The 121,896-nt window shown below is 31.7% G+C and overlaps 1 protein-coding gene across 1 annotated transcript; it reads right to left on the reverse strand.

Moving 5' to 3' along the window:
• Positions 1-20,240: 20,240 nt before the first annotated feature.
• On the reverse strand, positions 20,241-119,389 carry LOC124370611. Its single transcript, XM_046828905.1, has 8 exons — positions 119,293-119,389; positions 37,169-37,389; positions 36,710-36,903; positions 35,496-35,673; positions 30,943-31,072; positions 26,855-27,027; positions 22,691-22,711; positions 20,241-20,837 (listed from the first exon to the last, which is right to left on the reverse strand). The coding sequence occupies exons 2-8, from the start codon at positions 37,224-37,226 to the stop codon at positions 20,734-20,736; spliced, it is 858 nt and encodes a 285-aa protein (XP_046684861.1). The 5' UTR covers positions 37,227-37,389; positions 119,293-119,389; the 3' UTR covers positions 20,241-20,733.
• Positions 119,390-121,896: the final 2,507 nt, after the last annotated feature.

The following is a 121,896-nucleotide window of genomic DNA, read 5'->3' on the forward strand; positions in this document are numbered from 1 at the left end:
TAAAGAAATGTCTAAAATTGTATGACTATTTAAATAATCCAATATTATAATTAGTTTTGATAAATTGTTATATGTATGGGACGTAGGATACTGAAGGATATCAACATCAACTACCTTTATTCTTAAACAAGAATCGAAAAGGCCTCTTTCCTCTAAAAATTTCCAGACTGGTCAAAATCCCACAACAACGTGAAAGAGGAAGAACACCTTAGCAAGGTAGCCTAATTGCTGTGTTATTACAGTAAAACCAGTACAACCGATACAATTTGTTATTTGACAAATTATCCTCATAACGCAGCATGTGCCCATTTGGATCACAACAAGTTTTTTTAAACAAACTATTAATCAAAAATATTCTTAAAAACAACTTTAATATTATTATATAGTGCATCAACTACTTTAAACATATATATTTCGGTAAATTCAATTTCGAACGATGCAATCGTAAACGAGGATCAAAGAGAGGTTCCCATTATTTGGTGTAGAATATTAGAACTTTCAAGCCCTTACCCCCTCTCGCGTTCCTGTAGTAGTCTTAAATAAACATATGTAAATAAATGAAGTGAAACAAAATCTTCCGGCGAGTGACTAATGCCTGAGAGGAGAGACCAATCACAACCCAGGTCACGACCTGGAGTGGAGACCTAGATTTCTCTTGTCTTCCGCTTTCTGCTCACGTACTCTGGTGATATGTGCCCTAGTTTATCTTCTGTAGCACTAAATAAGTTTTTTATTACGTTTGGAATTTGTAAAATACGGGACAAACATAGACTAAAATACTTTGTCTGTATACAAACTGTGCTAGTATAATGGGAAAGCCCGCCAACAGATTGATCTATTCTTCTGGCTATGAGTTTTAAGAAATGGTAGGGTTTTCATTATGACATAACTTAACAAGGCTTTTTCTATTTTAAGATACAAGAGTGTTCCACAGTCTTAGAACATTTTATCAGTTAAAGCTGGCTAATTAACTAGTCAAGGAACATTTAAGTGCTATTTTCGTGCTATGTTTCGTTTGAATCACACAGAAAATACAGGCAGCTATCGTGTTTACTCGCATTTCTTGTACTGTATGTTCATTACAGTTCTTGAAAATTTACATGGTAATAATATGGATAATATACAAGGCGTTAAAATATTTAATAACCTCCTTTGTTTTCAACAAGTCAATTTTTAATTTTAATTGATTAGCGACTAATCAAGTTCCACGCTCCTAAAATATTATTTTTTATCTGAGCCTTGGGTGTAATATACTTGTAAATTATGAGAGATAAACCGTTGCATTCAAATAAAAACAACTGTTTGTTAGTGTAAAAAACAGGATAACAGTATGCAAGATGCTGTTAATCAAGCTGGTTTAGGATTAGTCGATTTAAGTAACAGTGTGTAGCAATATGAGCTAATGTTTAACAGCTACAACGACTTGCCATAACCATCTATTCGGAGAGAGACTGTAGAAGCCATAAAGTAATTGAGCAAACAAGTTTAAAGTTGCAATAACGGGGATCGCCACAATAAAGCCACAGTTAATACAAGCACAGCGGCTGCAGTAGGGCTTTGGTAATACATGTGACGAGGCGCTATTTCCTTAATAATAATAATATGTTGTCCCATTTATAACCGACACTATATTGTTTGCCGTTGTTATCGAACATAAATAAGTATTTGGTATTAAATGTCATATATCGCTATATTGCAGCTTTATAACATTCATCGTTGGTGTTTCATCTCATTTATTTGGAAAACAAAATAAGCATTTTAACAAACATTTTAAAAGTGTTTATCAAAAAAATACAAAATAATATATTGATACTTTTATGAACTGTACGCCTAATGCAATGTTTTTACATTATTTTCAAACAAAACCTGTATTCTCCTACAATAAGGCAATGTAAGAGCATTGATTATTCAATCCAAACATGTTTTGTTCAGCTATGACAGTGTTTTCTTTTTGGTTATTTGTTACTAAATTTATTGTGGTGAAGTGTTACTTGCTTATGTTATAATAGACAGAGGTAACTACCATAATTAGCTGTTTTATTTAGTGTTTTCTGCTTGTCCACTTAATGACTCATGTACTAACAAATCAAATATTGATTGTAGCCCAATTTATTTCCATAATAGTTCGTTAAACATACTTTATCTATTTTAATAATACAATCAAAACATGTTTTCATTGAAAACGTATTTTATAATAATTACTAGTAATATACTTTTTTTATAGAACAAGTCTTAGTACAAGTTTAGTTTATTAGTTTCTTGTAATTCTTGGAAAATTGTACCTGAAGGGGAAAACACGCTTAGAATGTTACCTTAAAAGGTATTAAAAGATGTATGATTATTATTTTCATTGGCCTACAAACTGGATTACTAATCATCCTCACAGTATTAAAGATCTTCCCTTCAAAGTTCACGTTATTTCTTTCATATTAATGATTTATAGATGTAACTTCTGTAGTGCTGACTGACAAACTTGATTACATTCGATAAATTTCGAGTGTTAGATTTTGCTGAGTAATTTGACTTATACTAATTAACCTGCAATATGCTTATTGGAACAATCAATTTCTTTTAGATTGCACTGTGCTTTTGATACGCTTTATCAACAATAACTACTTTGCAAAATACTTAATATCATATGACATAAAAATATTGTTTTTAAAACCACACTTGGTCCAGAGTGCTATATTATATTGCAAACATCAAATCAATATAAACGTTTAAAACATTCTTTGTTTGAAGGTTATTTTTGACGATGGAAGGATTGTGAAGGAAACAGGATTTTTCCGGACATTTGCCATCGTTCAGTGAAACAAGAAATCAGTAACACTACGTTTCGAGATCTGCAATCTGATCTCTTCTTCAGGTAAAGAACTAACCTAATACATAATTACAAACTAGGTTAAAATAAACAAATCTTACCAAAGCTTTGTGGCACGCCTTAGTCAGGAATCACAACCTACATGTTGTTTGTCATATTCACTAACTCTATAAACATGCACTTAATAAAAAACTATACAAAACACTAATCATTAAAACTGAACTACGGAATACAGGTCACAATACGTCTTCACTCGTCTACTAACCATCTACGACTGGTTTAAAACATAACTTAGTTTCCACCATTTCTACTAAAATTATATATCAAAAGCTCTTTGGAAAATTTTCTTTTTTCAGTATACAAATGATAGTATTTATGCTTAAATCAGTTCATTGTCCATGTGCTGTATTTTTTAATATATAAGCAAATTAATTTAAAAATCTTATGAGGTAAAATTTATCTTTTAGAACTAGCTTATCAAAGCCTTCTACAACCAAACACCCCAATGGATTAATATATTAACCATATTTTGTTGAAATTAAAATTTTGAATTAACACTAAACAATTAGCATTACGAGTTTTTTAATGTAATGTAATGCTCTTTGTACAACTTAAAATAATTTTAATATTGTTTGTTGTTCAAAATTAATTTATAAAATGATGTATTATATTTTTAAATAATTATATACAAATTTGTAATTACATCCAATCCTTAAAAATGTTTATTATATAACCAGAATATAGATTTAGAAATATAGTTTGATTACAAAAGGACTTTTTATTGTGTTTATATACATAAGCGCACATATCCTGATTTATTAAATGCCACCCACACAAAAGTCCATTTTAATAATACGAATTATAAAGTGAGTATGAGATTTTCGTTTAAGCAACAGAAGAAAGCGTGATATATTAGATGGCTTGATGGAGGCGTCTCAGGTTGATAGATTAACGAGGAAAGAGTTAATAAAGTGCTTTTTTCGTAAAGAGTCATTGAGTTTGCCACAACAATTTACCTAAAATTAGATTTATGAAGATTTTAAATGGAAAATGTGGTTTGTATATTTTATATTACAAAATGTATGGTTAAATTTTATGTTATGAATTAAGTTTTTGGTTGAATTTTTTTGTTTGAATTTTATTATTGAAAATGCTTAATTTGAAAGAAGAACAGGATTTTGGATGCTTTCCATCGTTTATATTTAAAAATGTTAACTCTAACTTTCTTGGATTGCAATTTATTCCCTTCTTCAGATGCAAAAAACCCTAATCCATAAGGTTATGCAAAATAATTACAACTAATTACAGTGCATCAAAAAAACAGAAAGGAGGACGTCACAAATTCAAGCATATACTTATAGATCCGAAATGGTCAGCGTAAGCACAAACCTCCACTGAACTAAGCAGGCACAGTGTACACACAAGTAACATTACGAGAATGGAAGACTAGGCTAATCAATACTGTTGCATATTGACATTTCATTGATCTTTTCAGTGCTCTTACATTAAACTGTGTTATTGGTTTATTTATACGTACAATTTTTATTTTGTTCTAAATCATATATTGTATATTAAAATATTACGATCGCAAACTCGAGTGAAGAAGGACTCTGTTCTCACACACAAGCCTTTGTCCTTGTAGGAACATTCACGTGTAATCTGTTGACACTATATTTGTATTTAAGTAAATGAGATAAATAAATGTCAATGAAAAGTAACAGAAATTGTTATTCATTATCTTTACTAAAATGTTACTCTTATAAATATCAAAGCAGCTTTTGAAGTTGGCCCCTCTAAGCTTCTGAGCTTGGTATAACAAGATTAAACCTTGCCGAAGGGACGTAGCAAGGTTGCCAACTTGAAATGAAGGACTCGGTTCTACAAGCAGGCTTTTGCCCATCTAGGAATATTCACGTGTAATCTATTGGCACTATATCTGTATTTATTTTACTGAAATAATTGTAATGTAAAGTAACAGAAATGGTCATTAATCATCGTTGCATAAATGCAAGTCGTTAAGATCCTTATCTTTTTGTTCAAAGCAACACTTAAATTGGAGCCTCTAAGCTTCTAAGCTTGGTATAACAAGATTAAATCTTGCCAAAGGGACGTAGAAAGGTTGCCAAGCGACGTAACCTACATGACGCCTCTGATTGTGTAATATCTTTGTTAAAGTTTAGTACACCACAATCCCAGCCTACTGTCCATTCTCATAATTTATCACCATGCTTTCTGTCTGAAGTGAAAGGAAGTAGAGGAGGTTAATACAAAATTATGGTTTTAATATCATTAATAAATTATGTTTAGGAATGCATGACTGATACAACGGCAACTGGTATTTTAAGGCAAATAAATATTTTTGATTATTTATCAATGTGGTAAATTCAATATATTAGTAAAATAATGCTTTAATTGGTAAAATAATTATAGTGTATTGTATTACTTTGTATTGTTTTCTTCAAAAAGGAAACAAGTAAACGGGATTTTAGCTAACATTTCGATTACATCTTATCTTATTTATAGCTTGTAACCGTAAAATAAGAGTTTATCACGTTAAATAAACATAATTTCTAGAATACAAAAAACTGCTGAAATGTGAAACAATTTAAAAAATTATCATGTGTTAAGCCCATACAATGTATTGAATTAAAAATTAATGTATGGGTCTCTGTCTATATTTCTTAAAGATTTGTATCATATTTAATCCTACTAGATCAATATTAGGTTGATTATTTATCAGTTTATACTAATTTAGTTATACTAATTTCAATTTAAAAACTATAATCATAATATTCTTAATGCCGCAGAGCATGTGCAAACAGGCCTTTCAGAAATTTTACTGTAACTAGTAAGCAGCTCGCTCAGAACACGTGGCGTAACCTCAGCTCTTCGACATGCAACGTGAAAGGTTGTTCCATCAAAATTAGTCTTAACTGCCACTACTAAGCAGTTAGCTGAGAACACGTGGCGTGACATCAGCACTTCGACATGCAACGTGAAGGGTTGTTCCATCAAAACCTTTAGTCTTAACTGCCACTACTAAGCAGTTAGCTGAGAACACGTGGCGTGACGTTAGTACTTCGACATGCAACGTGAAGGGTTGTTCCATCAAAATTAGTCTTAACTGCCACTACTAAGCAGTTAGCTGAGAACACGTGGTGTGACGTAAGCACTTTACATGCAACGTGAAGGGTTGTTCCATCAAAACCTTTAGTCTTAACTGCCACTACTAAGCAGTTAGCTGAGAACACGTGGTGTGACGTAAGCACTTTACATGCAACGTGAAGGGTTGTTCCATCAAAACATTTAGTCTTAACTGCCACTACTAAGCAGCTTGCTGAGAAAACGAGGCGTGACGTAAGCACTTCGACATGCAACTAGAAGGGTTGTTCCATCAAAATCTTCAGTCTTATCTTCCTCAAGGTTTTTAGTTACATATCCAATAGTTTTAACTCAACGGAGCTCCAATTGTTAGCGTCTGATTGACAAAATACTACGCGAGTTTCATCACTACCAGTATAACGGTACATGCTATCATTTAATTTCCCGGTGCCCATCTCGAGAAGTTTTCAGATATTTCAACATCACTGCAGAGAACCGTCTTTTGTCAAAAGATTTGTAACCCAAAACCTATACATGACATCAACTATTTGTCTTTGCCGTGAAGTTTGCTGCACAGTCTAGACAGCTTAAGCACATTTCTAATAGATTCGTTCGTAACATATATTCAAACTATAGGTGTATATATATATATATATATATATATATATATTATATATATATATATATAATTTTGAACACAGTAAACCATAACATACTAATTTAAATATGAACAATCAATTTCAATATATTCTATTGCAAAGTTTTAGAAATATTTGATAAATTTATTACCAAGGCATGCAAATATCATTATTTTATAAAGATAGCAGTAATACGGGGATAAGGGATTAAACGTGGTATTAAATGGGAAATGGTAATACAACGCAATTGTGGTAAAACAAATAACATTTCTATTTGTGGTCAAAAAGAATAGCTTGACCGATTTTACTATCTTTGTATTAAAGTATTGAAAATACTTCGAATGTTTTTTTTTAAGCAATTATAAAATCTATGATATATACATGGGATTCAAGTTTCCATGCAAAATTTTTCGAGATGTAATAGTACACTACTAACAATAACGACAAAAGTACAATCTTTTACTAGAAATTATGTCAGTGATCTACGCAATTTTGTGATTTATGGCAATTATTTTAATATTGCTATTTAAATTCCACTTAATTATAAGAATTGCTTATTTTTAGATCTAAGGAAAAACATCATCAACAAACAATTGGGGATGTAGAGAGTCCTTTGTGCATTGATGAAAGATACGATATTTATTAGGTATATATAATGTAACATAATGTAGTTCCTAGACTAAACCAGCTAGTTTAATTATTAAAGGCCAATGAAGAACAAACTATCAAAGTTCCAAGTTCAGGCATCTCGAAACTACTAAGGCAGTTACCGTGTTCACAGCTCACAATATATTGCATAATTGCATCATATATACATACACATGAGATGTGTTTACCATTTTACACACACAAACACAAACACAAACACACACACACACACACACACACACACACACACACACACACACACACACACAAACACACACACACACACAATATATAAAATAATCTCCCTAATATTCCGTAGTGAGGATGATTCCAATACGCAAATTTATATGAAAACCCGTAACATCACTATATCAAAACTTTATTAAAGTAATAAAAAAAAATGAACATATGTTTGAACTAGTATGAGAAGCGATTCTTCTGTGTCCTCCTGCCATCTATGGTTTTGTGTATTGGAAACAAAACCCTAATATATTGAATTGTGTTACCGATATTTCTATATCATATGAACCACAAAACTTAGACGATACTCATCGCACCGAGTCCATGAAAGCCAAGAACTAAGACGACGTAACTGGTTATGATTAGGAAAAACTACCGTCGTTTCAAATGCGAAAACCATTGCACAATTTCATGAATAAAGTAAATATGATTATTTTTCTCACTCACTGAGAGGTCTGTAAATCTTTACCTTTATGATTATCTTTAAGAATTCAGAGCATGAACTTTGGGAAGAATTCAGAGCTCTGTCTCTTATTGAACACGTTCACTTGAATGGCAAAAAGTTGTCTATAACTGAGAGTGTGTACCGTATGACGATAACACATGGGGGTGGTGACTTCTGAGGTCGTAGTAATAAATACTAGAAATACAAAGTTTACTTATAAGTTCAGTTTAATTACGAATAACTTAAAAGCACCACTTTTAGATGGTAAAGGAAAAGTTATGTACTGCCACGTTGCTGCCAATTAGAATATAATAACAAAAAGTATATCTTCTAGGTGGGCCTAAAATACCAATGTTTCTATTGAATTATGCGTACGACGTTTTTACTTTACAAAACAATAATATTTTCACTTCCCTTCACAATAGGTAGACTCACAACCGGGTATCGGGTATCGGCGTCTTGGCACGAGACATTGAAGCTGTAGTCTAAAAACGGTTATTTCTAGAAGAGGTGTAGAAGTTGGGAAGTGGTAGCCATCTATTCAAACAACACGTGAGGTACATCAGCTACGTAAACTCGCCTAAAACAAATTCGCGACGGTATTAGCCATTTAATGATACAAATTACTATTTATAACAACGTGCTCGTCGCCATAAGGACGACGCCACAACCTTTATCTATCTCCATCAAGCAAATAAAAGATCTTCAAGGGTAAGTTACTTTACTATTCACATCTTTACTTTACGTTACATTCATTTTATACGTTTGGCATCAAAGGGCTAATTTAATAATACGAAAAGATAAATTTTTACTTACGGACAAAGCGCGCGAGGTCTGATCGGTTACGTGGTTGGGCTGCTACAAAGGGTTAGAAAAAAAAATTCATACGCGTGCCAATTAGGTAGTTACTCCGCCCAATAATTTAGTTCCGGAACATTGGATGTAAAATAATATTATATTATACTGGCTGATTAGGTTGCGAAATTTACATTGTATGAAATTTAATTAACTAATTTACGGTACAGAATATCCCCCCTGTTTTGATTTCGCAACCTAATTAGTCGCTTTACTTTAAACACATTCTAAATAACAAACTTAATTCAACCTTTTATTCATTACATAAATTCAAATTCAACCGTAACAATACGATAGCGCGGGGTTTCAAAAGTTTCCTGTCAAATCCGCTAGATCGCATGCCAATGCAGTTCTATGACTGCTCGCTTAGGGGACCAAAAAATAGAAAGTCAATATAGGCAAACTGTTTTCATGCAGTGCACGTTGCAGCGTTTTAGAATTTGCGGGTCGTTGCAAGAATAAGAGCATTAAGGCGATTAAAATCGTAAACAAGTGTAGTGTAGTGTTTTGTTATATAGGCGCCACATTCATACTTCTTTTTTTCATTCATACCAGTGTTTTTTGTGTATAGTGTTTTTGCCATTAAATACCCTGAGACTTGCGGACAAGTTACCAATATGGATCGAATACTTTGGAATGAAACGTCCCCTCACGAGAAGCTAAGTCTCACATTCCTTATTAATACTCATCACTCTTAATATACATATTTACATACAACATCCTATACATCTTACATCTACATGAATTTTAACACTTCAAATATATCTACAAAATTCAAACTTCAATATTTTGACATACATACAAAAGACAGACACAACTTTTCATATTTGTTTTCCTATATTACAAACAGGATCAACTCTCTCTCATTTCTTTATATAAGTCTACCTACAAACTCTTTTTCTATATTTTGTTTCCATTGAAACATTCGTTAAGAATTCACCAAACAATTAACTTTCTGGATTTTTATCTTATCTTTTAAATTTGGCAGCAAGTGGTTCCTTAAGCTAGGGATGCTACAAAGTTTTTTTTATACAGAACAGGTCTTTAATTTGGTTTTAGATCTACAATATGAACCTTTTTACATTCAAAACATTTTCCAGTGTGTTGTACAATACAAGTTACAGGGCTTAAAAAATATAAAATTCTATAAATTCCTACATATTTTGGCGCTAATTTTGCACAAAACTTTTCTACCTTATTGCTTAAATAGTGGGTTCTTATCCATACTAAGGAATGCAACTTAAAGGGATGTTTTACATTTTGCTCTGAGTACTTTTGTCTATTACTGTTATGTGCTATACTCCTTTTTACATTGACCACAGCTCTCTTTAAATTGTTTACAACAGTTTCCTTGGACAAATTCTCACCGATTAGATCATTTAGCTTCCATAAATTAGATAAAGCATTATTACAGGAATGATTAAACATTAAATCAAAGGCAGCAAAACCTGTGCTTTCATTATGAGCGGTGTTTAAACTTAATTGTATATAGCCTAGGTCATTATCCCAATTACTATGACAGTTGTGATAGAAACTACGTAATAATGTAGATATGTTTCTAATATGCCTTTTCTGATTGATTTTCCATTAGCCCTGTAAGGCACTAGTCTACGGTGTTCAATAAAATTCTTAAATAAGAACTTCTTAAAATACAGTGATGTAAAATATGCGGCATTGTCTGACACTATTATTTTAGGTACAGAAAAGTTGTTAAAAATTATGCGGTCTAATTTATTACATATTTCAGCATTCTTACATTCCCTCAAAGGGATTAGCCATAGAAAATTTACTGGCGGCATCTACAACTACAAGTAAATATACATTGCTGTTTCTAGTTCTCACTAAGGGACCTAAAAGATCTATGAATAAACAATCCATATTGTTCTTAAATGGCACAGATACTAATTCGCCTTCATATTTTTCTTTGGCACACTTTACTCATTTTACAAACATTACATTCTTTGACTTTTTGCCTTTATAATTTCGTCTAAATCAGGTCTATAAAAATACTGATTAATTTTTCTTTGCGTTCTAGCAATGCCTAAATGACCTCCTATTAAAGAACTGTGGAAGAATTCATATACTAAATCAATTAACTGAACAGGCAAAAATATCTTACTCTTACTTTTTACATTCCTTTTGTACATCAGTAAATTGTTTTTTATAAAATAACATAAATTGTTACTATTGCTTTTCACAGATTGAATGATTTGCTGAGTATCTTTATCTTGAAGTTGATATTTTTCTAAATCTTTTAAACGCTAATGGCAAATCATTAATTAACCAACCACAAATTATCCTTGTTATTGCACTTATTATTTATCTGCATTTTTAGGCTTTACATTAGATGTTCGTTTATATGTTTGCCTTCGGGAGGAGTTTTGAATGGCAGAAGGAAATCGATAATCTATTTTTATCTTGGTCTGGAACGTTCCGGCAGTCACTGGGGCTCGGATCAGCTGTTCCCGTCGACTCGCCCTCAAACATACGTGATAGGGCATCTGCCAGCGCATTATCGGTGGAACTTTTAAATTCCACTTCAAACGGCAAATTCTAAATCCTCTCGATCCACCGGGCAAGTCTTCCTACCTTCCTTTTGTGATTGAGGACATAGGATATAAAGCTTGGTTATCAGTTATTAATTTAAAGGTTTCTTACTTCTAAAAAATTCGTGCCATTTTTTCAATGCAAATTAGTGCACTCAAAGCTTCTTTTTCATAAACAGTATATTTTAATTCGGCATCAGTAAATTTCCTAGAGTAATAGGCTATTGGCATTAATTCATTTTGGTCGTTTTCCTGTAACAAACAACCACCTGCGGCTATTCCACTAGCATCTGTCATTACTATAAATTGCTTTGAAAAATCGGCTAACTGGAGTACAGGAGGAGGATTCATTATAGCTTCTTTTAACTTTACAAACGAATCTTGACATTCACTTGTCCAAACAAATTTAGCGTTTTTCCTTCTTAAACGATTTAAAGGATTACATAATTCGGCATAATTATTTATAAATTTTGAAAAGAAGTTGGTCATACCTAAAAACTGTGAAATTTGTTTGGCGTTCTTAGGCGGCATAAATTCTCTTATACTCCTTGTTCGCTCGGGATCTATAGTTACTGTATTATTTTTTTATTAAGTTCCCCAAAAAGGAGATTTCCTCAAAACAAAACTTTGATTTCTCTAGGTTTGCCGTTAAGCCATGTTTGCTTAGTCTATTTACAATCTCTCTGACATGTACTAAATGCGAATTCAAGGTCTTTACTGTACACTAAGATATCATCACAAAAATTTATCACATATTTAAATTTTATATTGTCTAGGACTTTATCCAGATAGGCGGACAATACAGCACTACCAACATGTAAACCAAAGGGTACTCGTTTAAATTTATATTTACCAAATATAGTGCTAAATGAGGTAAGATCTTGACTATCAGGTGATAATGGACATTGCAAAAAACTTTTTCTTAAATCTATTATTGAAAAATATTTGGCTCCACTAAGATGTTGATAATAATTATTTAAATCACCAATGGGAAAATCAATTTTCTGTAACTTTTTATTTAATTCGGTATAATTGACTACAAGTCTGTCCTTTTTGGTTAAAAAGGCTGGACTGGAGTAGGCTGAAGTACTGGGTTCAATTATTCCTTGGTCCAACCAATCCTGTATTATTGTTTTTCAATCTTATTTACAGTAGGAGGGCTCATAAAATAAGGCCTAATATTTACAGGTGTGGGGTCATTTAGAACTAATCTCACTTCCAAATCTAGAGCCTCTCCTAATTTTGGATTAAAAAACATTTGGAAAATCCCCTATTAGGTTTTGTCTCTCAGCCTCAGCTCTAGTGCACCCTATTTTTACATCAATGCTGTTTACTTCATGTTCAAAAGGCTGTTGTCTGACAATAGTTATTTTCTCATTACAATTGAATTTAAAATAACATGAATCTCCATCAAGATCTAAAATTAATTTGCTATTAGATATAAATGGGTTTCCCAATACAATGTCCCATTTTAAGTTATCCAATACAATAAATTTTACTTTCCAACAAAATTTAGAAAATGTTTTTATCTTAGCATAACAGTAACCAAAACATTTTATTTCAGTGTTATTTGCAGCAAACATTCTATCATCTGACTTCATTAATTTAGAAACATTTTTATTCAACAATAGGCTATCATAAAATTCTTTACTCATTATATCTCTTGTACCACCAGTATCTAATAAGCAGTTTGTTTTTTACATTTTTACCCACTATAGAAGAATTAAAGGCATATTGTTACACTGTCTAACATTTAGTCTTAAATTAGGTTTTCTATAGTTTAATTTACTCCAATTTTTAATTAACCTTACCATAAGACTCTCATAAAATAGTGTTTTTCTTTTCTTACTGTATTACTCATTTATAAAAATTATTATTCTTCAACTTATGAAACCGGGGAGAGATATTTTTAGGTTGTTGTGTGTAATACCACTCCCCTATCGACTAGTTTTTTGGATTCCTAAAACCAATTTTTTGCTAAGTGACCAGGCCTATTACAATTGAAACATAACTTTTGGGTTTTTGACAGTAGGCCCTACTTTTTCTAAGTTCAAACATGTGGTGGATACATGTTGTTAACATATGTCTTACTTAAATTGTCCCTTAAGTTATCATTAAAGGTTATATTGTTACTAGCTATACACACATTTTCCAAATCTGTAAAACAAATGGGATTGTTTTCAAAAATTAAACTTATTTCTATCTGTAGGCTTAATACCTCTTTTTATACAAGTTTACCAAGTCCTGTTCACTTATGTTACACAATAAAACTTGACTGAGCTCTTTGATGTCATAGATGTATTCATACAGTGGCTCATCAAACCTTTGTGGCCTATAAACTAAATCTAGTCTCAGTCTTTCAATTAGGCCTACAGGGATAAAAGCACTAATTAATTCCCTGTGTAGATAGTTGACATTTGGCATGACAGACTTACACTGTATTAATTTTGGCTAAAAGTGGACCTTTTGCATAACAGGGTAACAATGCTAAAATTTCATTTTCTGATAGGCTAGTTTCACATTTTAGTTTTAACAAAGTTTTTCAAAAAATTTATTAGCTCAGGTACTATTAAACCATTTGTTACTGGTAAAATTTTGTAAATAACATTCTACAGGGTTGTTTAACTTATTAAACATATTTAATCTAGACATAGGTTGACTAATACAATCATTGTTTGCATTATAAATAGGCATTATAGGCAAAGTGGGGGTACTGGCAGTAGGCTGTGATATTGTTGGTGGTTGTACAGAAATAGGGCCTATTTGTTCTTTCACTGCTTGTTCCATAGCCTCATCTTGTTCTAATGATTCATTTAAATTGGCTTCTAACACTTTAAGCTGTTCTAGGTTAACTGTAGGTAAGCAAGTTTTTAGCTAACTGTCAACTGTTGTTCAACATTTACTAGCCTACACTTTAAAGCTGATAAAGTTTCACTATGTACAGAACTTAGTTCTAGCTGGTTGTCTAAAAATAAACGGTTTATTAAATGTTTTACACTTTTCTTGGAATTTGGTGATTTCTAAAGGTGAACTAGCACTGTTCAATTCACTGCAACCCATGATCTAATAATATCACTTTTTCACTGAGAAGTTTTACTTCCTGATTGTGGTCTATTTTTAATAGGCTACATAGGAGTAGGTAAAATATTGTTTCTCAAACACTGTCTTAAGGACTTTTCTGAGTTCATTTACTGTACTGTCACTATTTAATTTAATACCTCTAGATATCAGTTCAAATACCAACTCATCTTTAGACAAATATTCTATTTTAATGGCAGGCATTGTGGCGTTTTCACTCAGTTTCACCCAGTTGATGGCAGAGTAGGCACATCAATAGCAGAGTGGCGCAAAAAAAAATGTGTAACCGTATGACGATAACACATGGGGGTGGTGACTTCTGAGGTCGTAGTAATAAATACTATAAATACAAAGTTTACTTATAAGTTCAGTTTAATTACGAAAACTTAAAAGCACCACTTTTTAGATGGTAAAGGAAAAGTTATGTACTGCCACGTTGCTGCCAATTAGAATATAATAACTAAAAGTATATCTTCTAGGTGGGCCTAAAATATCCAATGTTCTATTGAATTATGCGTACGACGTTTTACTTTACAAAACAATAATATTTCACTTCCCTTCACAATAGGTAGACTCACAACCCGGGTATCGGCGTCTTGGCACGGAGACATTGAAGCTGTAGTCTAAAAAACGGTTATTTCTAGAAGAGGAGTAGAAGTTGGGAAGTGGTAGCCATCTATTCAAACAACACGTGATGTACATCAGCTACGTAAAACTCGCCTAAAACAAATTCGCGACGGTATTAGCCATTTAATGATACAAATTACTATTTATAACAACGTGCTCGTCGCCATAAGGACGACGCCACAACCTTTTATCTATCTCCATCAAGCAAATAAAAGATCTTCAAGGGTAAGTTACTTTTACTATTCACATCTTTACTTTACGTTACATTCATTTTATACGTTTGGCATCAAAGGGCTAATTTAATAATACGAAAAGATAAATTTTACTTACGGACAAAGCGCGCGAGGTCTGATCGGTTACGTGGTTTGGGGGCTGCTACAAAGGGTTAGAAGAAAAAATTCATACGCGCGTGCCAATTAGGTAGTTACTCCGCCCAATAATTTAGTTCCGGAACATTGGATGTAAAATAATATTATATTATACTGGCTGATTAGGTTGCGAAATTTACATTGTATGAAATTTAATTAACTAATTTACGGTACAAGTGGACCGGCACAATTTGTATCGCTATTATTGATCAGCGATTTTTATACCAGTTTTTTTTTTAATTTTACTTTTAACACGTATAATATTACAAACAATAATCCATATAATTTGATAAGTTAAGTGTATATAAATCTTAAAAATGGATTTAGAAGAGCTAACGATATAAGTATTTCAATTAACTACTAACTTAATATTTACATTTATACAATTTGTGTGGAGAATTTTTGTATGTGCAGTATTACTGTTTTATAGTTTACATTTTTAACAACTACTATACTACTGCTGCTATCTTTAATTTAATTGAACTTGTATAAATTACATATCAAGTAATTACCTATTTATTTCGCAATACACAAAACTGTATTTAAAAAATTTCAAGTATATTTTTACTTATGAATATTTAATTTTTTCGTTTGTTTTATTATCATCACCTTTTAAACCATCTTGCGCACCTTAACGAATACTTACAGAAATATTCCTTACGAGCCGACGCTCTGAGCAGAAGAATGCTTGACCAATACTTACAAATAGATTCCTTTAGAAATAGATTCTAGAAGATGAACGAACAATCCTTAATAGCACAGAAATAAAGATACTTAGGATCATGTATTGTTGGTCCACCTTTACCGTTAAAAATTGTCATCCCAAAACGCATGATATAAAAAATCTTTTGCAAAAAACAACATCCGTGTTTTGGGCATGTATGTTATAAAACGTATTTTTTAATAATTTTGTATTGCTATGTTATATAGTTGTTCATAGAATTGTATTGATCTGTACAAGCAAAGTTGTGTTAGGGAAAAAGGTTTTAATATAACAGGACAAAGGACAATATGTATTAATATAATGTTCGGAAGTAAGACACTAAAGAGGAAATCAAACGCAAGCTAACCGTTCGTATCAATCCACTTTTATATTTTATTTATATTAAATATTAGAGATGCCTTCCGCTACAGGTTTGAAGTTATCGTGACAATGTAGCGATTAAACTGAAACTCTGTTGGAAAATACGTAAAACCCTTAATGGAAAAATATAATCCCAGTGGTGAGAGCAGCGCTTATAGCTAGTGTCGGTGTTTATATCGCGCAGCTGGAGTGTTCATTATTGTACACAGCTGGGGCTCGTCAGTTACTCGGTAATTGTGTTTTCTCTCAGAGCTGCAGCTCCGGTCACTGTCTGGTCTAAAAATTATTTTCTTAATAAAGAAGCCAAATATTCATTAGGTGACAAAAATAAATGTGATAGTGCATTAAATGTTGTTTTGTGAGTTGTGTCCCAGTATCTTATAATGGAACTGACAAATCACTCTTATATTTTTTATATAGAACCAATGACGACTAGAATGTGTATGAATACCGTATGTCTTGTTACTGGCTAAGACCAACTGGTCTTAGAAATTTTAGCTAATCAACACACGATATGGAGACTATCACGTGTAGTTTTCTTACTGGGTTTGGTGAAACACAAAAGGTGGCAAAACCTGTTACATTCATTTTTTAAGAGAGTTTAATGTCTACATGTAAAGAAATTGCGTTAATTTCGTGTCAAGTTCAAGGCCGAGTTGGGCCCGATATACGTGGGTGGGTAACATCCATTTAACCGAATATCTCTTATGGACCTTTGTAACGCCCGAATGTGTGATATCAATCCTCGGTTTATCGCTGACACAATAAGATCTTATGGTTGTAAAACAATACAACGCAACAATTTGGTCTACTATTACACAGATTCAACTATCTGCGTGTCGTTGTGATCCAGGCAGTTAATAGAAAACTAAGGTAACCAAATATTTTTATAACTAAAGATAAAATAGCTGCGAAATAGGCGTGCGATAAAAACAGAGTCTATTCGTAACGCAAAACCACTTTATGTTGAACTACGACATCTAATAGCGTAAAGTTTCTAACAAAGTATAAATTGTTAATTTTACGTATCAGATCCAAAAAAAATCGTTTGACCTTTTGCGATTTACATTTTAGAAGATGGGACGCGCTGCCACAGGAAGTGTCCATATTGTGTCCATGTGTCTATGTCTGATTGAAATGTCCATATTCTCCTCAGTCTTTCATCTTCTTTGATGAGTTGTGAATGTATTGTTCTGTGCGCTTGTTCTGTGCAGTGACACGGTTGGTATACTTGCCCCAATAATCCTGGACTCTCGTATATATGCTACCGTTTTTGACGTTCGTGTTTTGTTGTTAATCATGACTTTTTTCTAGTCTGTTCATAAGTTTTTTTTTTTTTTATTTGCTTGTATGCTTAACTTTACGCCTTAAGTTTTTTTGGCAATGAAGAGGATGGGTTCCAATCTTCGAAACGTAGTGTTCTATTTTTCTTACACCTACGAAATAAAAAAAAATACTCCGGAAACCGGATATACTGTACTTCAAATCACGAATACTTTTATATACGCAATAGTGAGATTAAATTCAATGGAGTTACAAAATGTATATACACGCTCGTAAGAAGGGTTTAAAACGGATATTTTCAATGAAAACTGTATTTTTTAGTATGAGTGGGAAAGAAAGTAAAACAGGGGAGACACTGTTTTTCTATTTATTCTTTCAGTCAACGCTTCCATTTTACCAATATAATTTGTATACGGCACAGACTAAGACATGATTATTCATACTGCCCACCACGCTGTAAGCGAGGGTCACTGGGCAGTAAATTATCTTTCATGTTGGATCAGGCTCGCTGTAACTCAATTCTGTGCCTATTCTATCAAGCCAATACTCAATTCAATACCTAACTTCTACCTGCATGAATATCTTTGCTCATGTGGTATTACATTTCTCCATAAAACTGTTTGAATTTAATCCATTGTTGTAATGTTAAAGTTTTGTTAATTAATAAATACTTCGTTATATATTATTGTTTGAGAATGCTATGGGCGAAACTATATTTTTAAAACCGTAATGAATTTGGAAATCCGAAATTATCATTTTTAAATAGTGAATTATTATAAAATATTACTTACATTAATGATTGTACTTTTTTCCAGTCTTTATTTCCAAACATCACATAACTATTGATTTTTCGATGTAACTTGTTACTGTAAACATTTTCATTTATCAAGTAAGTTTATTATAGATGATAGATAATCAATCGTTTAAAATGTGTTGTAAATTGGTATTGTAGTATAACATTACATTTGCGTCCATATTATCAATAGCTAGATGAAATATAACAGGAATGCTTGTTGTTTCACAGGATCATAGTCTACCGTCAAAACTTTTTTGGATAAAGATTCCTTGGAAATCGGATAGGTTTTAACGGTGCAAGAATTACTTATGTAAGAAGGTGCTGAGGCCATTGATAAATATAAATTTTCAAGAAGAGATACCATAACAAGCATAATTTTAGCACATACATGACATTATTACTTCTCAAATGACGAGTATGAATACATTAAAGTAATGACAATTCTTATTGAACGTTTCTAAAATGTTGTATGAATTTTTAAATCCATATACATTTAAATATCTCACAATCTATCTATCTATCAAGGAAAATTTACCGAGGCTATTGAGTTACATTTTAGGATTACAAGTTTATATATTAATACTATTATTATATAAACAGTACTGAATAAAAAAGGAAGGCTTCATCACTTCTGACTACAGCTGCTTCAAATTAAATTATCATTCTAGCACTATCAGTTATCAGCGGCTTTGTACGTAGTTTTATGTTGGAAAACATGGACACTATGTTCATAGTTTTTTAAACGCATTCCATACAATCCGAAGATATAGTAATAGTCACTTGGAAGATATTCCAATCTCTTGGTCCATTTTAGATTAAGTTTAAAGATAGTGCCCTGAAGTCTGGGAGTAAAAGCTGTTTTTTATAAGTACCTCTAACATTTCTCCGAGTTCTCTCTAAAACGTCGTGATATTTTACTGAATATCTCCAACAATTATATTCAGTAGGATAAATCGTACAAATAAGCAAACTAACATAATTGAATCGTTAAATGTAAGAGCTCTGTCGTCGTATATAATATGTAATATATAACACTACACCGTATATGATGTAATGTTATTTATTCTTGCACGGTAGAGCAAATAAAAACGTTGATACAAATGTGCCAGGTACACATACTAGTGGCCTACAATGTGGCCAAACTGACTGCATTAAGTTAATTATAATTAATAAAGTTGAGAACGTGTGACTGATACACACAGCTGTATAAACTGAAAACTTTTTTCAACAAACAAAAGTTTTCAGGTAGTTTAACTCACATATAGCAAACAGTAAAGTGGTCGCACATTTGTGATATATCCTCAAAACGGAGTGAACAACTGTTGTTGCCGGCGCATGAGTACTTAATTAATTAGTTATTCCCGAGTAGAGACAAGAAACCCAAGAAAAGGTTATCAACAACCAGCAACTTGATTACTACACATGTATACATGTTTTAGCTGAAAAATTAGTTTAATAGTTCAGCAGGTATGTCGTGCATTTTTCGAAAGAAAAGAAAAGCCGGTTTCCTTTTTTTCCTTGTTTTATCAATGGGTAGTTGGCCTGTGCAAGGATCTTATCAAACAGAACAATCCCTCATTCGGGACATCACAAGGTCGACAATACTAAATCTATATCAGATCTATATCGAAATTGGAAACATCGGTCATACAGTCAACAAGGAATGAAGGTTGAAAAAAGTTACTAATAGCACAAGAAAATAGTATATTAAATAGATAATTATAAACTCTGATAAAATCTTGTTAAATGTATGGTAAAAGCTGAATGATCATTAAACAACATGGTTGGTATGAGTAATTTAAATAAGGTCGTCCTGACACAAATTCCATCTGAGAAGCAAATATTTTATTACTACTAAGATTTATACAAAAACGTTACTTCTAAATATGTTTTTGAAATTTGTTCCAGAACCGGCTTATTTACACTACTTTTTAGCACACGTATGAATACACAACTTGGTAGACGATATATTCCAAAATATGGTTGGATATGTGTTCTATGGCACAAAGTAATAAAATAGATGTCCGCTGTCCGCACAATACTTGACACACTACTGCACTGCTCAGGTGAGGATCTGCCAGCACAGCGGAAGTATCCAGCATAACAGGTTCAGAAGACCGGATGTCAGACCTGCCACAGGAAGTGACGCACCACCGCTGTCTTCCGCTGTCCGCACAATACTTGACACACTACTGCACTGCTCAGGTGAGGATCTGCCAGCACAGCGGAAGTATCCAGCATAACAGGTTCAGAAGACCGGATGTCAGACCTGCCACAGGAAGTGACGCACCACCGCTGTCTTCCGCTGTGAAATCCCACACAATACATTGTTTCGTGAATTTACTGTCCATTTTCAAATAACATTATCAGAGATTTTTTATAAACAAAATTTTGTTTCCATGTACATATATCTTCGTAATTGAACTAAACCTAGGAGCGTAAAATATTAATTAATTAATTATACTAGTTTACTTGTTTACCTTGTGTGTACTAAATTAGCACTTTTTTTAACTTTGAATTAATAAGACATTGGATAAATATATCAATTTAAATATATAATGTTACGCGTTTTTTTTTTTTTTTTTTTTTTTTTTTTTTTTGTACATATTTTATATGGTGCTGTATGTAATGTTTTAGATTAATATATGATAAAGAAAAATATTAAACACTCAATGAAAGAATTAAGTATACACTGTTTGTTTATCAGTATATTGCTAATAATCATTACGAAACTACTATTTAACTTTCTTAAAGTTTATTCAATGCTATCCACTTAGTATATTCAGGGACATTTGTTTCTCGTTTAATTAATAAGAGTTATAATGTATAGTCCAGCACCAACCATTACACCAAATATTATATTTAAATTATGTCACAAATTATAGGCATAGTTAGTATTTACACACAAGATCGCTAACACACAATATAAAGTGTTTAAAACAGAGAGGATGAAATGGTAAATACAGTTGTAGCATTGGTGACCAAATGACTATTTGTTATACTGGACCGTAGGAGCCATGACTTGGCTCCTTTGTTTCAGACAAAGAATCGTGTATAGTATTTTGTCAGCGAATGTTAGCTGGGACGGAATCGCGGTCGATCCCCGTGAACGGACTTGTTCAATTCTTTGCTTCACGTTTCGTCAGTGGGTCCTGAATATCTCACCTACTCCTTACCCTCACTCCCTTCTCACTCTTTGCCCAAACTGATGAACTAGCTCAATGTAAAATAATCTGTGAAGCATCCGGATATATAGTAAAAAGTGGTCCTATTGCTTGTGCTGATTCTCCAATAGTCATCAATTGTAAGTCACCCTCTGATTACATTAAGTAATTCTATTTTAATAATTGCATTGTAAATTAAACATAATTTCCTGTTAATTTGAGAGTCTTTAAAATGTTAGATGTTAAAGTACTATGTTTTTTGTTTAATGTTGGTCAATGTGTAACGCTACTGTTTTGTTTCAGGGAACTTTTGAATTAATTTGTTTACCTTTTGAACTTTCAACCTTTTAGATCTTTTACTTTTTGGCTTGTTTAACTTTAGAAATGTTTTAATAAAGCTTTTAATGTTGGTCAATGTGTAACGTTACTGTTTTGTTTCAGGGAGCTTTCGAAGTAATTTGTTTACCTGTTGAACTTTCAACCTTTTAGATCTTTTATCTTTTTGACTTGTTTAACTTTAGAAATTTTTTAATAAACCTTTTAGTTTGGATATTTTTATTTTTTTACATTCACACAAATATTTCATTTGTATTTTCAATTATTTTAATTATTTTAATATTCAATTTTTTTAAACTAAACTATGCCGTGATTACAGGTTTTATGCAAGTTTCTATAGGAGATTGAGAAATAGTTTTTGAAAAATATTTAGTAGAATTTTTATTTACAAGAGAAATTTTAATTTAGAAAGATAGTCGGACTATTTATTTAGCTTTTTTGTGTGTGGATGAATTTTATATTCAAAACTAGAAGAATGATAAAACATTTAGTATATTTGACTTTTTAAATTATGAACATCAAATATATCCACATAATTTCAAAAAACTTTTATATTTAATTTCATTTAATTCCTTAATTAAGACTACTTTGATAAAATTCAATTCTTAAACAATATCATGTGTTTAAATAATATATCTATAAATATTAGGTTACTTACCAATCCAAGCAAGAGCTCTCCCTGAAACAAATAAATCGTAATAATCAATCATACTTTGTATTTGTTACATTTCGTGTATCAATACAATCTGTTGAAGAAAGTAGAAACTATATTCCCTATATACCTAGAATAATAGGAAGAATATCAATAAGCAGCTGAATACTTGAGTAGGCATAATATTTTATAAACCAATCAATGTATGAATTTAATCCTCTGAATGTGTGAAGATAAGTTTTAGTTATAAAAGAAGTTTAAACATTATACGTACTAAGCTCTAGACTAACTATTGCTTTCCATTCATTACTCGGCGTTACATATACATATATACAGAATCGGGAATACATATAACCATTCAAAACATTAATTATGGATTAATGTTATCCAATTCATCAAAATAACGGGGTTCATATAGTTTAAAAGCAATAGTTTTTATAAATTTTGGTAATTGTAAATTAACAAGAATTTTTATCCTCAGACTTTATCATCCTAAGCAATAAACGTTAACTTATCATAGGGTGTAATTGTAATCTGGACTAAGATTTTTAGAAGGGATTGCGTTCTCGTTAGAAGAATTACATACTGATATGGTCGGTAGGTTTTTTATTTATCCGATTTATGAGGATCTAGAACATGGTCTTAGACCTAACTGAATTGTATTAAGTCTCCTTTTAATACCTGGCGTGCTCACTATCTCTTTTGATACATGGAACTGTGTTAATGTGCAGGTAACCGTGTGAAGATGATTAAAGTATAGAAGGCATTGTCATGAGAAGAATTACATACTGATAGGTTTTGTAATTAATTACATTGAAGAGGATCTAGAGCTTGGTTTTAGACTAAATTATATTGTAATCAGTCTCCTTTTGTCACCTGATGTGCTCACTAAATCCTTTGATGACATGGAACTGTGTTAATTTGCAGATCACCGTTTGTAGATGCTTTGAGACAAAAAATTTGTGTTAAAATCGGTTTACTTTTGTGACGTGGCGTCCTCACTAACGCCTTTTAGGATATGGAACTGTGCAATGTGCAGGACAAAGTATGAAGATAGTTTGAGACTAAAGTTTATTGTAATCAGTCTCCTTTTTGTCACCTGATGTGCTCACTAAATCCTTTGATGACATGGAACTGTGTTAATTTGCAGATCACCGTTTGTAGATGCTTTGAGACAAAAATTTGTGTTAAAATCGGTTTACTTTTGTGACGTGGCGTCCTCACTAACGCCTTTTAGGATATGGAACTGTGCAATGTGCAGGACAAAGTATGAAGATAGTTTGAGACTAAAGTTTATTGTAATCAGTCTCCTTTTGTCACCTGATGTGCTCACTAAATCCTTTGATGACATGGAACTGTGTTAATTTGCAGATCACCGTTTGTAGATGCTTTGAGACAAAAATTTGTGTTAAAATCGGTTTACTTTTGTGACGTGGCGTCCTCACTAACGCCTTTTAGGATATGGAACTGTGCAATGTGCAGGACAAAGTATGAAGATAGTTTGAGACTAAAGTTTATTGTAATCAGTCTCCTTTTGTCACCTGATGTGCCTCACTAAATCCTTTGATGACATGGAACTGTGTTAATTTGCAGATCACCGTTTGTAGATGCTTTGAGACAAAAGTGTGTTTTAATCTGTTTACTTTTGTGACGTGGCATCCTCACTAACGCCTTTTAGGATATGGAACGGTGCAATGTGCAGGTCACCGTATGAAGATAGTTTGAGACTAAAGTTTATTGTAATCGGTCTCCTTTTGTCACCTGATGTGCTCACTAAATCCTTTGATGACATGGAACTGTGCAATTTGCAGGTCACCGTTTGTAGATGCTTTGAGACTAAAGTTTATTGTAATCGGTCTCCTTTGATTCCTAGCGTCCTCATTAACACCTTTAAAGATGGTCCTCACTTACGCCCCTACATCAATAAAAGGTGGGAGTACATAAAATTTCAATTTGTTTTATAGTTCATTTACGCATGCAATTTTTACAGCTTGCATTGAAACGTCAATGAAGATACATGATTTCATAAAGTTAACGCTTCATTATCACTGGCTCGAGAAAATCCTTTATTTGGGCCAAAGTTGGTCCCAGTATTTAAAACCCCAACCTAACACCTACAGTTCTTAAGAAACGGTTCTGTATCTTGTATTTAGAAAATGGTTACAGGTCAAAGTATGTTGCATTCCGTCTCTTATGTCACTTGACTTCATCACTGACGCCTTTGGTAACATCGGCCGTTATAATGTGCAGATTAATAAAATAATTCTATGTTATTGACTTATTCTTTGGTCACTTAATTTTACGTCATAAACTGTTTCATGAGTTCAACTTCTTTGATTCGTATTCCACTTAATGTGTAGGTCATGAATCCTTCTATTTTTTAATTAATATTATTTTACCTTATGATATAATTCAGTTAACCAATACAAATTTATATATAAGCAATGTTTTAGTAATGAAAAAATAGGCTTCTTATATAAGACCTTAATATGTTTAATGGGATGCATTTGCTATTAATTTTTTGATAGCAAAAATCTGTAATGGCTATCTTAAATTTTTACAAAAACAACAACACTGTTATTAATAATAGAAGTTGTTATCTCTACAAGTGTGACTGTTGAATTCTTTCCAAATAAATAACTCTATTTCAGGTCTGTGAGTGCCATGTTATAACTTATTATAAAGACGTATGTTTTATTTGTATTATTGCACTATTAATATATGTAAAATATTATACTTATCGTTATACCTATACAATTATAACAGTCTACACTGTACAAAATATCGCTGTATGTAGGTGAGCGATACCTCCCATGAAATTCGCAACATTCGGTCGTGAATATGTAATGACACGAGGCAGAACAACTTGTCAGTCCTAGAGTGTCACAGCCATGTAACATACGCTGTAACGTGCTCACCACTCTGTACTGAATATGTGATGACACGAGGCAGAACAACTTGTCAGTCATAGAGTGTCACAGCCATGTAACATACAGGGTGTGACGTGCTCACCACTCTGTACTGAATATGTGATGACACGAGGTAGAACAACTTGTCAGTCCTAGAGTGTCACAGCCATGTAACATACGCTGTGACGTGCTCACCACTCTGTACTGAATATGTGATGACACGAGGCAGAACAACTTGTCAGTCCTAGAGTGTCACAGCCATGTAACATACAGAGTGTGACGTGCTCACCACTCTGTGCTGAATATGTAATGACACGAGGCAGGACAACTTGTCAGTCATAGAGTGTCACAGGCATGTAACATACGCTGTGACGTGCTCACCACTCTGTACTGAATATATGATGACACGAGGCAGAACAACTTGTCAGTCATAGAGTGTCACAGCCATGTAACATACAGGGTGTGCCGTGCTCACCACTCTGTGCTGAATATGCGATGACACGAGCCACATCAACTTTTCAGTCCTACAGTGTCATAGCCATGTAACTTATTGAGCGTGGCATGCTTAACGAGGAAGTACATCTAAGAAAACTAATTAATATTGAAAATAAATGTATCCATTTTAATAACAGGATGGCTATTACATAATTTCATTAACTAATACAGGATGTTTTTTCCACAAGTACATAGTTAATAGAATTGTTCTAATTCTACTACGGATAAAAATATATTTTGACAAATACAGTATATAAATGCTAGAATACAATGAGTAAGTATTTCTAGTCCGTCATTTCTCTATTAAAACTTAAGCCCAAATGTTATTAATGTGAATCTAGATGGTTCAATTTTTAAGTAATACTTCAATCATCTAACGTACACTTACATGAGTAAATCAATATTCTTATGTGTTCTCCTAAGAGTAGGCCTTATTACATTAATTATAGATTATAATACATTATAGGAGTGTTTAATAATGTAAAAAACCATACCTTGGCACGTCTGATCAATAATCAGGTTGATTTTAATCCCACAAAATACAGAACATAAATAAAAGTGTCATATGTTTTCCAAAGGCCTGATCCCAGGTAATACTTAACGTTTCACTGCCGATATTGGGACATGAGAACTGATTGTATTCTATTTTCACGTAACTAATGAGGGCTTTAATTAAAATAAAATAATAGTTATGTATATAGACTAATATTATCTACAAAAAATGACATGCGTTTAGTTGTTATGTTAGCAGACACATTTTGTATACCTGGATAGTAATGCATCAGTTTCCTTCGCACATAGGAGGTTTCTGGGATACTGAGCTCACAATCTATGATGACTGGGGAGTTGAGCTCCTCATCGTGCAGAAAACCTGTGATTGTGACGTCATATCCCCCATCCTTGAACACAGACTCCAGGCTGGCCCCAGTCATCAGTGTCCTGAGGTAAATAATATTGACATGAAAACTTACTATTTGTTATACAACTTAGAGTGATTATTTCTGTTTAGTAGCACATATGAGATGTTTGAAATACTGAGCTCGCAATCTATGATGACTGAGGAGTGGAGCTCCTCATCGTGCAGAAAATAACAATCAAATATTTAAATTCGGATTATTCTACGATTAAAGATCAAGTCAACAGTCACACTGACTGTCCGTCATCAATGTTATTGAGTGACTAATACTATCAAGATGATAGTTTAATCTAATAACTATACTGCAATCATTGCTACTGATAATAATGAATTTTAAAGGAATTTTGCTGACAAATATTGGGATATTGTCAGAAAATGTAATAGCAATCTGAATAAAAGAAAAGCTGTCAGAATCATTGAATATTTGAGTTACAGAGAGTCGTGTAAGGAATCTTCCAGGGAATTGAGATTGCTGATATTGCCCTGCCTCTATATTTTTGAGGTGTACTGCAAATCAAGGTGCACCTTGATTCGTGGCAGGGACGTACATCAATGTGAAACTAGAGGCAGGGAAAACTTTCGAACTCATCAACCTCAGATTGACATTAGCGCAACATCTACCGCAAGAAGTTGGTATCAGATTAATCAACAGGCTCCCTGAAGAAACCAAAATTTACAATAATACAAATCAATTTAAAACGCGTCTCAAACTCCTTTTGGTGTCCAAGGCTTTCTACTCTGTTGATGAATTCATGATAAGCCGCTGGGAGTGCTGGATTTGAGGTCAATGCGACTGTGTCTTGAATGATTATATGAATTGTGAGTATGAAGTTGCATGAATGTGTGAAAAAAACGATGGTGTGACGTCAAAACGGTTTTGACTATTGCGATAGGATGTAAAAATTGTTAAAAGAATGCAATAAATTGATTATTATTATTATTATTATTGTTGTTGGTGGTGGTGATTGTAATTTAGCGTATGATAATTACTCATTTAAGGCTAATAGATGGTATACAATTTAACAAATGGTTCGGATGATAATGAAACGTATATGTAATGAAACACTGATTTTCTCCTAGTTGAAAAAAACGTACATTTTCTTAATATAAATAATTAATTTTATTAATGTTGAGCAGATTAGTCTTACTTCATGAGTGAAGCAATGAAATCGATAAAGTTGAGATTGTCTCTGGAACTGTTCTTGAGTGAATTAGGCTTGAAACGAAAGAAGACGCAAAAAAGTATTTGTTTTACACATTCCTTTAAACACAACACGGCTATTTAATAAAAATAAAAGTAACTTTTTTCCAATTTCCTGCAATCAATTTTATGGACTTCAAAACTTTGGGATTTTTTTCTGACAATATTAGTTATTTCATTATTTCTCTTTTTAAATTACATTGATGCCATATTAGAGTCTAAATCTTATACCTTCGTCTCTTGACAAATATTTCTATTTTGAAAAATTGGTTATATCGAATATTTTGAAGGCCGCAAAAGTTCCATGCTAGGTACCATCGTTATGGCGGCAATGCTTACTGACAATGGTCACAATAATGTAATTAAATATTAATTGTATTAATAAGTTTTAACTCCAAAACAGTTTAACGGGTTTTAATTTGTTTTTTATACAGAAACGGATACTTAAAATGAATAAACAAACTCGTCTTGAGAGATAAATCAATGGAGGAAATTGCTTCAGATATTTTATAAAAACATGCTTCCCAAAAAACTTCAAAGTAAAATGTTTTTAAATCTTATAAATAATTATTAATTTATACTACTAATTGCTTAAAATTAAGCATTTATCACCCCATTTGACTTATTCAGAAGTACGGTTGCTTTTACATGAGTACTCGGTAGATTTTGAAGTATTAAACTAAAGTTGCATCATTATTGTAGACGGTTATTTTGTAACACGGGTATTACAATTACTCCAAAGGCTGGAATGTCAATATATCCACAATTTTTTTAAGAATCTGGATACCTTAAAAAACATGTTACCTTTGTAAGAGTATACATTTGTTTGTAATTACTTAGACTTGCTTTAGTTGTAATAATTTGGAAATTATATTTGTAAACATATTTACTTTAATTTAGATTTATACTTGTGAAACATTTTTACGTTTGTTACCTCCAAAACTCATTAAATATTACAAACCACGCATATACATTAATTTGAACAAATGGCCGGAGAGTTTTAAAACACTTTTATGTTTTGGATTCGCCAGAAACATTTCACAAGGGGTTGTAGAAAAAAAAACACACACGAATAAACATTATTTAATAATATGCCTAAAACTATGCTAAATGCATAAAAGAGATATCCACAAAATTTAAAAAAAATGCTTAGTATATTTAACATACTTTAAAAATTTCTTATTTTAAATATATACCAAAAGTTGAGTTATATTTTTCAGAAATAATAATGACAGCCATCTGTAAACTTTCTATTGGTTTAGATTGATCAATGAACTCATCCAAATTATGTATAAATACTTTCTTTGTGCTAAATTTAGCCTGGATATATTATAAATACGGTAGTTATTGTGTTTAAAAAATCGCGTTATACTGCATTAGCGCATACATACATAATATATAAAAAAGGTAAAGGTAAATGTATACGTGCTCCGTAGTAAATCGCACCAGGTCTCAGAACAACAATCAAAATTACTAAGGTGACATGATGTATTAAACATCAAACGTAGGTTAGTCGTAGCATGCATAATTAAACATTAAAATTTGTATCTAAAACTCACTTGAATATTTTTTTAGTCATAAAAGATGCCTTGAATTGCTGTTATTGCTATTGCTGCACCACGTTTCAGCGGCATTGCCACCAGCTAATATATGATACAATTGAAAATCACAAAATTCGGCTGAAGAATATTCCATGATAACTATAAACAAGAAGTTTACAGCAAATACTTCAATAATACGTTAATCAAAAGGAAGGGTCTCTTTGCTACAATTACTTGATGAAAACCACAGCAATGATAGAACAAAACTAAGGTATGTACTATTACCAGCTGATGTATTACACACGAGTTCCAAGTATTTAGCTGTTTGCTAATTATAAAGTAAAATAACACAAACAAAGGGCACAGTGTTTATTAATAACCGATGTCGAATTCAAGGTATTTTATTTAGCAATGAATACGCACAGGTGCGTTTTGAATTCACTTTTAATTTTTTTAGAATGTGACTATGAATTTTACTACCTGCCTACATTTGTTACTTACTAAATGTCCTGCTACCCATATAATATTCATTTTTGCACAAAGAGTTGGTTCGACTAACTAGGAAATGCGCGTACTACCTTTAATAAAGTTTTAATGTTTCGGTAATGTTGTTCTCTATTTACTTAAACTATATATTGTTGAATTTCTCATTAATGTTTTTTTTTTTTAAGTTAAATTTCTAAGATATTAGCAAAATCCTTGTTCTTTCAGTTATTTCTAGTAAACATTTTTTCTAGTAAAATAGCCGCAATGTAAAATGGATGGATGTAACACTTTCAATATATCTTATAATAGACAGTAATAATATTAAAATCCATGCAAGTATGGTTAATGTTAAGAAAATACGTGTGAGTTAAACAAAAAGGATGTTTTGATAAAAAAAACACACTAGTACAGTACATACAAACAGAATACCGAAAACTAAAAATCAAACTATCGTTAAAAATGAGATTCCAATTACCACAGGAATGATCGCTTAAAATATTCAACAGTTGTTCTGAAATATCCTTTATAGGTTTTTTTTTGCTTTGGGGCCCATGATTGGAAAACATCTAAAATATCTCCCTGAAATTCCGCCATGATGGTGAATGCAATAGGCATATTTACATGAAATCTACCAAAAATCCGAAAAGTATATTTTTTTATTTGTTCTGGGCTTAAACCTATATAGTCTATTAAGCAACTTGAACACTTACATTCTTTTGATATCATTGCCCTTGTAGAGGACCATCTTAGGCTCCGGAAATACACCGAGAGCTCGACAGGAAACGTTCACCCCTTGTAGTTCTGTCTTGGTCTGGAACACATCTATCCGTTTTTCTGGCGCTGCAAAGAAGTGTTTGTGTTAATAACACTTAAGGTTAAGATATAGTCGAAATCTAATACAATAAGATATTGGGTTTTATGGGAACGATAAAGATTCAGGAGAGACGTTCACCCCCTCTAAACTTTCATTTTCAGCAATCCACTTATTTATCTTTAATTGTACATTGTTTTTTTGGGACCAGTGTTGTCATGTCGTTGCCGTTTCATGGGCACATTTTTGGGCTGGACTTAAGTTTGGGGTTTCAGTATACGCACAACCTGAATAGTTGAACTAAAATAAGGTACTATGCCTTGTCAACGTGTCCCAAATGTTTCACATTTATAACAAATGTTCCACAACATGTTTCATACTGAGTACAATGGATCCCAAATGTTGTAAATAAGTGCCACTACATGTTTCGGAACGAAAGTTCCATTATCAGATGGTTAAAAAAATTAAAACTGATCCGTGTGGGATTTTTTAAATTTAAAATACTAAAACAATAATACATAAATCAAAATAAATAGGAACGTCAAGCGAATATTACGACAGCAGGCCAACCGCGCACACACGGGTACGACCCGGCGGACAGTAGACAAGTGGAAGTCAACACTTGGAAATGTGACAGTTGACAAGGAATAGTACAATGTTTTAGTTAATATTATTTTTGGTTAGTTAAAGGTTTTAGTTCCGGGGCTATAGACTATCATTTTGAAGAGTTTAATGCGAACGTTGTGGACGTCCACTCAGCACCACAATCGCTAACATACACTAGAACATGAATGCAAACACGCACTTAAGTGTGACCGAACAGTTCGTATTGGAAATTCCTGTGGCTAGGTATATTTAGGTATCTATGCACTAGAGAGGTTTAGGTAATACGTAATTTGCTTTAATTGGCGGTAAACCATGTTAATTTTACTGCACCATAGTAATAATATTAATTCTTTATTTCCTAAAATCAATTTACCTCGTTTATACGTACATACAACAATATGAAAACACATAAAATATATTTATATACAGCATAAATAAATAATCCCTACTAAAAAAAAAAATACACGTCAACATCTGTCACTTACTCTATTAACTGATGAAGATATTATGCAGAATTCTATCTGCTCCAGCTGCGCGTAAGGAACTCACTAACAATCTAAGAACAAGAACGTTGTAGAGTAGCTTTAAATTGCCCAAATATTTCAGTGTTTCTGAGAATTTGAGCAAACACGTTGTTTTAAAGTTGTGCTAAAGCTATTGTTCAGTGTTGTTGTGTTAGGTGTTCTCACCCTTTGCGCCATAACTTTTGATCTACATAACCGTCACCAAACCACGAGACGCATTTATAGTAGTATGAAATCACAAAAATTTGGAGGCTGGAACCAGAGCTCCCTGGAAACATTTGAGCAAGACCCTCTTCAGTCTATACATATCGTGATTCTAATGGCTTTCTTTTTAAGTCTAAAAAAACTTAATTAATTAAATTTTCAAATTCAATAGCATTTAAACATACGAGTCATTATCGTATTATCACACCATTCCATGGATCTTAACTCAATAAAAAAATGCTGCCAATTTGTAATTTTTATATTCTATATTGATATAATGTGTCAGTATTTTGGTCATATTCTGAAACATCAAAAATGTCAGGTTCTGTTTCTTTGCACAAAAGTGTAAGCTCATCTACTTTATTGCTGCCTTTCCTGATGTTGATATATTAAATAATAATAGTATTTTAATATAGTAATATATTTTAGTTATAATTTTTGTATTTTTAAATATTTTTCATTTTGCTTTGAATATTGAAGAGCTATTTTACATTTTGATCTGATATTCATATCTCATAATTTGAATGCAACAAACATTTTCGTTTTTGTTGTATTATCCTTTTCTGGCGATGTTAATTTTGACGGCTTCCACGTAGGAATCACGACAGGATTTTGAGGACATTTACACTCTGGGAAGGTCTCAGGTATGGTGATGGTCACGGCTATTCTCCCGTGGTGCGCGTGAGGTGGGTTTGTACACCTTGGCAAGATTTCACCTAATCAGACCAGCTATAACTGTAACAGCCACCTTTCTATAGCCTCGGAAAAAGTGCATGTCTTTCCTTGGGAGAATGCTCCGGTCTACATTGTTGAAGCCCAGAAAGCGAGTGTGGCGTCTGGTGCCCAAACCTTGGACGTGGACGTCATTTCCGGTTAGGTCGTGGTGATGTGGCAGAGTAGAGATAACCAGGCTAAGTCTTGGAAAATATAGTATCTAAATATTTCTTAAGATGACAATATTTGTTCCGCTGCTCGCCTGGAACGTAATTTTAATATTCAATATCAACAACTCGCAATGGGTCACTAATACAGTTAATCTCAAGTCCTTGATGCAGAGTTTTACTAAAGGTCTACACGTACTCTTCACTTCATATTTACTTAGATTTCGCTCAGAAGCCGAACGATGTGGTATGCGTATCTATCATCCTCCTGCACAGCACGTCAATTAATTGTTATTAATTCATTTCCCAGAGGATTCCTTTAAACTCTCTGTCTTGTTTAATTTTGAATTTTACATGTCGTACATTTTATTTATAACGATTTGAAATGATATGGCATTCATCGACTCCCACCGACCCCTCCCCCTCGCGATGATTCTACTCAGTCCCCGCGGCTTCAATAGAGCAATCATCACCACGATTTTCTAAAGGCTAATATTTCCATCATCTTTTTAAATTACCGATAGTGATTTCATCGTAGTATATTTTAAGCGTTGAATTACAGTTTTATCCTCTCCACTTTATTTTCTGTTACTGACTGGATACAACACAATGTATAGCAATGAGATTACTAACACAAAACAACTGTATATAGCAGTAGTCAGTCATCATCTGTGGTGTCTGGGACGTTTCCTTTAAGCTGATAATCTTCAGGATAAGGTTATAGAGAGCTTGGAACTCCTAAGGTTTAATCTAATTGAACAACTCTTTTTTATTTAAATGTCAATTTCATATATATTTAACACAAGAAAAAAGTAAATGTTTTGTACAATTTTTTGTAAATAATTTTATTACAAAAGCTTTTATTAAACAGAAAACCTTGATTATACGTTTGCTAACATAAATACTAAGTAGATTTGTATTTTTAGATGATTTTAAAACAACAATTCCATGAAATTACCTAAATAAATTTAAATAATAATTATCGTTTTGTTTAACGTTTATCGAGTTCAACATAAATGTTTATCCCATGTCCTTTGTACCTTGGCATTCAATGATGGTTTATTACGTATGTGCTTGTTCGGTTGTAAAATGTTATTAAATGTTTCCAGTGAATAGTAAACATAATTAAACTATCTATTGGCAGACGACTGGTCAAAGGGTTTCAAACTGTATAATTAGTCGACAAACAAACAGATAATGAAGGCGCGATCAGCAGTTGATCTGTCAGAATCAGCTGATAATAAATCATCCCACGATAACTACGCTGATCCATTCGGCTCTTTATATGCTGAACTCAGCGATAAGCCAAACCGGCAACGGAAATCGGCAGATCAGCAGAGTGAATTGGAAATAAATGTGATTTTATCGATTCTAAACATAAACAAATTTAATCAACTTTAATATTATCATTACACTTATAATAATCCAAGCTACATAACACGTAGGAATAGTTATAAAGTGCAGATAATTATCTAACTTTTATTTTTAATCGTTATTAGTGCCCAATAATTTATTGAATTAAAATTGCTTTTTAGGGAGAATTCGCATATCTCGCATTGACTCGCTAATTTGAAATATATACGTATTTTTCCTGTGATTAAAACATAGATGAGCGTATATTTCATAATAGGTTTCATAGACCAAAAACTAATATTTTTATATCTTGAAAACATTTGCAAAAAATACACATCAAACTAGAAATAAAATTTTCTGACTACCCTTTTCAAGTATTCTTTGGATTTTGGTTTGCATTTAATATAATTCATTTATTTACATTAGTTGTATAAACGATGTCTCTACTTTTACAAGTATAATAATAGCATACCCACTTTCTACATATACTGTAAATGTTTGCTGGGGAATTTTAAAAATTAAATGTTAAGAGGTATTTTAGGAAGTGTTAGTGCTTTGACCAGCCAATTGGTTTTTCATTGTACATTTTAATTTTAGTAATGCAGGGATTAATATAATTTATTGGATTTTAAATACATTCATTATAAGAAAGTCTTTACTAAGTTTAAAGTTTATAAAAATAGATTACCGTTTTTAATTGTAAATCTATTTTGTTTTAGAAGATGACATTGTAAAAAGTTCAACCTCCAATCATTAGGTGTCAATACCCCGGTGATAGCAAAATTACAATTACGCTAATATGAAATATAATCAGAAGCATATTTCATAGTACGAAGCTCAACACCTACAAATTTGTATTTCTGTAAGTAGTGTATTTAACTCACCATAAACAAGCATGCGCTTGTTCATAAAGTCCTCCTCGTGGAAGGTAGACACCGCACACTTGTACTCCCCGGACAGGTCAGTCGTGGGCTGAATGATGTAGAGAGCACGATGAGCGGTTCCGTTGTGCTGAGAAGCGCGGTACTCCAGGCTGAGTCTGCCCTTGAGCACGCCCAAATCCTGCAAACATAGCCAGGATTATATTTATAATTATTGACACAACGTGCCTTAGAACCAACATTCCGCGATTGTCACAGTTTATAACAGTTTTATTATTTCGACGCAATGAACATCAAACTAAGATGTCAGGTCGTCATACACTCGATGCCTACATTTTCAATGAGTGTTAATCTTTTATTACATGTAACACTAATAATTGCTCATAATAATAATTTCTTCTACGATTATTGAGACTTTTGGAGTTATACACATTCCAATGGTATAAACTTCTGTTTATTTTTAAAGTGTTTTTACTTGAATCTCTTAGGATGAGAACACCTTCACATACTGGTGGTTTCTAAAAGAAATCAGTCATATTTTTTAATTCTTGGATTAATTCTTTCTTAGTTCGGTAATTTACAAGTAATGAGGAACTGAAATATGATGTAATTCTTTTTAATCATATAACCTCCAGTTTGTGTATTCATGTCCAACTAATAATGAACATACCGTCTAAGAACACTAAGATAGTTTCTCCGTAGACCAGGAGTCATTAAAGGCATTCATTTTTTAGATTAAACAAAATAAAAAAAGTCTGATGAAATACCTCAGTTTAAGGACTACGGAAATTTAAGCCTGTGATTCCTAAAAATGTTTAAAATGTTTAGTACTTTAAAATATTAAAAAAGATTCTTCTTGGTAATCTAGATATCTACATTTGGCACGACAATATTACTACACCATTTTTTATTACTGAGCTTCCATGCCTGGATTTAAGTGGTAGAATAGAGTTAACGTATTTATGTAAAACCACTTAGCATATTATTAATTTTATTTACTATTTGAGACCTTTGATACCTGATTCTTATACTTGGGATTAAGTGGTACACTGCAGTTAATGTGTTTGTCTAAAACCACGTGGCAGTTATTTTACTAATGATGGCTTTTGATATCTCAACTTTGTTGCCTGTAATTAAGGTAGACTGGACTCTTATATGTTTGTCTAAGCGCAGTTGGGCTCATTACTTATATTGCTACTACGGATGGCTGTTGATACCTGAGGCTTGTTGCCGGGGATCCACTGGTAGACCGGAGCTGGGCTGTTGTTGTAGAACCACTTGACCACCAGGCCAGAGCTGGGCTGTAGCTCTTCAGGTCTGAGGGAGTATTCACAATCCAGTACGGCATGGTCACTGCCATTCTGAACCTCCGGTGGCACGAATAGACCTGTTATCTGCACTCCCTCAATCGCTGCAAGAAAACAAGATCATTATATACTTCAATCGGCCCTCCTCAGAATTGGGTGGAAAGTTAATCTTAATCAATAGCATCTTTTTAAAATCTTAAAAGTCATAGTTTATTTCTAGAAGCGTTCGGGTTACATGTAAGTTAAAGATCTTTAAATGATCATGTTTGTTTCGTAATAATAAGCTTTAAGAACCTTGCTAACATTTTACCCAAGCATAGGACACTGCAATTTGATGAATATATTTCAAAGAAATACTGAAGAACTTGCCTGAGGAGATGAAGAGTGAGAGCAGAGTGGAAACGTGCAGAAGAAAGGTGGCGCTCATGGTCCAGGGGCATCACCGGTAACTGTGGTAACCTAACGTGACCTGTGATATCATAGCGGTGACATCATCAAATCATCACCGTCTGTAGACGATACATCTCACGAGTGATCCAGTCAGTTGTACATTTCTTCAGTAACAGTTTAGATACACCTATTTCCAGCACCTGAAACAAAACGTGCAAAGCACTTATTTTAACGTACAAAGCACAATTTTAAAACATTAGTATTAGTAAATCAAAACATGTACTAATAATTCATAACATGTTTTAAGCACTAAAAATTTTAATTTATTAATAATTCAAAAATATTATTTTTTAAATTTAAGTTTTGTAAAATGAAATAAACATCTAGTAGAAATTTATAATAGAAAGTAAGGGTTTTTATAAAAACGATTGCGTTCTCTACATAATCTCCAACATAATTCCTCCAAAAAATAAGATGTTGTGTCTAGTATTAATAATTTTCTGTTATTAATAGTCAGATTTCTAGTTTGTTGATCAGTAAACATACAACTTTAAAAATAAGTCGTTTACATTAGAACCCAATAGATATCATTATGATTAAGGGACCACTTACATCAATTAACTACCAACGCATTGAACTATTCTCCAATATCTTTTATTCACTATCAACGTTGCTTTAATTATATTTTAGGCACATGTTTTAAACCAACATATATATTGACATAATTACAGGTGGAAAAACATACAGCCCTGTTACTCGTATCAAATTAGGTTCATTGTTGCCTAAAACAAAAGAATGTTTTCAGACTGGCCACCCCTTGGCGTATCGGGATGCGATAAGATAAGGTAAGAATGCCGCTGTTCTGTTACCGAATAGATTACAATACAAAAAACTACATTGCAAAATTACACTGCATATCTTCCAAATGGTGACAGTGGATTAACCGAGTAGCTAAAAATGTACTGGAAGTGAATTAACAGGGAATCTCCTGATTAGATATCACTAGTTCTCCTGAATTAGAAATTGATTGAGACATGTGAAATATCGTTATGTATTTGAAACATATACAAAACTACTCCGTCAAGTTAAAATATGTTAGATATAAGTCAAATAACAGAACATGGTCAGCCAAGAGATGACAACGGCTGCAGAGCCTCATATGTAGGATCATATTGTAGGACTAAGGACGCAGAACCTCTTATTGTACAAACTGGACAGGCTCTATATGATCAGACTTAAGGGCTAAACATACAGAACCTCTTACTATACGAACTATACAGCCTCTGTGCGGTCAACCTTAAGGACTAAGGCTGCAGAACTTCTTACTGCACGAACTGGACAGGCTCTGTAGGATTATCCTCTAGGACTGAGGATGCATAGCATTTTAATATACGAACTGAGCAACCTTTACACGATCAGTTTTAAGAACTGAGTATCTCTATCGTATGAGGTAGATTATAGACAACGCGATAAAAAGCATATTACTTATCTTCGAATTAAAACACTATAATTTGTAATATTAATCTGTAATTAAAATTTTTAGAACTAAATGAGACTTTGAATATCGCTTGAGCTAAGTCATATGTGATTGCGAACATACGTGAAGTGATGTGAGTGTTACTAGCAAGAGTGAATACTCTCACCGAGTAGACAATATGTGAGATTCCTTCCCAGTATTTGTATTATTCTCGAGATAAATAGTTAATATTCACTTATACTCCCTAAACTCCTAAACAGACCTTCTCGATTTTATGTGATCATTGTCCAATTGCATGAAGTAATACCAAGTAATGTCCAGTTCTCTTGTGGGACACCTATTCTGTTGATATTCTCACCGAGTAGACAATTATAGATGACTCAATTTATATTTGAAGTTAAATTCACTAACCAAACATTCAAACAAAATTACTGCAAGAGGTAAATAGTAGCGTTAGAACTGAAAAAGCAACTTTCCATCGGTAAAATAAAAGGTTTCATAAGTATATGCCTTTAGTTACTTATAAAAAGTACATATTATTGTATATCCTAGGTGTGTAAAACATCACAGTTTTGTGGTAACAATTTACTTTATATTCTCTATAAGCTACTTCTCTTCCATTACAAAAACAAGTATTACAAAAGAGTTTCAGCGTAACCAAAACCTATTTTTACGTAAATACGTTACGTAAATTACGTAAAATAAATTTGTACTTTGAATAGCTTAACTGAAGCCCGGAATTTTCTTTTGTCATTTAATGACAATGTTTTCGTTTAAGCTTTAATGAAAACCATTTCAGTTAATTACCTGTTTTGGTTTCATGCTTACAATTACAAGCCCAAAATAATGTCACGGGAGTCATAATAAGATTTCCGCTTCACCGCGTTGAAATATTGTTTAACGTTTCTATTTTACATCTATTGACCGAAGATGATACTTGGAAGCTAAAATGTATAATTAATTTTTAATAATTGCCATTATGTACAGTTATTTTGTGTTAAAAATGTTCCTACGCAGTGTGAACTGGAAATCTTATGGAAGGAATGTTATTTGTAACTTCCATCCTAGGTTTTTGAAATTAGTAAGATTTAGACTTTAGAAATAATTTGTTAAGAAAGCTTTAAATGTCATACAAAAATATGAAATTTCACTGCAAAAATCACTGGCGTTGGAGTAAGGACCACAAAAATACTAGACAGGATTAAACTTGATGGCCACTAATCTGACTGTTCCAGTCGCCAAAAGTATTGCAGAATATGTGCGGACTCTACAGATCCCATCACTCGCTGTTCATCCTTATCGTTCATCTAATATAAAGGAGCCTTTCGAAGAAGGTTTATTTACTAGGAATTCTCAGAGAGCATCATTAACTGGCTTCAAGTTGTAGATTTCCTCAAAGTGAGTACGGTATTGGGGGTAAAATCAATCGAAACATCTATTAATACAAGAAATTAGCTATGGCATTTATATCTCATGACACTAATGTTGTTGAATGGTTCATAAAATATATTGAAACAAATGTTCTTAATCAGATAGTCACACCTTGGGAATGAATATATAACACTAAGCATACTCGTATATCAGATAAACAAAAAAGACGGTGGGTGTGAAGTTGGAAGAAAGCCAACAGTTGGCACACGAGTGTTAGTGGGTCATTTCACACCCAGACATCCCTGACTCTGCACACGTCTCGTGTAAAAAACAAACCATTCATTCTCTTTGGTTCTTCCTTTATTATACTCTCAGGATTTAAACCCATAAACGTGCTTAATCACGGAAACCAACAGTGGAAAGAATGAACACAGAATAAAACTTGTAACTATTGCTAGGTTAAATCATCAATTTTAAATTAACATTATGATGGATACAAAGTATAATAACAGAATTCGGTGCAAGAGGTGAGGATTTTGAATTGGGAAGCGTCACTGAATTCTAAAGTAACCGCTAGTACTGTTCTTCAAAACTATTTAACCTCTAAAAGTAAAATAAATATCACTGGTACGAATTGAAAAATAAGGGTCTCAAGTATATTATTGAGCAACCAATTAAAAACACATCTTACATAAAAAATAAGTCATTCATCTGAAGCAGGCAGAAAAATAAACGTACATATACTGCATTATTGCTGTGAGTTCAATCAATGGTTATGGATAATCAAATTGTGGCCTTTAATAGAAACTCTCTTTATTGTCTGCCCATCGTTGTGACATGCATCAATAGTTGAGTTACATTTAGTTGTCATATAACTGCAAAAGCCATATTTACTGAACTACAATGAACTCAAACAAAGATTAGTTCGTACCTTAATCTGAATTTTACTGGTTTCTGCCCACCGTTGTGACAAATAACTTATATATATATATATATATATATATATATATATATATATATATATATATATATATATAGAGCTGTCATATATCAATACCTTAAAATTTTTCTCATTCTCGTTGATATTGTTTTAATCAGCGTATCCATCTATTCAATGTACTTGTATACATTATACATTACAATATACCTCTTATTTTTATCCTACGAAAATGTATAATATTGCAACACATTAAAACAGAATTATATGTCAAGATGCTTACTGTATTACCTAGCCACTTTGTGGACACACTAAAATATCTGAAGTCTTTAAATGAAAGTATATAAAAGAAATTGTGCTTATTTACATGTTCTGTAATTTCTCTGGAATTACCCATAATAGTGAGGAACAAATAGTGAGGAAGTATTAAAATGCAGATTGCAATCTAACTTCTTGGAACCCTTAATATTGTTTTAGATGGCCAAAAGTAGCTATTAAATGGACAATCGTGGCTAAATTATTGGTACACAACAAGCGAAGTTGAAAATGACACTTCACTTTGTGATATGAATATTAAAAGTAGAACAAAACTTTAAATGAATTTACTCACAACAAAAACTGACCCCATGAAACTATGTCCATGAATAACAGAAGGGAAGGCAACAAAATATTGTTTATCCCGTGAGGCATTTATTAAGTAGGCCCTAACAAACCAATACAGTTACAAATAACAAAGCTTCGAAGTTATATATTTTGTGAACAAAACAAGGATGGAAAACTCAGAAATATCTGAAGTAACAGAAATAGCAATAGCAATAACTGTTTTGTACTTACTGTTTCGAGTGATCATTTACCTTCCATATGGACTTACTTCAAAGAAGATTTAAAATGTGGGATGAAATCTATAAAGCCTATAGTGTCGTTGAGGATTTAATGGCAGTAATAATCTGGTAAATTTGTGGTTGCAGATAAAGTAAAAAATTATTAATAATATTAAAAATTAAATTAAATTTTACAAATTAAACTTTAATTGAAAAAATAATTGTATAGCTTATGCAAACAACGGCAGAACTATTTAGTTAAATCTGTTATAGAAACCTAATCCAAAGGTTGGGATATTGTTCAATTACATTCATATCAAAATATTTATTTATAAATAAGATTACTTAAATTATTAACTGAATTAATAATAAGAATAACATATAATTTTTAATCTACGTCATGATCGTCTCAAAAATAAAAAAAACTCACATTTGCGAATGTGTAGCTTCATTGGTTTGGAACTATTTCGATTTAAAGAAGGTTACACTCTTTTGTATTTTTACAATTATTATAGTATTCTGATATTTAGTAAATGTGATACATCTATTTTGTATACCTTCTTTGTAAAACCTACACTTTTTAAACCTACACTTTTTATATAAAAAAGTGCCATGACAATAAATTTGGTTTAACACAATCCCAGTGCAAATACTGGCCAAGATAATGCTTGGCTTTTATTGGCAGCTCTGCCATTGACAGCTTTACATCTATGTGAACGTTATCGGGCCGTTCCTCTCAAACTAGCAAGGAACGAGAATGCAACGAATCGGAATCCTTGTATTATAACTCTGAAATGATATTTCATCACTTGAATTTAAAAAAAATCACATTCCTTAGGTAATAATGACCAAACGAAGTATCTAATTTATGTATGTAGGTCATGAAAAATGCAGTTTATGCTATTAAGTAAACTACCATGATTTGAGAGAGGTTAGGGAGACCATAATAAATAATACGCATTTATCATAAATCAATTCAAGCTTCGTTTAGAATATCTTCAAAACAGCATATGTTGTAAATTGCAAACATACCAACATTAAAATGGATTTAGGTTACATGATAATGTTAGCAAATATTTAAATAGACATGGACAATCGATGAATTCTCCTTTTTGGTGTATATTATTGTGTAGAAATCTAGTAAATAACAGAAAATTACAACTCTCTATGTTTCTTTTAAGTTCATCATAACAAAGATGGTTATTATACAATTAAACCGAAAAACTCTGCCTCCTATTCGTACGATTTATCTGTATAGGACCATTAGATCATGACATACCAATCATTTTTCCCTTGGGAAAAATCACCTAGATCTTGTCTTTTATTATTACTGATACCTTCTTTATTGCAGAAATGGGTAACAATCTTTGAATGCTTCCATTTAAAAAAATTAAAGTCATTACAAGACTGACTCAAAACCCTTCCCTCAACTTTATTTTTGTTTGCATTTTACTTAAAAATAACAAATAACAGTTAATAAAATTGGCACGATTTAAACCTGAATATCCAGAATTGTATATAAATAATTGAAATATCTTATTTAGAAATGATCAATTGTGATTTAGCTATTGGTTTTGTGTAAATAAACAGTTCATATTATGTAACCAGTCAATTCGGCTGGCTGTCCTTAAGATCGTAGGATTTTTTTTTCGAGAAAATCAATAGAACATGGGTATTTAAAATGGCCCAGAGAATACTGGTATGTTACAAGTTATCCATGTTTCATCCTAATCATAAGATTTAAATTTTAAAATAAGCTCCAATACATTGGCATTAGCCAACTGTATATAGACGTGAGGGGATATATTACTTGTAAGAAGGTTTTAAACCCCATTATCGGACTAAACTCAACGCTGTCCTCTATACAAGGAATTAATTATTATACAACATAAAAGATAATACCTCGCAACTTGCCATCCACGTCCTATAGGTTGAAGACTTCATCCTGTACAGAACAAGTAGTATGCAATGTAACAGAACAAATATTCAACTAGCCCTTGGTTTTGTTCAAGTAATCCTGCTAAAATATATTATTATAAAAAGCAGTAGGTTACTCTTTTTAATTTATTTATGTGTACTAGTTGTGTAGTTCCGTTAGAAGAATAAATAAATAAATAGGACACATTCCATTCCCGTTATCACTAAATCAAGTCGTTTAACATAATATATAACAACGATATAACATGAAACAAGACAGTTCTAGTCCCTATTTAGCCCGTATGTTGGGGAGAAGACAGTTCTTCCCTCCAGAACGTATGATTTAATCTACTAGAAAATAGAAGAGTGTGGTAGTCATTGGAACTGGAAAGTTCTAACCGTTTCTCTGAATTCATTAGATTTATCCTTTTGATAAAAGTTCAGATAATTCTTTCTTCAGCTCTTTCAGAATGAGTAACTGGTAGGCAAGAGATAAGTACCCTATTAACTATCAAACCAGAAATACTAAAAGCCGGATATGGGACGTGCAGTCTACCATTGAATATCGAACGAACCGAGCTAACAATCTTAACTCGAATTTGGTAAACAGAATCAGTAATCTAAACATTTACAGAATTGAAACAAAAGTATAAACATCGGTAATTGTTATTTAGCTCCCAAATAGAACAAACGTTTTTCATGCACAATACCATAAGTAATGTAATTTAGGTTTTGGCACAGCTCAGGATAAATAAACATCTATTGGAGAAACAAAAGTAAAAATAAAACATACACGTATTTTGCAAATTCAACAATATTAAGACAGTGTGTAACATGACTGTTTGGTACACGCCATTCGTCAATGTCGGAATAAGTGGATTTCATTGTTTAATAAATTAAAGTCTCTCACGTGGTATTTGAATCGGAGAAATTAAACAATGAAAGCAGTTTACTGCACGTGATCTCACTTGGTCGGCAACATGATAGCCTACTTTTAGTCATACATAAGTTAAAGGGAAAGTAATATAAAACGTCTGGGGACGAAGTCTTTGACAATTTTCAAATTGTTTTGTATTTGCACTTTGAATGTGTTCTAAAGTCAAACTCTACGTGAACATTATGTGAATATCATGCAGTAGACTATCATTATACATTGACGTTTCAAAAAAAACTACCTGCACTGCGCGATTCATTAATACATTTATTCTGTGAAACCCTAATGAAATACTAATTCCGTATTATGAAGTTGGGAGACTACAAATATATTACTTTGTTGCAATTAATTATTTTAATTAGATACAAGGTCGGCGTATTCTACATCACGTGTCATGTAACAAGGCTTTGCTCTAGGAGGATTAACTTCTGGCTGGTTTATACCTTCCAGTTGAACCTACACTGGGTACAGCAAAAACGGATGTGGCACTTTAATCTGGGCAACTATATGAATGAATTTTCTTGGACCATTGGAAATATTTTCATTAGATACCACTAATGAATTACAGCACATTTTTCAATACTAATTTAATTTTGTAAGGCCTTTAAGAATACCCTCAAAACAATGGTACAGCAATGGGAAATCCTCTTTCATGTTTAATTCAAATATTTATATGAGTTATTTGAAAACTAGAGCTAAAACTAATATTGAACCGAGAAAGGTAATACGATACGTTGATGATGGTCCTTACAATATTTCATAAAAATGAAAACCTTGATCCTAAATTTATTTTACCCTACCATTAAACTTACATACGCAGTTCAACAATGTAATAGTATACAATTATTATATGTTTTAGTAATTATAAAACAAACAAAGTTTAAATTTGGAATTTACAGGAAACCGACACATATAGATATATTTATTGTTAATGAATCTAGCCACCCACCTCAAAAAAGAGCTAGTTTTAATTCGATTATTTTCAGACTTTTAAATACACCACTCTCTATTGACAAGCACGGCAAAGAATTAAACTTCATAAAAGATGTTGATATTTTTAACAGTTACACCAGACAACTTATTAACAACATACTCGTACATTACTACCCCTTCAGGACAACAAACCGGAATTCATTTGTACAAATTACAGGAACATTTCAAATTAATTACAGAAAACATTTAAAAAGCATACAAACAAATGTATCACGTACAAAACAAAGAATAAGTTATCACAAATACAATTAAATTCCAGGCAAAAACTCATACGAACACAAATCAGGAATTTATAAAATCAAATGCAATGACTGTGAGAAATTGTGCATTGGCCAAACACAAAGTAACATCAAAACACGATTCAAAAAACACGTTTGACATATAAAATATGGAAGGACTGAAAAATCTGCTATTGCAAAACACTGTATTGAATCTGGACACATCATCTCTAATAAACATTTACTATTATTAAAGTACGTTACAAACACAACATACTTGAATGCTTAGGAAGTATTTTATATAAACAAAAATAAAGAAAAACATTAATAATGAAGACGGGCCTATTAAAAATTCTATTATCACATTTAATAATAAAAATTTAATGTAATTAGATTTAAATATTTTATACTGGCTAACTATTTTTCTAAATCTTTTACCATATATTATTTTTGTACTTACTGTTTAGAAAAAGCTAAATATTTACTCATTTGTAAGATTACCTTACAATGGAATCCTCGATTCTGAAAAGTCTGGCAAAATTAAATCAATATAGGAAAATTTTTTGTAGTTCATTATGGTATCAAACAGTATGTAGTGGTATGAAACCCTATCGATGTCTGATAGTGGCACATCACTAACTATAATTGTCGAGATATTGGGGTGCAAGCGTAAATAGGTTTAGTCTACTGTGTGCGATGACCCCTACAGTTGCTGAGGCTCCCCAGGTGTTAAAGGCTGTTGCTAGCCTAGACATAAGGAAGTGTCACCCCCTGTCTGCTTTGACTGGAGAGACAGAGATACAGAGCTGGCCTCCGATTCTTCTAAGGAGACGGCACTAAAGTTAATGCCCAAAATCCTTCCTCACGGATCTCAACAAGAGACGGCTCCTATCCTCCACTACTCATCCAGAATATGTCACTTCGTAAACAGTGGAAAGGTCCAGTGGAGAAGACTAAATGAAATTTCTCAGCTTCTTGTCTCGAGAGAACGAAAAAAGGCTACGCTGAAGCTGCAAACAAAATGTTAAGTCTCCAGCTCATTTTACTCTTGGCATGTACGACGGACAGATAGACAGACAGACATACAGAAAAGAAAAGAAATTTTTACATACCCACGATATACAAAAGACATATTTTGCCAGCATACGTAATTGGCTTCAATAACAATCAGGCAAATTTCATTATTGGATATGCACCAAAGAGACATCGGAGACTGAAGGGTCAGGAGAGACTAAGATAGATTCTGAGACCCCTATAAAGCTTTCTTGTATAAATATCTTGTATTGGTGATAGGGGATGTTTGAGAAAACTACTTTTGTGAGAACGAAAAGTAATATATAGGGTCCTTTGGCCTCTTTCATTTTATTTTAATGACATTCATCAACATTTTTGTGACTCCAAATTATTTTTGTTCGCAGATGATACTTCTCTTGTCATACCTGACCGCAATCTATCCACCACGATGTCTAGGCTTTTGTTCAAGTTAGCTCTTTGTTGCGATAGTTCAACGATATTGTTTGTTATCACTTCTAAAACCAGTCTTCTTAATATTGGTTTAAGAAAGTCTTCCTAAACTTCAACTGACTCTACAAATATTATGATATTATATTTTATAATCTTTTCCTTTTATTAACTACATTAGAACCATACTTGACCACCCTATATTTCGAAATATCACCAAAAAGGTACTTATTTTTAATATAAAGACCGTCTTGTTTTGGCATTGAGAAAATTGTATAGCTCACTTATTATGCCGGTTTTTAACCCATCTTAATTATTTACAGATTGGTTACTTGAGGGTCTGAGAACACAAACTCTCAATACGTTTTTCGTCAGCAGAAAAAAGCTATGTGGATTATTTTCAAATTAAATCATATGCATTTTTGTAAAACACGCATTTTGCTTGAATAATATATGAACATTTTCGTCTATATATACCCTTCAATATTTTTTGTTATACAAAAAAAGTATCCCCAACTCTTCACTGTCACAAATTTACACCTATATTTTATGCACAATTATTCTTTAAGAAATAGAAATTACCTGGTTTTGCCTAGAAAATAACAACATATTTTAGACATAGAGTTTATGTTCCTGCATCCGTCTTTTATTTCCTTGCCTTCTTACTTTACTTATCTGTCACTGATGATAGGGAATGTCTGAGTAAACTTAAAATATTTCTTGTTTTGAAAGAATAGTACAGTGCCTTGGAATACATAGAGGAATAAAAATAATTGTATACTACTATGATTACCTTAGTTTAAGCTGTAAATAGAGAGCTTTGCTTATTTAAAGTCAATTTTACCGTTCAAATAGCATAATAAACTATTTGTGTTTTTGTAGTATTGAGTATAAATTCCATGGAGTGACATACGCTGTTGTCCAACTCATGGGGGTGGCTACATACAAATGAAGCTTCACGCACAATTATAACTCTATATTAAATCAGTGTGTTTTCAATATATTGCACGAATAGACAGACAGATAGAAATTAAATGTCTAGCCTATCGAGTGATAATATTTGCTAACGCTCAAATTACGAATTAATCTTGGCTTAACATGCCTTAACCTGGAGTCTATTTACTTTTTAGCACAACCTTAATTAGTTATGCATGTTTACGAGTTTTTTTTTATTCTGCACGCTTGTTTCTGTATGAATTTATTCAGATCATTGGATCCCACAGAATATACATATAGAATAAACCAACTCCAAAAATATTAACTTGAATATAAACATAACAACATTGTATATGATTTTAGTTTATAAACAATAACGTGAAAGTCTGCAAAGAAAGAATGTGTAAGAAACAGAGAACGTAACAAATATTATTACAACTATTTTACGACTATACTTGTTTTTAATGATAACACCATATTTATAAATTTGTTTCTTGAGACAAAAATATAGAGATCTCTGAGATGTGTGACAACGCTGCGGTCTACTGAACTCATCAGCGTTGAATGTCAAGCCAATCAATCAGAGCCGTGTTCAATCAGCAAGCAGTCTCAGGTGCAGTGTTGCCAAACCCACAGTTAGCGAATATCTCGGTTTCTGCTATAAAGTCTAGAAAACGTTTCTTCCTTAACAATAATTCTCTGAACATAATAATTTACACAATTATATTAATATTATATTGTTTCATTACGCATTTTAAGATATTGTATTTTGCATACACGTAATAAACATTAGAATTAAAATGGAAATGGTTTTGTAAATTTAGGTTCTGTGATACTTTACAACTGACAAAGATAAGTACACTATCAAATTTATTTATTAAATGATCAATTTATTGATATATTAATTTATGATTTAAGTACGAGTATGTTTCGTTGCTAGGCTAATGTACCTGCTTTAAGTTACATGAACTTAAATAGAAGAGATATCAATAAATTGAAATAAATATAATGTACGACATGACAAATAAGTTGATTTTAGGGAAGATCCCGCTGAAATGAACCCAAATCTGCCAAAAATTATAATAAATATTTGTTGCAAATCATTGCTTTCGTCTTCCAGAATACAAATTTAAAAAATTCCTAACTTCAAAACATGTTAAAGATAAATATTCTAGTGAAATACGTAAGAAACGAAAAACCTGTACTAAAACTGTAATAGGTTTTTCCAATCTTCTCAGTGGTAGCAAAACGAGCAAAATTCTAAGTCATTGCAGTGGAGTTTTATGATATTTCACTTAATCCGATCCCAAATATACTGCAGAGTGCTACCCTTAACTAACGCTTAGCCAAATTCATTGAAGCATATTCACTATCGATTTTTTCTACATAGGAATAAAGATTCAAGCAAAATTCAAATCCACACCTCGTTTAGTTTTTGAGATATCGATTGGCCGGATATACAGGCAGAAATGGTAGGTATTTATAGCTCCTTGAGTAAAAACTAAAACAATAAAATTATATATTTTCAAACTTAAAATGATTTTTATGGGTTGAGGAACATTTGAAAAAGGTATTAGTATGTTTTGGGAGATGAGAGACACCAAGCTTTTGGCAAAGAAACAAACAATGTATTTTTTCTTTACAAATTTGTTCCTTCATAATATCACTACCCGTAGAAAACCCTAGATCAAGCAGGCTCCTCGGATCCAATCCAGACTCCCACTCCTGCTGTCACTCTCATTACACTACTTACGTATTTGCTGTGTTTGTGCAATGCATATTTGTGTATATATCTACATAAAAACTTTTAAGACGCAAAGTACTATCAATTAAATCTATTTTGATTAAACATGTATATTAGGGACGTATTAGCATCATAATATAAAGTTAAAAGTAAGGTATATATATTGGCATGAATTTAGATATAACAGATTAGAAAGAATTGAAATAAATAAATAAATATTTAGCGAAAATTGTATTGACGAACAATAGAGTGTAATTTTTACAAAACGTTTAGTATAAATACAAGGTAAAAGATCAACCACGTCTTGCATAACAGGGTTTGTTGAGGTTAAATGTAATATTTCAAGACTATATTTCGTTATATTTATTAATCTGTTAAATCACAAAATATACATGTCTTTACTTGTATTCTTTTCTGTGTAATTCTCAATGAGCTACATTAGCTGGCTGCATGCAGAGCTTCCCTTGAGAGTGGCGTCGTGCACATTGTGCTTTCTCTCACCCCCTCTAACAATTATTTAATGAATCTATTTTTTACGGGGTATTTGGCTTGTCTCCCTCGCCCCGCGTTTAAATGTGGTAGGTTTGTGGGTATTTTAAAGTTTACTCACCTCCCTCTACACTGCCATGTGACTATTGTTCGAGATTATACAGTGTGATGACCCAGTGACAATCCCTACGTAAGGTGGTGAGCCTATTGTGCCGTGCTATGTGGCAGATAAGACAACTTCGAGTTTGGCACTCCTCCACTATACAACTCTTTAATTACAATCTATTTGTATAACTTATACTCTCCTACCAACAGTCGGTATTAATTTAGTATTGCGTCCAGTGTTTCCAGCTGTCTATTTCTCTCATATAACTTAGCTCTGTAGCTTTAATTCCTTTATATACTATTCAACATGTAGTTAACTATTGAAACACTTTTCGAGTAGGATTATTCTCATACTGTTATTTCGTTTCTCGCGATCCTGATTATTATATTTACCTCTAAGGGCTAATTAATAGTCTCTATAAAATTCAGTCAAACAGAAAAGAAATTGTTGGATACATTCCCCCGGCAGAGAAAATATTTTGTAAAACAATCGATTGTGTAAAATAATTGTATAAACCTATTAAGTGGTAGGCTTTGACGCTGAACCACATTTCATGGTTAAACATGCATAATCAAGGAACTCATTCTTATTTGTATATAAATAAAGTTCCATATAACATTTTAAGTCTGCAAATAAAATATTTCTCAAGATATCTTGCCACATTGCACATTCACATTTTAGGTATATTTCTAACCTGCCTTGCAGTGTGAAAATGTAAACATTTTCTATTTATGTATGTATCTACGAGATACACGTTTACTATATATGGAGTTTCGGTTCTTTTCCGAGACAAGAAGGCGGAGCCATATGGTTAAAACCAGTTTATGAACAATTACTATAGACGCCTTCTACTTATATGGATTTTGGTATGTATAGAATAAATTTAAGAACAAATTTATATATTATGAAAAGAATGTATTATTAAAAACTAAAGTAATACAATTAGCTAACGGAAACTCAAAAATTAACACTCTTTGCTATTGTTTAGGAAATTCTTAGAATTCTTAACCAAATACTTAATTCAGGCCTAGAATATTTAAAAGAATGAATCTCTTAGTTTAGTTAATAGTTTTAAATTTTATTTTTGGCATCTTTTGATCAGTACTCAAAGGTTTCTAAACTCTTGTTCGGTTTATTTTTAGTGTAGGCTACTGCTAGTGTACAGTGAGAATTCACATGTTCAACACTTTGAAGATAGTACAAATATTGTGAGACTATCTGAATAAATAAATATATGTACATCATAAATACGATTGATCATGTTTAGTTTTATAGAATCTAATGATAGGCTTAACAAATTGACATTTTAGGCAGTAATTTATTCATTCCTCTTTCTTATAACAACATTTTTGAAAATTCGACAAATTTTGGTAAAAGGTTGTCTCTTTATTTCCTACGGAAAGTACTTTGTGCAATCTTAGGATAGGTCTTGTGATGGAGACTGACAGCGTGTCATAACAGTTTACCTATTACGGCCGGTTTCGTTTCACTCATAAGCATCGCTACTATGTCATAGTTCCTATATAAATGTGTTGTATAACAAGTAAATAACTCCCGTGAGGCATAAGGTTAATCCTCCAAGAAAAGACAGGTGCCTCACTACAGAACAATATTTTTGGTGGGACAAGTGGTCGAGGGATTCATTGTCTTAGATATAAGACTAGTGCCTTATTATAAGTAAATAACCTCCGTAAGGCTTAAGGTTGTGATTTTCATCCTCCTAGAAAAGACAGGTGCCTCACTAAAGAACAATACTTTTGGTTAGACTCGTGGTTGAGGGATGCATTGTCCTTGAGAAGACTAGTGCCTTATTATAAGTAAATAAACCTCGTGAGGCTTAAGGTTGTGATGATTATCCTCCTGGAAAAGACATGTGCCTGGCTGTGCGGTTTACTATCGTAGATAAGACTAGTGCCTTATTACAAAAAATAGCCCCGTGAGCCTTAAGGTTGTGGTGTCAATTCTACTACACAAAACTAGTACCTTCATAAGTACTCACACTTCATTCCGTTATTGTAGAGGAGAATAGTTTTGGTTCCACACTGTAGATTCCTGATGGGGAAATAAATTAGGCAAGTTACGATACGATAAACTGACACGCGAGTTGTATATCAGAATAATGGGCCGGAGGTATTCAGGTACTGTAGGTTCCCAGAAATCAGGAGTTACAGTGATTGAAGATTTAAAAAGGCTAGTTTAGGGAATAAGCCTACTCGAACTAGGTACTCATGTAAATTTAATTCACTCAATGATCGTGGATTACCAGACACTAGGGTATCGCAACAAGTACAATTGATCCAGTGAATAATGATTCCATAGGGTTGAGGATGATAGGCGGTTGGAAACTTAGACATTCTGGACCTGTTACTTCCTGAAGCAGTGAACATTCGGCAACCATTAACCCCCGAGATTGGATGAAATTGGATAATGACCAGTGCTGCTCATAGTTGAAAGTTTTAAGAGATTATTTAATAAAAACTTTTCAGACCATTCAGCTGTAGGAATGCAATTTTAGAGTTTTTAACTGTTTGATGTTATAAATATCCAATTTCTGTGAAAACTACTTTATAAATACGCTTTAATTTCCTGAAATAGATTAAGATTACAATAATAAGATATTAATGTCCAATCATACAGATTGTAAATTTATAGAACGTATATCATCAGTTTGCATTGCAAATGGCTTTGCTATCCAAACATATAGACATGAAATGTGATATCACATAGCCACTTGTTCGATATCAACATTTGAGTAATTTCCAACACAGCAGATCCAATGTTCTGTTGCCATTATTACATATTTCTCGTGCATTATAAACGATGTTGGATGCAGTTGAATAATCGTTGTTCAGCATTTACCGTATTACCCGATTAATGATTATTAGTTCTCATTCAACATTGTTTGTAATTGTATTTTCTCAAATAAAATGTTCAAAACTAAAGAATCCTATGATTAAATTTACGGCAAAGTTTTAAAAATAAAGCTTCATAATTGTATCGAAATTATTCAAATTTCCTCATGTGTTAATGAAATTTCAAACTTGCTATTTTAAGGAGTTTCTCGTACTCGTGTATTTCTTTCTTTGATTGAAGTTCATGAGGTCGTTAGTTGAAGTTTCGATAACTGGTATCTAACCTCTTCTTCAGTTTTAAAACCCTAAAACAACTTTAAGAATGTTATAAGTAGAATAGTCAAACACAAGGCGATAAAGACGAAATGTTTAGAAATTGAACATTCAAAAAAGGGTCATAATTTTGTTTTTTTGTTTGAAAGCATTATATATACATATATAAGGCTATGCTGTCTGGTAATAGCCCTTAAGTATTCGTTTTGGTTGAAAATGTTAATCTTAAAACTCATACTTTGTCAAAAAAGGCAGTTTTAAAAGTGTTTATTACTCTATTATTACTGCTAAGTGTTTAAAACGGTAGCATTAGAATTGGATCCACACAGTACTTCCTTAAAAAGATGGGATTAACAATAGTTCAGATTTACAACTTGCAACATTATTATTAGTTTTTAAATACTTTGTTCTAATAAATAAATAAAGTATATCCTATGTAAGGAAGTTTTAGTGAACAGTATAATAGTCTACTTGATAGGACGCCTCGGAAAACAGCTAGATTTGCAAGTTCCACCTGATTTATGGACTCTGATAAGTATATCACTATTATTACTATTTCTGGTAATAGCATTATTCGAAATATGGTCAGTGTATTTTCCAGAGTAAATGTATTTCTTGGTCAATCGTAACTAACTATGATTGCTAACGAGAAATCAATATTAGAACCAATAAATCGTACTATTTCAATGCAGATTGGTTTATACCAATATTAAACATTGCCCATTACTGTTTATAAATCTTAAATTATAGTTTATGGAATCAATATATTAAACAAACAAACAAACAATATTAGTTCTATAAATACATAAACGCAAATCCAATACCAAGAACATCAAACGATTTGCGTCATTGAGAAAGATCCATAAAACTTTATTGGGATTATTTGAGTTGTCTGGTTGCAATTGTTATCGTAAGTATAACTTGGTCAAACATTTATGGATCTTCTCAGTTTGTGTTACATCTTTCTAGTTCCAGTAAGTAATCATGTGTTGGACCAGTAAGTTTTCTGGTTGCAATTGTTATCATGACTATAACGTGGTCTAACGTTTATGGATCAGCTCAGTTTGTGTTACTTCTTTTTAGTTCCAGTAAGTAATCATGTGTTGGATCAGTAAGTTGTCTGGTTGCAATTGTTATCATGATTATAACGTGGTCTAACGTTTATGGATCAGCTCAGTTTGTGTTACATCTTTCTAGTTCCAGTAAGTAATCATGTGTTGGATCAGTAAGTTGTCTGGTTGAAATTGTTATCATGACTATAATGTGGTCTAACGTTTATGGATCAGCTCAGTTTGTGTTACTTCTTTTTAGTTCCAGTAAGTAATCATGTGTTGGATCAGTAAGTTGTCTGGTTGCAATTGTTATCATGACTATAACGTGGTCTAACGTTTATGGATCTTCTCAGTTTGTGTTACATCTTTCTAGTTCCAGTAAGTAATCATGTGTTGGATCAGTAAGTTGTCTGGTTGCAATTGTTATCATGACTATAATGTGGTCTAACGTTTATGGATCAGCTCAGTTTGTGTTACATCTTTCTAGTTCCAGTAAGTAATCATGTGTTGGATCAGTAAGTTGTCTGGTTGCAATTGTTATCATGACTATAATGTGGTCTAACGTTTATGGATCAGCTCAGTTTGTGTTACATCTTTCTAGTTCCAGTAAGTAATCATGTGTTAGATCAGTAAGTTGTCTGGTTGCAATTGTTATCATGACTATAACGTGGTCTAACGTTTATGGATCAGCTTAGTTTTTGTTACATCTTGCTAGTTCAAGGAAGTAATCATGTGTTGGATCAGTAAGTTGTCTGGTTGAAATTGTTATCATGACTATAATAACGTGATCTAACGTTTATGGATCAGCTCAGTTTGTGTTACATCTTTCTAGTTCCAGTAAGTAATCACGTGTTTTTATACAGTTAAATCATGTTTCTTATTAACAAGAAGTCAGACAATATTTTTAATTCACAATTTATTAACTTATTTTCAGTACTTTCAACAGTTTTATGAAATTTCATGCAATATTATTTGATGGAACTATTTTTTTTATGATTTTGTTTCATTTAAACACTATTTGGACATTAATTCGCACAGTTTGCAATTAATTATTTAATATTCTCTTGGTAACCCGAGTAAAACGTCTACTATAATAATCCAACAGAACTTTTCTGTTGAACCAAGTAACTTAAATGAAATTCCTTTTCGTTTCGTAGGATATTTTGTAAGGGCAAATCACAGATTTCTTTCTATAGCTGAATGAAATTTAATTTACATCTGCTTATTGAATGATGGGTTCTTGTTTGTTATTTTAATGGCTTTGGACCGGTTAAGGGGCAGTAAATATTTATATTACTATCTATAAAATTCTATAAGTTCATAATTATATAATTATACACACTAGCACAAGCCGGGAGCTCCATACATTTCATAGTTGAGAGTTATCAGTTGTTTGTTGCTCCTGGCTTCTATAAGAGTATCTTTAAAGTAGTCGAGCTCGCTTATATATTGACGGAATTCGTCGAAACTAGTACCGTTGAAGTTGTAATAAAATTCTCCAAGTAGTTGGTGTCTAGCACATTTTTAATAACTGTACTGGTTTATTTGTTATTTGACTTAAGAATAAGACTTAAGAAAAGAACACAATTTGTTCACTTACCTATTCAAAACTACATGTCAAATTTGGTTTCATTAGATTAACTAGTTTTAGAGATAATAATAATTTGTTAGTAAAAAATACAAAATGGTGGCTAGCGGCTAAGCGAAATGGAAATAGGAAAAAAGTGATTCTTCATTTTTATCATAGAATCACACATAAAATTTGAAAATGCATAGCCAGCCCAACCTTTTGTTACACCCTGTATATATTACCTATAAATACCTATAAACATTGACTTAACAGCAAATATCCACTAATTCGGTCGACAGTATTTTGTTTAATGAAATGTAATGTAATCTAATGTCTTAGACTATTTTATGATCCCAGAATTATGATTTCTAAACTCCCTTTTTACTATCTTTTGTAATCAATCTGAGTTGTAATTAAACCCATTAAAATAATGGCCTTATATTCATAGATTTTATACCGTCCGAAAATAAATACGGGTAAGGAGTAAACTAATAGTTTTTATTCGTTGCATTGATGAGGTATTTATATAATTGAGGGGGAACAGACTCATCATACGATACAGCATGGTATAGTATAATGGTGAATCTGAAACTTAATAAATTGGGAATTCAGGGAGAACGCCACTTAGAAAGTAGTTGCAGGATGGGTAACTACAAATATAGATAAACTATGTTATTATTTGCCAACACCTTTTCATTTACATTAAACTTGCATTTTAGAGTTTTGGACAATAATAATGTAGTTAATAACAATAAAGAGTTAAATTAGATACATCAGATCTGGAACAAAATCAGATATCAATAAAATGAACCTCTTAATTATTTCAGACTACACTCAGATGATATTCTTAGCATGTCAAACTGTTGTATCCGAATTGGGATTCAAGCCCGGCTGCCTGATAAGCCAAGCCGCTATCTACACAGTTAACAGGGACTGCGTTTTAACCTAGTAATAATGTTAATATTTGCAATATCTTGAATTTATGGATCTTATGAGAGGCTGAAGAGGACTTTAAAAATAATCCCGATGTAAAAATATTTCCATTATTTACTTTACTTACTCAGTTGAAAATGTCACATTATTTATTTATAATCTGTTTAGTCCTGTTAAGAAGTATTGATATAAATATAAATTGGATCTATATAATGAGGATGATCAATACATTTTCAAAATCTACTTATCTATTAGGAAATATATTTTTAATAAAAGACAAATCCAACACAAAATCCAGCATGAAATATAACTGATTTTATTTTCCAGTGCTAATTAAAGCTAATCCGTCTTTTCTGTGGTGCTGTGTCAACCAATGTTTTCACAACAGAGAGTATTTGGATGTCCCACTGCGCCGCCGGTCGTCTCCTACCAATTGTAAAGCAACCAAGGCAACACGCTCAACTATGTGCCCTTAAATTTAGGGCTTCTTGTACTTTTGTCACTTTATTTTTAGAAATAGCACAGATAAACATAATGCTTAGCAAACAATCTCTAACAAAAATGTAATCCCTTCAGAAATGTAATGGTGAAATATTAGGGATAAAATTAAAAAACGCAGTCAGTATTATACATTATATTTATCACAAACTCTATAGGCTAAATAAAATACTTTGCAAAATGTATGAGTTTTTTTATAGTTACCGGTACATCCGAAAATATAGAGAATGAATGTGTTACAGCGCAGCGGTCAGGTGAACTCACCACCTCTGCCAATCAATCAGGGCCGTGCTCTATCAGTGAACCATCTCAGATGTAGTGTTGCCAACCCGACAGTTTTTTAATATAACGAGTGCTGCAGTGGTGCTTAATTTATGATAACTAACTTCCCAAGCGCTACAACAATATAATGTTAAAAATTTATACATTTTATATCTATTTATTTTCTGTTACATAGTATAAAACACCATAATTATGTAACTTCATTCAAAACATTATAACTATAATAATATAATTATTATTTTCCCTACATTAAATTTGTTAAAAAACAAATCTAACATATTTATTTAATTAAAAATTACACTTTAATAATCAAAAATATGTGTTTCTTCGTTTACGGATTTTATAAACATTTTTTAAACTAAGTGGCCAGTGATATAAAATAAATCGTGAGATTTTCTTAAACTTCATAATTTTATTTACTAATGGTTAGCAAATAAAAATATTTCACAGATACATATTACTATCAGTTCCAAGAAATCCCAACTGACAACAGAGAGCTATATTATTTATTAATGAGTGTCTACTTCCTAGACTGAAAGGTAAGAATGCACGATCTCGGAATGTCTTATTTTAAGACTGATAGTAACGTTTACTCAAAGTGCTCTTCTCTAATTCTTTAGAAACAATCAACAGAGGTGATTACATTGAAAAACCACACTTAATTATGTATGAAAACCTTTACTATAATAATTTAATAAGTGAAATAAAAGTAGAGGGTTGATATTAATATTACGTTAGTATTATCAGTAACTCGTGTAATTGCAAATCGGTTCCCTTTTTTCAAGTATAATCTAATTTTATAATGGAATTATCTGTAACTACACAGTTACTTTTCCGTGTATATTTTATGACGAGCCATTAAATACTTAGAACTACAAATAGCTAACTCGACAATTCTATTACTCCCAGAATGGTCTAACCTATTCAGAAGATTTTAACTTACAATATCAATACAATACATTATCTTGAATAAATATTCATATTTTATTAAATTTAAATCTTAAGTTCATTATGTTAATAAAGCAAAATTTAACTAAATATATTTCATCTTCAGATGTTATGCATCAAAGCTATAAAAATAGTTACAGATATTAAAAAGCCTGATAAATAAAATAATGTTGCATTTATTTACAATTGGCTGCGTTTTTTCTTGTACGCTAATAGACAGAGTCTACTATTAGTAAAATTTGGTAATAATCCACGTGGTTCTTTTTCACACAAAAATGTCTGTATTTTTATTTATTTTCGAAAAATATGGTACAACGTCTCCTCTTATTTGTACAAAATCTACTTTTTTAATTCTGAAGGTAAAAGTTTTTCTAACAAAAACATAACGACTAAATACTGTGTAAGAAACCTTTTTATAGCAGGAATGGCTCTGGTAGTGGTTCTCTTTATATGAATGTAAAGAGCAGAGTTAAGTTAAACATGACTAGAGGAATCTAATTACTTGCATCGGTATTCTATGTCTTAATATTAATATTGTAAATGTTTACAGTCAAAGAGGCAAAAACTCAGGGTTAACATAATTTTTAACCTACTGTTCTGGAGATTACTTTAGTTGAGACAGCTTTCCAAAACTTTAAACAGTGATTGTGTGGGAAGGGATGATCCCAAAGTCCAGACTCGATTTCAATCAAATGTTAACAAGCGGCGAGGCTCTAGAATGGAAACGCTTAATCTAGCAACTGGCCAAAGTTTCTTTGTTGAACGGATTTTGTCTAAACTTGGTGTGGATATTCTGTCTTATAACATTGATACCAAATAGTTTGGAGTATGGGTAAAATCAATATCAGGAGCTTTTATAAAAACTGATTTAATTTAATACTAATTCAGGTATCTGGTCAGAGTATAAAGAATCTTAAAACATAAACATTGAATAGTATTTCCGGTCTGGATTTTCATCTTAACTAAACTCTCTTGCAGTGTATAAGAGACTAAACTATAAAGTTTGTTAACTGCATATCATTTAACATATTAACTGTTAAGTAATCACAGTACTTCAGAATTTAAGTAAACAGCAAAAAATAACCAAGGATTTAATCATCTTTGTTCTTTGGTAGACGTAATATGCGGTGTACAAAGGGAATACCTAATACATGTGTGTGACTATAAGAGTAACTATAACTGTATTTTCTGCAGTTTATATTAGAAATCCATTAACGTAAAACAACAAATCGAACATTCAGCTAGAGGGTTTGTTTTGCCAGACTCAGTAAAGACTGTTTGCATCTGTCTTCCCCTTGAAACCTACCCTGATAGCTCTTGGCTTAGTTGGATTTATTTAACATACCAATGCTGAAACGGCATTTTCTCTTTTTCCATTCTTCTATATAATTGTATTTTCACAATAGTTTCAGACGGTAAGATATTAATTGTAATGTATTAATAATGTAAATAAATTGTGTATGTTTAATTGTAATCTTAGATTTAGATTATATTTAAAGTATACTTTCTTAAAGTATCATGTAAATTAGAGGTTTTCATTCACTTAATTAATCCCCAGATGTATCAGATTAATTGGATTGTATTATAGCATACGTACAGAGGGACAGATAGAATGTAAGAAATTTTACGTCCGTCTTTACGTAAAATGTTATTTTGGTTCTCTTGTATTATATTTTGGTATTCTATTTCAATTCGCTGTTTACTTTCCAATAAATATTCCTGTACACTAAATAAAACTATATTTAACTTGCATCCATTCTGTATTACTATCTCGTAATTAGAAGCTCAATAACAATTAAAAAGTCGCGTAATTTAAATGTAAGTGTTATTACATAACATGCTATACCTTTTAAATGCTGTGATTTTAACTTTTACAAACATGTCCGACTACGTGATTTAAATAATACTTTTAGACTTGAACATTACATTTGTGTCAATGTTGTTTTGGCTCCAGTTCATATTTCTTTTAGTGTAGCGTCTGGAATCTGGCGCTGTAACTGACTTGACTCCTGGAAACTTTAGTCATGTTTATCTCACGAAATTAAAAAAGTCTGTGCCGAAGAATCTAAAAACCTAGGTTGCAAAATATAGTGTAAACCAGGCGAGGAGATATTGTTATAGTCTCATGTTACGATATTTTAGGCACAATCAAAAAGCACAGTGGGGCAACCGAGTTTTTTGACACATAATTTATTTATTAATGACACGATATTAAAAACCATAACAAGTTAATGACATAACTGGAGCTAAATTCAATATTCACATTGAATTAACCCGTCCCACGTTAGCTACGTTATTCCAATTATTTCTAGTGGTTTGTAAATGGAGAGTACCAGTAATTTGGGAACACGGGAAAAATTCATCGAGGCGTGTCTGCGAGCGGTGGGCAATCACGTTTACACCTGGAGGTCAGCGGGTGCTTTCATGTATTGAATATTCTCTTTATTTCGTGGAGGTGAAAAGCTCTAACATTTTTTTGTAAAATAATCCAAAAATATCGCTTATGATCGAAGCCTGTGACTAGAACCTGTCAATGATGGAATTATATTTATTTAAATATTTTATATATATATATGTGTGTGTGTGTGTGTGTGTGTGTGTGTGTGTGTGTGTGTGTGTGTGTGTGTGTGTGTGTGTGTGTGTGTGTGTGTGTGTGTGTGTGTGTGTGTGTGTGTGTGTGTGTGTGTGTGTGTGTGTGTGTGTGTGTGTGTGTGTGTGTGTTGTGTGTGTGTGTGTGTGTGTGTGTGTGTGTGTGTGTGTGTGTGTGTGTGTGTGTGGTGTGTGTGTGTGTGTGTGTGTGTGTGTGTGTGTGTGTGTGTGTGTGTGAGTATATATATATATATATATATATATATATATATATATATATATATATATATATTTATAAGTAGATAATAATATGGGTTCCTGGCGCACTTTCGGAGCCAACCGAAAAAGCAATGTAAAATACTGTTCAATGTACCATAAAGGAAGCTGAGAAATAACACAGCAAATCTCAATGAAAAATTAAACCGAATCTAACAGTCGTTCGTCTCCAAAAGCGATCGAGTACATTACTATCTACTCTGTGGAATGAAAAATTAACCAAATCTACAGCTGTTTGCTTCTACTTTCTTAAGCTGTGCTTTGTAAAAATGTTGTCAAATCTGCTACGAATAAAGGAAAAATCTTCGAAATCTTAATAAAATTTAATCAATTTAAAACATTTTTACTAAAAACATACTGTACTTTAATAAAAAACTTTTTCTACTAAATAAACAACATGAACTCACCAAAGTCTCTACAATTTCTAGCATTAAAACAGTGCAACAAAGATGAATTCAGTGAATTGCCGGTTTATTTTCAACAACAGTTTGATACCATCTTCGATACTTTCCTTAAATGATACAGAATTCAAAGAACTTGTAAAGTCTTTTGCAGAAAAAACGTCTAATGGAGTGTTTTACTATCGGCAAAAAACTAAAAAAAGTAAGGGATTACATATTTAATATAATTACGAAAGATATTGAAAAGAAAGTAAAAAATAAACAAACAGAGAGTTTTTCATCGTTTTTTTTATGACATTTTTTCCCATATTATACGTTCTTTCAAGATAATCAAGACTTAATTGATGAATTTCTTAGGAATTTTTGTAAGTATCAAGATTTATCAACACAATTCATTAAAGAGCATTATAGAATTTTTCTTATAGAATATAGCCACATTTTGTGTGAAACAAAAGGTATTACTGTAGATAATATTCCATGTGATTCCTATGAAGAAAGACACCAACTATGGTTATCAAAACAGTACTATGACGTGGGGAGGGACTGCAAGTTTTAGAGCACAACTGAAAAGACTTTATTCTACAAAGTTAATTGTTATAATTTCTTTATCTTTTTATAGTCTTCTTTCCAGTAACAATCAAGTGTAATTTTTCATTTTTGTTTAATTCTTTAATCTTTTTTTCATCCAAAACAGTCAAAAATCTGTTCGGCAAGTGTACTTTACAATCTTCCAACTCGGCAATTATTGTAAACCCGAATTTATCTTTCATTTTCTCCAAATTCAAGATTCTATGTTTCTTCCTTTCTTCCAATTCATTTAACTTCTTATACTCTTTAAACTTACATTCTCCAATATCATTTAACTCTTTCAAGAACTCCATTTAAATAGAAAAAATTTAAAGACGGAAAAAATGAAATTTGCTAACAATCACTCGAGAAGTCGAGGGAATTTGCCAACATCTTCATTGTTTGACGAGGTTCTTCATTTACTTTCTCCAAATGTACTATAAAATCATCGAGGATTTCTGGCTTAAAATCGTAGACAAATTCAACATCCAGATAATGAAAAAATACAGGTATTATCTTTTCATAATAAACGTGTGTATCGATACCTACAAACCTAATGTATTCTTTGAAAAAGGAAAATAATTTTTTCAATGGTTCCAAGAGATAAGTAAAAATTTTTATTCTGTTTTCTAAATTCTGTAACAAATTTTGTTTGTTTTTCACCTCCGTATTGTAATTTTGTAAGCAGATTATTCAAATGTGTTAGTTTATTTCGAAATTTCCTAGGTTTAGGTCTTTCGTACAAAATTAAATTACAATCTCTACAAACTAAATATTTTTTTAACAATAATTTCTCCCTCTATTATAACACTTGTAACAGTTGGCACTATACTCTTCCATTTAAACAAAAACATTTTTTTATAAATGGAGATTATGGAACTAACTCTGCCGAGATATAAATTTTTCAGCGCAAATGTTTGTGTTTACATTTCTACAACAGAGATAAATAGAAATAATTTCATTCTATTGTACAACTATTTAGGATATTTTTGTCTATGATTACAAAAGATTATTCCGGAAGAAATCGAGATTTTTCATCAACGAAAGAGTATATTTTTGAAGTTTTAGAAGGAATGAAAGAGAATAATATGAACAATCATCAATTATTGTAAAAGACAAAATGAATGATTGTGTCTTTGGTGTAGTGTTGTTAGTGTGCGTGTTTGCGCTATGGGGAATCACATCACATTCAACTTCTACGGTGTCTATTGTTTAGAGACTTGGCCCTGCACTGCTACTGTCCAACCAAGTTAATGGCTAGGAGCTGTAATTCGGGTCTTAGACTCTGGAATTTTTTTTGTTCCCAAGTCTCAATTTTTTCTTTGGTAACTACTGTGTAGAAGTTGATGGAGAGATACAATTAGGGAATTAGTGTTGGGTGTTTTGTAAGTGTAATGTTGTATTAATGAACGATGTGAGAATGTAATGAACGAATTAAGGAAGAGAAGGAATTAAGGAATAAAATTGGTTCAACTATGGTAGAGTCTTCAATGATTCGAGGTCTAAAATGGTGTTGAAGATGGTAATTTTGGCAATTCAAACTCTTCTACTTCAGATTCTGGAATCAAAATATCAGCAAATTGTCGTACAACTGGAACCAAATTCATTAAATTTTGATTATCGCTTAAAACATTTTCAAAATTTTGCCCTCAACATTTTTTATTGCAGAAGTTACAGGTTGATTAATTTTTTGAATAAATTCTTGTTCTTTTTCATCAATTCGAATCTGTTCTTTAAATTCTTTGATTAATTTCTTTTCGATTTGATCAAGTTTTTTCGCTTCTTCAGAAGTTACGTTCGCCATTTATTTAGGAAAATTTTGAAACGTGGAACGTAAAAACGTGAACGTGGAACGTAAAACGTGAACGTGGAACGTGAAACACGAACGTGAAACACGAACGTGAAACACGAACGTAAAACAATGAACGTGAAACGTAAACACGAACGTGAAACATGAACGTGAAACATGAACGTGAACGTGGAACGTGAACAGATTTACCGTTTTTCTGTTATTTTTCATAATGTAAATAAAAATTAAAGATAATATAAAAAATTAATTGTAACAAATATTTTATCAAGTAGATTTGTCAGACCACTGAGCAGCATTTATATTAGAAAATTTATTTCAGATATTTACCATTTTTTAGGCTTCAAAGTTAGATTAATAGTTAAAAAAATCCGTAGTCTTCCTTCCAAATTTTATCACATAACTCAATAAAGTGGTTAAAAACTCATATCAGATCCCACAATAATTGTTATAAATCTTTCTCGAATAGTGATCATCTTGCTTAAAAATACACAACATATTCAGGTTATTTCTTATAACTTGTTTATCAACCTTTGAAAAGCATTGGGAAAGATAGATACAAGATATGTTTTTGTGACGGGACATTTACGAAATATTCCTTAATAAACGTCTTGATTTTCTAAAATACAATCATCAAAAACGATTAACGAATTGGGTTTACATTCGCTTAACGGAACTATGTCCTCAGAAGCATTATAAAAATGTGATATTTTTTTGTTTAAGTTTTTCTCAATATTTTCAAATCTTTCTTGTAATTTTTTATAGGCGTCTTGTTCTAAAGATTTTACTAAAAACATACAAATTGGAATAAGGAATCAACCTATTGTAGATAAAATTCAATAATAAAGTTGTTTTTTTCCACATCCACTTGAACCAACAATTAACAATCTGATTGGTTGATCTTTCTTATTTTCTTCAAACGTTTGAAGTTTTATCTGATCTTTTTGCTTTAAAAATTTCTCCATTTAAATAGAAGATTTTTCATCTTGAAGCAACGCTTGCGAAAATGAAGCTGTTCAAGTTGACTTCAGAAAGCTCTAAATTAGTTTTAAACTTGGAACATCCTATACACTTAGAGGAAGAATCAAATTATTTTATCGGTTTAAGCGGTTTTTATTCTGACAATTTTGTAATAAATATTAGTGAAAGTTCTCCTTATTGTATAGGATTTAGTGAGAAGAACATAACAAAATATTATGGTTTAAACAAAGGATATTATACTTTCGATCAAATAAAAAAATTCCCTTAAAAATTATCTGAAAACATTCAAACAATCAGATAAATCTTTAAACTTTGACGAAAACAAGTTTGAAATGCAAAAAAATTATCTCTCTAATAAAATTCAATAAAATCACCAGTAAGAATAATGTTTTCAGCAATTATTGTAGATTTGTTAGGCGTTTGTTCAAGAAACTATTGAGCCAAATCAGGTATATTTAGGAAATAAAACGCCAAAATTTAGACCGTTCGATGTAATTGAAGTGCACTGCTATCTCGTTGAACCTAGTTTTGAAAATCATACCGAACATTTACACAAAGAATCTGAAATTTTGTACACTTTTTTCCCAAATGTTGCTTATGGATCAAAAATCAGTGAAAAACCGAATGAAATCGATTATATTCCAATTAGAAAAAATATTAAAAGAATTCAAAAAATCGTTCTAACTATACAAGACTCTGAGGGAAATTTATTAAATAATGAGAGTAAAAACAACAATATATTTAAGATTGAAAAAGGAATAAAAATGAGTTGATGATGATGACAAAATTCAATATTTTTTACTTAAAAAACAAGGGGCTATTCGAATGGCCCCTTAACAATCTTCATCCTGACACTGTTTTTATCAATGAATCTGGCCTTCATTCTCAAAATAAAAAATTACTAGTTAAAATTTCTTTTCTATCTAAATGGAGTCAGTTGTAGACCTACTCAACAATCAACTTACATTCAATAATAAAGACATTTGCACGATTGTTGACGAAAATAATGAAAATTTGGTTTAAGGCTAAAGATGTTGCAGAAATTTTACAATATGAAAATACTAGACAAGCTATCATAAATAATATTGATAATGACGAGAAAATAGCCTTTAAATATATAAATTACAAGAGTCTATGCCATAGACCCTTTCAAAATCTTCATCCTGACACTATTTTCATTAATGAATCTGGATTTTATTCTTTAATACTAAGATCTAAATAAATTAGAAGCAAAAACCTTTCAAAAGTGGGTTACAAAAGAAGTTTTGCCAAGTATTCGTAAATTTGGTGAGTACAAACTTGAAAACAAGATTAAATATTTAGAGGACGAAGTTAAACACTTGCAAATTAAAGATGAAATAAAAAAACGGAAATAATCGCAAAACAAAGTGTAAAAATTGACTTAATGAAACCAGACCTTGTTTGTAAAGATTTTGCTAAGAAAAAAACACCATGTTTTTGTATTAATTAAGAAGAATCACATGTGGGAATATCCTTATTACGTTATCAGAGCTCAAAAGAGAGAAATACCGAAAAGATTGAAAGAACTTGAAATTGATTACCCAGAAATGGAAATTTTATTAAGACATGGAGATCCAAATAGTATAAATCTCTACAACCAAATGAAAGAATCTTTGAATATTTTATACAACGGAAATCATTTTACTACAAATATGGCAGAATCTCGACTGATTTATAGAATATCTAAATTACACGATGAAAATGTTTCTAAATTTTACTAAAAAACTCTCGATTTATTATATTTTGTTTGTAAATGTTTAGCATAACTAGGTAACCATTGTAGAATTCTTTTTTCATATTCACAAGGCATTTCGTTTTTATAACTTTCGCTGAAAATTTTTTAGCACAATCTTTGCAAAAAGCATCTTTTCTATCTTTACTATACTGCCAGTTTATTAAAATTCAGAAATATTTTTAATTTCTTTACAAAAGTAACACTTTTTCTCTTCTAAAGTTAATTTGTTCATTTTATCATATAATTCCTTTACAATAACAGTCTTTTCTATTCTCTTCTTGACACTTTGTACATTTCTTTTGAGACTCCATTTATATAGAAAAAATTATTACACGATGAAAATGTTAAACTCTTGAATTATGATATTTTGTTTGTAAATGTTTTTGATAATTATTTAACCATTTTATAGTTCTTCCACATTCACATTGAGTATCTTCATAATATAATCTATGGTGATTCTTCTTTACACAATCTTTAACAATATGAGTCTTTCTTAATCTCTACTATAGTGATCACTATTAAAACTCTGAAATTTTTTTAGTTTCTTTACATTTAAGACATTCTTTATCTTCCAAAGTTAATTTTTCTATTTTATCATATAATTCTTTATGATATTCCCTTTCACAATCTTTGCAATTATAATGCATTCCATCTTTCCTATTTTTATCTTTATAAAATTCATTTAAATCTTTAAATTCTTTGCACTTTGTACATTTCTTTTGATGCGCCATTTATATATAGAAAAATTTATATTACAGTTTTGGACTTCTTCTCAATTCATATTCATAAAACTTTCCTGTTATTTCTTCATTATTTAAATCTTTTATACTATAAGTTACAGGATCTGTGTTATTAATTTGATAAATCACAAAGATTTCTCTTGACCAATTGTTCTTATATTTGTTCGAAAATGTTTGTTTTTTTACTAACAATTCTTACATGATCATTGACTTTAAATTTAGTTTTCGTGTGAATTTCAGGTGGAACATACTTGAAAACGGTCTCTAATAACTCCTTTTCTGCATCCTTTATCTACGTCTTTCGGTTTCATTTTGATTGTGCTGTGAACTGTATCGTTATAATTGTTTACGATTTTTTGAAGAATATCGATCCATTTAAAGTTTTTATTAATCTCAAAAATTACTTTCATTCTCTCATTTTGAGTTCTGTTATATCTCTCTACAATACTTGATTTCTCTTCGTTTTCAGTATGATAAATCTTAATGTTGTATTTCCTCAAAACATCGTTAAATTCTTTATTTTTAAACTCTAAACCCTTATCTGTATGAAGTAGGTTAGGAGGTTTGTGATTGATCCTTATGGCATCTTTTACTATATCTTCGGAAAGCTTTTGAAATATCCTTGCCGTTTTTTCTTTTGATAGCTCTTGACCAAGCATATTTTGAGAAAGTATCAATAACATTTAACATATACTTAAATCCATCATTTTGATCTGAATAGTTAGACATTTATAACTAAATCTGCTGCCCATAAATCGTCAATTCCTAATGTTATAATTTTTCTCTTTTTAAACTTTTTTCGTACTGGTGCATGAATTTCTCGAGCTTCAATCTCTATCTCATCTTTAGTCTTCAATTCTTGCTTAACAGGTTTTGGATTTGGATTCTTTATAAACTTACTCTTGTTTGTCTTACATTTTGAAACATTTTGCAGCAATTCTATACAATCCATTTTGAGTTTGAACGATTTTTGAATCTATATTTTTTCGTTTTCTTTTTACACTTGTGACAGTGAATTAAATCATCTTCCATTTACATATCAAAGTTTCCAAGTTTATTTAATTCGTCTAATATATCAGATTTATAGCCATACGGTACTGTATCGATCTTATTTTCTAGGACAATTCTCTTATCATCTTTAGCGTTTAGTGCCAGCTTGTTTATGGTAACAGTGTACAACTCATGTTTATAACTTTTGATGACTGTCATCTCCCTAAATTCTTCTTTATCTTCGAACAAACATCTCTTCAAGTTTTCGATATTTTATTGTTTTATTTACAACGCTTCTCTTAATTCCTTTACACCTAACTGGGTTTTTATCTAGATATTTGTAGAGTACATCTTAGACCTTAAACCACAAAATTCTTCTAAAACTTCGCTATTTAACTCATCTTTGAATTTCCCTATTACCTTCTTATTTTTAGTAGTGAAAACATTCATGATCTTTTGGATAATCACTTGTATCAAAGTCATCTATATTTTCTTTAATAATTTTAAAAGGATCTCGTTTCAATTCTAGAAAATAACTGTCTGTATCCATGTAACACAGATTCAAATCTGGATCAAACTTCTTTAATTTGTTGTAATAAAACTCGTACATTAGCAATTTTGAGAGGTCGAGAACTGAAAATCCTATGTAAATCGGTTTGTTAAATTTAACCTTTTGTTTTGTACATGTGACTCGCTATACAGTTGTCGTCAAAGATGTTAAAGCATTTGAAATTTGTTTTCTTAGCTTGTTTCATTGAAAATTCTTCATTTCCAAGCTTAATATCACATCTGTTTCTCACATTTTCCATAGATTTTCCAAAAACTGAGTTGTTCATCAGCTTATAAAAGTCCTTTTCAAAGTCGCTTGTAGCTTTGGTTCTCATGTTTGTGTTAAAATCAATGTATTCTTTCATAAAGGCTTCTGATCGAATGCAATAACTCTATTCACATGTTTCAAAATCATATACCTTGTTCCAAATAGACTTCAAATTTCTCGAATGAACAACCGTATTCAGTTTTATCCAGTAGAGTTGTGCAAAGTTTGTTTTTAAAATGTTCTGGAGCAAGAGGTAAATCCTTGTGATGTTCGTGTAAATTTGTTGGATATCCATGATCGACTTCGAGAATATAGCCATAATCTTCGTCGCCAGTGAGTTTCTAAAATTGTTTCTTGCCACTCTTTCTTTTGTATACGTTTTAGGATCCATCCACTTGATATCACTAAACGGCAGTTTTTTGCATAAGACCATACCCATAAAGGTTGTTTGCATCGAGATAGAGTAAATAGTTTTTCGGGCTTTGTCTTATCAAAAATCTTTTAAATATTTGTTATTTGCTTTCACATATCGTTTAATACACTGAGAAATGCCTCCGCGAATACCTTTTTCGATCATCAAATACATATTTATAATCGTTAATTAGCTGAAGCTCAATTTTCGTTAATTTTAACATTGCGTCCCATGCGAGACTGGGAGCTGTTAGATAGTGTGCCGGATCGAGTTTATAACAATTAAAGGCAAAATGTTTCTGAAATTTTCGAATATATCAGCAAGCAATAAAACATCTTGGATATTGTACAAATCACAGTAATTTCCAAGATTTTTCTCTTTTAATTTGTTCCAAACATTTAAAGTAGTGTTGAAAATCTTTCTCAGATATGCTCTCATCTGTCAAAAGTGAATAGAAATCTTGAATTCTCAATTCTTCTGTGTAATCAAGTTTTTCAATACTGTCGATAAATTCATAGGGAAATATTCCTTTTCCAGATAGAATTTTAAAAATCTCGTCGTCGTCATTTGGCTGTCTTTCTATTATCTCATTCAATATTCTTCCATCTGTATAAAATGATTTGTATGTTTGAAGTCTTCTCTCTTTAGATTTTAGCTAACTTTTCTATAGACGAGGCCCATGAATCTGAACGTGTCTACAAACGAAACTTGATGAATTTTCTTGGCTTATCACCTTCGAATTCATAGCCATATCCAGAATTTACAGAATAATTTATATATTTTTCATCGGTGTTTGCAATCAAATCAACATTTCCATATTGTTTAGCCAATTTTTTATGTACAAATGAGTATCGTAATTTGACATATTGTGGCAGAAAAACGGGAATATTCTGAGAAAAATTCAAATTTAGATTGCAACATGCAGCTGCGCTCGAACTTGCCGGTCGAAACTAAATGACAATGATCTCTCACTTTTTATAACTCTTATCTTTCCAACTATCAGGAGTAAAACCATACTGAATTGACCCAACATCATAAGCAGACCATTCACAGATATGACAAACGTTTGAATTTTGATACGAAAATTTCTTCTTCTTCTGTCAATTTCATAGGTTTCATGTTCTTAGAATTATATTTTTTCGCTATGTATTCGATCGATAATTTATTGAGTTCTTCAAACAATTTTGTCGGGACGTTTTTTCAAATCTTCTTCATTTTTGGCACGATAACATATCGGTTTTGTACATGCGATTGGTCACATTCGACACTAAATATAGAGTAAAACCATAAGGAATGTGTGCCTTGAATCTTGGTTGTAGTCGATCTTTGTGGATTGTTCTTGCATGTCGGAATTTTTTTCTAATATGCCTCTCAAAGTCCATATAAAATTACGTACGGATGGTTAAATTTCTTTTGATAATTAGTAAATTTAGTTGTTTGACCTGGAAATGGGCATAATTGGCTTACAAACTTCATGATTTTTACAAATTTCTAAGTGATCTGTTAAATCTCCAGATTTGTAAAAATGGCTTAAACATCTTCTACACAAAAATTTTCTTTCTTTATGTTTAGACAACTGCGAAAACAAATTTAAGCTTATTATCAAAACATAATGAATCAAAATGTTAATGAGATTTATCCTCTTTTAACATACAATAAATCAATGTTTGTTTCAGCGTCATATTTTTCAGAAATTTGTAACGGAACAATGTTAATATTTTCATCAAAACTGTAGACATTGATAGACATTGTTGGATACTTATACTTGGAATTGTAGCTTCGTTTTTCAAATATTTGTATATCTTTCAGAGACATTGGATACTCAAAACCTGAAAATATTTCGTCATTCACAAATTTTTCGTATTGCTTTAACACGTTCACAGTCTCGTTCTGGTTTTTCAATAGCACATCTTATTGAGTAAATAAAGCAAAAATCATCTCTATTTTTTATATTTATACAAGCTTTTTTATCTTTGATATTCTTTGGTAAATCGATGTATGATCCTGCATTCATCATTTCGTGTTTGTTAAGGCTCAAAACTAGTTGTTTACAACTTTTAATTAAACTTCATGACCTTTATTTGGATTATTCGTTTGTTTTCGATGTGTTTAATTTATTAAATTGCTTAGTAATAAATAAAGTCGTTACGTCAAAGATTTCGTTTTACTTTGATAGAAAAAAATAAACATGTTTTGCGGTTCACCATTCACTAAAGTTCGTTCGTATTCACATTCCAAAGAGAGATAGCCCTTCATATTTTTAAACATTTTCTTGAAATTTCTCGATTAAACTTTTAATTTCTGACCGCATAATTGAAAGATATTTGTAAATTGACATGGAATTGTCGTTCAAGTTTCGTAAAATGTATTGCTTGATAAAAGACCGTGCTTGAGGATAAAACTTCTTATTGAGGATCAATGATCTACTCAATGATTTTTCGGATTACTACTTTAAGAGTTTTATCATTTCTTCGATCATTTCAGACTTGGTTTTATCGTTAGTACCGATAGCCAACTTTTCAGCTATTGAATGAAGTTTTTCATCATTAAATAGGTCGAGATTTTTCTTTTCAACTTTGAAATTTCTCTTTAATTCACGTAATTTCTCAATATTAAACATGTTTTCGTGATCGGCAATTTTATTTTCTCTAGCCCATTGTCTTGTCTTAAATAATTTAGTTCATTATCGTAAATTTGCTTGTTTTTTTCGTGACTTTATTTTTAATGGCGATCTTAGTTTTTTCTTAAAATTTCTTTTTTGCAGAACGGACATGATATTTTTTCAGCGCTTCCATTTATATAGAAAAATTTATTGCTTGTAACTAAATGTGCTTGTAACCAACGATTGCGCCTCTCACGGCGTGATATCACTACGGATATCACCTACGACGCTTTACGAAGCGATTATCGGATGATCGGTCTGTAGTAGCACACCTCGACTGTCATTGAAGATTTTTCCTTTATTCGTAGCAGATTTGACAACTTTATTTTACAAAGCAGCTTAAGTAAGTAGAAGCAAACAGCTGTAGATTTGGTTAATTTTTCATTCCACAGAGTAGAATAGTAATGTACCGATCGCTTTTGGAGACGAACGACTGTAGATTCGGTTAATTTTAATTTTTTTTCATTCAGCTTATTTGCTGTGTTATTTCTCAGCTTCATATGGAACAGTATTTTACATTGCTTTTCGGTCGGTCGCTCCGAGTAAGTGCGCCAGGAACCCCGTATTATTAATCTACTTTATATATATATATATATATATATTATATACTTATATATATATATATATATATATATATATATATATATATATATATATATTGGTAAAATAATATAAAAATATCGGTTATGATACTGTAACCTGTCAAAGATGCAATTATATTATTTTAATGATGAATATAATATTAACTTGTAGTTTTTGTTATTTTCATAATTCGCGTTATTTAAAACACCTTGCCGATTATATAAAATAAGTCGTTTTCATGTCCGGTTCAATAGTAAATATTTTACAGAGTGTTTCAAAAGCTCCTACAGGATTAGAAATACAAACTTTCTAATTTGTATTTTAAACTTACATCAGCTGCATAATCTTCAAACCTGCTTCTGTTCAAACCTTGCATAATCTTCTGTACAAATTATATGTCAACAATGTAGTGCATTTAGGTGTAGTGCAAACGTTAGGTTAATTATCTGGATTAAATTAAACGAACATAACTGAAGTTTAGATCTTTTGTTATAGATTATAATTTAACTTTTTTCACATAGATCTTATCGTAATTATATACAATTCTCATGGAGGACTATTAAACAGATTAGTTCCTACAAACTACGTCATATTTTTAGCAAATTATTAAAATATTTTACTGATTAACATTATTGAAATAAAAATTACTATACAGTAAAATACAATAAAATCTGTCTGATTTGTTCTGTAACTTTATATGAATTCATAAAGTTAAAAATTTATCATACACATGCAATAAATACTTCATGAGCTATACTATAATACGAGTAACAATTTATTTATATTTAAATAGAATGAACTGAGATGCATTTGCTAAGTTTATTTGGTAGATAATGAGGAATTTTAATTAAATTTAAATTAGTGAATTTAAAATGTGTAGTTACAATATACAAGAATATGTATCACACTGTTAACACTTAGAAGTAAATTTACGAGTATTTCGCAGATTTTCCGTTGGTATATGTTTGCTGTACGTGTTGGTTTCTCCCTGTGGTTGAGGCGGATTATTTAATTCTCAATATTACAAAAAACTGTATAGACAATATTACAAGGTTTGTACAACGGTTTTGAAATATGACTTAAAATATTTTATATACTGATAATTATATAACTATAATTCCCGAAGTGTTTTGAGGGAGATCTCTTCATATTATAATCTTTGATAGATAAAAAATTATTCTATTAGTTTATTAGTTATTGTAGTTGTAATTAACGCTCAGATTTAGGGTGCATAGAGTTCAAATATATATATATATATATATATATATATATATATATATAAGTAGATATGAATGTGAGGGTTCTAGCTCACTTTTGGGACAGTCAGAAAATCAACGTAAAATACTGTTTAAAGGACAATAAACTAATCTGTAACTCACGAATGGAAAATAACCGAATCTATAGCTGTTTTACTGTTTAATGTTTGCTTCTAATTTATAAGCTGTTTTAATGAAAAAATCCAGAAATCTCAATGAAAAATCTATAAACGGAAATAATGAAATTTGCTAACATTCGCTCAACAGAAAATAAGACGATTTTTACTGAATTTCTCTAATATCGTTCTTAATCACGTCATATGATAAAAATTTCTCAGAAACCACAACCACATAACAAATCGCGTTTGTAACAGCATTTTGAAAATCCATATTGATAATTATATCGTTCTTTGAACTAGAAATATTTGTCAAACTCTTTGTTGTATCAATGACATAAATAGGTCTATTCGCTAAAAATTCTTTAGGATTATAATACATTTCCATATTTTTGTAGTAAACTTTCTTAAAATCTTGATACATCTGATACATGATTCTGAAAAGACCACCTGAAATGTTTAAATTTTGTAATTCATCTGGATAATAAGAACCGTTCAATTTTACTCTGATATTTTTTACATTCAAAAACTATCAACACTTTGAAGGATTTTTCTCTTGATTATTCTGTCTATCTGTTTGAAAACCTATAATAACAAAACTTAGGATTGAAGATATTTCTATAAATATTTGTGATATCGAACGAATAAGTTGTTCCGGAAATACCTTTTTGCTCAATACATTGCCAATCTAGAAAATTAAACATAATGTTTTGAGATTTTGTAATTTCATCAATCAAACTGAATTTTACTCGTGGTTTTGTAATAAATCATCGGAACTCTAATGAAAAAACTCGTTAATTGTAATTTTGCCATCAACAGGCATAAACATTTCCAGTTGCAGTCTTCAGAATCACATCATCGTCTTCAGCTCTTATGAAAAACTAATGTAAAATCCACCTTTATAGATTGGAATAATTTACATTTTCAAAGAATCCTAAGCCGAAATGTGCTAAATCACCGACCGCTTCAAATTGTCCAAATTTAAAAGTTGATTCAAAACTGTTTGAAAATACATCACTTTTTGAATACGAAATAGTTCCTTTAATAGTGCTTAACTGACCACACAGTTTTCGACTTCTTTCTATCAATTTATTGTGTTTTCTTACTTCAATCTTAGAAAATAAAAACGGTATAAAATTATCGATTAATCTAACATTATCAGTTCCAAGATATGCTTGACCATCTTGTTTTGTTAAAGTTCCAGAAATATAAAACTGGAAGTTTAGACGAGCAAAAGTTATCTCCAAAATCAATATTAAACTCAGTTCTTTTATTCGGTTCATTCAAATGTTGTTTACTAATTGGATATAGAAATTTTTTAAACTCCGCCCTTTCAATATCACTTAGCCATATTTTCTGTAGTCCGCCATTTAATAAGAGAAAATTTAGAAATTTTAAACATCGTGTATCATTTTTTCATCGATCTAATGTACGTTTTTATAAGAAAAGATATAAATTTTAGTAAAATAATTAAAAAGATTAGAGTCATTTTTAATGATCTACTTCGTATATTCAGGATTCTCTTCCTTAAACTTAATATTTTGCGATCTCGGTACATATTTTCAAAATCTGCACAGGATAGTAAACCGCTATCTATAATATTGTTCCAATCAACTGTATCTTTATTTTCATCCAAAAACTTTATACTCAAGTGTTGATAGAGACAAAGAACAGACATATGATCTTTAATTGATAATGTATATTTTCTTGAATGAACTCTGATGATAAAGTTTGATATTTAGCAATGTTATACCAATTCAATTTGTTTACGTATAATCTCATCATATCTTCGGATAATTCATATTTTTTGAGAAATGTCATCCCAATGTTCTTTTTTCAAATCTCTTTCGTGTTGCATTATAAAAAGATCGAAAGCACTGTAATGTCCCGCCATCTCTATTTATTAAGAAAAAAATTTCAAAATCAAGTTTTTATAAATTGGCTCTTTTTTGCGTTACATTCAGCACATTTTCCAGAAATTCTTTTAACTCCATTGATATTTTGCGTAATATTTTTATTTCATTTGTTGCAGTTTTTGCCTTACACCTCACACAATATATGAGCGCCATTTATAAAGGAGAAATTTTGTCATCATAGCCGCCTAATCCATTAAATTGATGTCGATGGCTCTAAAAACTTATAACAACATCTTCTTTAAATTTATTAAAGTTTTTCTTCTAATTTTGAAATTTGACAGCATAAGAATCATTGTATTCAACAAAATTTATGACCAATATTCTCAAAAGTTTTCGTAGCATCTAAACTAAAACTTATCAAAAGACTCTTTAAATCTAGTAAGTTTTTCATTAATTTCACCAACATCGTCTACTGATCTCTTTACTTCTTTCATCAAGTTTTTCATAGATTCTGTTGTAAAATTCTTTAACATGCTGTTTATGATTCTCGTAATTTTGTTTTTAGTTCATTAAACATTTTAATAGGATCTTCTAATTGAATCATTACAACAACATCAAATGGATTAATTCCTTTTACTAAACACTGCTAATTCTTTTTCCTTTAAAATCTAAGGCATTTTTAACATTCGGATCATGTAAATCAACAATATCGATGTTTTCTGATAATTTTAGAGGTTTTAAAATTTGTTCTTTTAACAAACAACATCATGTTTGTCAATACCAGGTCGAACACCGACAATTCTTTTTTTTATTAGTCCAAACTAACATAATTCTTTTCAACTTTGATCGCTTCAGTAATTTTATCAGCTTTTTCGATATGAGACATTAAATTGGTAAATAATTTTTTTACACCATCATCAACTTCTTTTTCCAATGTTTTTATTTTATCAGCAACTTCATTTGAACTCATGAAATTTGCAAGTTTGTTATCATTATTCTGCTTTAAAATCTTCAATCTCGACAGCAAACATATCTGAATCTGGAAGGTTTTGTAATAAATTTTCTAACTTGTTATCAAACTCATTTCTCAAACTATCAAAATTGAAACTATTATCTACATTTTTGAATAATTTGTGTACCAAATACGTCAAAAATATTTTGTGAATCCATATTTATTAAGCAATAATTTGTTAACAACTTCTTTAAAATCTTTACCAGTACTCAGTTCATTCAAAACAAAAACACATAAATGACCACAAATTGGGGGATCTTTATATAGTTCTTGAATCTGAGAGTCATTGTAGTAGACGCTTGATTTTTTCAATATTTAATCAATTCTATAGGTGGTCTGTCCTCAATTCTTCCATACGAATCAAAATAACATGCATTCTTATCATTTTTTATAATAACAAATCCAATGCGTTCCACTTCCCATAAATCGAGTCTAAATTCACAATTCCACATTCGAATTTCTTTAACTTTTTCGGGTAATGTATCTCTCATGAAAATTCCTCTAAAATGTTTTAATATTTTTGCAGATTTCTTCCAATTCCCGAATGTTAATGGTTGATTTCAAATTTTTTTTTTTTTTAATGTTTGATTTCACGTAATTCAAAGTTTTTTTCATCTAATCCAGATCCTGTAACATCTTCCAAACTCTTTATCTAACCAATTTAAAATGTTTCGAACAATAGGAAATCACATCCTTTTTAACGATTGGAGCTGCTTTACGAACATAAGGAACAACATTTTTAACAACTGGAATATTTTCTCCAAAATCTAATAAATCTTTCAAAAGTCCACCATTTTTTAAGTTCTTTCAACTGATTATAAGAAAATTCTATTCTGGTTCCTTTATTGTTTTTCTTATGTTTTTCGAGTTTATTGTATTGTCTATTTGTTAAAAATATCTTATCTTCGCCATTTTTTAGTTGATCTATTTTAAAATTGAATACTAACGGGTATTTTCTTCTTAAAAAGCGGATTTTATTTTTTCTTTCTGATTTTTGCTGAAATTTACATTCACCTCCATTTATATAGTTAAAAATTTCAAGTTCTCTTCGATTCCCATTCCTAGTTTTCTCTTCAAAAACATTGCTCCAGCTGTTGGCGAAAGCGCAACAAATCTTTCACCTAAAACTAGCATTTTTTGATAAAAATCTATCTTCCATTGCCTTATCTTGCAAAACTTTATCTGCGATATGTCTGAATTTGTGTCTCTATGTTTTGCATAAAAAATATCGTGTTCCATAGCAGCTTGATCTAATTTATTTATACCAGTATCTCCTCTTTTTAGTCTTTTTTCGAGTTTTGTGCCAGGCCCCAGATACTGATAAGTTGGTACGTGTAATTCAAAAGGTAAATTGTTGATAAAATCATTCAAAAGTCCACTACCCTCAATCATAGATGAACTTTATTGCCGGCAAAACTCGTTTTAAAATATTTAATTCCATCAGGTTTTTCAATCATTTCATCAAGTTTGTTCGAAATAAAATCTTTAATCGCTTTCTTTTCGTTCAAAAAATTGTTATTTCGGCCTTTTCTTGAGCAAAAATATAATTAATAATTCCATCGAGTTTTGTCAAATCGTCGATATATCTGTACTCAATCTTATTATCACTGTATTTTCTTATACCAGATCCTTCGATTCGTTTTTCCCAAATTGGTTTAATCAAATTGAGATATTTTTTACCTTTACTTGACTTTGGTTTCTTAGTTGATGGATCATTATTTTTGTAAATTGAATCAGATTTCCATAAAATTTCAGTATACTTTTTCATGTCTTCTTCAGAATATAAACCGTCTTTTGGAACATCAGTGCCTGTTAATAATCTCCATAAACCTTGAGTTCCTTCATATGTTTTTTCATTAATAATGATATCATTATGCTCAAAATTCACGGGCAAATTTCCAATCATAAAACTTTTCTTTTTTCTGTCCCAATACAAACCAAATTTATCATCCTTTGCTCTAGGAAGAAATTTTTTTACCAATTTCACCAATTTATTATATCCGTTGTTCCAGGACTTATTGGTTCAAACTATGGTAGAGTCTTCAATGATTCGAGGTCTAAATGGTGTTGAAGATGGTAATTTTGGCAATTCAAACTCAGATTCTGGTATCGAAATATCAGCAAATTGTCGTACAAACTGGAACCAAATTCATCAAATTTTGATTATCGCTTAAAACATTTTCAATTTTGCCCTCAACATTTTTTATTGCAGAAGTTACAGGTTGATTAATTTTTTTGAATAAGTTCTTGTTCTTCTTCATCCATTCGAATCTGTTCTTTAAATTCTTTGATTAATTTCTTTTCTATTTGATCAAGTTTATTTGCTTCTTCTGAAGTTACGTTCGCCATTTATTTAGGAAAATTTTGAAACGTAAACGTGGAACGTGGAAAACGTGAACACGAAACGTGAAAACGAGAACACGAAACGTGAACACGGAACGTAAAAACGTGAACGTGGAACGTGGAAACGTAAACACGAAACGTGAACACGGAACGTAAAAACGTGAACGTGGAACGTGAAACACGAACGTGAAACACGAACGTAAAACATGAACGTGAAACGTAAACACGAACGTGAAACATGAACGTGAAACATGAACGTGGAACGTAAAACGTGAACGTGGAACGTGAAACACGAACGTGAAAACACGAACGTGAAAACGTAAACACGAACGTAAAACATGAACGTGAAACGTGAACACGAACGTAAAACGTGAACGTGGAACGTAAAACGTGAACGTGGAACGTAAAACGTGAACGTGGAACGTTAAAACGTGAACGTGGAACGTGAAACACGCAACGTGAAAACACGAACGTGAAACGTAAACACGAAACGTAAAACATGAACGTGAAACGTAAACACGAACGTGAAACATGAACGTGAAACATGAACGTGAACGTGGAACGTGAACGTGCGAACGTGAACAGATTTTACCGTTTTTCTGTTATTTTCATAATGTAAATAAAAATTAAAGATAATATAAAAATAATTGTAACAAATATTTTATCGAGACCACTGAGCAGCATTTATATTAGAAAATTTATTCAGATATTTTACCATTTTTTAGGCTTCAAAGTTAGATTAATTAGTTAAAAATCCGTAGTCTTCCTTCCAAATTTTTATCACATAACTCAATAAAGTGGTTAAAACTCATATCAGATCCCACATTAATTGTTATAAATCTTTCTCGAATAGTGATCATCTTGCTTAAAAATACACAAAATATTCAGGTTATTTCTTATAACTTGTTTATCAACCTTTGAAAAGCATTGAGAAAGATAGATACAAGAGATATTTTTGTGACGGGACATTACGAAATATTCCTTAATAAACGTCTTGATTTTCTAAAATACAATCATCAAAAACGATTAACGAATTGGGTTTACATTCGCTTAACGGAACTATGTCCTCAGAAGCATTATAAAAATGTGATATTTTTTTGTTTAAGTTTTTCTCAATATTTTCAAATCTTTCTTGTAATTTTTTATAGGCGTCTTGTTCTAAAGATTTACTAAAAACATACAAATTGGAATAAGGAATCAAACCTATTGTAGATAAAAATTCAATAATAAAGTTGTTTTTTCCACATCCACTTGAACCAACAATTAACAATCTGATTGGTTGATCTTTCTTATTTTCTTCAACGTTTGAAGTTTTATCTGATCTTTTTGCTTTTAAAAAAATTTTCTCCATTTAAATAGAAGATTTTCATCTTGAAGCAACGCTTGCGAAAATGAAGCTGTTCAAGTTGACTTCAGAAAGCTCTAAATTAGTTTTAAACTTGGAACATCCTATACACTTAGAGGAAGAATCAAATTATTTTATCGGTTTAAGCGGTTTTTATTCTGACAATTTTGTAATAAATATTAGTGAAAAGTTCTCCTTATTGTATAGGATTTAGTGAGAAGAACATAACAAAATATTATGGTTTAAACAAAGGATTATTATACTTTCGATCAAATAAAAAAATTCCCTTAAAAATTATCTGAAAACATTCAAACAATCAGATAAATCTTTAAACTTTGACGAAAACAAGTTTGAAATGCAAAAAAATTATCTCTCTAATAAAATTCAAATAAAAATCACCAGTAAGAATAATGTTTTCAGCAATTATTGTAGATTTGTTAGGGTTTGTTCAAGAAACTATTGAGCCAAATCAGGTATATTTAGGAAATAAAACGCCAATAAAATTTAGACCGTTCGATGTAATTGAAGTGCACTGCAATCTCGTTGAACCTAGTTTTGAAAATCATACCGAACATTTACACAAAGAATCGGAAATTTTGTACACTTTTTTTCCCAAATGTTGCTTATGGATCAAAAATCAGTGAAAAACCGAATGAAATCGATTATATTCCAATTAGAAAAAATATATTAAAAGAATTCAAAAAATCGTCTTAACTGTTCAAGACTCTGAGGGAAATTTATTAAATAATGAGAGTAAAACAACAATATATTTAAGATTGTCGAAAAAGGATTAAAATGGATCGTTCCCCCAAAAATATAAAAAAAGCTTCGTAAACATACATTCTGAAGGTAGGGGTGATTCGCCCCGCCTTCAAACTTTCAAAAAAACACTGTTTTTCATTAATGAATCTGGGCTTTATTCTCAAAATAAAAAATTACTAGTTAAATTTCTTTTCTATCTAAATGGAGACAGTTGTAGATCCAATAAATAATCAACTTATATTCAATAATAAAGACATTGTAACGATTGTAGACGAAATCAATGTAATCTGGTTTAAGGCTAAAGATGTTTGTGAAATATTAGGTTATGAAAAAACAAAAAACGCAATTAAATTAAATGTTGATGATGATGACAAAATTCAATATTTTTACTTAAAAAACAAGGGGCTATTCGAATGGCCCCTTAACAATCTTCATCCTGGACACTGTTTTTATCAATGAATCTGGCCTTCATTCTCAAAAATAAAAATTACTAGTTAAATTTCTTTTCTATCTAAATGGAGTCAGTTGTAGACCTAACTCAATAATCAACTTAGATTTAAAAGCAAACATATCTTTACAAATTGTTGACGAAAATAATGAATTTTGGTTTAAGGCTAAAGATGTTGCAGAAATATTGGAATATAAAAATACGAGACAAAGCTATCATAGATCATGTTTAAAGAAAAATACAAAAAAAGCTTTGAAAACATAGATTCTGACAAGGGGGTATCGAATCGCGACTCTTACAAAAATTACATCCAGACACTATTTTCATCATATGAACCAGGCATATATTCTTTAATACTGAAATCTAAAATGAAGATTGCAGAAACGTTTCAAAATTGGGTTTTAGAAGAAGTTTTTACCGAGTATTAGAAAATATGGCGAGTACAAACTTGAAAACGAAAATAAGCAGTTAAAAGATGAAATAAAACAGTTACAAATTAAAGATGAAATGAAATCATTGAAAATAGAGAATCAAGAATTGCGAATGGAATTAATGAAGAGAGATATGGTATGTAAAAGATTTTGATAAGAAAAAACACCATTGTTTTTGTGTTAATTAAGAAGAATCACATGTGGGAATGGCCTTATTACGTTATCAGAGCTCAGAAAACGAGAAATACCAAACCGATTAAAACATCTAAAAATAAATTATTCCTGAATTAGAGGATTTTGTTCATTGATGACGAACCAAATTCTATCAATCTGTATAACCAAATGAAAGAATCTTTGAATATTTTATACAACGGAAATCATTTTACTACAAATATGGCAGAATCTCGAACTGATTTATAGAATATCTAAATTACACGATGAAAATGTTAATAAATTTTATTAAACTCTCGAATTATGATATTTTGTTTGTAAATGTTTTTGAAGATAAGGTAACCATTGAATGATTCGTCCACACTCGCAAAGAGTCGGTTTCTTTTGGACTTTCTCGTTTAATTCTTCTAGCACAATCTCTACAAAAAGCCTTCTTGTTATCTTTACTATAATGCCAATCGTAAAATTTGGAAATATCCTTAATTTCTTTACAAACGCAACATTTTTTCTCTTCTAACGTTAATTTTTCTAATTTATCGTATAATTCTTTTGCATATTTTTTATGACAATCCTTACAATAATAGTATAATCCATCTTTGGTATTCTTATTTTTATGAAAAGCTTCAAAATCTTTAAATTCTTTGCACCTTGAACATTTCTTTTGAGCCTCCATTTTATATAGAAAAAAATCTTTGACTTTCTCAATTAATATTCATAAAACTTTCCGGTTATTTCTTCATTATTTAAATCTTTTATACTATAAGTTACAGGATCTGTGTTATTAATTTGATAAATCACAAAGATTTCTCTTGACCAATTGTTCTTATATTTGTTCGAAAATGTTTGTTTTTTACTAACAATTCTTACATGATCATTGACTTTAAATTTAGTTTTCGTGTGAATTTCAGGTGGAACATACTTGAAAACGGTCTCTAATAACTCCTTTTCTGCATCCTTATCTACGTCTTTCGGTTTCATTTTGATTGTGCTGTGAAACTGTATCGTTATAATTGTTTACGATTTTTTGAAGAATATCGATCCATTTAAAGTTTTTATTAATCTCAAAAATTACTTTCATTCTCTCATTTTGAGTTCTGTTATATCTCTCTACAATACTTGATTTCTCTTCGTTTTCAGTATGATAAATCTTAATGTTGTATTTCCTCAAAACATCGTTAAATTCTTTATTTTTAAACTCTAAACCCTTATCTGTATGAAGTAGGTTAGGAGGTTTGTGATTGATCCTTATGGCATCTTTTACTATATCTTCGAAAGCTTTTGAAATATCCTTGCCGTTTTTTCTTTTGATAGCTCTTGACCAAGCATATTTTGAGAAAGTATCAATAACATTTAACATATACTTAAATCCATCATTTTGATCTGAATAGTTAGACATTATAACTAAATCTGCTGCCCATAAATCGTCAATTCCTAATGTTATAATTTTTCTCTTTTTAAACTTTTTTCGTACTGGTGCATGAATTTCTCGAGCTTCAATCTCTATCTCATCTTTAGTCTTCAATTCTTGCTTAACAGGTTTTGGATTTGGATTCTTTATAAACTTACTCTTGTTTGTCTTACATTTTGAACATTTTGCAGCAATTCTATACAATCCATTTTGAGTTTGAACGATTTTTGAATCTATATTTTTCGTTTTCTTTTTACACTTGTGACAGTGAATTAAATCATCTTCCATTTACATATCAAAGTTTCCAAGTTTATTTAATTCGTCTAATATATCAGATTTTGCTTCATTTTTATAGCCATACGGTACTGTATCGATCTTATTTTCTAGGACAATTCTCTTATCATCTTTAGCGTTCAGTGCCAGCTTGTTTATGGTAACAGTGTACAACTCATGTTTATAACTTTTGATGACTGTCATCTCCCTAAATTCTTCTTTATCTTCGAACAAACATCTCTTCAAGTTTTCGATATTTATTTTTTTATTTACAACGCTTCTCTTAATTCCTTTACACCTAACTGGGTTTTTATCTAGATATTTGTACGAGTACATCTTAGACCTTAAACCACAAAATTCTTCTAAAACTTCGCTATTTAACTCATCTTTGAATTTCCCTATTACCTTCTTATTTTTAGTAGTGAAACATTCATGATCTTTTGGATAATCACTTGTATCAAAGTCATCTATATTTTCTTTAATAATTTTAAAAGGATCTCGTTTCAATTCTAGAAAATAACTGTCTGTATCCATGTAACACAGATTCAAATCTGGATCAAACTTCTTTAATTTGTTGTAATAAAACTCGTACATTAGCAATTTTGAGAGGTCGAGAACTGAAAATCCTATGTAAATCGGTTTGTTAAATTTAACCTTTTGTTTGTACATGTGACTCGCTATACAGTTGTCGTCAAAGATGTTAAAGCATTTGAAATTTGTTTTCTTAGCTTGTTTCATTGAAAATTCTTCATTTCCAAGCTTAATATCACATCTGTTTCTCACATTTTCCATAGATTTTCCAAAAACTGAGTTGTTCATCAGCTTATAAAAGTCCTTTTCAAAGTCGCTTGTAGCTTTGGTTCTCATGTTTGTGTTAAAATCAATGTATTCTTTCATAAAAGGCTTCTGATCGAATGCAATAACTCTATTCACATGTTTCAAAATCATACCTTGTTCCAAATAGAACTTCAAATTTCTCGAATGAACAACGTATTCAGTTTTATCCAGTAGAGTTGTGCAAAGTTTGTTTTTAAAATGTTCTGGAGCAAGAGGTAAATCCTTGTGATGTTCGTGTAAATTTGTTGGATATTCTAGATCGACTTCAAGAATATAGCCATAATCTTCGTCGCCAGTGAGTTCCAAAATTGTTTCTTTCCATTCTGCTGTTGTATACGTTTTAGGATCCATCCACTTGATTTCGTTATATGGTAAATTTTGCATAAGTCCATACCCATAAAGGTTGTTTGCATCGACGTACAACAAATAGTTTTCGGGCTTTGTCTTATCAAAATCTTTTAAATATTTGTTATTTGCTTTCACATATCGTTTAATACACTGAGAAATGCCTCCGCGAATACCTTTTCGATCATCAAATACATATTATAATCACTAATTAATTGTAATTCTATCTTCGTTAATTTTAACATAGCATCCCATGCAAGACTGGGAGCTGTTAGATAGTGTGCTGGATCAAGTTTATAGCAATTCAAACAAATATTCCTAAAATTTTCAAAGATATCAGCGAGCAATAGAACATCTTGAATGTTATAGAGATCGGAGTAATTTCCTAGATTTTTTACTTTTAATTTGTTCCATACATTTAAGTAGTGTTGAAAATCTTTCTCAGATATGCTCTCGTCTGTCAAAAGTGAATAGAAATCTTGAATTCTCAATTCTTCTGTGTAATCAAGTTTTTCAATACTATCGATAAATTCATAGGGAAATATTCCTTTTCCAGATAGAATTTTAAAGATTTCTTCTTCGTCATTTGGTTGTCTATCTAGAATTGCGTTCAGACCATCTTGTATAAAATGATTTGTATGTTTGAAATCATCTTTTTTGAGGTTTTTAGCTAACTTTTCTATAGACGATGCCATAAATCTGAACGTATCTACGAAAGAAAACTTGATGAACTTTCTTGGTTTATCATCTTCAAACTCATACCCATATCCAGAATTTACAGAATAATTTATATATTTTTCGTCTGTGTTTGCAATCAAATCAACGTTTCCATATTGTTTCGCCAAATGCCAATTCTTTTATGTACAAATGAGTATCGTAGTTACTCATATTGTGACAGAAAACTGGAATATTTTGAGGAAACTTGAGATTCAAGTTACAAGATAAATGAGCTGAACCTCTAAATTTACCTGTTAAATGACAATGATCTCGTACTTTTTTTCTTGTTTGATTATCAAAACCCTCACATTCACAAATATGACAAAGACTAGAATTTTGGTACGCTAATTCTTCTTCTTCGGTCAATTTCATAGGTTTTTTGTTCTTAGAATTATACTTTTTAGCTATGTATTTTGATATTTTATTGAGCTCTTCAAACAATTTTGCAGGAACATTTGGCAAATCTTCTTCATTTTTTGCTCTATAACATATAGGTTTGTACATGCGATTTGTCACATTTGACACTAAATATAGAGTAAAACCATAAGGAATGTGCTTCTGAATCTTGGTTGTAGTCGACTTTTGCGGATTGTTTTTGCATGTGAGAATCTTCTCTAATATGCTTTCAAAATCCATATAAATAACGTAAGGATGAGAAAATTTCTTTTGATAATTAATAAATGTTGTTGTTTGACCTGGAAACGGCATAATTGGCTTACAAACTTCGTGATTTTACAAATTTCTAAATGGTCTGTTAAATCTCCAGATTTGTAGAAATGGCTTAAACATCTTCTGCATAGAAATTTTTTATTTTTACACTTAGATAAACTGAGAGAAAACGAGCTTATTTAAATCTGTTATCAAAACATAATGAGATTTGTCATCTTGTTTAACATACAATAAATCGATTTCGTAACTCGGCATCATAAATTTCTGAAATTTGTAACGGAACAATATTGAGTTTTTCATCAAAACTATAGACATTTACAGACATTTTCGGATAAATTATACTTTGCTTTACTGCTTCGTTTTTTCAAATAATTGTAATATCTTTTAAGGACATTGGATACTCGAAACCTGAAAATATCTCGTCCATTTACAAATTTCTCGTATTGCTTTGCTCTGTCAGCATTCTTTTCAGGTTTTTCAATAGCGCAATCGGATAGAATAAACAAAACAGAAATCATCTTTATTTTTGATATTTACACAAGCTTTCTTATCTTTGATTTTCTTTGGCAAATCGATATATGATCCTGCGTTCATTATTTCGTGTTTATTAAGGCTCAAAACTAGTTGTTTGCAGCTTTTAAATGTCCATCCAGAACCCTTATTTGGATGATTTGGTCTTATTTGGATGTTCATCGATGTGTTTAATTTATTAAATTGCTTAGTAATAAAAGTCGTTTACATCAAAGATCTCGTCTGCTTTTATAGTAAAGTACATTGGACACGTTTGTGTTTCACCGTTCACTAAAGTTCGTTCGTATTCGCATTCTAAAGAGAGATATCCTTTACTATTTTTCACAGTTTTCTTGAAATTTTTCGATTAAACTTTTAATTTCTGGGCGCAAAATAGAAAGATATTTGTAAATTGACATGAAATTGTCGTTCAAATTTGTTAAAATGTATTGCTTAAATAGACCATGTATTGAGGATAAAACTTCTACATCAATGATATTTTTCAGGTTTCTCATTAAGAGTTTTGTCCAATTTCTTCGATCATTTCAGACTTAGTTTTATCGTTGTTTTCAATGGACAATTTCTCACGATTGATTGAATTTTTTCATCTTTAAATAGATTGAGATCTTTTTTACTTTCCTTAAAATTTTTTCTTTAGTTCACAGCAATTTTTTTTCTATATTGTACATCTTCTCGTGACCATCGATTTGATTCTCTTTAGCCCAAGTCCTCAAATAATTTTAGTTCTTTATTATAAATTTCTTTGTTCTTCAAATGATTTTTCGAACTTATAATGTCGGGTAAAATGATGTTCGAAAACATCTTTTTTTGCAGTACGCGGGCAGGATATCTTTTTCCTCTCCATTTAAATAGGGAAAATTTGAATCTGCCAAGTTTTACTTTTTAGTAAAATATCTTTTTATTAAGCTGAAAAATAGCAATAATTCAGTAGATTTCTAAGGATTTTTATCAAAAATTTGATAAAAATCAGCATAATTTAATGGTTGAACAGCCTTTGATTCTTCTATTTAAAGAAGAAAAATTTGTTTTAACTAACACTTTGAAAAGTACAGATTTTTACTAAAATTTGATACAAATCAGCACAATTTATGGTTAAACAGCCTTGATTCTTCTATTTATATAGAAAAAATTTTATTTAGAGATTTTTTAAATTTCAATTTTGTAGTGATTTTTCGAGAAATATCGTTCACATTATCAACTTTAAAGCTAAAAATTCGCAATAGTTAGAGAAATTTCAGTAGATTTTCAGGATTTTTCAAAAAAAACTCTAGTATATATGCACCTTAAGAGCTGTGGTTTTGACCCTAAAAACACGTTTTTAAGGGTCAAAACCCCGGTTTTTTTTGTGTATTTTGGAAGTATAGTGTTGATTTTTCACCTTAAAAGTGTAGAAGTATTAATTTTTTTCTATGTAAATGGCACTGTTACAAGAGTTGAATAAGGTTGGTGATTTAACATTCAAAGAATACAAGAAATTAATAGAAATTAGAAGAAAATAAGAAATACAAAAATTGTGAATTTGGAGAAAATGAAAAGATAAATTTCGGGTTTACAATAATTGCCGAGTTGGAAGATTGTAAAGTACACTTACCGAACAGATTTTTGAACTGTTTTGGATGAAAAAAAAGATTAAAGAATTTAAACAAAAATGAAAAATGACACTTGGTTTGTTACTGGGAAAAAAAGACTATTAAAGATAAAGACTGTGTTACAATTAACTTCGTGGGAATAAAGATTTCGAAGATTTCTGGATTTTTTCATAAAACAGCTTATAAAAATTAGAAGCCTACAATGAACAGTAAAACAGCTATAGATTCGGTTATTTTCCATTCGTGAGTTTACAGATTAGTTTATTGTCCTTTAAACAGTATTTTACGTTGATTTTCTGACTGTCCCAAAAGTGAGCTAGAAACCCTCACATTCATATCTACTTATAATATATATATATATATATATATATATATATATATATATATATATATATATATACTGTATAATATCTATTATATATATATAATATCGATTATATTTAATATATATATGTAATAACTATACAGGGGGGTGCAAAAGTAGGTATACAGTTTTAGTTGGTTGGTAATACCCAAGTTAGCCACCTGATCAGCTGTGTAATACTAACAGCTGGCAATGTTTTCTTATTGTTACTGTTGTTATTATTACACTTCTGTCATCATGGCTGGTTACATGACCAACGATCAACGAAAGTGGGTTTTGAAAGAATATTGGAAGACAGAAAACTGTGAAAGAGTTCGAGAGAGTTGGAGAGAAGAGTTTGATACACCACCACCAACCAGATTAAGTATTTATAGACTAAGAGATAAGTTTAACCTTACAGGATCTATCTGCAATGGTCCAAAGGCTGGACGACCAATCACTGTCACTATTCCTGAAAACGAAATGATTGTCGCGCAGACCTATGTTCAAAGCCCAAAAAAGTCAAGAAAAAGGGCATCAATTGAACTGGGCATTGAACGCAGATCTTTAGGACGCCTAATGAAACGGTTAGGTTTGAAAATGTACATTCCAAGACTTATTCATGGGCTAATAGAGGACGACCCTGATCGTCGACTGCAGTTTTGCGAGATAATGTTAAACGAGGAACTTCAAGGTGCGGGAATTATTCAAAAAATTGTTTGAAGCGATGAGGCTAATTTTAAGCTTTCAGGTGCCGTCAATAGACACGACTGTGTCTATTACTGTTTTGATAATCCACACTTGACATTCGAAGAACAGCTGAATCAACCTGGAGTAACAGTTTGGGCTAGCATTTCATGTAAAGGTGTCATTGGACCTGGGAATTTTTCATAACACTGTAGACCAACATGCATACAGGAACATGCTGACTGACGTTATACCACAAATCAAAATCCAGCAGGGTAATGAGGAATTCTACTTCCAACAAGATGGAGCTCCTGCCCACTATACGACAATCGTGCGTGACCTACTAAATCGGGAGTTTCCTAACTCGTGGATCGGTCGAAGAGGATCGGTTGAATGGCCAGCAAGATCTCCCGATCTGACACTGATGGATTTTTTCTTTTGGGGAGTTGTCAAAGACAAGGTTTTTTCGAAAAAACCTCGTGATCTTAATCAGATGGTTGAATTCATTCGCCAAGCTTCCCAAGACATAGATGAAAATAAAGAACTTTGCCGAAAAGTGTGTTTAAGCGTAACTTCAAGGTTACAGCAGCAGTGTGTTGACTGTGAAGGCAAACAATTTGAACACAAAAGGAAGTAAGTGTATTGGTGAAGTACAACACTTTTAAGAGTTAATTTCTGTTTCTTAACGCTCTTAAAATAGATTGTAAAAGTTTAGTTTTTGTAGAAATAAACCTACTTATTCTTTAACATATTTAATTACTGTATACCTACTTTTGCACCCCTCTGTAATATATTATATATATATATATATATATATATATATATATATATATATATATATATACTATATTATAAATTGTGAAAGAAATCAAATTTAAATATTCATTATTTTATCAATGTATTAACAAAATTGTTAGAGTAATACATTTTGCTGTTTAAACAAACATTTATAACAATATTGTCATTAAAAGTATTATTATGGAGTAAATGTTTTCCCTTTTAAAAAGTCGCGAGGTTTAGATAACCATATTTTAACTAAACATGTATTAAGTATTTTGGCGTTTAGAAAACACTCATGTTTAAAACTAGAGAAAATCGAATCATGGCTTCGTCTCCGGTTCTGTGTTTAGTGAAATTAGTTAACCATAGCCCTTAAAATCACGAAACGAATAATTTAAAAGAAGTTATTTTCCTCTTTATTTTTGTACATCATGAGTGGAAGAAATGACAAATTTACTTATAACGAAGAGATTTATTCACCCGAACTGTATAAATTATTTAACGAAACGAAGGATTTGTAATCAATTACATTGCATTAAATAATTAAGATATCTTACTGTTTATTATTATTGAAAAAGCTGTTGAGTTACAGCTGTTGGATAACACATAACTGGAACTTTGTTTAGTTACTAAAAACATTGGTACAGGATGAGGATTGTTAATTAAGTCTAGATAACATTTGAGTTAAATCAATATTTTTGGATTTATTTTATTCTATTTATTTTGGATATTTTACTCTTGAATATATTTAATAGCAATACCTTTTTGGTCTGATGATACATTCTTAAACTGGAGATCGAGAAAGCAAAAATTGTCAACAATCCAGATTTAGTATAACAGGCACAAAAGCAGACAAACCGAATTGCCAAACCGAGTTCAAGACACGCATCCTCGGTACCAAACTAGGCCTCATACCTTGTATACTTTCGTATGTACACCACGTGGAAATACCACGAGAAACAGGCTTCGCTCAGATTCAGTGCAAAATTTCAAGTGAATAACTCATTTAATTATGGAGAGATTGTTATTTTAAAATTATTACATTTAAAATTTTACAACTCGCGGCTAATACAAGAGAAACGTTGCCAGCCAACTGAGTGATATACTTGACGCTCAGCCAAATTATACGGTTGAACATGCAACAAGTTTCATGGGAATTTTTGTCAACAGATAAACACACACACACACACACACACACACACACACACACACACACACACACACACACACAATACATACCCAGTTTTCTTTTATAAAATTGCGTGTTATATCAGTGTATTAATCCCATGGAGTGACATGCACCATGATCGAACCCAGTGTCTCTCAATTTAGAAATGAAGCACACATAATTTCAAATCAATAGGGCAAATAGTTTTCGACTTATAGTTATCGTGCGTACTGACAGAAAGAAATAAAATTATTTTTCCGTACGAATGATAGAGCTTCGCTAACGCTCAGCCTATTATATCAAGAGTATGCTTATAGACGATAAACAGTATCAATAAACCATTTTAAACATGTTTAAACTAGACTACGAAGAAGATTTCCCCAATTAAAAAAATATCGGATAGTTATATAGTATAATTATTGCGTTGTATTGCTATAAAGCTTCTGTACCTAACCGCTCGACTGTATGGTTGATCAAAATGAGTACATATATGAAAGGAAATGAAGGACGGCACGTCTATTATTAAAGCTTCACTGAGGCTACTGTGCTTGCCTCAACTGTGGCTGTATTGTGGCGCTACACATTATTGCAACTTTTACTTGTTTGCTAAATTACTTTAGTTTCTCTCGTCTGAAAACCCCGTTTTATAAGTCTCATTATTTAAATATATTGCCTTTGTACCAGAAATTAATACACTCTTTTAAAACCTACGTTTTATCAAATAACTGTATGCAATTAAATTTATTTTTTTTAGTTTGACCTACAAATAACCTCAATTTTACGTTTTAAATATGATTTAATTCCTATTCATAGAAATTAAACAATGTTGTAATTCTTCTGTCAAAGAATTTAAGTAGGCTTTTATTGTGAATATGTCACTGGAATTATAATCAAGAAACATTAATGTGTAACATCTGCTACATTAGCAAATTAAAGTTTAATCAATAAAATAGTTATGGGAAAGAATATATACGAAAATATTTTTGAATATATATGTAGATTTGTCAAAACATAGGTACATTAAAAATATGATTTCTCAAAAAAGGGTCCGCGAAGATAGGATTGGAACAGAAAAACAGTGGTTTATCTGTAAGTCCATTACTATCACTGGTTGCAATGGAGGTAGAACAGTTAACAATTCATTTCTCTAGTCCTGTGATTGAAAACATATTCTTTAGTCGGATGCCAATAGGGCATCGGTGATCAGGTAGTTTAGGTTAGGGAAGTGGGCCTTATATAATCTCCGCCATTTTTCAGTGTTTGGTGTGTTGTTTTAGTGCGCCCGTTCTTTCTTTTTCCCAAATTTGCCTACGTAGGATTTTGCGTAAGTAGAAATTTGATATTTTTAATTATGATTTTCGTGTGAAAAATGTGTTGTCCACTAACGTTAGGTCTCTTTTACAGGGAATATTATATTATACTGATACAACGGGATTAAGAAAAGATTAGAGCATACTGAATTATTAACGTAAGTTGTAAGTTAGTACAAGCTACAGTAAGTTTTGTTTAGGTAAAGTTTTCAACTATACCTAAACAAACATTGTTTGTAAATACACATTGTTACACGTTGTTTGTAATAGAAATTGAATATTCAACAGTCAGAATAAATTTAATATAGAAGAATAATATAATTATTGAATACCTATAGTTTATTTACAGTTTTAAATTTCAATCTGTGCCAAGTATAACAGGAAGTGATACACGTGGTACGTAGAAGTTTTCAGCAAAGTTTAAATTTATTTTTATTTAGGTATATTTATAATAGAGAATAGGTGAATTTTATTTTGAATTAAACAATAAAACTTTTTTAATTTTAGAAGAAATTTTATTTCATAGTTCAATTTTATTTTGAGTCAAGAAGTTAACATGTATTAAATTATTTTATCTAACAAAATAAAAACCATTTTTGAGAAAACTTTTTTATAAGAATAATTAAAATATTTTTAATATTTGCTGATGATTATTTTATTGAATACCAATTTTAATTTTGAAATTTTAGTGAACTGCTTTTTAATAAACAATGTTTAAAGTAATTCTAGGAAATATTCTCCTGTCTATCTTCACCAATAATCATTATTAAATCGTCTTAAAACTAGAAACAGAAGTGCATATAAAATAATCGAAAATGATGTAAAGAGATTTTGTGGGTTTAACGGATCTCTCTACAATATTTTATACAACTTTTAATGTACAAATCATATTTAGAGGCAATCATGGAATATAACTTGATTTTATTCATATTTTCCAGTATTACTATTGGTTTTTATAAAGATTATTTATCTAGTAATATAAATAAATTTAAATTGACATTTTAGACGTCTATTTTTGTTAATTATTTTGTTTTTTGTTTTTATGTCTTTACTAGGATAGAATTTTGAAGAAACCACTAACTTGACTTAAACCTTCTACTCGGCTTCCTGAGTGAAGACGTTCAGATTAGTTAATTAAAAGTGGAGTCTAGGTAGCCTCGTGCCGAGACCCTGTATTGGCGTGGCCAAGTGTAGAGATATTGTTGATTATATCAATCATGCCACGTTGGAATGATGATAGACTTTCTCTGTTCAGCCTCCACCAGCTAAATTTCCCAAAGGGGACTTATTCCACGTGCTTGCACTAGCAAAGTTCTTTAACATTTAAGGTATTCCCACCTTTTCTAACATTCATCTTCTGTATTAAATTAGACCTATAGATCAATTTACCCCCTTGTCCAAAGGTTTCGTGCCACTTCTGGACATCCACTGGATTGCCCAGACACATGACATCAGCTTTTGCTGTAACCAATGTAGAGTGAGGCAGGAGTCTGGATACATCCTACAAAAGTCGAACTATGTAAGGAATCATAATAGTGTCTGGTACGAGATGTCTCTATATGAGAGCTAAATTGGAACGTTTAGGAGTAATATTGAAAGCGGCAGCTATCTTATTTGTTTGTTTGGATTTGGGTTGAATTTTTAAATGGAAAGTAGAATATTTAGCACAAAATATCGAACAGCCTTATTCTGATGAATAAAAATGTGTAACCTGTTTTAAGATATCTGTATTTTTTCATCAACATGACCTGTCATATGACTTTATAAATCGGAATATTAACGAGTATGTCGGTATTAACTTGATATTTTATGGTATTTAATAAAAAAAAAGTACTTGAAATTGCAATCTTATACAATTATAGCCCACACAAATTTAAGATTTTATACATCAATTAATATTAACAAAACGTTTCAACATAACATTATTCTTTAATTTAATCTTATTAGGTAGGAAACTTTTACCTAATATAGTTTATTCAAAACATCACTACAATTGACCTAGGTTTGGAACTAGCAGTACGGTAACCAACTATATCGTGGCCAGGTGTAGAAAATATTCCTCTAAAAAATGTTGTTTGAAAGTCTGTGACAAGTATCTTTTACTAGGTTAAGTCTGAGGGCTTTCGCTCAGTCTCAGATTTATTGCAAAAACATATTGCAGTTGGTCTCTTATTATACTTGTGCCTGGATTAAAAGAGTTGTTTGTGATTAGATTGAGAGAAATCCCACTACAAATCAGTGTTCTCTATCTCTTTCTTACGTGTTTATTACTCTGGCTTTAGAGTCTCAAGGATCCAACTCTATTACAATTAGATTTCTAACCGGAAGCAAGGGGATTAGATTGTGATCAAGCGGAGAGGCTATTCCCACAAGACATTAGTGCTGACCAGGAGGGATAAGTCCGCTCTCTATCTTACGACCGAACTCTTTCTTTCTCTCTTTATTTCAACTTTGCTTATCAGTTTTAAATGTGTTAGGAACAAAAATGATTGGACTTGGTTGGTTGAAAATTTTAATTTTCAGTTAATTAAGTTAAATAATACCCTACTTAGCATGTAGTGGGACCTAAATGTTGTACAATTTTGGAAATAAATACAATCAGTTCAATTCAATACAATGCAGTACATTTAATAATGAATTACGACGATCGAGGAATGGAGAATGTTCAGAATCAAAGGACAAAAGGAATTACTAAGGTATCTAAAAGGTTGAGATAAAGAACTAAACATGGGAAAATCATAGAAAGCAGGAACAATTCTACTTGTACTAGGAATAATTGGAGAGAGAATGGCAGTGAAGAGAGGGGACATGGCATGGTTGGAAGAGGAAATAGAATAAAACGTGATCAATATATATTTACTAACCGAGGAGGGAATGTTAACGTTATTATCTAATAACTATGAGGGAATTCAAGGAGAGCAGAAAGAAGTACGTGTTGGATCTTCTCCTGGACATATCAGGAACTTTAGATTCTATGTGATGGCCTGAATTCTTGAGATTTTTAGAGAGTGGCAATGCCTTATTAAAGCATGATCAGTAATGGGACGCTAATCAAATTAGTACTAAAAGAAGAGGAAGGTTTTTGATATGTAGGTTTTTGATTACATATCATACATGATAAGTAGGAAAATGGTTGAATGTGAAACTGATCATTATACTACGTGGAAGTGGAAAAGCTTTAAAGCATTAACTAAGAGATTAAACTTCGTAGAGAATAATATACGTAACCATTGTATGGGATACGTGAGGCTGTGGAAAATGTATTAATAGCATGTAAACTCTGTGAGAACGAAATAAATCTGGGAGGGTAGAGAGCAAGGAATATGAGTAAGAAAATTGCAAAAAAAGTAAAGGCCAATTATGAAGAATTAAAAAATTATTTTAGGAAAAGTAAGAAAAGGGAAGGAAAATCAGAAAATGTATCTTGATGTTAATTCCCATTACAGGTGAGAGGAGAGATTTTAAGATAGACACATCGTTTCCGAAGTAATTGTGAGAAATTATATAAATAATAATGACGAGGATATGAAACAAATAAGACGATCTGGAAAGCACTGGTGAATAAATCTTCGACTTTTCCTGGGGACCTTGGATGGATAGCTTACATTCGGCCTAGCACATGTTACCGTAATCCACGTTTAATAGAACAACGACTTTAGGATTTTTTCCCTACTATAAAAATCAATTTATTTAGAGAATAATCAACCTCATTGGCTTTAAGCAAATGTGGCGATAAAAGTTTGGATGAATGATTACTGGTAACTCTAAAGGCTGAGCATAAACCATAGAATACTTGCTACTACTACTACTCAAACCTTATGTCTTTTGGGAATACTCTACCCGCTTGACAATAATCTAATCCATTTCTATTTCTTCACGAATCTAATAGCGCATCAAATTTAATATCTTTTATTTCTAACTAGCTGTTACCGTTGCTACACGGGCAATTTTCAAAATCGATTTTGTTATAATACTTGGTAAAAGAACTTATAATGTAATATGATGGGAGTTATATGACATTTTTTTAAACGTAAGTAGGGATATATGAGGTACATATTATTTCAGTATTAATGCTTCAGAATATTAGAGATTGACCTGACACCGTGTGTTGCTCGTTTAGGAGCATTTCTCGTTCGAATCGATAACCTTCGCTTAAATCCCTGTCATGTATTTCCGGTGTAAGCTATTTCCAGTACCATATTACAGTGTGGCTTGTAGTCTCGATGAAGAAAATGTATGTAGGTCTGAGAAGCCTACGACGCGTCGGTTGAAAGGTGTTTAATTTCGACCGTATGAAATCACTTACGGAGCCAAAATTGAGTTTCCTTCACTACCACAGTCAAAAACCTATATACGTACATATGTAACTCTCGGAAGTCTAATTGGGTTAAAAAGGTTATTTGGTTACTTTGTTGTCCCGATGAAGAAGATACACATACATATGTAGGTCTGAGAAGCCTACGACGCGTCGGTTGAAAGGTGTTTAATTTCGACCGTATGAAATCACTTACGGAGCCAAAATTGAGTTTCCTTCACTACCACAGTCAAAAACCTATATACGTACATATGTAACTCTCGGAAGTCTAATTGGGTTAAAAAGGTTATTTGGTTACTTTGTTGTCCCGATGAAGAAGATACACATACATATGTAGGTCTGAGAAGCCTACGACGCGTCGGTTGAAAGGTGTTTAATTTCGACCGTATGAAATCACTTACGGAGCCAAAATTGAGTTTCCTTCACTACCACAGTCAAAAACCTATATACGTACATATGTAACTCTCGGAAGTCTAATTGGGTTAAAAAGGTTATTTGGTTACTTGTTGTCCCGATGAAGAAGATACACATACATATGTAGGTCTGAGAAGCCTACGACGCGTCGGTTGAAAGGTGTTTAATTTCGACCGTATGAAATCACTTACGGAGCCAAAATTGAGTTTCCTTCACTACCACAGTCAAAAACCTATATACGTACATATGTAACTCTCGGAAGTCTAATTGGGTTAAAAAGGTTATTTGGTTACTTTGTTGTCCCGATGAAGAAGATACACATACATATGTAGGTCTGAGAAGCCTACGACGCGTCGGTTGAAAGGTGTTTAATTTCGACCGTATGAAATCACTTACGGAGCCAAAATTGAGTTTCCTTCACTACCACAGTCAAAAACCTATATACGTACATATGTAACTCTCGGAAGTCTAATTGGGTTAAAAAGGTTATTTGGTTACTTTGTTGTCCCGATGAAGAAGATACACATACATATGTAGGTCTGAGAAGCCTACGACGCGTCGGTTGAAAGGTGTTTAATATCGACCGTATGAAATCACTTACGGAGCCAAAATTGAGTTTCCTTTACTACCACAGTCAAAAACCTATATATATATATATATATATATATATATATATATATATATATATATATATATATCTGTAACTCTCGGAAGTATAATTGGGTTAAAAAGGTTATTTGGTTACCTTGTTGTCCCGATGAAGAAAATACACATACATATGTAGGATTGAGAAGCCTATTACCGTCGAGAGGGAAATTCTACCTACTTTCTGTATGAGAGGGAATTTTGTTTCTGAGTTCATGCGACAATGTAAAATAATCGTTCATAAGATTTTTCATTGTGAACAGTAATATTTTTTGGCCTGTATTTTGAGAAAGAGTGAATCGTTACAGTATGTTAGTGTTCATTTTTCTGTTTTTCTTAAGCCACTTTTAAAATGCCATATCAAAATGTCAAGGAAGCTTACCATTTTGGAGTACGGTACGTGAAAACAGCTTTGTATATTAACGATGGTCTTATAACAATTTTTAAATAATATTTAGAATACATTAGATGTTTTAAAGTCGTCACTGGTGATATCTGCTCTAAGGGTTAGATATTAACTTTGTATTTGCTTTCTGCATTACACTACTAATCAAGCACTGTAAAATTAATAATTTATAAAATTGAAATGTAAGCAGCTGATTAAGAGTATTTGTTGAACCTCACTGAAACTTTCAACGACTGAAGTGTCATTTAAATTTGAATTATGAAACATAAATACTACATTTATTTTAGAATTCGAAATTATTCCAGGTAACTTTTCTTATCTTTCTCTTGTTATAAACCTACCTTAGACTTCAACGAATACTTTAAAATTATACTTAATTATGAATTCTGGACCACTACTCACGAAACTTCTAGTGCGCACGTTTCGAACTAAACAGGCTATAGAGAGGTGGAGATACTCATCGACGTCCAAGCGGGCGTACACATTATACGCAAATCTCATCTAATATACTGTATTATTTAATAGATAATAATTCATATCAGTAGTGTAAGTTTTATCACCTTTTATTATTTTCTATTTATATTTGTTATAATTTTGACATTAAGTGTGAATTTTAATATATAATTTGTAGTGTAAATTTTAAGTAATGTATAGCCTTATCCAATAAGTTTCATCAAATGATAATATCTATAACTGTCGTTTACTCAGTTTAATTGTAACTGACTAAGAATGCGAAGTGAGTTATTCTTATTTTTGATCCAGTCACATTACAGTAGGTATATTATTCGTTGTTTATGTAATACGATTATATTAAAACTGTATTATCATATTGTTACTTTGTACATCGTGATTGATTATTAATCAACCACCACCATAATAATTAATTGTATACATATGTTATCCTATTGTATTTACAAACGCTAACAAACGTATAAACTTAAATAATTGCATACTTTACGTTATTACATTATTATAATAACTGGATTTTGTCGTATGTAACTTAGCGTGTATAACCAGCTAAGTACAGTTTCATAATTAATGTAGTATTTAAGTAAAGAGTTTAGGTAATACGCACGTAAAACAGTTTGTTATTACAGTATCTCTTGGATTAAGCCATTAACTGGAGAAATACGATAGAGTGGAGAGTATCCTGAGGACTTTATTAACAACAATCGCAGTGTCGGGAGTCGTTTATTACTTTGAGCGATTTCTTTTATTGCATTTTAAAAATAGAAAAGTTAGTATTTTAACCCTTAAACGTTTCGCATTTTACATACTTTTTGCGAATTTGAACTAACAAAGAATAATAGTGTTGTGGAAAAGAGAAGCAGATAACGTATACTGTACTTGTAGGCTTTGATATTAAAATATTGTATTAACTTTTGAACATCTGCTTCTGTCACACAATCAACAACACGTGTGATGACTTAGGTTTAATATCTTAAATTAGTTTCTATCCTACAAGGGTTTCAAAGCTCATTGACGAGTTTAATACTATTAGCTTACACGGGATAGTTAATATCAGGCCTGCTCCCCATATAGTCGTAGTATGTTGATTGAGCTTAAACAAAGATCTTAACATTAAATAAATGTGTGCATATCATAATTTAGGTAAATAGTTGTGAAATTTAACATTTACCATTCTTTCAATTTTATTTCCTTGGTTACGTAGTTAGAAGGAGTAATCTTTTTACAAACAAACATAAGAAATAAATAGTTTATAGTAAACTACAGGAGAGTTTTGTTTTATAAAACTAATGAAACTCTTTTTTTATATTGGTATTTTAAAATGTTTAGTATTATGCACAGTACAATAAGAGCATGAACGTTTAAGAACATTTATAAAAGTACAAATGATAAAAATTCCCCGCCACACAGCAGTCGGTTGGTAATGGTTTAAACAGTGTCAAGTGGCTTTAAAGTAGAAGAGCAAGTCAAGCAAGTGATGACGTTGCACATTTCTTACTGACGACTTAAAGTGAATTTCGTGTTGATTAAGAGTTTATTTGGAAATTATTTTTACTAATTTTTGAAGTAAATAATGTTTTATTATATTAATAACACAAGTTCGCCGTTGCAGTACACGTTAATATTATAAAGTAATATTATAAATCATAAAAATACAGATAAATCATGCTACATTTTTTAATCTGCACGTTAGATAGAAAATTGTAAAAAGTATTCCATTAAAACGAATAGTATTTAAATTCTAATAAATCCCTCTAATAAATTGTTAATAATATATACTATTGTCTAACGCTGTAGACGATTAATTTGTTTAACAAATATAAACTTTACTTGAATGTTTTAGGTTTTATATTATATTTTTCATCCCAAATGTCAATCATTATTATGGAATAAACTAACAAAAGATTAAAATAACTGACAACAATTAATTTAATACCAGAACACTTATTTAAATGTTATTTCATTCTCAAGCATTTATTAAAACGTTTATTGCAAAAACTAACAGGTTTTCATATGGAAACATTTTAAATTAGTAATAACTATGCATGTAGCACATTCAGAGTTAAGGAAATAGTACGTAAACTAGTTATAATAATTAGTATCATAAAAATAACTTATATTCCTATTTAAAAAAATAACTACGCGGCGTATCGATGAACCCGACAGATTGTGACGTAAGTGTTACCGCACGGCGAATATATAGGCGGACGGACTTCCCTTTGACCTTCAGAACTCACATCAATAGTTCTACCTAGAATCAAGAGAACCTATTTACCAAGTCTCACCTTTTTTCTAGAATCATCACTCAGACGGACAGGCAGACATCGACACGACTGCAATATGTCTATCACGTCCTTAAAAACAAGAGTAAAATATATTTTCAATTATTTTTAAAAATATCAAGCTGGAAATACTACCGGTAATACTCGTCGTTATTTTGGTTGCTCATTTAATCATCTTTCACAATATTTGTACGATTGCAACCATGTATACATCACATGTATGTATATATATTTTATTTATTCATGCCACATATAAAATTACACTTAAATGCGGGGAAATATGTTTCTAGTTGTTTACACTTGTTAAAAATAAATGTTAGTTTTCTGATTTCTAACTAAGAATGTTTTCTAAACACAAACGTGTTGCGGCTGCAAAAGCCGGGAAGCTCTTTAAATTGCATTGTAAAGCTTGGGACTTAATGTAATATAGAAGCTGTCCCAGAGGAGACGTGTTTTCTGGCAATGAGTACTGAAGGAATTTTCTAGACTTTCGTTAGGACAGCAGCTGGCAAGTCGGTGAATTTTGCGGAGTGCTCTATTAAATTATACTCTCGAATAATGCGAATATAAGTAGCCTTCTTTTATTAATTATCTCTATTTGAATATAATAACTTTTAAAAATGTATATAAACACAGTTTTTTATTAATTATCTTTTATTGCGTTTTGAAAATTTTGATATCTGGGACGTAATTGGCCTAATTTTACTGCAGGTACATAGACTTAATATATGTACAAATGAAGCAAATATTGTATTCATATTAGGATCTATAATATTCAAGGGGCTTTGTTCTAAATAGGTGTGTTGTTTTAATGTATTGAACATCATGAATATAAACTGAATTAATTTCACTTAATTACAACGAATACACAATTCCTTTTCAACCCTATAGATTACTACACTACAGTCTACTTTGTTTAACTCTACATGCAGTAATAATTGGTTATCTGATGATGGGAAATGCGTAGCAACAACCAGACACTGAAAACGGAGTATTATTATTATGCAGACCTTTATGTTTATTATAAACATAACTTATATAAACTGTATACAAATGGGGAGATGCTAGTATAAAACATTACCGAACTTGTAGTTGTAAAATACGTAACGATGCGTTTTTATCAGAAGAGTTTACCATTGTTTAAGTAGTTACAATGATAAAACCAAACATTTTTTTATTTCATCGTGAAGGCAATAGTGTGTTTATACTTTTGTATATCACATATATGTACTCTTTAATTCACCACCACACACACACAGACTAGATTTGTCAACCTCGTGGTTAGATTTGTTCTACTATGTATGAGGATAAAAATACGTAAACAATCTGTAATTTAGCCAATCAACTGAACCCGCCCGCTCTAGCACTCTGACACAAACAGGATAAACGCCACGATATCACGCCATACGACCCAGCGGTAATCCCCGTAACTCCGCCATTCACCAGCGATGGACGGTGACCATATTTCACCGAGAGTGCTGATAATATCCGACCTAAATGGATTGATTTAACATTCAACGGTGATATCGCTGAACACCGCTGCTGCAGCACCTCTTTTATTCCCTCTCTGTATTAAAAAGGCTCTTTTAAACGCAAACATTGTGGTATTTTTATCGCTCATAAAACACCATCATTTTAAAAACAAGTTAACTGAAATGCATCATAATTTTCATTGTACCATTTCATAACGTTAATATTTTGTTAATGCTTAAACTTTTTATTAACTACTCACAAATACTTTTATTTTTAGTTATTATTTATAAAATAAATTTTAAAGAAACAAACAAGGGTTTTATGCAAGACAATACACTAATGCTCTACGATCTCGTGATGAAACAACCTTTGAGAATCCTGAGTGGCAGAGGAGTAATTTTCAGACGTATACAGTAATAAGTCTGGTAAAATAATACAGTAACCAAATTCTACCACAAGATAACAAGATAAATATAATACTAGCCAGTAGATTCAAACTTAAAAGAAGTATTACCTAACTTTTAATAACTATCCGGAATTTCAATGGATATAGAGGATTTGTGCTCAGTTCTAAACGATCCCCCGCAATTGAGACAGATCAATTAAAACATCTTAAGGGCAGTACAGGAAAAAGAGGTTTTAATTTCATTCAGAAACATATTTCTGTCGGGTTATAAGGGTTCAGAATTAATTGTTAATTTTTGAGCTTTGTGGATAAATGTCAACAATCCATTAACTTTGAACCAGCTATTAATAACTCAAACATTTTAATTTATTAAATTCACGGAAATTATGAGTACTTTCATAGTTATTGAATATACCAACGCTTCTTTGATGGATAACCTATTCTATTTTGTGTATCATAGCTTTCAAACACAAAAATAAATGCCTGTAGATGTAAAATGAAAGATTAGGAGGCTCAGCATAGCTTGATAACTACGCCTCCAAAACTGAATTTTCTTCAGTTACCACAACGGAAATCTAACCCTCTAATGCATTGTTGCCATTTGAAGTGAATGGCAAATACCATGAAAAGAAAATTGTAGGTTAGCAAGCTAATAGACAATCGGCGAGTAGTGAACACATCAATAGTTGTGTTTACATAAATGTCTTAATACCATCAACCTAGAGGTTCATGTTCGATACCATCCAATCGGGATTCTCAAATAAATGTAAGAGTAAGACTTTTAAATAAGCAGAGCAGGAGTACAAAAAAACATACAACTTCAGAAGCAAGAATGTATTGATGTAAGTAAAAAAACTGTTTTAGTTTTTTTCCTGCAAATCTATTTAAACACACAAGGAACTTTTCTCAGAAACTACTGACGATATTGTATATAAACTTTGATTTTCTTAAATACTACAAAATGTCCTTTTTGAGCTTGGTTCTAAAAGGATTAGCTTTTAATTTCTGTTGATATAAACCTTATATATATATATATATATATATATATATATATATAAAAGAAAGTCGTGTTAGTTACACTATTTATAACTCGAGAACGGTTGCACCGATTTTTATGATTTTTGTGTGTTTGGAATTGTCTTCGTCGGGAATAAGACAATAAGTATTAAAATATCATAAAAGTTCACAGGATTCCACCCCACTGGTCTCTAAAAGTTACGGAAATACCCGTAAGAAATGCATTGCAGCAAACATATGTTATTAAGTGAAAGAGCCTGTTTAAATTTAATCAGCTGTTCTTTGTAAACATATATAATGCATATACTGTATATAATTTAATCAAGAATTGGAACGGGAACGTGAATATGATCACCAGGAATTAGATTTAGTAGTTCAAACGAATGTACCCCTGATGAATCCCCAACAAAAGGAAGTTTATGATACATTAATGAAGGCAACTGGTGATGGAAACGCTGGTGTACATTTCCTGGATGCCCCTAGTGGAACTGGTAAGACATTCCTCTGTCAGTAGTTTTAGCCACTGTTCGTGCAAGATGGATTTATATCTGTTTTGTAGCATCAATAAAGAATTATTATTATTATTATTATTGAAGATCCAACATTGCGGTTGAAGTTGCTTCTTCTGGAATAGCAGCCACATTGCTAGAAGAATGTCGTACGGCACATTCTGCATAAAAATTGCCGTTACATCATCAATCTATTGAAGAACCAACATGCAACGTTACAAAGCGCTCCGCTATGGACAAAGTTTTATGAGAATCGAAGATCAGCATCTAGGACGAATGCACAATGGCGCATAAACGTGCATTGGAAGCACTTAACCGTACATTGCAAGATCTACGTAATGACTCGAGATGTTTTGGAGGCGCAATGATTTTACTGTCTCGCGATTTCCGCCAAACATTGCCAGTAATTCCCAGATCGACTGCTGCTGACGAATAAACGCTTGCCTCAAATCATTGAATGTATGGCGCTATGTTAAGAAACTTCAGCTGACAACAATCATGAGAGTTGCATTGCTGAACGATACATCTGCTGAAGATTTCTCTGAGCATAGGCTGACTATCGGTAATGGTCGAGTACCTTTCGACGAATCGAGCGGATTGATTTCATTTCCTCCGGATTTTTGTAACTTTGTCTCATCGAAAGACGAACTCATCAACAAAGTATTCCAAACATCATTACTAACCTAAACAATTATGAATGGTTGAGTGAGCGAGCAATTTTGGCAGCTAAGAATAAAGATGTAGATGGCTTAAACTACATAATTCAGATTGAGATCATTGGTACACTGTATTCTTTCAAATCTATTGAATGTGTAACAAATGAAGATGATGCCACCAACTATCCAATTGAATTTTTAAACTCCTTGGATGTACTTTAAGCGGTAACACCGCACATATTTACGACTAAAGATTGGTTCCTTAGTAATCATACTTCGAAACTTAAACCAACCAAAACTGTGCAACGGAACACGTTTGGTGGTAAGTAAATTGATGAACAATTTGGTTTACGCCACAATACTCAAAGGAAAATTTAAAAGTGAGGAAGTTCTCATTCCGAGGATCCCGATGATCCCAACCGACATGCCATTTGAGTTTAAACGGCTTCAATTTCCAATCCGTCTTGTATTCGCCATGACTGTAAATAAGTCACAAGGCCAATCGTTGAAAGTTTTTGGTCTTAATCTCGAACATTCATGTTTTTCCCATGGCCAATTATATGTGGCATGTTCACTGGTCGGAAGACCTTCTGCGTATTTGTTTCCGTGCCTAATAAAAAAACAAAAAATGTAGTTTATCACAAGGTGCTACAATAAATGGCAAATGAAGAATCATTGAATAATTATATTTTTTTATTTACAATTATCCTAATTTAAAAAGTAAAGAATGTGATCATGTGATATTGCCTTTAAGGCGGAACAAATTTCGCCGGGTCAGTTAGTATATGTATAGATTAATAATATAAGGCGTTCAAACAGCTTAAAATTAAATTAAACATTACCAATTTTGTTGTTTTGGAGTTGTACATTTTTTTAAAAATAATAAAAATATAGACAATACATTGTTTTAGATTTGCTAGATTAATTTAGACTATTTTTAACAGATCATTTCTTATTAATCCAAAAGGTAATTTTGACTTAGTGACTAATTGATATGCTTGTTCTAAATTTTCTAATTGAATTTTGGAAGAATCTTCTGGTACTTTACAAATCCCTTTTACTGAGTAACAATTATTAAATAGTTCGTTATGAGCCAATGCATTTTGTGAAACCAATTTGTCGTCTTTTCTGTTGGATTAATCCTAATATGTAAGGGATTTGTCGTTAAACCAATATAGTTCTTGGAACAAAATTTGCATGACAACTGATAGATTACATTCTTCGATTTACAGTTAATGATATTTGAAATTTGATATGTTTAATTAGTTGTGCTACTTGTAAAAGTTTTAGAAATATTTAGAATTTTACATGTAGCACAACGCTTGTCTTCGCAAGAATGGCAACCTAAAATCTTTTTATCAGCATCTGAATTTTCTTTTTTTTATCAGCAATAATTTAGGTCTTACCAGAAGGTTCTTCAGAAAGGGGCTTTACTAAAAATAATTCTCGGGGGTTTTGAAAACATACTATTTTTCAAGGGGGATGATTCTAAAATTGTGTAGGCCGTTTTTAATATATTGTTAGTTTTATGTAGCCCCGGGAAATATTGAGTAATAAATTTAGGATCATCTGTATAATTTTTCTTGTTCCTGCTGCTGTTGTTATTTATTTTCGACGTGATTTTTTTATTTGATTTCTAATAATCTTGGTACGGTAGTTCCTATCAGTAAAAGCTTTAGATAATGTTTCTATATAATGATGGCAATCCGAGTTGTTTGAACATAAATGTTTTGCTGGGATTGATAGGCTTTTTGGTATGGACTTTTTAATGTGAACAGGATGGCAACTGTTATAGTGTAGGTAATGCATGGTATTAGTTTCCTTTACATGAATTTTTGTCTTTAGATAGCCGTGTTGTATAAAAATGTCTAAGTTCAAAAAGGTTATATAACATATCTCTAAATTTAAAACTATTCATTGTGAGTATCATGTTAATTAAAGTAACTATAAGATTTTTGTGCTAGATTTAGAATTGCTTGCCCTATTATTTAAAAATGAAGTTACATACTGTTTACCTTTACTGTGTGGAATGTTGGTATATAGTTTTATAAAACCATATATATTCAAAAGTTTGTAACTATTCCTCAATATTTGAGTACAGACTAAATAACTAATGACTTCCACTTCTTTTTAAGTCTGGCGTGTGTTACATGATGCAAGAAACTAACTTTTCCAATAGCTAATAAATGAGATAACTCATTGCAATTGGTGTGCATCAGTCTCGTGTACATCTATGTACTTTGTCTTCTGTATACGATATGGCTCTAGATCATCATTCAATAGTGTCTCATCAGCAAATGTTCGTTGTTAAAGTTAAACAAAATCATAAAAAACCCAGATACACTGTTAACACGTACTAATAATTTGAAACATTAAATCACAATTGAAAAAATTGTTTGCATTGAAAATAAGATAAAGTACAACTGCACATGTGCAAGGAAGATGCTATATGCCAACAAGAAAACAGTTAAAACAGTACAACAACCTGTTAACCTTTTATTTAGAACGAATTGATTCAGATACATCATCGTAACTCTATGTAATCTCAGGAATTTCGTACACTCACTATATACTCTCAATGAAAACGTTAAAAGACCATAACATGAAACCGTATTCAGGAATCAATAATTGTTTTTAATAACTCATCTGCTTATCCATTTATTCGGCATCTACCAATCTTATATTTTCCTGATGTTTAATATTTACTAATCGTTACTTTTAATATTATGTGTCGTTACATTATTCTTTTATTGCTTCCAGTTCTCTATGACATTTATAATATAATATTTATAATAATATAACGATTGTATAACTACAATTTTTTTTTATTTAATAAATAATGAATTCAAAATACGACTCTACTTCAAATGTATTATAATGTAGTTATTCTTTGTTGTTTCATTTGTTTCTGTTTTATTTTGTTTAATATGTACAATTATTATGTGTAAGAACGGAATATAGGATTACGTTGCTATTTACAAACGTACATAGACTTCTAATAAACCAGAATCTATATTACATACCGTGCCATTTTACGTAATCGTTTATTTGTGGCTCCCAAGGCGAGTTACCCTTCACCTTGTTGACAATGGCTATAAAATGAATTCTGCGTAAGTAATGTTCAAGCAATAAACCAAGTAGAAGTGCAAAGAAACCCAATCAAATGACTAGGCTTATTGTTCCACGACATCAAAGGAGCGTTCTACCAATATCTGTGTAGTAGCCGCTTTGTAAGGAAAGGCATCGAGTTCAAGAAACAAGATCCCCTTTGTAAGGTTTCAAAGTTTGTAAACAATTTGCCCCTGCAGTTTGTTAGTAGTAAACAAGGACTTGTATTAGACGGAACTTGCTCTTCTTTCTAATTTCTTGAAGTAGTACTTTTTTAATTTCACTCTCAGTGTATATCAAATTCATTCCAACTGATAAACTGTTAATTTGACAAAAATATCTAATGTCTGTAATAAAGATATGTGAAAAGAACAAAGTTAAAAATTCTAACATTCCTTGGTTTTGATTAACAATTGATGTCAGCCATCAGCGACAGATCTTTTCATATCTATGTTAACGAGATAAAACAAAGTTAAAAATGCTAACGTTCGTTTACTACTCATTTATTAGTGTCGCATATTTGGTCTCAAAGAAACATGTGATACTATGCAAATAGTGTTTTGAGTTATGTGTGCCATTTGTCTCGTATATTTTAAAAAATCTACGTTATGACAATTTTTCTCATGTATATTTACAAACTATTCCCTGTTTAACTGTTTCTCAAGAATAAAATCATTCTAATAATCTGTATTACTCTCATTATTCAAAACATTGGTTGCTTTTTTTCTTTTGTTTCTCTGCTATACTAATAGTAATATGTTTCATATGATAATAGTATTGGAGAGAAATGTTTGTTATTAGTTTCATGAATTTCATTTGTAACTGTATTCTTTAAGTGTCGTCTAAAAGACCCTATCCTCTACTACCAGTTAAAGAGATAATCTTGTTTTCAATGTCTACCTCATTGTTGGTAATGTAAGTGCTATTTATATGGGTCAAAATGCATTTAGCGTCTCTATAACGGAAGAAACGAAACGTTTTATCTACGTTTTACCACTAAGCGTTTGGAATAAACTGAGTTGAAGCCAGAGCCTTTTGCTCGAACTCATTCCATTTTGAAGAACATTGACAAAAACGAGCAATATGTTATAGCTCATTGCCAGTTACAGTTGATTTGCCTCTCCCCATATCCACATGTTTCGGTCGATTGATGGAAATGTTATAATTTCACTGCTGGTCTGTACTGAGTGAGACTGACTAATCTCAATATGCTTCTTTCTTACGATTAAAACCAATTCCAATATTCTTGTGTGTACTTATGTGTCAAGGCAATAATGAATATTAAATGGGGTTTGGTTTAAGTAGTAACCTTTTATAGTTTTATTTCCTTAACTGTGAGTCTCTTTGTATCTAGAATTTGTAAATACTATTTGAAAAAACTAAGAGAGAGGGAGAAATGTTGGATGACAAACTTAGTTATTCCATCCTCTCTGTTCCTCAGTTTGTTGGGTTTCCCTCCCTTCTCCCAGCTATAGTAGGACATAGAAAGTTTTGGGAATTGGACATAGCACTCCATATTCCCTGTTTAATTTAGAATGCATAGTGTGTATTGATCGATTTGACAGTTTAACTTGGCTCAAACTTTCATACATTTTAATGAGATAAATTTAGTTTTATTTAGGTAAAGATGAAACTGGAAAACCCTGATTGTTTGTTGATTGTGATTATTTACCCTAAAACCTTCACTAAAATGATCAGGTGAACACATTTAAAAATACTTTATAGAACAAAACAAGCTCTACTACTAGTTTCAGTAGGTGTTAGATATGGTCTATATGATGTAAACGGGTGATTATAACGATATCGGTGAGCATAATGATAGCGAGGGTAGGGGGTGATTATAACAGCGACAATGTGGGCTCCGGTAGTTACAAGGTTATGGCGGGCGAGATAAGGGTTGAAGTACCCGCAGAGCTATCATGCTGACAATGGAGGCGCCGAGCCGCCGTTATAGCGGAAAGTGAATTCAGGAGGAAAATTAAACTACTCCGTTACGTTGTACTATCAAAAGAAACAAAGTGCAATATGCTCAAATTTTATATTAACATTCAACAGTGTAGGAAATGAAATAATTAATGATGAAACATGAAAAAACTATTAATTTTCACAACTTACATTTATGTCGTACTAGCAATTACAAAGGGACCCCGGGCGCAATTTTGTAGGTTTTGCACCTGTATAAGCACTTCTGGTTTTGAGTGAATTGTATTTTTGACGCAAATTTTGAGTTTCCCTTCTTCCAACGCCCAACAAAATATGTTAAAAAATGTGTATTTGTAGTAATTATAATTATTTTGATGTAAGTTTTTTTCCCATAGCTGATTTTGCCTTTTTCCGATCAAGAAAACAACGCACACACACACACACACACACACACACACACACAGCTCTGAGGAGCCTACTTTTGGAAAAAGACAACTAGCTAGTATAGGTGTTATAACAGTCTTTAAATGTAAAGTTAGCCTACAGTTGTCACTTAGTTAAATCTGCATTGCTATTAGTTTGCACTCAATTTAATAGACGTTGCACTTGCATGACAACTTCTGGTTCAAGTGATAGAGTTTCAATTATATTTCCAACGCCAATGTTGAGTTTACCCTGTTGCCACGAACAAGGCATCGATTCATTTTATATTTATAATTATTGTAATTTACTTGTAATTTAAATATATATATATATATATATACTTTTTTATTCTGTATATGTTTTACAAGTGTACTTGACAAAGTTGTAATACAACGAAATATATTGTAGACTAAACAATTGTAAGTAGTTTTCTTTTGAAACTGCTTTAAGAGATTATAAGTTTAAGTATTAAGTATTTATTGTTGTCAATGTTCAGTATGATAAAATCTAATTAATTAGAGACTAAAATATCAGACAAAGTAATAAAATGAAATAAATTACTGTTGTGGGTACGGTTACGCTTATTAAATATACTACAGTGGACAACATTGTTAGTTATAAACATTCAGTGCAGAAGTGCTGCTACGATTAGAGTAAATTCATAAAATAATGATAACTTAACTTTTTCTGTTACCGTACCTAGGATTAAACCGTAAAGCGCATAGCCGATTTCACTAAATATAATGCAATTACAAACATTGGTATACCAAAGTAAGGAGTTCTTTGTAATCAGGTACTATGCTACAAGATCCTGGTAGCCAAATGAGTTGTAGATTCAGGGAAGCTTTGGTAGATAAGTTTTTGTATTCTCCGTGACAAAAGGTTTTTAAAACGCCTGTGTTTAAGTGCGCGGAAGATTTAAAGTGTCAGGCACTAATTAGTTTCAACAGATTATAACTTGATATATTACAGCTACAACGATATAGTACGTTAGTTTAGCCCAACAAAACACCATTCAGATTACACTCTAACGTCTTTCAAGACCGGTGTCATGACAATATTCAAGATTTCTTGGATCAAACAACACCGAAATATTACTAACATAAGTCAATGTCTCAAAAACATAATCATTTATAGGCTTAAGTGACTCAATATTACACAGTAAACCATCCCGAAAAGTATTAACGTACAGATTTAACAGGTATTCACAAAGGAAAATGTTTAAAACAATAATCAGATTACATTACTGAGAATCTGACAATAATACAAATACAGCGTCACAGTGAACGTTACTAATACAAGTTTTATTATTGCTACAAATTATTATTAACAAAGTGACTAAGGTAGATCCCAAAAGCGGCACGACTCAGATTACACTTCTAAATATCTGTCGATGTTACACAGCACAGCACCTCAATGAAATTTAAATCTAAATTTATTATAGCGACCTAGGTATTGTTAACAAGTGATTGAGATAGATCCCTGGGGTGGATCGACTAAGATTACAGTGATAAGTACCTCTAAATATTACACAGAACAGGATCTCAGTGAAAATTATATCTACATGTATTATAGTGACAGGGGTATCGTTAGCAAAGTGAGTGACGTAGATTCCCAGGGCGGCACGACTCAGATTACACTCCTAAATATCTGTCAATATTACACAGCACAACACCTCAATGAAATATATATCTACATTTATTATAGCGACAGAGGTATTGTTAACAAAGTGTTTGTGATAGATCCCTGGGGTGGAACGACTAAGATTACAGTGCTAAGTATCTCTAGATATTACACAGAACAGCATCTTAGTGAAAATTATATCTACATGTATTATAGTGACAGGGGTATCGTTAACAAAGTGATTGACGTAGATCCCCAGGGCGGCACGACTCAGATTACACTCCTAAGTATCTGTTTATATCACAGAGCACAGCACGACAGTGAAAGGTATTCAAGTTATTATTAACAAACTGACTGTGGTAACACAAATCGGATTAAAGTTTTAAGTACCTGTCAATTTTACACAGTGTAGCACTTCATTGACAGTTATATCTATATGTATTATTATTGTTAAGGTATTGTTAAAAAAAGTGACTGAGGTAGACCCCAAGAGCGACATCTTTCAGATTACGCTCCTTAGTATCTGTTGATATTACACAGCACACCACGATGGTGAAAGTTATATTTAAATATATTATAGCTACAGAGGTATTGATAACAAAGCGACTGAGTAAATAAATAAATAAATAATGACTTTATTTTCAAGCGAATTTCAGTATTTACAAACTGCTTTTCAAATTAACTCAGGTCAATTACATAATAAGCTGAAACAGCATAAAATAAAGTATACACAAGTGGCTACTTAATAACTTAAATTAATTTCTTTTAACTTCCTTTTAAAACTTCTTAAGGGTAGAGTTTTAACAGCAGGTGGTAGGGCATTGTATTCCTTGGGTCCAAAGTACGAGAATCCCCTCTTGCCCCTCTCCAGGTGAACCCTCGGCAGTTGCAGCATGGCGTCCTGCCGAGTATGACGTTCCCTGACCGCCGACCGCAACATCAATCTTTTGTTCAGGTACGCAGGTCTACCAGTGTCAAGAACCTTGTGGACTATGGTGACAGTTTGTCTCCTACAAATCTCCTTAATAGTTAACACACTTGCTTTCCGGCGGTAACTTGTAATATGGTCAAATTTACGAATATTGTAAACAAACCTTACTGCACAGTTTTGGAGCCTATGAAGAATTGTAAGTTGTTCCTGACTCAAGCTGTAACCAAACACGGGAAGTGAATATTCGATTATAGGGAAAATAAGGGCCTGCACAAGTTGCAACTTTGCAGCCTCGGGAAGAATATTCTTTAGCCTGTAAAGCATCCTAAGTTTGCACATAACTCTACGATGTATCAACTCAATCTGGTTATTGAAAGTAAGCTCCGAGTCTATGCTGACTCCAAGAATCTTCAGCCTATCACACCTTAATAAATCAACACTATTGAGCGAAATATTTCCCATATCAGCATTTAGGGTCTGTTTACCAAAGTGCATGACCGAACACTTTTAAGGGTTCAGCCTGAGACCGTGATCTTCTGACCATTTACTAACTGCTAACAAATCATTTCTCAGCTGAATACAAGCCTCGTTTGCCTCTGAGGGATGGTAAGATAGCAAGAGTTGACAATCATCTGCATAGGCATGCAATGAGCAGAAATTTAACATAGGCATAGGCATTTAGGCATAATGAGTAGTCCCCAGAGATGACAACTTCAGGTTGCACCCCTTAGTATCTGTTAATATTACACAGCACACCACGATGGTGAAAGTTATGTTTACATATATTATAGCTACAGAGGTATTGATAAGAAAGCGACTGAGTAGTCCCCAGGGATGACAACTTTCAGGTTGCACTCCTTAGTATCTGTTAATATTACACAGCACACCACGATGGTGAAAGTTATGTTTACATATATTATAGCTACAGTCGTATTGATAACAAAGCGACTGAGTAGTCCCCAGGGATGACAACTTTCAGGTTGCACTCCTTAGTATCTGTTGATATTACACAGCACACCACGCTGATGAAAGTTATAATTACATATATTATAGCTACAGAGGTATTGATAAGAAAGCGACTGAGTTGTCCCCAAGGACGACGCGTTTCTGATTACGGCCCTAAGTGTCTGTTCATATTACGCAGAACAGCACGACAGTGAAAGTTATTGAAGGTATTGTTAACTAACTGACTAAGGTAAACCCCAAGGGTGGCACGTTTCTGATTACGGCCCTAAGTGTCTGTTCATATTACGCAGAACAGCATGACAGTGAAAGTTATTGAAGGTATTATTAACTAACTGACTGAGGTAAACCCCAAGGGTGGCACGACTCAGATTACAGTCCTAAGTGTCTGTTCATATTACGCAGAACAGCACGACAGTGAAAGTTATTGAAGGTATTGTTAACTAACTGACTGAGGTAAACCCCAAGGGTGGCACGTTTCTGATTACGGCCCTAAGTGTCTGTTCATATTACGCAGAACAGCACGACAGTGAAAGTTATTGAAGGTATTGTTAACTAACTGACTGAGGTAAACCCCCCAAAGGTGGCACGACTCAGATTACAGTCCTAAGTGTCTGTTCATATTACGCAGAACAGCACGACAGTGAAAGTTATTGAAGGTATTGTTAACTAACTGACTGAGGTAAACCCCAAGGGTGGCACGTTTCTGCTTACGGCCCTAAGTGTCTGTTCATATTACGCAGAACAGCGCGACAGTGAACGTTATTGAAGGTATTGTTAACTAACTGACTGAGGTAAACCCCAAGGGTGGCACGAATCAGATTACAGTCCTAAGTACCTGTCGATATTACACAGTACAGTACCTCAGTGAAATTTATATCTACATGTCTTTTAACTACAGAGGTATTGATAACAAGTGACTGAGTAGACCCCAAGGCCGATAAGTTTCTGATTACGCTCCTTAGTAGTTGTTGATATTATCGAAATATATTATAACTACGCTATTATATAGTGAAGTAGTTTAAAATGTGGTCTACGGACCTGAAATATCTCTTATCATTTTTAAATGTTAACACGTCACATTTTGATGAGATATTCCTTCCTATATTTTATGATTAAAATTTAGTATAACCTTATTTAAATCATTTATGAATCTTTAACTCAAAAATTGACTAATAATTCTAACAATAAAGTTTGCCATTGTTGATAACTATATATTTCCACCTTATTTACTTCAAGTTTCACTACAAGAACAACCAACTTTTCCTTTCTTCTCTACACTCTTCCACGTACTGGTAGTACTAACAAAGCAACCGCAGTTCCGTTTCTAGCGTTCATATTCGTTTAGTTCTCATGTAGATTGACAATACGTAGTTTTTTAACTTCAGGTTTCCACACGTTGGTGTCACTAAACCACCAACCAGAATTTCTTTATTTTCCAATATTTTTCTACTTCTACTCGTACAATAACAGTTACCTTTATCCTTAGTTTCAAGTTTAATATAAAGTTATTAACTTCACTCTCACACACATGGGGTTCACTACAAGACTATCTGAAACTGTTTTCTATTTTCTACACTCTCTTACCCTGATGATCAATCGCAGTTTCCTTTGTATTCTTTATTTCAGGTTTACATTGGTGTAACTACAAGACTAACCAGAATCTCTTCTCTCTCCTTTCCTCCTCTACATGCTGGTGGTGCTATAAGAGCAACCATGGTCTCCTTTCTATTCTTTATTTCAGGTTTACACATAAATTAAAACTATTTAAATCTTCATTCTCCGGCACATTGGTGTAACTACAAGACTGACCAGAATCTTCTCTCTCTCTCCTTTCCTCCTCCACATGCTGGTGGTGCTATAAGAGCAACCATAGTCTCATTTCTATTCTTTATTCAAAGTGTATGTGTGTTTATCAAACACTCACTACCTTCACTCATCCACATATTGTGTTGCTACTAGACAAAACAAACTGTCCTCACTTTCCTTCCCTCCTCAGCATACTAGTAGCCCAATGCGAACGAACGCACTTTCCTTTCCATCCTTAATTCCGAGCGTATACACACATTTATTAACTTTATTCCACCACACGTTATGTTGCTACAGCACGTAACAGAATTTCCTCTCTTTCCTGCACTATCCTATATACTGGTGATAGTACTATAACAACCAGTAAGGGGGATAATATCTTTCTACCCTTATTTTCAAGTAATTCCAAACTGCACATTCCCACACATTGATTTCACTAAAGACTATCCAGAACGTTTTCTCTTTCCTACACACTTCCACTCATTGATTATACTATAAGATCACCCGCAGTTTCCTTTCTATACTTTATTCCAAGTATATATTTATCCACTTCATTCTCCCTCACGTTGTGCTCTTACAAGATCAGACACAATTCCTCCTTTTTCTACATTCTCCTATGTAATAATTGAACTACAATCAAAAATAGAAATTTCGACTGTATCAGTGATTCCAAGTGCAGACACGCATCCACTAACGTCAGTCTCTCATTCATTAGTGTCACTACTAGACTATAATTTCCTCCCTTTCCTACACTCTTCCACATACTGGTGGTACTGTAAGAACGAATGCAGTTTCCTTTCCATCTATAATTACAAGTGTATATACAAATTTACTAGACATTGTGTTACTAAAAGACCAGCCAGAATTTTCTATATTTCCTTTTTTCCTCCACATACTATAAGAACAAACGTAGGTTTCTTGTAATCCATAATTACAATTTTAGCGTTATTTTTCTGTGAAGAAAACTATTTATCATAAAACCCATTATTTGCTTCACGTAAGCAATCATAATTTCATTGTCGAACTGACAGTAGCTGAAAGTTCAGAGAAAACGCGCAACCGTCTCTGCTAGTTTAATTTAAAGTTGTTATGGCTAGTAATTAGTGAAGCAGAAAGTTGGCAGTGTTTAATATAACTTTGCGTATCACTGAGCAGCTTTATCAAAGTCTCCCTCGCGCACTAGAGTGAGCTCCGTTTAATTAAAAAGTGCTAATAAATTAAGTTTCACGATACGCCTCGTGCCATTTCACAGCCAAATGAATGAACTTAACATTGCATTAGGAGTTAATGCGAGAAACGCACCTACACACCGTGCGCCTACTGTCCTACGCATTTAACATGATCATTTTTTAATAAAATCTTGGATGTGAAGTAAAAGTAGTAAAGCATAGAATAGAAATACATTCAAATCTTTGTAACGTAGTAATCTAGTAAATGAGTACGTTCCTCAAATTATTTATAATGACTAATAATATTGATAAGGTTATAAATTCTTAATCTTCATCGGAATCACAGTAAAGATATTACAAGTTTTTTTTGAAAAATCAATCGAAATTTTGAATAAAATGTTTACCCTAATCTTTATCTTGGAATATAATATTTTCAAAACTCTGCTGTTGCATCTGTACGTATTGAATGACTGCAACATCATAGAATTAAATATGTCAAAATGTTCAAACTTAATTAATAATTATGTTTTGGGAATTGGAGTTTATTCGTGAAATTAGTAATACGAGCAGATACTAAAAAATGAATAATTTTTTGTTCAAAAAATATCTTCCACTTACGATTGAAAAGGAATAAAAATGATTATAGAAGAACAGATGGCCTTATTCGTTCGGATTAACACCCATGGTCATCATGGGATGGAAAGACGATTACAATGATCATGACTGATATAATAAACAAGGCAAGAATGAGTATAATGTGAGGGTAGCACTTACTCATGAAGTGCGGTATCCCAAGAGCGCGGAGTGGGGTTGCAGCACCAGCTGTCGCGCCTGCCGGACACTCACTGTCGCCCGCCACTCACCACCGTGCACCACGACATCCACCCACCACCCCCGGCACGGTCGTGGTGGCCATGCGCAAGCTACAGGTGTCCTCTAAATTGATTATAAGCATATGATAGCCGCGGCACACCTGCACTGGACGATCTGCTATTAAGGTTTGCTCTTTACTTTGGTGTTTACGAGAAGCATTCAATATAATCTCATTATTTCTGCTTTGCTTTAACTTTGCCACCTCAAAATCAACACACCGTATTATATAATCAGTGGAATTTAAGTTGCTGTCATCAATGATTATACGAGGAGATGCATACTAAAGGAAGTGAACGTAAACATCGACGGTCGTTCAAGAGTTCCTCGCTATTGAATCACTGAATGGGGGTGCGATCAACAATTTATTTATTCAATTACAACATTTCATTACACACTTAGGTTCTCCCAAGTCCGATGGACTTGTTGGCAAAACCCATACTTTCCACATACTGTACATTAATTACATTACAATAATATACGTACCACGCATTTACATTATTCTATCAAATAAATCTAAACCTTGTGTGACTTCGTTACTTATGGTATTGGTGACAAAATGATATTTTGAGCAAAGGATCGTTTGAAAGTGGACAGCACAGAACCACAAGCAAGAGGGAGGAACAACTATGATGTAAAACAGGATTTCTGCCATTTACTCCTGTTATACGTTACGAAAATAGAACACTAAGTTTTGACGATTAGAATCTATCCTCTTGACCGGGCTTTAGAAAAGACACATACACAAAATCAAAACTTATCAATAAAACTTTACAACTCGCTAAACTCAAAATTAAAAACATTATAAGTTGTCTTCAAAAATGTAAGCACATCCTGAGGTGGTGAGAATAACTATTAACCATGTTAGAGCTCGGAACAGGCGCAGTGAACAACACATACCGCACTCACCAGACGAGGTGAGAGACTAGGGAAAAATAAATATGGTTACTGTCGATTACACGGCTTCTGTTACAGAAAAGCTTATTAATATGCACGAAGAATTTACACAAACGAAAAATATTGCTTTAAAAAAGTATACACATGGACTTTAACACTGACAAATGGATTGTTAACTTATTTTTCAGATCTGAATTGGCCATGGCATTTTATAGTGGAACTACTGCTGATGATCGATTCTGACTTGCCAAATATATAGCCTATTGATCTTCATACAACATTCCTCCTACCAATCCCAAACTACACTGAATGCTCTTAATTAGTTTTAAAAGTTATTATTTCCTTTTTAGCATTATGCAATCGTTCTATCCCGTTGCTTTAATGATTGGACGGTCTTGAATGGTGACCATATTACAAATTTGTATTCCAAGCACAAAGGCTATTTTTCAGAAGCAACAGGCAGGACAACCTTCTACTAAATAGCCTTTTTCCAAGATATTATTTAATAGGAAATAAAAGAAATATTTAGGATTTAGTACTTCTGAGCTTAACAACCTTGCATATTTATAAAAAATAAAATGTAAGAGTAATGTCACTTTACGATTTGTTGATGAATGTATAGAGTGTACTAATTACTAATAACTCAATTAAATTTAAATTAGCTGAGATTGAATCTTGATTCTCGTATTTCTGACCCCATATCGTCATCGAGTATCAAAATCCGTCAGAATGTGTTCTACTGTTTTGAATTTACAAATTCCGTGTTGTCAGATGATCAAACTTTATTTGCGAAACAATACATGCGTTTGGAAATAGAGTGGAATTTGTCAGAATCTTTACCTGTTAATATGTTGTGACTTTTACATTCAACGCTTAGTATTTTTTTACTATTATTTGAAATTTACATTGCTGTTGTTTATTATAAGCCTTATTAAAATATCACATACTCAGTATCAGAATAATCTGTATTTGAATATTATATTATATCATTCAACCTCGATCTTCAAATTATTTGAAGGATAACTTTCAGTTTTTGGCAGAATTAGGTGCGAGAACAAGATACTTTTAGTACCACATACAAATCTTTTACCGTCACTGCCTTGGGACTCCTAGTCAAACACCCAAGTGAAAGAAATTCTGTTTAGGTTTAGTTTTGTGGCGTTGCTACAAAATGTTCTCAAACGGATAATTGTGGCGCAGGACCAAAATCATGACAAAAATTAATTTCATTATAGTATCCTTGAAATTTTAAAACTACTTCAAAGTTCAAATATGTTTATTTTAAATAAATATATATATATATATATATATATATATATATATATATATATATATATATTATTTTCGTATACGTTTGAAACATATAAATCAAAACTAAAAAATAATTTTAAATAAAGAATTTATTATTATTACTTCCCAAGATAAATAATTTGAATAAATAGAGATGTGCAAAATAACAATCCCCACTTAGGAATATTCTTTGTTCTTGTTTGTTCACTTAAGACACGAAACTGAGAAGATCTATCATTGCACTTAGTCTTAAAATAATTATTGCACTTGCTTCCTGATAGGAGAGGATCGATAGCGGTCACTATAAACCTGTCACGTCAC

Source organism: Homalodisca vitripennis, chromosome 1, assembly GCF_021130785.1.
Source record: "Homalodisca vitripennis isolate AUS2020 chromosome 1, UT_GWSS_2.1, whole genome shotgun sequence".
NCBI lineage: Eukaryota > Metazoa > Arthropoda > Insecta > Hemiptera > Cicadellidae > Homalodisca > Homalodisca vitripennis.

Bases quoted from the DNA above. Each gene is read 5' to 3' on its own strand.
- LOC124370611 (XM_046828905.1), bottom strand. From the start codon at position 37,226: ATGAGCGCCACCTTTCTTCTGCACGTTTCCACTCTGCTCTCACTCTTC. The intron at 35,674-36,709 runs GTATCAACAGCC...CTATGTTTGCAG, and splicing joins TCCCCGGCAACAAGCCTCAG to GATTTGGGCGTGCTCAAGGG. The intron at 22,712-26,854 runs GTATACAAAATG...TATTTGTTTCAG, and splicing joins ACTGATGCATTACTATCCAG to GGAGAGCTCTTGCTTGGATT.